At 42.3% G+C, this 144,179-nt stretch overlaps 1 long non-coding RNA gene across 1 annotated transcript; it reads right to left on the bottom strand.

The window, feature by feature from the left end:
• Nucleotides 1-70,731: 70,731 nt before the first annotated feature.
• On the bottom strand, nt 70,732-133,509 carry LOC112544327 (uncharacterized). The gene is made up of 3 exons (XR_016350213.1): nt 133,355-133,509; nt 115,549-115,676; nt 70,732-70,966 (listed from the first exon to the last, which is right to left on the bottom strand). It is a non-coding gene; the product is annotated as an uncharacterized LOC112544327 (long non-coding RNA).
• Nucleotides 133,510-144,179: the final 10,670 nt, after the last annotated feature.

Raw genomic sequence — 144,179 nt, 5'->3', positions numbered from 1 at the left:
GGAAAATGCCAGATTTCTAAGCACTGTGACAATACATACTCAAGTTAAACTATATTTATTTTAAAAATCAGAATGATGCCAGGCTACACTTAACATCAGGAAAAGCTGAATATTTAAGAGTAGGTTTTAGTCTATATTGCAGGAAACCTTGGTTGCAGACCCTAAATTCTACTGTACTTATAAAATCATATTGGAAAGAATTGTAGCCCAGGAAAAATCATGTTAGAATTGGAAGGGGAGTAAACTCCACTAATCAGAGTAGCAGTAACTGGCGATAGCAGATGGTTTTATCAAGTTAGAACAGTCTCATTGCAATGTGGTCAGAAGGTGACAGCAGGACAGACGGGAGCAGTTCTGACCATCTTAAAGCAAAGTCAAAGAAAATATCAAACTAACTTGTAGATACACTTTCTGAAAGAAACCAATGGTTTTGACCCAGCGGTATTTTTAATTATCAGTTTTAAAGCAGCTCATTTTCATATGATTTGTTTAAATAATTGTTTGTCTGGATGCGTTAGCTGATGCAGTGGTGGGTATCCTGCAGCTCACAGGCCCAAGACTGTGTGGCCTGAGAGATATTTTGTTTACTGATGCCCATGAACAGGGTGCCAGATTCTGCCTGTGTCTGTTCATATAGTTTTTTTCCTAACGGTATCACACACATGTAAAGCAAGTGCCCATGAAGTGAGCTGCAGGCTGATTGTATACAATACTGACTGTAAGAGCCATGTGCTCCCTCTACAACCAATCAAAGCTGGTGCAGTTGGCACACCTCATAAATTCTAGGTACGCAAGCGCAGTTAGCAAAACTATTCTGTCCAGGGAGACTGTCTCGACTGGTTGTGGCCCACTGGGATGAAGGAGGGCCACTCACACAGCCCACTCACTGGCCTGGCTTGCCCATTACTAAGCAAATGACTCACTGAGTCTGCCATGGGGTCTGCTCACTGCTAGGGCACCTCCTCCTGGTTGCTCTGTGGATTAGCTCTCCACAGGTCCCATACCCCCACCTGTCAGTTCCTCTCCCAGCAGTGTCTGTTTTCTAAGGGCACTCCTTCATGACTTGGACCTCCAAACATGTCCCTATGGTTCTCCATTCTGGGGGGGATCAAAGTCCCTCTGTACAAAATGACAGAGTTCCCTTCACTGCCCTTACACTGCCTCTTCTCCAGTGGCTGGCAGGTGAACCACTCCCCCCCTCCCTCCCCCCCGCACACGGTTCCAGTCCAGGGACCCTTTCTCAGCCTTCTTCACTCTTTTAGGGATAGTGGTGGGTGAACACCCTATCACAGAGCCCTCATAAAGGGAAAAATAGCTTATACAGCAGACACACATGAATAGCAACGTATCAGTACCCTTTCACTACCTTGCTCCTAAGCGGCTGTTGCTATTCTGGGAGTGTTGACAATTCACAGCAGAGAAAATGCTGTGCTTGCTCTTATAAGGCATTACTACAAAGACATGTCTACTGGAAAGTACTTTTTCACCATGTGAACCTCAGTAGAGCAGAGAAGTTGTATCATGGAGTCCAGATATGATGGATCCCATCTTAAACTCAATTTGTCTTTAAGACTATGATATACCATGGATTTTACTGATGTTACTCTACACTTATGTAACGCCGACAAAGGGAATGGAACCTGAGACCTCTGGCACTTAGTGCATGAGCCTCTATTGCTTGAGCTAAAAACCAGCTGGCTCCCAGCTGTAGTGCAAACTCAGTCTCTTTCTCTATGGGTACATCTAAACTACATTCTATTTTCGAAAGAGGATATGCAAATTCCTTAGGAAAGTGAAAGTAGTCTGGATGCATTTTTTTTTTCAGGAAAACCTCCTTTTTCAAAAAACAAAACGGGTAAACCTCATTTTTTAAGGAAGAGCATTTTTTTCAAAAAAGGGTTTTTTTCCTGAAAAAAACGTGTCCAGACTACTTTCACTTTCAAAAGATCTGCTTTCGAAAGTGAGATCGGAAGAAGATATGCACATTCCCGCAGAATTTGCATATCCTCTTTCAAAAATAGAATGTAGCCTAGACATAGTCTATAAGTGGTCTAAGTTCTATTACATAGAACAATACACCACACCCGAAGATATGTGGGTTAGACTTACACAAGTGCACATCAGAATTTGGGCAATGGAATTTATTTCGTTTAACAGAAGCGGCATCCAGCTGCCCATCCATTGCTCAGAGCTAGTGAACACTGAGGAGTTCTCCTGAGGACAGTGAAATGACATGACGACATCCACATAGCACTGACAAGGAGAAGATGAGAAAACAGGGAGGGAAGATAATCACAGGAGAAATACAAGCTAAGTGCTACTGACCATTTTCCTTGGCACAGATCCAGCAGGACACCACGCGATATGGGATATTTTGCTTCACTAATAGATTTACCCTTCTGCTCCCCAAATAATCAGCATCCTTGAGCCAAAGCTTTTACTAGCTTTAGCAGCAAGAGATACCAAGTGAGAAAATGCTTTGTGGCCCGCACTGTCGCTCTTTGTATTATTAACACAGAGAAAGCACATCATAAAATGCCGTTTAAAAGGTGCAATAAATAGCACCCAAGAGCCATGTTTGACATGTAATCTGTCTTGACAGGCAGCGGGCCCACTGCGCTGGCCTATTCACCCTGCTCACGGGCAAAGCAAGTCTCTTTGCCATAGCTAATCTTTGCAGCACTTCCCTGTCACAGCGGAACTCCATTTCAAACAGTTGAAAAGGTCAGAGAATACCGCCCCCCACTTTCACATGGAATTCAAGGGAGTTCACGTCTGAGCATAAAAAGCATTGCATTTTGCTACAGGAAGCTTCCCCTCTGGTGATTTTAATTATCTTTTGCTATGGACACGCATATGAAATTGCCATTGCACAGCTTCATATAGTGTTGCTCTGCACTTTGTGTAGGCACCTACACTGGTGCAAATGCCAAGTACCTGTAGAATGCTACCTTCTGAAAACAGCAGTCTTACACCCACTTTGCACTGACACGGATGACTAAGCAAGGAAAGAGAGCAACAGGGAATAGGGCCCTCTGAATCTACTCATGAGAGTAGTTTCTCTGAAATACAGACAGGAGTCAGGACCACAGATTCAGGCCCCGCTAGGTGGTGGCAGGATGGGCATGTTATGTAGTGGGCAATAGTGGGAAAATCTCTACTGATTGTTGTCTATGGTTGAAATCTGCTCTCTGATGCTTCCATGTGGATTCCAGAGAAAGACAGAATGTACAATGGCTGTTTAAGGACTGGATTAAAGAGCCAAGGAGTGTATGACTTCTTGTAGGTCAGAAAGGTGTGGGTGGAGGAAATCAGTTAAATAAGGACCCCTATAAGTTAGTATTTTTATAACAACAGAGGTGTTTTATAGTGATAACATGTCGCAAACTAAAGACACATTAATTTTTTACTTTAAAACATCATAGAGCAGCTGGACAATGTGAAGGGTGACTGTGAAAATGAATTTCTCACTCAAACTTTCTACTGGGTCAAATGCATAATTCAAACAGCACCATTTTAGTGAAGAACCTACCTAAAAGATAGCTGTTTCCCAGTAGAGCTGGGTGAAATATTTCTGATGCTTAGCTTGATTGCAAGTGGGTCACATTTCTAGATGCTTGCTTTTGGTGGGTAAACCAGTAAAGTCCAGGTTGGACCCAAGAGAAAACCTTCCTACATCTTAAAAAGTGATCAAGGCCATTTATTTCTATGAACAAAGAATCCAACCTATCAGTCAGTTTCCCCTCAAAGATAAAGAGATCTGGGAAAAGTACATCACTGTTTTCTAGCTGGTATGGCTTTTGCTGTCACCTGACCAACACCCTGATTTGCATTACTGTTTTCCAGTTCATCGTTTCTTGGTAACAGCAGCAACGTTATCGAAGCCTCCTATTTACTCCCTCCAACACTATATTGGCAACAACCATCTTGTCACAAAAGCATATATGTGGCCCAGTCATATGGACAAGTTAGAGGCAAAAAAAATCCTTTGAAAACTGGAAGTTAAATCCTACTGAAGACAATAGAAAAGGGCATAAACTCTGGCAAGTCTAGCCAAAGCAGGAACTCAGTCAAACAATCAATGGGGCCAGTGGACAACTGAGGTGCTAAAGGAGACCTCAAGAAAAAGAAGACTTGTCGAGAAGCTAAATGAACTCTTTGCATCTGTCTTCACTGCAGAGGATGGACGAGAGATTCCCACACCCAAACTATTATTTTTAGATGACAAACCTGACAAACTGTCCCATACTGAGGAGGTATTAGAACAAATTGATAAACTGATCCATAATAAGTCATCCAAGACAAGATGGCATTCACCAAAGAATTACGAAGGAACTCAGATGTGAAATTGCAGAACTAATAATTGTGGTTTGTAACCTACATATAAATCAGCTTCAGTACCAGATGACTGTGGTATAGCTAATGTGATGCCAATATTTTAAAAAGGCTCCAGAAGTGATCCTGGTAATTATAAGCCAGTAACTAACTTCAAAACCAAACTAATTGATTGAAGCTAAAGAACAGAATTGTCAGAGACATAGATGAACATGATATGTTGAGAAAGAATCCACCTAGCTTTTGTATCATGCCTCACTCATCTATTAACATTCTTTGATGGTGCCAAAAGGGGTGAGCTAGTTGCGATAGTGTACTTGGACGTTCAGAAGGCCTTTGACAAGACTCTAACACCAGAGACACTTAAACAAAGTAAGCAGTCATAGCATAAGAGGGAAGGTCCCCTCTTTTGGATCAGTAACCAGGTAAAAAAAAGATAGGGAACAAAAGGAAGGAATAGAGGATGGAAAGAGGTAAAAAATCAGATTCCCCAAGGATCTGTTCTGGGACCAGTGCTGTTTAACATATTTGTTAATGAACGTAAGTAAAAGGAGGTTAACAACAAAATGGCAAAAATTGCAGATGTTACAAAATTACTCAAATCTAAAACCTGACTGTAAAGAGTTACAGAGGGATCTCAAGACAGCTGGTAACTGAGCAACAAAATGGCAGATGAAACGCAATGTTGATAAATGCAAACGCAAACATAATCCCAACTATATATACAAATTAATAGGGTCAGCTAAATTAGCAGATACCACCCAAGAGAGAGATTTTGGAGTCTTCACTAGTCACCTGAAAACATCTACTCAATGGGCAGTGGCATGCAAACCAGCTAACAGAAGGTTAAGAACCATTAGGAAAGAGATAGATAATAAGACAGTAAATATCCTAATGCTACTATATAAATCCATGGTAAACCCCACACTTGAATACAGTGTACAAACTTGGACACCCCATCTCAAAAAATATATATTCAGATTGGAAATGGAACAGAGTTGGCAACACAAAATATTCATGGTGTGAAACAGCATCAAATTAAGAGAGATTTAAAAGACCAGGGCTGTTCATCTTAGAAAAGAGATTATTGTGGCAGAGGGGGCATAAGCTAGGGCATATAAAATCATGGATGGTGTGGAGAAAATGAAAACACCATGTTGTTTTCCTCCTTCATGTGTCACACAAACTAAGTGTCACCCAATGAAATTAATAGGCTTCAGGTTAAAACAAACATAAGAAATTACTTCTTCACACAATGCACAGTCAACCTGTGGACCTTGTTGCCAGGGGAAGTTGTGAAGGCCAAATGTATCAGGAAAAATAAAAGGTAATTTCAATAATGTGTCCCCAAAGAATTATCCTTGAAACTAGATGGACAGACAATACCAAACCTACAAAGTTTCAAGTATCTGGTTTCCAATATACTGGAAAATGGAGGCCCGAAGAGAAGCTAGGATAATAGATGCCTGGCCCAAATGGAGACAGCTAAGTGGGGTAGTATGAGGCAGGAAGATACAAGTAAGTTTAAAAGAGAAATTCTAGATAATGGTGCTCTGTCCACTTTTGATGTGTGGTGCTGAATGCTGGGCAAGACAGAAGAAACAGGAAAAGATTATCTGTACCATGGAAATGTGAAAGATTAGGTGGATCTGTGGCCAAAAGAAGCAGAGAGCCTAATATATAGTCAGCGGTCTGATAATATAAGAAGACCAATTCCATTCTGCATGATGGTAGAATGAGGAATCGTGATGCTCTACAGGGAATAATTCCAGAAAATAGCCATAGTAACTCACAAAGGGAAAATTTTGTCATTTCCATCCCTCTTGGTGGCTAATATCACAAAGGATTGTCTAGACCAGTGTTTCTTAAACTTTTTAAGAGCGAGGAACACCAAACAATAATTTTTTTTAATGAGGAACACCAAGGATTTTTTGTTGAGCCAAAAAAAAAAAAAAATGGGGTGGTGGGGGGGGAAGGTCAGGGAAAGTTACTGAGAAAAAAAATGTCACCTGCCCCTTAAGGGGCCTTTTTGAATTCTGTTGTTCTCCATAGCACACCTCTGATTGCCCTGTGGCACAGCTGTGTGTCACAAACACAGTTTAAGAAACACTGGTCTAGAATACTATTATTACTTTTTTCCACTCTATTTCTCCTAGAGAAAAAAATCCTTTGTCCCATTCCTCTTGAAACACAAATCAACTTGAAAATTTCTGTCTTGTGGTAACTTATTCAGTCACTATCTGCTTTACAGACTGATTCAGAGCTCATAGGTCAACTGAAAGACCCCCATTGGGCTTTGGATCAGGTCCCATTGCATTTCCTTCAGCAGCCTTAATGCACAAAGTAAGCAAAACTAATACAGCTGCACTCAATAAACACAAATCCTGAAGAAGAGAACCCATTTAAGGAATACAGTTCCTACTGAATGAAAACTACCAGAGCAGCTCATCAAGAATGATAGAATCCTAGAACTGGAAGGGATCTCAAGAGATCATCAAGTCCAGTCCCCTGCCCTCACAGCAGGACCTAGTACTGTCAGATCATCCCTGATTGATGTCTCTCCAACCTGTTCTTAAATATCTCCAGTGATGGAGATTCCACAATCTCCCTAGGCATTTTATTCCAGTGTTTAACCATCCTGACAGTTAGGAAGTTTTTCCTATGCCCAGTCCAAACCTCCCTTGCTGCAATTTAAGCCCGTTGCTTCTTGTCCTATCATCAGAGGCCAAGAAAAACCATTTTTCTTCTTCCTCCCTGTAACACCTTTTTAGATACTTGTAAACTGCTATCATATCCCCTCTCAGTATTCTCTTCTCTAAACTAAACAAGCCCAGTTCTTTCAGTCTTCCCTCATAGCTCATGTTTTCTAGGCCTTTAATAATTTTTGTTGCTCTTCTCTGGACCTTCTCCAATTTTTCCACGTCTTTCTTGAAATGTGGTGCCCAGAAATAGTCGGTGGTGCCAGAAATAACGACAAGAAGTAGTCTCTCATGATAGATGTGATCATTATTGGAACATCGCATAGCATCTTTGGGGTCCTTGTTTCCAATTTTATAAATGGTTTATGTATGACTGTGTTCTACTGGGTTACTCTTGCTTTTCCAGGAACTAAAAATCATAGGGGATGATTAAAAGTCACAGAGTCTAAACAGTTGTAGGGAAGTACTCCACACTGGAATGGTTAGATTCAAGAGGATTTTCCAAAGACAAAGAAAGGGCTTTTGGTATAAAAATCATGAGCTTGAACTGACTCGGGGCTCTCTCTTGGATTCAGCAAACATCCAGGGATCTTCAGTGGAAGTGGAAGCCCATCTCTTGAAGAAAGGTGGGAAAGACTTTGGCCATAAGACTGATGGGTGATTCCTGGTATGTTCAGTGTGTGTTTAAATCTACGTGTTGTTTTTATTATGTTTTCTCTTAAATGCTTTTGCCTTAAGAATAAATGTGCTTGCTTAGGAAGAGTGGCATGATAGCTTGTAACTTCTGGCAATGCACTGTTACTAGCGTTTGGAAAGAAGGCAAAGCGCAGATGCTGGCCTGTGTAGACACTGGGGATTTCACAGTGTAAGGTAGGGAACTGTATAGTCTTAAATCACTGGACAGGAAGGAGAGGGATACAGGTGATGACTGAGAGCCAAACACTCTAAGAGGGTCCCTTTGAGGGACCATTGCAGGGCAATACAGGGGGCAGTTACGCTGAAACTATGTCAGTGCATCTTGAATGGCCCCTTGAAATGTATTAACTACTTTTGCTAAACAATCTTTTTCACCTTGTATTTAGCTGTGACACCGAGTAAGTTTCCCAGGCCTGAAGAAGAGCTGCATAAGCTTAAAAGCTTGTGTCTCACATCAACAGATATGCAATATTACCTCACCTACCAATAAACAATATTACCTCACCTACATTGTTTCTCTAATATCCTGACAACAGCTACAATACTGCATACAGTACATTCCTGTCATTGTGAGTCCAGAGCATGCTGGTAATTTATTGGTTATAAACAGTAATTATCCCATTGCCATGACTGTAATTAGACCACAACATAGTAGTTAATTAAAGTTACTGTGTCATTACCATCACTGCCAATGGCATTACTATGCATTATTTATCATGCTATTACTGCATTGTGATTCCACGCTAACCTAACATATCACAGCGTTTTGACTGAGTAAGGACTTTAGGACTGGCTCCAAAGCAATTAACTTTGCCATTGCCTATGTGGGCATACACAATTTTAGGGACGAGTCCTCCTCTCGGGTTCACCCAGTATGTCACAGTTTAGGTGCCTGCACAGCACTCACACTGATGCGGGGAAAGGGAGCTCTGTTCATGTTGGGAGAGGCATATATCAGAGTCAAGGTCTACTGTGTTGTTTTGAGAGGAAAATTTTGCATCTTTTTTTTTTTTTCTTCACCTTTGCATTATTTAACTCTGATCCTCTCTTATAAATCATTTAGCTTTCCACAAAGCCTCCAAAGAAATAAGATCTTTGTATGCTACCGTTACTTTATTGATATGCATAATATCATCCTAGTAACCTTAGTTGTTCTGGTTTCTGTTGCTGATTACAAGGAGTGTCTATGGAAAGGGGGCCCATGCATATATATTTAAGTCTAGAAGTTAGATTTTACCATTCACTGTTGTTGTAAACTGGTGCAGCTCCCCTTAAGTTGATGGATCTTCAGTAAACTACAGCAATAGAGAATTTGGCCCCATGTGTTCACTATATATATATATACACACACGTTTGTTCTACTTGCTCACACACATGCCACTCTTTACCTATACATATGTTTTTACAGCAAATATTGTATAAAAGAACTAGAGGGAGTCCCAAACCAGAACCTTGAGTCCCAATGAAGTTTGGATTTGGCCATAACTTTGCAGCTACCTCACCTCATTAAAGAGCTAAATCCAAATGTGGTAGTAAACCTTTTCTAATGCAGAGTTTCCATTTCCTGTAACTGTGCAGAGAGATCATAGCTGTCTTGCATTTGGATTAAAAGTTTCCTATAAACTTTCCTCTCCTAAGAGCTGTCTATCCCAATGAAAAAAGTCTCACCTCTCCCTGCCAGGCTGCAAGGGAAATGTAAGCAGAATTGTTCACCAACAGGTGCAATGCTGTGGGATAGCTCTATACATTCACTTTTTGTTTTTTAAAATCACATAAATCATTTCCAGGCCCCAGGATCATTTTAGGTTATTGGATGAGGGTCAGCATTTAGGCCTTTCTACAGATGCATTTCCAAAGAATTAACATACTGCAACCCTAGCCCACTCCATCCGTGATTGCTTTTCTGTTTAATTTCTAGAAATGAAATTTATTAAAACCATTATATGCACAGTGATGCCACAATATCCAGAGCAAAGTTACTAAATCTAAAAGAGCTTTTATTTAATCAGGAGATAGCTAACAGATGTAATGACTGGAGAATGAGGAGGAATCTTGTTTTACATTTGCTCCCTGACAACATGAGTATATCACTTTCAATAATGTGGATTCCATATTTCCCTGCGCCTATTACTTTAAATAAAAAGCAACCATTTCTGAAAAGGTCCCATTTATTGCATCGGTTCTTCTGTGACCAACGGAAATCAATTTCTTTCCTGTCTTCAGATATCCCACCCCAGTCTTTTTTTTTTTAAATGAGTCGTTCCACCTCTCCATCCATCTTCTCTGCAAGTAGAAGGGATAACCTGAAGCTGAATTATAGAAAGCTTATTCTCCCAGTGGGATCTGAGATAAGATAGAGTGCATTACCCCAAGATTCATTTCCCAGACAGAAACCCTCCTCTACTCTTTCAAGAAGATCACAGGCAACAAGCTGGATATTGGAAAGAGATCTAATGAGTGTACTTTTCATCGCCGGCTTTCAGAAAGAGAGAAACGGTCAGAAGCTCTCTGATGATTGAAGTGTCATGGGTGGCTGGAAGACGACATTTCAAAGTACGTCAGCGTTTCAAGCTTGATGTATGATGTAACATAGAGGACTACCATGGCTCTTGTCCACATACAATTGGTTCTTGATGGGAATTCTAATCAATAGATCAGAATCAGTGATCCAGTTCATACAACTGCTCCCCTAAAAGCATTCATTACATCAGAAACCCCAATGATTTGTTATTCTTTAGAGGTTTACATTCCATTTTAATGGTGAGGCTCTTTGAAGCCTTTGAATGTTTGTTTATAGGTATGTACTTTCCAATCTGCCAGAGCAGCCCTGTGGGAGAAGGGGACCAACTAAAGAGATAGAAACATAATTGTAAAAACCCAGTTTGCCTCATTTTGCCTGTCATTGAAAGACCTTGAAGTGCTTCACATTTGTTAATTAATGCAACACCACACTATCTGGCAGGCCACTCAGGGCATGTCTACACTAGGAAATTATTTCAAAATATCTTATTTTGAAATAACTCCCAAAATAACTATTTCAAAATAGCGTGTCCACACTACAGGGAAACCTCGAAATTAGTCCAAGGCAGGCTCCCTTAATGTGGACATGATACCTCGATTTAGAGCCCCAGGAAGCACAGGGGAGTAATTACTTTAAATGACTCTAGGGAGTAGTTATTTTGAAATAGCAGCATTAGGGTGTTCACGTTACTGCCATTTAGAAATACGTGTTATTCCTTGTGGGAAGCAGAAGTTATTAGGAAGTAACCAGCCCATTATTTCGAAATAACAGGCTTGGTTGTATGGACAGTATGACTGTTATTTCAAAATAACTCCCTAGTGCAGACCGGAGCTGATTGTTTATCCATCTATCTAATTAGAATAGACATGCAGAGATCTTAAGGCCCTGATCCTGCAAAGGGTTCTGCATGGACAGACCTCTGGGCCCAAAGGGAGCCCAACTGAAATGAAAGCCTACAAAGAGGTCAAGGCTTACGTGACCTGTCCGAAGTCGCACATTCAGATCAGCATTGGAAATGAAATGAATCTCAGTCGCTGACCCCAGTCACATCAAATTGTCTCTCCCCAACACGCCAAGCACATTGTTTTGCCGCTCTCACTAGCCTGATGTACTGAACACAGCCTCAGTTCACTATTAGAATGAGAATAGCAAGAACATCTGAGTGGGCAGGATCAACTCCAGTGGCTCCTACCCTGACCAGTGTCTTCTTTGAGAAATCTCAAGGTAGAGGACAAATGCCAATTTAAGAAAGGCCACCACTTGGGGTATGTCTACACTCCATGTCTACACTCCGTCGACGGAGCCATGTAGATTACCTTTGTAGACATAGGAAAATGAAGCGGCAATTTAAATAATCGCCGCTTCATTTAAATTAAAATGGCTGCCGCGCTGTGCCAATCCGCTGTTTGTCGGCACAGAGCGATAGCCTGGACACACCGCAGTTGACATCAGAACCCTTTGTTGACCTCCCCGTAATGCCTCGTGGGTTGAGGTTTACCGGGGAGGTCGACAAAGGGCTTTGATGTCGACCATGGAGCTTCCAGACTATCGCGCTGTGCCTACAAACAACTGATTTGCACAGCTCGACCGCCATTTTAATTTAAATGAAGCGGCGATTATTTAAATCGCTGCTTCATTTTCCTATGTCTACAAAGGTAATGTACATGGCTCCGTCGATGGAGCCATGTAGTGTAGACATACCCTTGGAGAGCAGTGAAACATTTCCTCCCCATTTATCTGTGGTCTCTGCTACTCATAATTAGCTACCTCCTTAGTACAGTTTGAACCTTTCTAGTCTGGTACCCTCTGGATGTGACTGGTGCCAAACCAGAGAATTTGCCCGACCACGGGAGGTCAATATTGTCTAGCAGCATTACCAACACTTCCACTGCTGACTAGGCCATTAGAAGACATTTAGGGGTAAATTAGAGCTAAATTACAGCACGGAACAGTGAGAGACAGGACTGGAGGCTGTAAACAAACTTTATGGGACTGCAGGAAACTTGGCATCTGGCGAACTAAAATCATGCCAGACCATGGATGTTGCCAGACCAGTGTGTGCCGGACTCAAGAGGTTCAACATGTATCTTCACAAAATAAAGATGACCCTTACTCCTTTGCAAGGTACCATTCACTGGTATTTTTGTTTATATTTAAAATCACTTATTGTGGCATAGCAGTCCCGTACCTGGGGAGGCGGCATGGGTTGCTTCCTTTCCTGTCTTCCCTGCAGGGTTAAGTTTACAGGTCTGAGCCCTAAGACATGCACTTGAGAAGCAGCAGTTGCTGCTGTTAAGGACTATTAAGCATCTCAGGCTGCAGCAGGTTATATATATCAAGGTAAGGGGAAAATACGTATCTCAGGTAAAGAGAAAAGGAGAATTCAGTGAGGGGCTAGAGAGCTAGTCAGTAAGTGCTGGCTGTTCAGGGTGTTAATGTTGTGTGTTCTGGTTGGTTGGCTCTTACTGTTCTGTTAATTTCCACTCAAACTGGAGAGGGCAAAATAAATCATTAGATCTCAATTCTCACCAAATTATCTGAAGCACCAATGGGATATTTACAAGCCAGCCAGCCTGCCTGCTCAGGCCCTCTGGCAATTGCAAAGAACATAAATCTACCAAGGGGATTTTTAAGTGAACTCATCGGCAATGGGGCTTCTAATTTGTATGTATTTTATTTTCTGTGTGCAGAACAAAGATGGCCTGAGCTCAAGTCGAGTTCCCAGGGTTCTTAAATCTGTGTGGCACCTGTCTTTGCAGTGTGAAGCAGACCTGGGACACACTTATGCCAACAGAGATTTCCCCGATTACTGTAGAATTCTCCGCCTGGCATTTGTGATGCAAAGGAACTGTAATTGTGAGGAGAATTGGAGCCAGATTCTCCAGTGTCCCTGTCCAACACATGGGAGCTGAGACCCTCTGCGGACCCCAAGGCAAGGTGGGGGGTGTCTCCATGCTTCCAGAAGAGTCAGGAGCTCAGGCAGAAGGTGGGGGGCCAAGGCAGCCAGCCCTCCACATTGCCTGTAGTGCTGTGCACCTCTCCCCACAGTCCTCAGAGTTGCACAGAGCATGCAGCGCACCTCTCTGGTGGTGATTTTAAGGGCTTGAGGCTCCAGCTGTTGCTGCAGTAGCTAAGGTGGCAACTGCCCCTTTTGCTCCCACCCTTGTTGGTAGGTCTGGTCCAATGCCGTGTCATTTCGGCATTGTTCAAAGTTTAGCCTTATAATGGAGGGATGGAAAGGTAGATGCGCGCGCACGCACACACACACACACACACACACACACACACACACACACACACACACACACACACACACACACACACACACACACACACACACACACACAGAGAGAGAGAGAGAGAGAGAGAGAGAGAGAGAAGGGAAGCAAATGGGTTATTCCTCCAAAGAAGATTAATATAATTTGCTTGAGGGATTTTCACTACCATCACCTGTAAATGTTTAAAGTTAACACAAATACAAGTGACTCCTTTCTTATTTGCCACAGATTCTTTTTTCATTGTTTTGGTTGTCAGGGTTTAGATTTCAGATTTTTCTATTTGCTTTTTGCCGCACAAACCAGAGATCGCTTAGAAGAATATTAATGGCCAGAAGCAGTTAATGCAAAAGAAATAATCCCACATATTTATAAACCATGCACTAAGGATGACAATCTGTTTTATGTAGTTCTAGGGAGACATTCATTTTCCTCCAGGAGTACGAGTCTGTAAAATGCCCACTTTACTCTTGGTAAAGCTTTATCAATGTTTGGATTATGAGGAATAATGTCCCTGTGGTATTATTGGGAACCTCAGATTTTATGCAGTAAATTAAGGAAACAAAATGCAAAGTAAAGGCCATCCACGGAAAGGATGAGGATAATGGACTTTACCCCATTTTTGGTTCAAGAGTTTGAATCGATCCAAAAAGCCTTATGGCACACAGATTTGGCATGGAGTCCCAGGTAATACAAATGTTCTCACCATCCAATGTCTGACATGCAGTACGTTGCAGTCTCTGCATGGCAATGGATAAGGAACAGCTTGGAGTTAGCAGCTTATTGACTAACAATCGGTTTTAATTGAAGCATCTCAAAAATTGCTGTGCTTCTTCAAGTCCCAGAGTGGGGATAGTGTTGCAAATTTGAGGCCATTGTTAGAGAGGAGTTCTGAGAGCAATCAAATCACATGATGTCGATTTTTTTAGGAAAGCACTATTTTCAGTTATTTGGGTGAATCTACAAAATGGCTCAAGCGAAGCTGATGAGCCAGAAAATAAAATCACTTTTACTTTAATTCTTTATTTCCTGGTTAGTGGTGACTTATTTGCAGGACTATAGCTCTGCCAACACTTCCACATATCTTTCAGTGACACAAAAATGATGGAGATAAAATTGCCCTTTTGCATGCTAGTCCCAAACATTTATCATCTCCGGCTCCTATATTAAACAGTACTACTAGATAGCCCAATCTAACTTCCATCAAAGCCAATTCCAATTAACTGCTTTGGCAAAGAATCAGACCTAAAGCGACTGCACATGAAGTTCTTAATTAAGCCTATCTCCCTTTAAGTCAATTAGTAATGTGCATCTTTTGTGCAGCTGGATCAAGCTCGCTTTTTTAACAACATAATATTTTCAAAGCAAGAAGGTGAATAACTTCTGCTTGTGATCATGCGTACTATTTAAAAAAAAGCAGAATCATCCATTTTAACAATGAATAAGTCATACACCCAGGTCTTGAGTTTACATATTAATTTAGGGACTGATTCTGCAGCCACTCTATGAGTCAAATGCTGTTCTCTGTCAGACATAAGGAGCTCCGTATTGAAGTTGTCCCTTCAATCAGACTGCAGTTACTGGCCCCCCTCCGACCTATGCAGAATTCCCTTTGGAATCAATGGGAGTTTAAACCAAATCAAATACAAATATTTTCTTCTAAATTGTTGGACTACATATACATTTATGCCAACGTCTACTGTCTTTTCACAGAGAATCGTCAAGAATTGGCTGATCATTGGCAATTCTGAGTGCTGTGCTCAGCATTAATTGTGTGCTGCTCCTTCCTCACAATATAATTTCTGAAATGGGTTTCCAGGAAAGAAGCAAAAGATTTCATAGCTTCTTATTACAACAAATGATTGTCGTCTTGATGACTTAGACACAGATAAAGGTTTTTCCAGCCCCAATGGGAATCAGAGAGATTGACTCTAATAGGTTTGAATGTACAATGATTAACTCATTTACAATACATTCTACCCAATCCTCAGTTACTTAGATAGGGTCAGGTTCAAGAGTCCATCAAAACAAATCCCACACCTGTAGAGAGAACTTAGATCAAGCCTGGGCAAAACACGGTCCACGGGCTGGATCTGGCCCACCAAGCCACCGGATCCGGCTCATGGAGGCAGTGGGGAGCCCCAGGCAGTCTCAGCTGCTTGCCCCGCAGTCCCGCATGCTGTGCAGAAACACGGCTGCAGACCTCCGTTTCGGTTTTAAAACTGGAGGGGAGGAGAGAAGTTGCAGGAGATGCCCTGCCGCCAGCACAATCCCATTGGCCGGTTTCTGGTTAGAACTGCTTGTTGAAATAACAGGCACCAAGAAGAACCATGCCCCCTCTCCTTGGCTCAGTTATTCAATGAAGTACATGACCAGGCAGGCTGGCTGGCTAGGAAACATTTTAAGCTCTGCAAGCCTTATCTCTGCAGGCAGGCAGGCTAGTTTGGCGGCTGGCAGGTAAGTCTCTTGGCCACAGCCTGCCACTGGCACTTCAGCCCTTTCCTCCTCCAACTCTCTGCCCCCCCCCCCCCCCAAGATACCCAAACCCTCTGTCCTCCTCTTATACCCATACTCCCTCCCAGATCTGGAACCCCAATTTCCTGCAGCAGATCACAATCCCCTCCTACTGCAGGTCACATCCCAAACCCCTGCCCTCTAGTCCCCTGCCCCAGGTCACAGCTGCCTACTTCACCCAAACTCCCTCCCAGACTCCAGTCTCCCTCCTACATCCCAATTCCTTACCCCAAGGTCCCTTCTTCACCCAACCTCCATCCCAGATCCCACATCTCCTCCATTAATATCATGGAAGAGTGTGACCCTCAACCACTTTCCAAAATCTTGGGGTACCCCTCCACCCCATCAAAAATTATTGCCCATCCCTGACTTAGATGTTAATTAAATGAGACACAGAAGCTGCAGAAAGAACATATTAAAATTCAGGACAGTGGGAACTTCACTACTTTGGATAACGCTATCCCAAGTCATATCAGCTGCTTACAAAATCACTGTTGCTTTTTACTTTATGAAGCAGCATTGCATCAAGTAATAAATCATGATTTGTGATTCATTACTTGCCATAGACCAATGCCATTTGACCCACAAGAAAAGATTAATAAGTGTAGTTAAACTATGTGTAGTAAGTGCATCCTATGCAGAAAAGTTAAAACATTAATGAATCATGGCATACATATCACATGAAATGTCAGGAGCCTGAGATTCATTTGCTACGAAGCTTAAATAATATCAGTCCCATCCTCGGGGCGGTTCAACGGATTAGAGAGGTGGAAGTTAGAGTTGATTGACTTTATTATTGCCTCATTCTAGCAATGTCATTTGTTTGTGACTGAGTAAACACTTCCTTTGTAAGTATCTATTTGCAAGCTTATAGAGCCTATGCTGAAGCACAGATATGATTTGGAGCTGGACCCCAGAAGACGTCAAAAATTAGCCTCAAGATGCAGTTTCAATTCTAGCCAGCCTTCAGATATCTTTTGGGGGTTTTTTGGGGTGGGAGGAATAATGAGCTAAAATTCATGTTAGTCATTCATGTCAGCCTGGGAAAATAGAATTCTCACTGATTGATTTCAGATGTTTTGTTGCTTAGAATTCTAACAATGGTACAAGCCAGGTCAATGTAACAGTGCCAGAAAATTCCGAATAGCGGTTTACATTACTAATCATGTTTGACCATATTGCTTACATGAATGTGTTACCCACTGCGATGGCACGTTGGGGTTTCCCCGTCTCCTGCACCCCCGTAGTGGCATGAACAGACTCCACCAGCCAGTAGAATAGAGTGAGTTTATTGCTTCACCAGGATACAGCACAGCACAGATGTAATCTGGTTATAGGAACTGGGGCTAGGAGGCCTCAGTGCCCCCCCTTGAGATGGGGGGTGGCTGGGCCCTACAATCCCAGCCCCCTCCCTAGATCCTTCTCTCCTGCTTCCCAGACAGACACTAAAAACCGTCCCTTCCAGCCCTGCCCCCACCCCCCCCAGCCAAGGGCGGCATTCCACCTTCCTTTGTTCCTCTCCCTGGGAGGTAACTGGTCGAACAGGTTACCTCCCTGGCCCATTAGCTACTCTGCTGGGCCGTGGTACAGACAGTAACCAGTGGGGGTCACCCACAGCCCAAGCCCAGCAACCAGCAAGGTACCAACACTACGTCACAGCCACGCACCTTCTGGGTATGATGTATTGTCCCATCTTGGGGCACCGAGACCACTTACAGAGCTTACAGAAAGAGTAATGAGTCTGATCTACAGCATTCATTAGCTGAGAGTTAGCTGCCTTTTTAGCTTTTGTGGTAGAGGCTAAACTCCAGAGGTCTCAGGTTCAATTCCACCTGTTAGCATTACACAGACATAAAAGTTCCATTAACTCTACTGGAAGCAGGATTGGGTCCTATGTTCAGTGTAATCCACAAATGTACACAATGACCTTATACTGAAGAAATATATCATTATGGAAATCCAACATACTGATGTCAAGAGTTTATTACAAGAGTTTAGTTCGGAAATATTAATACCGTTGAGCAGAGAACAATATGAAGCATCTAGACCAGCATGTGGCAAGGAAGATTTAGATATTATTCTTTAAGGTCATTGGGCAGAGGAGAGAGGAGCTTTAAAAAGTCACACACATCTTGGATCAACGTGTAAGCATATGAGAAATGACAGAAAAGGGTAGTTTGTGGGGAAGTGGAGACAGATTCATGGAAAAGGCATCTGGGACCAGAACTGGGGAAAAGGAAAACAAAGGATCTAGTGCTGGAACCAGGAGAGGAAGATGGAACCATCACTTACATAGACACTAGACGGCTATAGAATATCTTTCCCAGCACTTTCCATACAGCACCAGTGTAGAGAGCAACATCTATATAACAAAAGACACAAATAAGTAATGCTGGACTATGACAGTGGGAATAATAGATTTACACCACATAAGTGAGGAGATATCCAGCTGGTCAACTATTCACCTCTCTTCTCATTATAACTCACAAGGGGGAAAGAATGAAGGTGTCCAACTAGTGCATGGGCATGCCACTTCCCTGGGAAGGCCATACTAGTTAGATTTTACAGGAGTAAAAGGGTTAGCAATGGATGCACTGGAAGGTGTGGTATTATAACATGCCTTGGAATAGATTCTGCACAGCCTAACATGCTTCATTTTCAAGGTGGTGTGGGTTTTGGGGGGAGGTTGGGGTTTTTTTTGTTTTTTTTTTTAAGACAGTTGTGTACTACAGTCCTGATCCAAAGGTCATTGAAGGCAATGGATAGACTCCATTGATTTCATGGGCTCTGGCCATGACCCTAGATTACCAGATACCTGTGTTAAAATAATTTAAATTAAAAAAGCAAATACGTTGGTCCTTTGGTTTTACAACAGTAACTCGAGGTATGCCCTATTGGATGTTTTTGTCATATAACAAACAAAAATCTTTGTTAAAAGGGAGGTAAACATCTGTAACTTAAGGGTCAAAAGCTTAACATTGTAATCAATTTTTTAAAAAGACATTGAAAAGTCAGCAGTTGAAAGTTAATCTAAATTGAAATCCATGTGTTTGCTCCTATGGATTTGCCCCCACCCACTTCCTTTGAAATGTCAGCCTCCCCTCTTTCCTTACTTTCAGTACTCCACATGCAAAGATGTGCATCTGAGCATTAATTTGACATACAGCTGCAATAGTCAGTGTAGTTCTCTCTCGCCGCTACCTTTGGTTAGTTTGTATAAAGAGCCATATCATTTCTGTGTCTAATTACTCTTGGAAATGGGTGGGCACAGGGAAACACTCCTGTTAAGAGTTCAACCTGGGTCAGATTTGGGTTCAACCTCTGTGTAGAAAAGAAATCAAGTGAAATTGAGGTTTGTTCTGAGAGCAGAGAAAGAGGACACTAGGGCTGAACAGGAAAAAGTTTTCCCTTGTTGTGAGATTTCCAAGATTCTGACAATTTTTCCCATCCCAAATCAAGATGAAAAATTGAAGTCTCAATTTCTGCAGACCAAAGAAAACCTCTTAACATTCAGGTCATTTGAAATATCTCACTAATTTTAAAATGGTTTGTTTTCAATGTGACCTTTTTTCTTTCACTTTTTCAAGTTTCAGTTTACTAACCTGTTAAAATGAAAAGTTATTTTGATTCAAAAAATTGAAGCATTGAAGTTCAAAAACATTTAAATGTGTCACATTTTGACAATTTTGCAATATTTTTGCAAAAAAAATTCAGGTCAGAAAATACTGCAAGACTTAACAGTTCCAATGAATCAGCATTTTTTCAGTTAAAAAAAAGTTTTGTTGACAAATTCCCAACCAGGTCTAGAATATACCAAAGACGCAAGAAGCTTCAGCAGAGAGCTAAAAAATGACCTTATGCCCAGAAGTTCCCCCCCTCCCCCACCATATGCCATATCCTGGTTATCCCTACGAAATGGAAAACAAAGGCCTTGTCTATACTCACATGTTTTGTCACCAAAACCTGCCTTTTGGCAACAAAACAGTGAGAGCATTCACACTACAATGGGCCTTTTGTTGGGAAAAACACCCAGTTTTCGGGGGGGACCCCTTCCATCCCAGCAAGAGACTTTTGTCTTTTCCCCTCCCTTTATTGTCAACAGAGAGCCAGTGTGGATTCTGCTGTTTGTTTTATTGAGAGAACTGGCTTCCACCAGTATCCCATAATGCCTGTCTTGAGAGCTGTGCTCAGTGTTTTGTGATCTCTGCTAACTTGCAGGCATGCAGCCCTCTGTTTTCAAAGTTCCAGGAAGTTTCTGACAGCTGAGTAAGCTGCTCCATTTGGAAAACAAGCAAACAAAAATCATTGGAATGCTTCTGTGCTGCTGCTGCAGGGGGAGGACTTGAGAGACTGATGTGCTGCTTTGGCATTCCTTATCATGGAGAGCTCACAGAGGTAAAAGGGAATCCCAAGAAATGCAGAGATCAGCTCTGCCTTTACTGTAGGATGCTTACCCACATTGCTTTGCTTTATCTGTCAACAGGGGAGTTAGTCATGTGGTCATGAAATGTCGACAATGGGAGGCAGAAAAATTGGTCTGACCAGTTTTCACTTTTTGCAACTTGTATGTTGATAGCACTTTTGTTGCCAAACCTTCCCAGTGGAGACATAACCTAAATATTCTACATACCAAGCCCATTTAGACATCTCTGGCAGTGCAAAAGTACCTTAAAGTTACCTTAAAACTTACTTCTCCTTCCACTGCTAAAGTCAAGTGCACTTTGTGTAAATGAAAATAAGGCTCTGAGATTCACTCAGCTCCCCAAGGAATTCAAGAAAACTTTGCTTTATCCTTTTCAGTTTGTTCACACTTCAAACTCATAGTGAACTTCAAAGCCAGGGAGAAATTGGGATGGGTGGGAGGAGAAGGAGAATGCATTGTTAAGAGCATTTACCCAGTCTCTCTCTCCCTTCTGGGATCCCTCATATCGAGTAAGATTTTCTCTTGGATGCCTATAACTGATGAGTGCGTAAATGAGAAGTTAGGCCAATTCTGGCAAGGAACACTCTCTGGCAATGACTGCATGTGAGATCTCTCTCACCAGTGGCACCCACACCAGTGGCACTAATGAGGGCCCAGGCACTCTCCTTTCATCAGGCTCTCTGATCTTCTTCATGGAGACATTGCTTGATCTCAAAAAGTTGGGCATTGTTCTTGATGGTGATCCTCCAGGTTACCCGATCTTCCACCCATCTCTCCCAGGTGTTAGCGTCAATGTTGCACTTTATCAAGGTGTCTCTGTAGTGCTTCATCTGCCTGCCACGAGACCTTGTCCCAGTCCTCAGCTGAGCATAGAAAATCTGTTTAAGCAAGCGTGTCAGACATCCTGACCACATGACTAGACCATCGTACCTGTCTGTAAGCGATTTTTGCCTCCATGCTCCATGAATCAGCCTCTGCAAGGACACTAATGTTAGTCTGTCTGTCCTGTCTCATGCTGCCTTATAGTCTTTGTGGTGGAATTTCTCCAGATCTTTAATATGGCGTCTATAGGGATTCCAGGCTTCAGCTCCATATAGCAATGTTGGAATGACTATGGCAATGTAGACAATCTTGGTCTTAGTCTTGATGTCACAGTCTTCGAAGATTTGCCTCCATAAATGTCCATAAGCCGCACTGGCACTGGAGATTTGGTGGCGGATTTCATCATCAATGTCAGCATACCCAGTAGTGTCCATATTGGTCTGTCATATGTAAGACCACAAAACTTAACTGACTTGCTGGTCAAAAAGTAATTCTGCTAAGTCTTTCTTTAATCATACAATCAAGTTGTGACTTGCTCCTAAGCTCAGATGAAAATATTTCCCAGATCTTCATTTCCTGCTTGAGTAAATGTTTACTCAGATATTATTTTCAAATAGGATGCTATCATATCTCTCAATTATAGTGCTTCAGTGGTGACAAAACCAACCCTACACATCCTGTCCTGGAACAGAATGCAGTATGCAGCCCATAAAATCCAATTAAATCTTACTCAAGCAGTAGACTGTCCTAAATCAGTTTTCCTTCGCTTCCTATTTTACAATAGAAGCTCATTGTTCCTATCCAAAGCAGGCTCATATCTCCATTGACCCAGCAGTCCTGCAGGAGAGGACTAAATTGCCTCATAACCAGCTCATGACCTCTATGCATTTTCATTATGTAGGTTTCCTTTTATTTGCTATTTAACAGGGACATGGAGAGTGGGGGACTGGTCTACAATCTAAGGGAAAGAATCACGATAGACTGTAAATTCTGTATCTAAAAAAAAAAGCAACCTGCACAAAGTGAAAGGCAGCTACTTTTGAATATCACTCTATAGAGCAGACTGGACAGGACATCAGGAGAAGTCTAGTGTTTTTTTTCCAATAGGGAAATCCCAGCCCTCATCTTAAGAAGAGCAGTTAAAGTTTAACCTGCCACGAGGAATTGATTGTTTATTTGCTCAATTGCTCTGCTAAAATTAAAGAGAGATAGGAGAGATATATATTTGTATTGGTTTATTTTTAAAAAGCATTAAACTAAACTAATTAAAAGGTAAATAGTGTATGGACAAAGACAGAGAGAGAGATATTGAGAATCCAGGTTTTTCGGCGTGACTCCAGCAAGGCTCTGAGTGTGTTTAAAATTAAGCACATGCATTAGTGTTGGCAGGATCAAAGACTTTTATGGTAAATTTCCTCTCTATTCCCTCATTATATACAGACATTTCTTTTGTGTGTCCTCCTTTGTTAAATCTCTATTCATTGTTTCTCTGTATGTTACAAGAAGTTTCAAATAAATAGTTTAACTCTCCACAGTGTTCTCCAGTGGAAGTTCTAACAAACCGATTATTTAGTGGAGGGACTTTCATTTAAAATTCTATTATAATTTTACCGTTGTTCCTTTCATTTCCCAGAGAATCTTAAATCAATGACTTAAGAATCTGGGGTTTGCTTTCAAATTGCCCTTATCAGCTTTCCTGTGTAAGAGTCTTCTACAACAATAGGACTGAAAAATCAAATCAGTCTACTAATATAGTTTAAAAGTAATTGCTTTAGGCACAGATTATCATTGTTGAGCAGATAAACTTGCATGTACCTTCCTGTTTATTCTCTTGCGATGACTGGATGTGTACATAGTTGCACTCTGATAGTTTGCCACTGGTACAGTGATGCCCCAGTGCATTTTAATGCAGACATTTCCATGGAATAAATTAACATGGTAAGTTTTCAGGATCTTCAGTAGTTGAGGGGTATTTTGTTTGGTTGGTTTTGGTTTTTTGTCCTTATTTGTTTAGGATGCTACATTCTGCCTCTAAGGCCTGATTCTGAAAAAAAATCAAGCACCCACAACTCCTACAAAGATACAACAGCAGAGCTCAGCACCTCTCTGGATCAGGCTCTTAATACATTTGTGTTTTGTGCCTTTTTTGTCCAGTGCTCTCGATACACTGCTACAAACTGTTCTTGCACCACAATTTTTTTTAGAAGGATGAGGGGCTATTTAATGTACACAGAGCCCCTTCTACTAGCTAGTGGAAGAAGCTCATTTGACTTTTTTAAAGTGACAGTGGCTGTATTTGTACAAAACCTAAACCTAAACCTGCCCACCACCACACCCAGCCCATATGATTTTGAAGCAAATTTTACTAATCTCCCTCTCTCAATACCTGCATCAGGCATTACACATTTTGATTATTTTGGGAGCTTTTTCTCCAAGCTATTTTCAATTACTACACTGCAAATGTATTAATCCAGGATATTCAGTTGTTTGATCAACACTAAAAGGTAAATTCATAAAGCACCATTAAAATTTTTCTACTAGCCTAAGCAAAGTCCATGTTAAAATAAAACTACAGGCACATCAGTAATGAAAATCTGGTGAACCACTTATTCTTTATTTGCTTTGGTGATGCTGAATGCAAATATCTGTTGTTATAGGCAGGGCTGGCAACATATTGGGGTTGTCTGACATTTCCCATTCAAAAAACTTGTTTACACTCATTTATAATTATGCCATAATGTAACCATTTGGGCTAATATTTTCCATGTCTGCCTCAGTCTTGATGAGTTTGGAAAATTTCAGCCAAAATGCTTCAGCTGTTTCCAAAAACAAGGATAGGAAAACACATTTTCCCTCATGTTACAAGAAATCCAGCAATCTTTTCTTTGAGAAAACCTGGAGTTTCCCTCATGCTTTGAAGCAGGCACTTGTCAGGGATGTTCCTATTGGCAGCCTCATGAAAATCCACCTAAAATTTGGTCAAACTATCAGTATTCACACGGCGGGAGGGGGGAATCACAACGTGCACACGTTCAGTAAACACATTTCAGCTGGGTCAACTAAAATCTCTCTGGCATTCATGGAGCTTGAACCTTTCACAGATCCTCATACTAAACACACTCCACTGGCACCAGCCCTGCAGCATGACTGAGCAAGCTCCAGTCCAGGACTATGGGAACAAAACTAGACTTATCATATAATAAGTCGACTGGCTGCCCCAGGCCAGCGTGACAGGGCTGGGCACTGAAAGAGAGAGCATGTTTCTCCTGTGCGCTCAGTGATCCCTGTTGCCCAGCAGGCTGTCATTGAAGTCAATGAGAGATTGGCTTTGAACATAAAAAGGGAGCGATATAACCTTACACTGAATAATCAGGCCCTGGTGGTCTCATTTTGGACACCCAAAATTAGTGGAAACTTCCTACCCTAATATCTGTACCTCGGCACTCCATCTGTACAACAGAAGTACTACTACCCAGGACCCCAAAGGGGTGCTGTGAATTTTAATTCATTAATAACTGTGAAGCACCCAAACATTGTAATAATGGTCACAATAGAAAAAAGCCTATGAGGAAATTCTGTACATACTGAACAATGCATATTAGAAAACAATCCCGACTACACATATAAAATGATGGGGTCTAAATGAGCTGTTACCACTCAAGAGAGAGATCTTGGGGTCATTGTGGATAGTTCTCTGAAAATATCCACTCAATGGACAGCAGAAGTCAAAAAGGCAGATAGATTGCTGGGAATCATTAGGAAAAGGATAGATAAGACAAAATATATTGCCTCTATATAAAATCCATGGTATGCTCATATTTTGAATACTGTATGCAGATGTGGTCTCCTAATCTTGAAAAAGAAACCTTGTTATTGGAAAAGATGTGAAAAAGGCAACAAAAATGATTAAAGATATGGAACAGATGCCATGTGGAGTGACTAGTGAGACTAGGACTTTTGTTTGGAAAAGAGACTATAAAGACAGTGAAGGATATGAGAGGTCTATAAAATCATGACTGGTGCGGAGAAAATAAAAGGAAGAGTTATTTACTACTTCACATAGCACATGAACTAGGGATCACCAAATGAAATTAATAGGCAGCAGGTTTAGAACAAACAAAAGGAAGTATTTCTTCATACAATGCACAGTCAACTTGTGGAACTCCTTGCCAGAGGATGTTGTGAAGGCCAGGACTTTAATAGGGTTCAAAAAAAGAACTAGATAAATCAAAGGATGATATGTCCAGCAATGGCTGTTAGCTAGGATGGGAAGAAATAGTGTCCTAGCCTCTGTTTGTCAGGGCTGAGAATGTGCAATAGGAAACAAATCACTTGATGATTACCTGTTCTGTTCACTCCCTCTGGGGCACCTACTATTGATACTGTTGAACGAAAAAGTACTAAGATAAAGGGATCTTTTGTCTGATCCAGTATGGCAGTTCCTATGTTCTTTAGCACTCATTAAATAAGCACTATCTTCAGGAGCGGCCTGAGGCTGGCTGCAGCAGCTGGTGCCCCAGGTGGAATGCGCGATCGGCGTCCCCGCCTGCAGGGCCGTCAATGGACTGACGTCATCGGCAGGCACCCCAGGCGCCCCCTTGACATCATCATCGGGCGCCCTGAATCCACCTATAGCCATGGGCTGCCCCGTCTGTCTTTCCTGCACGCTGAATGATGCAAGGGTAATATGGAAAAAAATAATAGGTGATTGTGCAGTTCAAGACTATCATAATTAGAACTGAGGAAATTACTGAGTTTTTGATTCAGTGGTCAAACAAAAATCTGGTTCTTTTTCAACCAAAACTGATTTTTGTTTTTCTCACTGAAATGAAAAACTGGAAAAAAAATGTTTGTGTCTAACAAAACATTTGAATGTCGATTCAAATTGACATTTCTGGGGCTGGCGTGCCAGCACAGGCTCCCCAATTCAGGGAGAGGATTTGTGCCTCAGTGGCTGAATCCAGGCAAGCATGGGGCCGCATCTGGCTCCTGGGCCTGAGGTTCCCCCCCCGTCGTAGGGAAACGCAGGCTGCTGTTTCCCATTCGGGAGAGTAATCAGGTATTTTTCGCATTGCAGTTGGCCTTGGCTTGCCTGCTGCCTATGCCCGAGTCATTCTTCTTATAGAGTACCATGCTGCTGCAGCTCCGCACTGCTGCCAGCTCTTGAATTACTGAGGAATTACTAGGCGCCAAAGCTTGCGGGCCCACAAGCCGAGTCTCAGAATTTGCCCCAAATCAGACTCAGACTATGGAGAATATTTCACTGCTCTTTGTACTTTCTAATGATGGATAAAGAAATCAGGTAATTCACAACATAAGCTGGGCATCAAGACTTTTCACTAGCTCAAGAGAAAGTCCAGTCATTGCAGGCAGCCACTGTTGGCAGAGGGATGCAGATTAGGCAGGTCAACATCACAAATGAGGCAGGGATTTAAACATCCTATGCCTAATTTGCATAAAAATGGCCACCACGTTTTGCCAACTCAGCACTTTGCCAGCAAAAAGCGGCAGTCTAGAGGGGGATCTGTTGAGAAAGAAAGCCTTTTTCGACAGATCCTGTAAACGTCCTTGCAGGAGGCATAAGGGATCTGTCAAAAAAGGCTTTCTTTCTCGACAGATCCCCCTCTAGAATGCCGCTTTTTGCCAGCAAAGTATGGAGTCGGCAAAACATGGTGGCCATTTTTATGCAAATTAGGCACAGGATATTTAAATCCCTGCCTCATTTGCAATGTCAACCTGCCTAATCTGCATCCCTCTGCCGACTGAGGGATGCAGTCTAGACATACCCTAGATGAGCAATATCAGCATGAAAGCACTGCAATGGAAGGATGTGTTAAATGCTGCTATTTACTATTTCTGCGATTGCCCCATGTCTGGTCCCTTCAAAGTAGAAATCTCCATTTACATGTTGCCCAAGGATTTTACAAATTGACAATCAGAAGAAGTTAAAATAACTAGAGGAATATGTGCCCCCATTTAATACATCTTGAGCTTAATTTGGATAGAGAAGGGCCTCCGTTGCAAAGTTCAGAGCTCTATTTGAGCCTTCCCAAAGGTGGGTTTTTATCTGCTTACATAAGAACGGCCATACTAGGTCAGACAAATGTCCATCTATCCCAGTATCCTGTCTGCCGACAGTGGCCAATATATGCCTCAGTGTGATTCTGGAAGAGAAGCATACAACAAAATGACGGCTGTACTAAGAACGTGGAACAGCAAATAGAAAAACTGTTCTGTCAATGGACCAAATCATTCCCCATGATCACAAACAAGCAAAATTATTTGAGAGAACATTTAAGGGGGGTTTCTTTCAAGGAATCCATTGCTGCGTCTTTTTATAGCTCTTTATACAACCAGCTTTTTCTACCACACTACAAAATTCAGCTTCTTAGCAAACAAAGAGACAGGCTCTCCCTTCCCCCATGCCATGGTAGAAAGCTTTACCATCTGCATGTTTCCAGGGAAAGGAACTGTCTATGCTTGGGCCTCTCTATTGCTGTCCTTCTGCTTTCTGAAGGCTTGGGATCCTGAAATATAAAGTAATACAAGTTCTTGCTTTCATAGATGCTTTTTTAACTGTCAGGACTTCCATGGGCAATAAATTCTCACTCAGAGTTTGCAAAGGCTGGGAAGCATCCTTAGGAAATATTTATTTATTAATTACTACTACTACTATTGCTAGCTTCTGAAACTCAAATACAAGATTGGGGTCCTGCAGCTGCCCCACTCTGGCCAGAAGGAGTTACAGCAGGCTGGAGGGAGCTGGGGCAGAGTTCTGGCCAATCAGAGAAGGGCTTAGAAGAAGTCAATCAAAAGGTGGCTTTCTGGAGTGGCCTTGATATAAGGAGCTGCTCAGCAGTTGGGTCCTGACCAATGAGGGTGCAGGGCAGGCTCCCAGGAAAGGAAAAGCAGCTGGGACAGAGCAGTGCTGGGCAGTCTCATGGGAGCTAGTGGAAGGGCCTGGCCTGATATCCCCCAGGCTGTGGCCTTGACACAAGGGCCAAAGTGGCACAAAGAGTCATGAGGAATTGGCCCAGGGAGCAAGAGGAGGGCAGGACAAGGCTGCCACCAGAGGGTCCCTGGGTCGAGACCCCAGAGTAGCAGGTGGGCCCATGTCCTATCCTATTCCCCTTTGCACTGCATGTAGCTACCACGGGAGCATGGCCTATACAGGCTGCAGCTTGTTCCTGAGGTAAGGGGCTAGACATTGGCTGCAGCTGGCCATGGTGGCAGGTGCAAGCCTGAGGACTGCCGACACCCCCAGAAGGGGGTGAGAGATTGGAGTGGTGGGCACTGCCCGAAGAGGACAGTGTCCCGAGGAGAACGCGGCAGTCCTAGGAGTGACACAGGTCCAGAGCTAGAGCCTGGAGCGAGCACAGAGCAACAACAGGCAAGAGAGTGGCCAGAAGAGAGACCCAGCTGAGGTCTGAGCTAATTCCCAGAGTGACAGCAGGAGGCGCCGCAGCGGTGAGTTACAGGTCCATTGCACTAAGTGCTACATAGATCAGTGACAAGGACAGTCCCTGCCAGAAAACTTACAAGGTAGGGGTCAAACAGGACACAACAGACAAACAAAGGTGAATGGGAGGACAAGAGACTGTGACAAGTAAAACAACTGAGGTCAGATTAAAATATGTCCTTGTCATGATTATCTCAGGCATCTGGGTAAGGCAGTATCTGTTGAGCGCTGTCGGGGTTTACCAACAGGATGTCTGGTAAAACATGTTGTTTTGTCTCAAAGGCTCTTGAAACTTTCAAATATCTAGCGCGAGCGCATTGACCATACCAGGACTGAAATCTTCTGGCTCACAAATGGTTACAACAACTTCTCCAGATAGATGAGGAACAAGAAGTGCTAGGAAAATGGGGCTGTGCTCTGGTGGAGGCTTTTAATTCTTCCTCGGGACAGACTGGGTGGCACATCTTCAGACTGTCAGAACCGGCATAGTTCTGTTGCCATTGCTCTGACGCAAACAGGCCAGGCATCAAAGAAGAGAGAGAAGCAGGAACGAAACAATCTTTTCACATGCTACATTCAACTGCACCTGCTACAGGATGGATGGGGGAAGTGAGGAAATGTAAGGAGCCCCCCCCAAAAAAATAAATCTGTCAATGAACTTCTGAAGCCCCTTTTGTTGTAGATATCTGAGACCAGCCAGAGACTCTTTGTGAAACCTAATAAATCACATTTCAAGACTTTTCTTATACACAGGGCAGAAATTCAGGAGTAGACAGAAAAGAACAACAGAAAGCCAATTGTGGAACTGTATCACTGTACCTATTAAGCACAGTTTATTGGAAGCAGAGCTTCAAAAGTTCAAAATACGTTGATCATTTTCTCCTTCTGTGTACAATATGCCTTTATATTTTATTTTATGTATGGGAAGTTTATATGTTAACTTTTGCATGATGGCAAACTGGAGCCGGTGCACTTCATTAGATTTGAAGTGCTTTTCCCCAGGGCTGGCCTCTGGTTTGACTCATATTGAATTACAAAGCTAAACAGAACAGGAAGGATCTGTACTCCTAATTCTGTTTGATAGATCTCTTTGTCATTTTCAGATGCCAGATTGAAGATAGCTGCTGCCTCTTCCTTGGCAAAGAACAGTGCTTTTAAGCCTCAAGCAATGAGAGAGAGGAGAGTGCGCGCCTACCGTACGTGTGTAGACTGACAGTTGCATTAAGATATTTGCTGCAGTTTCCTTGAAAAGTTATGGCAACCTGCTTATTATTAGCTTCCTGCAGTTGGGGCTACTTAAGATGGGCAAGCTAGAATAGATGGAGCAGCTGAAGGTGCATTGGGCTCTAACACTAGACACTAAGGTGAGTCTACACTCCACTTGTAAGTCGAAATAAACGATGCCCTTTGAGCTATGCAAATTGCGCAGCTTATTTCAAGTTAATTTCAAAATAGCTTATTTCGAAATTTGGCACTGTCTACACAGTGCCAAATTTTAAAATAGAGCACTGTTCTGAAAAATCCCTTATGCCTTGTGGAATGAGGGTCACAGAGACAGAATAGTGAGCTCATTATATTTCAAAATAACGGGCTTGCTCAAAAGACACAGTCTAGCTATTTCAGGATACCAGAAGTATCCCGAAATAGCTCCACAGTGTAGATGTAGTCTAAGAGTACACATCTGCATATGTGCTAGCTAGGGGAGAGGACAGCATATGGGAATAAGATGCAGATTAGTAGATGTTTTGAAGATTTTTTCCATCAAACTACCTGAGATTAGTTTGTTTTCTCCAACTATTTCCAATTCCCAGAGAATTAAGGAGCACCTCAGCTTGGAAACTGTCTCATGTTTAATTATGATTATTGTAAGATTTTCTCCTAATTTGCTTTTGAATTCTCAAATTGATGTATGAGGGAGGGGGGAAAAGAGAGTGAAACAAAATCACTGATGTACAAAAACCCAAGGACAGATCTGAAAATATATGGAGCCCACTGATTGAACAAATTCATGGCTGATAAGGAAATGTTATTTACTTATTCCCACAATATAAGAACTAGGAGTAACCAAATGAAATTAATAGGCAGCAGGTTTAAAACAAACAAAAGGAAGTTTTTATCCACTGAATGCACGGTCAACTGTGGAACTCCTTGCCAGAGGATGTGGTGAAGGCTAAAACTTTAACAGTTCTGTTCATCAATGATTTAGACAATGGCACAGAGAGTACGCTTATAAAATTTGTTGCTGATATCACGCTGGGAGGGGTTGTATGTACTTTGGAGGATAGGATTATAATTCAGAATGATCTGGACAAACTGACACCGTTGCACAAAAAGCAAACATCATTTTGGGATGTATTAACAATGTTGTGAGCAAGACTCCATAAGAATTCTTCTGCTCTACTCTGTGCTGATGACTCCTCAACTGGTGTACTGTGTCCAGTTCTAGGCATTACATTTAAGGAAAGATGTAGACAAATTGCAGAAGGTCCACAGTAAGGATGTTAAGAGGCATGTAACTGGCTAATCATGCAGTCGATACAATTTGTATCGACTACATGATTTGTCGATAAGAGAAGGCGCTCTGTCCTGGTGCGCACCGGGTCCAAGAGCTATCTCCGCAGACACGCTGCATTTTAAATGTAATAAGAGCCACATCGCTATTACTACATTTAAAGTTCAGGGCTGCAGTGGAGGTAGATCCTGAACCTAGTGCAAGCCAGAACTGAGCAAGCCTGGCTCTTGCTGGGTCCAGGACCTACCCCTGCTGCAGCTCTGCATTTTGTGTGTCATAGCCAGGCATCTCTTACTACATTTAAAATGCGGCGCTGCAGAGGTTTCAGACCCAGCGTGAGCTGGCTGCGAACAGAGGCTTCTCCAGCAGCAGCCCTGTCCGTGGGGTGGAGGTGGGGTTGCAGCTCCTTGCTGGGACCCCCTATGGACAGGGGCTGCACCGCAAAATGCAAAGTAATCTCTGCTCATGGCGAGCTTGGACTTCCATGGGCAGAGGCTGCGTTGCAGCAGCTTCCTCTCCCACCCATCCCCCGTCCCCCATCTCCTGCACTGCTGACTTTAGGCAGCAGTATAAGGGGGGGGCAGGCAGCACCCCGGAGACAGCTCCCCCCAGCACCAGCAGCAAGAGGGGGTGGGGCAACAAGATCCAGAGGCAGCAAGGGGCGTGGGGAAGCAAGTAGTAGCGTGGTTGACTTGACTAGTCGCTTACATCCCTAGTCCAGAGAAGAGGAACCAAAATGATTCAAGGCCTAGAAAACAGGACCTATGAAGAAAGATGGAAAGAATGAGGTTTATTTAGTCTGGAAGAGAGGAGGCTGAAAGAGCACAGAACATCTTTCAGGTGTCTAAAAGATTGTTACAAGGAGGAGGGAGAGAAATTATTCTCCTTAACCTCTAAGGATAGGACAAGCAGCAATAGGCTTAAATTGCAGCAAGGGAGGTTTAGGTTAGACATTAGGGAAAACTGCCTGTTGGGATGGTTAAACACTGGAATAAACTATCTAGGGAGGCTGTGGAATCTCCATCATTGGAGATTTTTAAGAGCGGGTTAGATGAATACTTGTCAGGGAAGGTCTAGATGGTGCGTGGTCCTGCCATGAGGGCAGGGGACTGGATTTGATGACCTCTACGGGCTCCTTCCAGTTCTATCATTATATGATTCTATGACTTGTCCAAGTTCATCCAGCAAACCAGTGGCAGAAGGGTCTGAGTTGGCACCCCACCTACACTGCCTCCCTTCTACATCTTGCCCTAGACCACATAACGAGTCAATTCCAAAGCCACGAAGAATAGAACTGAGGAGTTCCATGTTTTAACCGCTAGCCCAAGCAAACCTTAAAGAAACCCAGTTACTAGATCCCACCAACATTCTAGTTACCCCATAAATCACTTTGTGAGCTGCCTGGGACAGTTAAGCACACAATAGAGGGCTTAGAGCCTGCATTAAAAACATAAGCTTGGGAGAAGAACGCAGCTAATCCCACAGACACTCATCATGCATAAATAGCATTTTGCATGAAAGCTTCTGCAGCTGTTGCAGAAAGGTTGTTTTGTTTATTTCACATCAATCAGATTGCTTACTGACAATCAGGGTGGGACTCAGCAGCTGGGGATAAGGGGAGTTCAAAATAATTTGGATTTAAAATAGATCACCATGCCCTGGAACCGCGAAGGGAGAGGAGACATGTACAGCTGGAGAGCACAATTACTCCAGTTTATTACTTGAGGTGGGATTTTATTCCTGGGAGGAAGGAAGGGAGGTGGGAAAAAAGAGACTGATTATGTTTAAATCCATTGCTACACCATAGGGTACCTTGTCCAAGCCCTTACCATTTTAATATGAACTTACACAGTTGCTTTAAATAAAGGGCAATCAATTAAAAGAGCTCCACCAGGCTTTAAGGCCACTGATTTAATCTTTTTGCATGTCAAAGCTCTTAGCAAAGTTCAACACAGGAGCTTTTTTCACCTCACGGAGGTTTTCAGCTCCATGGAGACCATGTCAGTCCACAAGCCTCAGTGATAGGTCTGAACAGTCACTGAACTGGATTCAGTTTCACAGACTTGTTATTCAGTTTCAAAATATACGCTTCCCTTTTACAAGGGACTGACTCCTGGAAGGTCTACAGAGCATACATGAAATGATACAGGGAATCCTTCTCTCCCTCACACATCAGTGTGTATCTGCAGAGCTCTGTGGAAAACAATGGAGTTACACCAGTGTGAGCTACTCTAGAATCAGACTTAACAGCCCACAGTTACACAGTTGAGGAGCTCGGTTTAGAGCAATTATTCATTTGGACAACACACAAGTAAGCAGCCAAGCCAGTGTATGAGACTAAATGCAAGCTGGCCTGACCTCATTTGACACGAGTAGGAAAATGACCTGCATCAAGAGAAAAAGTAGCCTTGTGCTTTAGTAAATAGTTCTGCTAAGGATTTGCATTTGTTTTCAGCTTTAGACATTGGTTAATTTTTCAACTTCTTGAGTTGTGGAGTGTGGAGAAGGGTGTTTTCAGATAGGTCAGATTTCCATGAATAGTTCTTTCTTGCTTTTCAACTATTTGGTCATTTCAAATAACGTTCTCTTGCAATCTAGAGGAACTGATCTAGGTGAGTCAATGTATTCAATTCCCATCGATTTCTGGGGACTCTGGCTCTTTTGAAATGTGGCTTTTCCACTAATTTCATCTCCCATATTCAATAACAGGAACCCCTGCAACAGGGTGTGATAAAGTAGGAATTGTATTCACTCTGTTTCCTTTGTTATGTTGTATGGGATTTGTAGTAGTAGTCCTGTGTGTGCGCCTCAGTTTCCCTAGGCACTGCTCTACTATCCAGATGGGAATGGGGGTTGCCAGGACTCACAGAGAATATGCATCCCATCATGTACAGAATGGTCCCTGTGACCTGAGTCTGAGAGGAGGTGGGACCAAAACATCTTTTGCCTGGGAAGCTAAACAAAGGGGGGAGGGTGGGTCTGCCGGAAGACAGGAGCAGGTTGCTGAGGGTGTAGAGCTTTTGTTTTCTTCAGAGGGGGCTTGGAGCAGAAGGGGGGAGCAGAGGCCAGGAGCCCTTCTCCCCAAGATGGATTGTACTGACTGTTCCTGTGCTAACAAGTCTGTATCCCTGTGAACCAATACACCTTCTGTTCTACCTGCTGGCTGAGTCTCACATCTGGCTGTGGATGGGGATGCAGGGCCCAGTGACTCCCCATACCTCAGTGACACAGGGTCAATGAGACTTCCCCATCAAGGTCAAGGCCATGAGATCTGAAATGTTCAAGGCAATACATAAAACATGAGTTGCCAAACTCAGAGCATGAATCTCTCTCACTGGCGAGCTGAACTTTACACATTGGGTTAACATCCTAAATTGTTCCACAGAGGTGCAAAAGGGATTGTACAATTTAGTTAATGTTACATAATTTTTTGTATGAGAGACACAGCAGAGCATGAGTTAATGAAATGATGACAATTGCTTGCCTAAAAAAATGGCTAATTAGGAGTTTTCAAGGTTTTTGGTAAGGGTACAGAATTGTCACAGCGACAGAACAGAATCTTCTTTCAATGGATTGTTAAAGACTGTATAGCAGAAGGCTGCCACAGGTTTTTTTTTAGACACTTTCCCCCCCCTGGGAGCAATTAGCAGTTCATTCAAAGAGAGGAAGCTGGGGGTAGAAGCATCCTCAACACGCCGACCAGCATAACAGATCTGGCCAATTGTAAAGCATCATTCAGAGTCCTTTCTGACCAGCCTAGATGATCAATTTATACAATGAAGCACTTTAGTGATCACTTTTATGTTCTTATTGAGCATACATATTGAAATCACACTGCCCAAAAGAAGGGAAAAGATTCCCAGGTCCTCCAAAAGAAGGAAAAGCAACAGCAAATATAGTACATTTATACGTAGTTAAAATATTGGCTACCAAGCATTTAGAGTATTACAGAGAGGCCCTGTATTTTTTTCGGCTGAGGTTGTTTTATTTATTATGCAACATAGCATACTACAGTTGGAAGGTCAAAGAACAGAGTAACCATATATCACACAGAATCTTGCATGGAGGGTGGCATCTATCTTAATTTGTACAGAGATGAGCAAGATCAGGGCTAAAGGAAGTCTTTGCTTTAATTGTGCCATTGCTTTCACTTTAAAACAAAGTCCTAAAATGGATTTTTGTTTTTAAATACAGGGCATATTCTTTCCAGCACAATATTTAAATAAATCACAGTTTTGTATCATTCTTATTAGCACTGAAAGGGTCCTTTAAATAATTATTTTAACTATATCTACGTAACATTCAAGATAGTTATCTTGTTCCCCCCCCCCCCCAATATACAATAGTCTTAGATGTACATTTTTTGCTGGTTTCAGTTATGAGCAGATTGTGAGCTCCTACTCACACTGCCACTATAAACACAAAGTCAGTGTTATTCACACGCCACATCTCAGGCTTGCTCTACACAGGAAACGTTTGGCAACAAAAGTGCTGTCGACATGCAAAAGTCACCAAAACTGAAAACCAGCAAATCTGGTTTTCTGCCACCCGTTGTCAACATTTCATAGTCATACTGTTAGCACCCTAAAAGAGCAAAGCAATGTGGGGAAGCATCCCACAGTGACTGGCATCACCTTCAGTTGCTAAGCACTGGGGGTATGTCTACACTAGCTCGTTAGTTCAAGCTAGGTAGGCAAACGAGGGCAACCGGAGTTGCAAATGAAGCCCGGGATTTAAATATCCCGGGATTCATTTGCATGTTCCCGGGCGCCGCCATTTTTAAATCCCCCTTAGTCCGAACTAACCGCCCATGGCTAGACACGGCAGTTAAACGTTAATTCGAACTAACTCTTTAGTTCGAATTAACTGTTACTCCTCGTGGAATGAGGAGTAACAATTAATTTGAACTAAGGAATTATGCTTTGATACCATCTCCCTTCTTGGCTACAAGGGCACACTGTTGACTCATATCCAGCTTCCCATCCACTGTAATCCCCAGGTCCATTTCTGCTGAACTGCTACTTAGCCAGTTGGTCCCTAGCCTGTAGCAGTGCTTGGGATTCTTCCATCCCAAGTGCAAGACTATGTACTTGTCCTTGTTGAACCTCATCAGATTTCTTTTCGCCCAATTCTCCAATCCTCCAATTTGTCTAGGTCACTATCCCTATCCTCCAACATACCTACCTCTCTCCCTATCTTAGTATCATCCACAAACTTGCTGAGGATGCAATCTATCCCCTCATCCAGATTATTAATACAGACATTGAACAAAACCAGTCCTAGAACCGATCCTTGGAGCACTCTGCTTGAAACCGACCACCAACCAGACATTGAGCCATGGTCACTACCCATTGGGCCCGACAATCTAGACAGTTTTCTATCCACCTTACAGTCCATTTATCCAATCCATGCTTCCTTAACTTTCTGTCAAGAATATTGTGGGAACTGTATCAAAAGCTCTGCTAACGTCAAGGTAGATCACATCCACTGACTTTCCCATGTCCACAGAGCCAGTTGCCTCATCATAGAAGAACTTCTCTGCATGAGGTGCATGTGAGTTTTAGTCAGCAACTTATTCAGCATTCCCAGAAATAATCTGAGCCAAGCAACATTGGAAAACAGTCAGCCAGGTGAGGTAAAAGCTGGCAGATTGTATAATAGCACATAGCAGTGATGGGAAGCAGTGTGTTATTCAGTCAATTATCAGCAACAGATGGCAGTGCTTGGCTTCCAGGAATGCCCAGATACCAGTGGTACCAAAAGAGAAAGTCAGGAGCATAGCATCCAGAGAAACTATTTTAAAAAAATACAAGTTAGAGGCCACATATGCTCGCTTCGTGATGTCCAGTGGCATGGTTGTAAAGAGGAAAATAAGAAAAAAACATTTTAGCTGTCATGAAAAGAATTGTTGAGAAAGTGCACAGAATTTTCTGAATGGAATTTTCAACATTTATTTTAACGGGAGCAATGTTCCGGCATAGGAGGAACGTATCTAATTATCATGTTTCATTACTGTGCTGTAGATTTTCCCAGGTACACCGCACTCCACACAAAACCTTTAGGAACCTAAGTCAGTTGGATGACTCACCACTCCCTTCTTTTTATGTTTGATTCGGTCTCAAGGAGCAATAGAAAAAGTGGGAAATGTTCACTGAAAAGGCCACAGGGCACTTCATTGCTGTTTCTAGCTGCATAGAGCTCAATCTCAAGTCCAGCAAATTGATTTACCATTTACATGTTTCACTCTGTTTAATCCAACCCCTACCACGTAAATCTTGGTATTCATGTCCGCAGCAATGGGCAGAGCACAGAGACATAGGAAGCTATGCTCCAGCCATGGCAGGAGACGTTTATATTGACAGGAGAAGTATACATTGACAGTCATGACTGCAACAGGTCTGCTACCCATGGCAGAAACTGTGCGCCAAGACATCAGTGAATTGCTATATTCCTGTTTGTGAATGTTAACTCTTCCTGTTTCTGGTACCCATTCCTGGACTGAACTGAGAACCTTCTATTAGCCCCATCTAACAAAGATCATGCTACTTAGTTTGTTAAGAGTGAAAGTCTCTCTCATTGGTAAGGGTCTGTACGCTCATTCAATTGCCACTATTCCTCTTGGTTGGTCAGGACTTCAAGTTTTAGATGTCATCCCAAAGACAGTACCTGCAGCAGCAGAGTTCACTGTCTCCTCATGCAATGCGTTGGTTCACTATTCAAGGGAATGACTGTCTCCAGTGAATCACCAACACCTCTTTCTGGAGCTCCTCATGATCTATGGAGGTCGCCCATCCAAGTGTTAACTATCCTCAAGCATGTGAGATCAGATGAGACCCTACTCTGAGGTAATATGGATACCTTTATTGTGAAAGTTTTCATCTGTAGTTGTCTCTGGACATAACCAGCTGTAAATGTATGTCTTCATTTTGCAGGCATCTCTGTTCACTACAGAAACATATAAAAAAGCTAACATTTATACAAAAGTTCATCATTTAGCAACTTAATTTCTGTAGATTGTTTACCAGGGATAACCCTGTTTGGAATTAAGGATACCTATATGGAACTCAGGCTGTATGGAGAAATCTGTTTGCTTGGCTGTAATTGGATTTTTTTCTTTAATAATTGCCTCCTCTGTTTCAGACTTTGATTCCATGTTGCATTGCATGAATAACTAGGATCTTTCTATGGCAGTGAGGAATTGAGAGAGTTCCATTGGATTCCAGGAGCACACCCTGATGTAGACATAGATAACAGTGAATCGTGTGAATAAATGAACAAGATCGTGCTTCTCGTCACCTTTTCCATGATTGCTGCTCCAAAGTATCCTAAGGTATATTGAGTGAAACATTTTATAGTAATTTAAACATAGTTCTAATTTTATTTAAAAATTAATTAAGAACTGGTTTAAACATAATTTGGGCTTTTTAATCAGTTAACATATCATAGTTGAGTAGGAATTCATTGGTTATGATATTTTCTATAGCTTACTAACCTGCTTTGGAAAGAGAGTCACTGAGCATTTCTGTGGAAAAGTACGTCTTTATCAGAAGCATTCACTAATGTACTAGAGCACTGGGACTTGGCATGCCTGCCTATTTCTCATCTAATAAAAAAGAGATGATTCATTGATAATGGAAATGATTCCTAAAGTAAATTGCTGCTTCTGCTATGCTTTGGTATGCGTAAGCAATAACTGGAAGCTGTTGTACATTTGCCCTGCTACAAGATAACAGCTGTATTTCACCTCAAATGAGTCTGCACATCAGTGTTGGCAAGGGGCTTTGAGATTGTGTGAATATTTATATAATTGTTTTTAAAAAATAAAGGCGGCCTTGTGAAAACTGCTGGCCGTGGTACTGCATCAGTGACTACGCTAACAAGTAAGGTTAGCCAGAAAACCAGAATTCAATTTAATGATAAACTGAGGGGTTTTTTTAATCTTTTTCATTGCACATTGGAGTCAGAGCAGGGCCTTGAACCTGAGGCCTGGTCTATGCTAAAAGGTAAAGCTGAATCAAGATGCACAACTCCAGCTATGTTAATTATGTAGCTGAAGTCGAGGTTCCTTGTTTTGAGTTTCTCCACTGTCCCCATAGTAGGAGGCTGCCCTTATTCCTCTCAGAAGCCAGAGTACCAGCTGATGATGGGGGCGCACTCTGAGTTCAATTCAGTGAGTCTTAGCTAGACCCACTAAATCAAACTCCAGAAGATTGATCACAGCAGCACTGATATTCTGTTTGGTGAAGACATGGCCTGAGTCTTCCACTTCCCAGGCAAGTGCCCTATCACCGAGACATTGTCTTTCTGAAGAGAAATTTTTCTCTCTGTCTCTATTTCAATGGTATCTTGGACTTGAGAAAGCTTCCCAAGGAAAGGAGTTTTGGTTTTAATGAACTGGCATTTTCTGACAAAAAAAGCAGCATTTAAAAATTTCTGTCTAGCTCTACTAACAAGTAATAAATTACAGTGATCGCCATTGCCACATGCTAGAAGAAGCAACTTCTCCTTTGTACAAGAGGAGAGGATAGATGGTTAAAATAGGTCTTTTCCACCCATAATTAGGATAATTAGGATCAACCCAGTTTTGGAGCTCTCATTAATTCATGAGGCAGCTTCTGGTTTTGTCTGTTGTGTCTGAGGTACTGATAGTGAAGAGTTTGATGGTGAATTAGAAAACCAGCTTACTCTATTCAAAGGAAGAGATTACTTCATCTATGCTTAACTGAAACTGCAAGTGCCAGTAGGAGAGGGAAAATTCCAATGATGTCTAATGCCACAAGAACGTTTTCTGCCAAAATTCTGACACGATATTATGTTAAAAGCATTGCAACATCAAAACAAACACTCACTGTCAGATCATCCCTCCTCCTGAACTTCTCCCAACCCCATGGGAATATTATTTATCTGCCTCGGGAAGTTGCAGCCTTACTCACATTAATCCTTTCACGAGCATCACATGCATCACAATTTAAAAGGGAAGTGGATATGGACAGGGCCACTGGAAGCACGGCCTTGCAGTGAAAGCATGAGCTAGAAAGTAATCGTCCCATTTTTAGGAAATCTCCTCCATAAAATTGTAACTATTAAGTTGTGCATCTACAGTTTGAAATGAGTTTGAACCAAAACACCAGAGCTCTCGGGTTGAGGAAAGCCCAAACTCAGATCTAAGTTCTGCAGGTGATATTCTAAACACCCTGAAACTTTAGGTGGCTAGACTATGGCTCTGTTTTTTATGGTTTATGCCTCTGCTGTAAAAGTTTTCAAGCCAACCAATGCTGTTGTGAACTAATATAAGCAATCACATCGTGTTAAAAAAAATGTCCTTCAAGATTAAGCATCTGAGCTACAGGGCAGATTGCATCCCTCTAAACTCAATTCCTTCTTTCCTTGATGAATGGTGCCAGGTTCTTTATTTCAGTTTTATATCATTATACTCACCTAGCCAGCTGAGGCCCATTTCAGACCAACTCATAATTGTGATTCATTTGTCTTGTGGAAGAGTGAGAAGTACATTATGAGCTAAACACAAACTGCAACCCATTTTTTAAATGACCTAACCATTCAAGTCCCTGATGTTCTCATTACCGGCTTTCGCCTCTTCCTTCAGACCAATATTTTTATGAAACCCAATTTATGACAAGCTGCTCACATACATGCACCCTTACCTGAAATGTGCACTGCAACAGCCATTACCAAGAGCAAGCATTAGGAAAACAGACCACTGCTGAATAATACATATACCAGTACTATGCATGTCCAAAATGAGAGACTTATCAGTCCAGTAAAACTTAGCAGATGGGATTTTTAATCTCACATTTAGGCCTGACTTGTTAAAAATGAACTGGGATGCTCATGATTTCATTAGGACACACCAGGCCAAAACTAACTGTGGGATAACTAGGCAATACGGACTACAGTTCTTCAGTACAGAAATGATGGATGCTAACTGTGGAGAAGATTAATTTAGCTCCACAAACTCTCCCACTAGCAGAAAAACGACAGAGTTGTCCTCTAGCTGAAGCCAGAAGTACCAGTCTGTTACACAGAAAGAGTGAGGAATATTTGGAGAGCTCTCGGTAAAGAAAATCTTCCTTGGATCAGTGAGCAAATGTCCAGTTAATGACTAAAGCCACTCAGGTTGATGAGCACAGCATCACTAGATTAGATTAGATGAGCAGAGATTAGCTAGGAGATAGCTTTCTCAGGCATGTTTAGTCTTCTACAATATATGGATTGAGTGTTGTTCTGATATGGGGGAATGTAGATAACATTAGAAATTAGTTCAAAAACTTTGTTTCGTTAAAATATTTTTTCCTCATCTGCACGTATTTTGTATTTGTGACATCAGGTTTGAATGTTTAGGCTGAATGTGATGAAAAGCTTCCTCTGGATGGGACCTATTGCTTTGCAGATCTTCTCAAGGGAAGAAGGCAGAAGCTCCATTGCTTGGGTTGTTTAAATTTGGATCATATTTTGACGGAAGAATTCCCACACTGGTACAAGAAAATGAAATAGATAACTAAACAGATAAAAACATAGGAACAGCCATACTGGGTCAGACCAAAGGCCCATCTAGCCTGTCTTCCATCAGTGGCCAATGCCAGGCGCTACAGAGGGAATGAACAGAACAGGTAATCCTCAGATGATCCATCCTCAATCCTCCACATTTAAATGATAGCATTCTGTATTAATCTAAACTAGAAATACTGTCTCATTCATTATGCAGCTATCTGCATCCTATCGCATAATTGTACTTATAACATCTGTTATACCACAGTGGAAAACTAAAGCCTATTGATATTACAAATATTGTACCAATTTCCAAGCGTATTTGAACCAAGTGTATTTGAAGGGTACAAACTCCCAATGCAGACACATTTAAGCCAGTTTAATGTTTGCATAAGTTGGTTTATCTTGTGTTGCAAACTACAACGTTAAGCTGAATTGATTGAACACGGAGTGAAAATTGGTTTAAGTGAATCTACATTCAGGGTTTGCACCAGTTTAACTAGATCAGTCTAATAACAGTTTTAGTTAGCCTAGTTTTATAGCACAGCTACAGTGAAATGGAGTGCGCACCCCGCCAAATATTCAATTTTAAGTCCACACTGTATACCAAAGAGTTGTTCGAACTAAGGCAATGTAGACCCTCACACTATAGAAAAAAAAAGCTTTCAATAGAAACCACAAATCAACATCAAGTACCCCTCCGTGTAAAAGAACTGCCTCTCCCCTAAAAAAGGCACTATCAAGAGAGCCTGGAACACAAATAGGAACCCTACAGCAGTGTAGCTACTGGATTATACTGTGTTATTAGAATGGAAACATCTTTTACAAGACTCCAGCTCCCAAAACAGAACATCAGCAACTCTCGTGTGCACCTACTGAGCTGACGATATAAGATCAGTAAGACCTATTCAGTGGGGAAGAAAGGACTGAGTGAGCTAGATGGCCATTGTTATGACCACTTTGATCCCCACCCAGCCAAGATCCATCATAATAATCAGGTAACATAATGCACATGTATTTGCCAAAGGATGGGTCAATTTCTTTCTAGCTGTTGCCAGACACCCTCTCTCTAGTTGCTATAATGCCCAGGAATGCAATTCTGTTAAGGGTCACTATTTAAAAAGGGAATGAATATGAAATGTCTGATAATGGGGTTTTGCAATTATTATTGTACGTGCATAATTAAAATACATGGGGGAAGCCCTTCTGTTGAAGCTCATGGCAGAGCCCTTCTATACAGTGCAGCCTGGGAAAAGTATATAGTTATGAATGGCAATATTTGCTATCAGGTACATTTTAACTATTGCCAACATTTTCAGGTTTGGATGCCCAAATGTAAAATAAAGTGCCTACCTCTATACGTACATAATATACCTACTTCTATGGTTAGACACCTACATAAAGGTGGCCTGATTTATAGGGGAATGAAGCTGTCATGTCTCTCACTGAATGGATTTATGTAGGATTTTCAAAGGCTTCTAATAGATTTCAGATCCCATCAACTTGCAAGTGGGATTGTGCTCTTAAACCTCTTGGGTATTTTGGAAACACTTACCCTTGGGTGCTTAACTTTAGAAAAGCACCTGGAATTAGACACAAAGCACTTCTGGGGTATGTCTACCATGCACAGTTTATTTCGGAATAAGCCATTCCGGAATAGTTATTTCAAAATAGCTTATTTTGAAATAGCACGTCTACACTGCAGGGAAGCCTCAAAATTAGTCCGAGGCAGGCTTCCCTAATGTAGACGTGCTATTTCGATTTAGAGCCCCGGGAGGAATAACTTAGAATGGCCCTGGTGAGGAGCTATTTCGCAATAAAAGAAGTGGAGCATCTATACATGCCTTATTGTGAAATAGTTATTTCAGAATAGGTGTTATTCTTCATAGAATGAGGTTTACAGAAGCCGGAATAAGCCATCTGTTATTTCAAAATAGCAGAATTGCTGGGTAGACACTTGCATAGTTATTTTGGAATAACGGCTGTTATTCTGAAATAACTTTGCTGTGTAGACACACCCCGGTGAGCAGAGCTGCAAAGCAGTGCAAGAGCCCAAACAACCTTTGGCTCATGGATATCTGATAGACAGTCTGCCCATAACCTTCCTTCCTCCTGGAGGGCAATTCAGAATGCAGCACTGGCTCCTTGCCACTTGTTTGTCCTTTCAACAGTACACTTCACTGCCAAAATTTTCCTCCACTATCCTCAGTGTTTGCCTTAAAACCTAGCCCTGTGCAATTCACATAGTTTGTTGATGTACAAACTATATGTAGGCTTTTCTGGGCTTCCTGAAAGCCAGAAATTAGTGTGTGGAGATTTGACTTGATAAAATTCTTACTGACATAATACATTGTGTCTGTCCTTAAGTTTGATTTGGTATTCTTCTTCGATTCCTATGCTAACCTCTTGCTAGATGTGATAGCTTCTGTATTTCAACTCAGAGGTGGACATTTCAGTGGTGGATAAAGTAATTCCTGTGTGCTTGTACAGTTAGAAACTGACTCAAAGGCCTTAGTACAAGTCACTCTCACCATTCTGACTCAATATTCTCATGCTGCTGTATGTGTGTATAAATAGACAGTAGGTATGTGCAACTTTTGGACAGATATTAGAAAATGGGGCTTTTTTTAAAAAATAGCCTCTCTCCTGTATTATATGCTTGTCATCCTTATACATGTTTATTCCTGCTTAGAACATATACTTTTGTACGAATATGGAAAAATTATATGAATTAATTGTACTAACAGAGGCAAGCACAGAGTCATAGAGCACGTCAGTGTTATAGAAGCTGGCAGCTGATCCAGAGTCACTTCTTGAAAACAGATCTTAAAAGGAGCAAGGACAGGGGAGATCAAGATCAAGGCAAAATCTGAAGATTTTTTAGAACTGGCCATAGAAAAAATAAAAGGGGGGAAAAGAATCTTGACCCTTCTTTAGAGAAGCTAAAGTTTGCCAGAGGAAAGGAATATAGCTATAAGAAAAGACCTGGAAGCACTTGCATAAGGAAGTTGCCAATGTGTTAAACAGAGAGGGGTCCAGTCATATTCCAACACCAACAGACTTTGCAAGCTCAAAGTTATGAGTCTGTGGCTCATTCACATTCCCAACATGTGTGTCTGTTTTAAGGCTTGTCATGTGCAATGCAAGTCTATTTCCAAACATGAAAATTCCAAAGTAACAGTTGCAAAGGTATGGGACTACTCAGTATGCCAAAGAGAGACAAGCCGTCCAAAACAAAGACTGCCTTGGAGTCATAGGATCTGAAAAAAAATACAGCAGAATCAAAGCAGCAACCAACAAAACTAGAAGCAAAAACAAATGTTAGTTTCATGTGGTTATGGATGTTGCATTCCACTACCACCACCACCTTTTAAACACAGAATAGAAAAAAGGAACCAGACTTCGTCTGAAGCACCAGTTGCAATGATTCGGAATCTGTTCCCGGAGAAGTGCTACATATAGCAGGAGATAAGGAATTAATAACATTTAAAAGAAAACCACCACATATCACTGAAGACAAGAAAAACTAGCAATGGACAGCTTGAACAAAGTAATACCTAATTCCAGACTGACCAACCCACCCTTCTCATAGTAAAGTTTCATGGAAAAGCCAAATGCAGCCTTAACCCTGTCCCTTTGTGTATATGTGCATTAAAATATGAGGTCAGATCCTCAGCTGTTGCAACTCCATTTATTTCAACTGAGCTGTGACCATTTACACCAGGTAAGGCTCTGAGTCGTGGTCTCTGATTACAACAATAACCTCTCTCAAATAACACACAAATCACACGGTGATGCCACCCATCACTTTGTGGATATTATTAATTTGCTTTGTGGTGGCATATGAAATCCCCAATCAACACAACAACCCCATTGGGCTAGGCACTGTACAAACACAACACAGTCTCTAAGCGCCCAAAGAAATGGTCACTTGATTTATTATTTGACCTGAGCCTAGCTTTGCTATTCCTCTGCAACAGCTCTGTGGATGCCTTGGATTTCATTCATGTATTATTGGAAGGACCCATTTTCTTCTTTTTCCACGAGTCATATGTAACGATTTCCTGTAACAGCAGGCTGAGGACAAAGCTGATCAACTGCAGAATTGTATTGCTGTCGAGCTCAGCCCACAAGCAACCTGTTTGCACTGAAGGTACCAGTACAAACAAATATGTAGCCAGGCTAACAACTCATAGGCATGCCTTGCTAGCCTGCATACTGAAAACTACTCAATCTGAACCCAGAATTTATTTACAATGATATCAGATGGCTGTAAGTAGAGGGAGTGTCAAACTTTGCAAAAACAAGGATGCACATTTGCAACTTTTCAGGGGCCAAGTGGACCTAATTTACTATGTCAATATATTGTTAGTTACATACATCCACTCCTAAGGGATACATTATAATAATATTGCAATATACTCTGGATGTGTGCTTTAAATATCAAACTGATTCCTTAAAAAATATCCAAACTAGTCACACAATAAAGAAAGAGTTTTACACCCACTTGGCACATACATCAACTAAAACACAAGGCCAAAAGCAATGGAAAAGCACAAATGCAGGAACTTAATACATAATTGTGAAATCTACAAATAAAACACAGAAAAAAGCACTACAAAGAAAAGGGGAGGGAATGTCTCCTTCCAGGCTAGAACACCTCCTGCAAGTGACAATCTTATCTGTCTTGTATATTATACACAGGCCCAGTCTATAAATTCACCCCATTATTAGCATAACCCTCTGTGTGACAAAGGTTGACAGATTAGAAACCTCTATTTCCCGGATCCTGACAGGCAGCCGCTAGAGATAAGAGAAGGAGGAGGCAAAGAAAGCTTCCTTCCAAACTTAGAGGTTGCTTCTCTGAGTGAAGGGAAGATGAAAAGGAAGAATGAATGGGGAGGCAAAGCAGAACAATCGTTCTTCTCTTCTAATTCTTTTGATGGCATCCCCATTGGATCAGCGTCTCTTTAAGATAAGGAGTGCTACTTAAGTACTATTATTCTGTTTCTACAGATGGCAAATTGAAGCACAGAAAGATCACATGACTTGCCCTAGGTCGCACAGGAGATCCATCGCAGAGTAGAATTGGACCTGAGTGTCTTGAATCCCAGCCTTAACCACTCGAACATCCTTATCTAGTGGAAGAATGGAAAGGTCTAGAATAAGAAAGAACAGAAGGGAAAAGGCCTAAGTCCACAACTTCGTCCTGTTAATATTCCTGGCTATTCCCTTGTCACATAGATGCAACAGGCCAGGCATGGCTACATTTCATTCTATCACTTGTGACTCTGCATCTGTGATTCATAAAGTAATACTGCATTGACTAACATCTCTGCCTCTCCTATTCATTCATTTCAAAGCCGAGGGACAAATCAGAATCTGCCACATCATAAAGCTTAACCCAGAACAAAACCAATCTCAACAAAACATCAATTAGTTTGAAAAAGCTTAGCTAGTTTATTTGGTCTACAGAAGAGATGAGTGAAGGGGGTTTTGAGAGCAGCCTTCAACTACCTGAAAGTTTCCAAAGTTTATTAGTGGTTCACACTCATGCAGGAAGAGCATAACAAGCGGGTTTCCACACGGCTCTGTTTTGGGATCGGTACTGTTCAATATCTTCATCAATGATTTAGATATTGGCATAGAGTGTACGCTTATTAAGTTTGCAGATTATACCAACCTAGGAGGGGTTGCAACTGCTTTGGAGGATAGGGTCATAATTCAAAATGATCTGGACAAACTGGAGAAATGGTCCGAGGTAAATAGGATGAAGTTTAATAAGGACAAATGCAAAGTGCTCCACTTAGGAAGGAACAATCAGTTTTACACACAGAGAATGGGAAGTGACTGTCTACGAAGGAGTACTTCAGAAAGGGATCTAGGGGTCATAATGAAACCACAAGCTAAATATGAGTCAACAGTGTGACACTGTTGCAAAAAAAGCAAACATGATTCTGGGATGCATTAACAGGAGTGTTGTGAGCAAGACACGAGAAGTCATTCTTCTGCTCTACTCTGTGCTGATTAGGCCTCAGTTGGAGTATTGTGTCCAGTTCTGGGCACCACATTTCAAGAAAGATGTGGAGAAATTGGAGAAGGTCCAGAGAAGAGCAACAAGAATGATTAAAGGTCCAGAGAACATCATCTATGAGGGAAGACTGGAAGAATTGGGCTTTTTAGTTTGGAAAGGAGAAGACTGAGAGGGGACATTATAGTGGTTTTCAAGTATCTAAAAGGGTGTCACAAGGAGAAGGGGGACAAATTGTTCTCCTTGGCCTCTGAGGACAGGACAAGAAGCAATGGGCTTAAACTGCAGCAAGGAGGTTTAGGTTGGACATTAGGAAAAGCTTCCTAATTGTCAGGATGGTCAAACACTGGAATATGTTGCCTAGGGAGGTTGTGGAATCTCCATCTATGAAGATATATAAGAGCAGGTTAAATACACATCTCTCAGAGCTGGTCTAGATGGTACTGGGTCCTGCCATGAGGGCAGGAGACTGGGCTCAATAACCTCTCAAGCTCCCTTCTAGTTCTAGTGTTCTATGATTCTATGAAAGAGGATGGAGCTAGGCCAGGGGTGGGCAAACATTTTGGCCTGAGGGACACATCTCAATACGGGAAGAGTTCAGGGTGCTGAAGGGTGTGCTATGGGCTGGGACTGGAGCGTGGGAGGGATGTCTCAGCTGGGACAAGAAATTGGAGTGTATGGGTGGGGGGTGAGGGCTCTGAGGTCAAGCTGGGATGAAGGATTTGGGTTATGGGAGGGTGCTTGAGGGTGGGACTAGGTGGTTCATGGTACAGAAAGGGGCTCAGGCAGGGAGTTGGAGTGCTGGAGGAGATAAGACAGAGGGGGTGCAAACTCTGGAGCTGGGGATGAGAGGACTGTGGTGCAGGAGGGTGCATCAGATGGATCAGAGGATTTGAAAGAGAGATGGGGAATAAGAGCTGGGGAAAGGGGTTGGGGTACAATGCTGGGAGGTTCAAGGGTGCAGGCTGCAGGTGGTGCTTACCTGAAGCATTTCCTAGAAGCAACAGTCTGTCCCCCCTCTAATTCCCATGAGCAGGTGGGGCCATGAGGTAGCACCTTCACAGCTCCCATTGGTCACAATTCTCAGCCAATGGGAACTGCAGAGCTGTCACTTGGGGCAGGGCAGTGTGCAGAACTCTCTGACTCTCCCTGCTTCTGGGAGCTGTGCACAGGGCAGCAAGGCAAGTCCCTGACCTTGCTCCCCAGCTGCAGCACCAGAGCAGGACAAACTCCAAACTCTGCTCCCCAGTAGGAGCTTAAGGGCCAATCAAAAGACCCATTGGGACAAATTTGGCCCGTGGGTCAGTTTGTCCACCCTGAGTTAGGCTAGTCTCAGTGGTGGCAGATGACAGAACAAGGAGCAGTGGTTTGGGTTGGTCCTATTTCAAGCACAGGGTTGGACTAGATGACCTCCTAAAGTTTCTTCCTACCCTAATCTAGGATTCTTTTATTTGCTTGGTAGATACAGAACGGAATTTCTAATGCAAACTATATAAAGGTGAGCTAATGAAGGGTAAGATAGCAAAACTTCCTGATTTAACTAAAAGCAGCTGGTTCTTTGCCACTGGCTGTGTGATTAATAATAGGGTGAGTTTTCATTAAACTAGCTATTTTTCCACCTCATCAGAACAGTTGCCAGCACTTTTTGAAAGGCTTTCATTCCAATTCAGTGATGCTGTGCAGATGATTTGAGAATTTCTGGTCAGCCAGTATGGTCAGTCATGACCAGCTAGTTAGACAGCAATGCAGCTCTCAAGTCACTTACACTGCCTTGCTCATCTCAGATTGGCAGAAATCCACTTGTCTTGATGTACAGCAGCAAATGTTAGTGCTCCTGATACAGTTCTCAGATCTCACTTGCATTCCACGGTCATGCAACAGTTCTGTAAAAGCACTTCCACCCACAGGAACGGGCTTGTTAGAGTACAGCAACTTACTCTGGCAGGAAACAAAGCATGCATCGGTGCAATTTTAAGAAAGTCATCCAGAGGCAGCGCATCATTGGGTGTGGTCTAGGTGTAGCAGCACCAAGGAAACAAACCCAGTGGGGTTGGGAGCAGTAGAGCAGGGGTGGGCATTAAGTGGTCCATGGGCCAGAGATGGTTCAACAAGATAAGCCCCTGGCGGGCTACTGCCACTTTATCTACTTGCACATCCACAGATGCCTCTGCTCACACCTTCTGTTGGCTGCAGATTGCCATTCCTGGGCAATGGGAGCTGTGGGAAGTGGCACAGACCAGGACACTACTTCTCACAGCTCCTATTGGCCAGGAACAGCAATCTGCGGCCAAGAGGAGCTGCGAGTAGTCGTATCTGCAGACACACAAGTAAATATAGTGCCGATGATCCACCTGGCAAACAGTACGCACGCCATAAGCTACTTATTGCCCACTCTGGCCATAGAGACATCACTTCTTCATGCACTGCACTTGGGCAAGCATTGCTATAGTTACAGGAGGGATGCCAAGCACCTGCCTCACCATAGGCATGAGCTGCCAGAGCCTTCAATGGCTTGATGCCTGATCTCCTTGGATCCTGATTCACCGCTATGCTACTTCAACATTATATGGATGGCATAAATCCATTGACTGGAGTTAGACCCACGTAAAAGTGAAGTAAGGCAGTGATGAACCGACCTTAAACATAATGCCAAAGCCATGATGAAAAATACAGAAAATTACTGTAGTACAAGGTACCTAGAGACTTATTCTCCATTCACTTGCATTGGTGTAAACAGGAGCAACGCAATGAAGTCAATGGAGTTACATCATGTAAAAGTGAAGTGAGGAAAATTGCACAGGAGAATACAAGTCTGCACACCTCAGTGTTCCCAGCTCTTACCATGTTACCCCGTCTTGTGACATTTCATGTTTTTCTTAAAGCCCCGCCTCCCAGAATCATGGGATTGCATGAGAATTTTCCTTTTAAAAAAAAAAAAGAAAAAGAAAGCTAAGTTTTTAGTCCTTGTAGTTGCAGAGCTTGAAAATATGTGACCAAACGGCAAAGAAAAAGAACATAACATGTATTATATTTACAACTCATGAGTTTTTAAGCCTGATTTTTTTTGGTGTGGTCTGACTCATGACTTTTGAATGTTTGGGGTTTGCAGTACGGACACCTACCCCCTCAGTACTACCTGACCCTACTTGCTACAGACACAGAGGACATGGCTTTCTTTGTGTCAATCCTAAATGCAAGACAACCCCATTGTGAAGAAGATTTTCTGTATGTAGTAAGAGCTGGATGCCGTACACGCGAAGAAGTGGTGCTTCAAGTAGAACATTTCAGCAACTATATGCGCTTCAGGTCTGGCACCAACCCATGCTCTAGTGAGGTCAATAAGCACTCCGTCCATCCCAGGGTGACATGTCCTAAAGACAGCAGAACTTTGTCCAGATTATTTTTATTGGAAAACATGGATCTTTCCAAGAAATTCTGGGTGTGGGAGGGATTCGCATTTAGCAATTCGGAAAACACTTAAATCAACATGCAGTTTCATAACCAGGCTTAGATTTAAAACTTTTCTTGTTTCTTTATTCAAGGTACTTTGTTCTGGCAGCAAAAGATAGGACGTGGCTCTTAATAATTCTCTCAACTGAAAGCGCACCCATTATTCTTCTGAGCATTATCTGAAGTGCTTTTTTATTTGTGCTAAAAGCCCAGGTCTCCAGTGGAGAAGTCCAGGAGATTATTCAACAGTGGATTAGCCTTTGTGATACTTATTAAATATGTCAGGTCAGAAATGCACATTCTGTTGTGACAGTACTACTTTAGATTCCGTATACGGTTATGCATTGACAACGCTTGTAGAAACTTTGCCCACACAGCAGTTTAGAGCTTCCAAACACTAATTTACATGTAATTCATCAGCACAATGCACCTGGTTGTTATAGCTTATAATTTGCATGCAGTTACTCACTGCAAATATACATTTGCAATAAGTGTGTCTATAAATTAAGTATGTGCTGTGTTGATTTGAACACCTAAATTGGTTTAAAATTAGGTCATTTAGCTGGGATATTTCATACACCAGCAGTGTGAGGGCACAGTATAGGTGGTTTACTCTAAATCAAAAGCATATTATTCACTGACATGCCCCACTTGTGCCATAGAACATTCAAGATACAGTCCTTACTACATTATGACCAGGGTATTGTACTGATGGATAGGTGTAGTATTGTACAGTGGGCAATACTCTACAGGGCATCCCTGGTATAAGTTACCCCGGTATACATCCATTCCACACTAAAGTCATTGACACTTGTAGGAACTGAGGCGTTATAAGTCCTCCCATTCCCTGCTCTTAAGTCACGCAACCCCCGCCCAATTTGCAAAGAGAAGTCAGACACAGGGAAAAAATGCACCGCTTTAAGTTGTTTCCCTATAAGTGCAAGTTTTTTGGAATGTATCTTGGACTTATAGCGAGGACGGCCTGTATTTCTGTCTCGTTGTTTTCCATTTATTGGTTTATGAGCCCAAAGACCTCTAGGGAGGGACACGAACCTGCAAAACATTCCTGTGTGTCAAATTAGGCATTTGTATCCAATTTTGCTTACAGATGAGAAACAACTCTGCACAGAGTCTGAATATTCCCCAGTGACTACACAGGTTTAGAGGCTTAAAAGGCACATATGGGGCTTTTTTCTTTTTCAACTAAAATTGGTATTCAGTCAAAAAATTTCACTTCTCTCTACTCGTGCCATATTTTCTTGATTCCATCCCCTTTTGGTCCAATTTTCCTAGGGCTCTGTTAAAATAAAAGGTATATTAAGATCTAATGACCTGGATATGAACATTTGAGTTTCCAGTTACCTGCACCTGGTTAAGCCATTTACACTACAATAAAGCAAATTCAAATTGTAATGGTGGTATTTTGCACCCCTACGGTGCTGGTGTAAATGACCAAAAAAAGTAATGGATGCAGAGTCATGGAGAATCAGGACCCTATTCCTTTTGCAAGATGGAAGCATCCCAACTGATTCTCCTCAGAAGAAATGGCTGGTTCACCCCATCAACAAAGTCCCATTTTGCAGACTGGCAGCAAGGATGTGAAGGAATCCTGTGGAACAACTTAACTGAACCATTTAGCATTAAAAAGGAAAGTTCCTCTGGCACTAGTCACTCTACTATATAGTTTGCCAAAGACCAAAAGACCCAAAAGTGTTAGACCCACGTAGAATACTACACTGAAACCAAAGATAAATAGCAAAGATTAAATTAAATGGGAGATACGGTGGAGTAGGCCTCTTTAAATGGCCTCTATTTCACAGCACTGAGCCAACATCCTGTCATATGAAACAACACCATGTCTCTATCATAAATAGCCCATTTCCTGGAAAACAGGTTGAGATCAATTGAAATATTTGAGAAAGACATATAAAGTTCCTCAGCTAGAAATCATTTCCCAAAACGGGTTGGGATCAATTTAAATATCTGAGAAAGACATTTAAAGTGCCTCAGAAATCATTTCCCAAAACAAATATTAAGAATCTTCAACTACTTTATTCAGAAAAGTAGAAATCAGTAAAGTAATAACAAGACGTAGCTTTTACGTGTGGCATTTTTCACCAGCACATCTCCAAGTAGTTTACAAAATAGGTAAGCATCATAGCCCCATTTTACAGATGGGGAAACAAAGGCACACAGGTGCAGTGTCTCGTGAAAGGTAAGCAATCCAGTGCAGAGTCAGGAACTTAAACCAGGTTTTCTGAATCCCCGTCCAGTGCTTTAGCCACTAAGGCAAACATGAAAATATAGGATCATTTTAAAAAGCAGAAATGGACGCATTATAAAGCCTAAAAATTAAGGGCCCATTTTATAAGAAGGATGATCTTGGAATTTACAGACCAATAAGTTTTACTTCAGCAGAAGATGAAAACAATAATTACAACATGAAAATGATATGAGACACACAAAGCAACACAGCTTCCATAAAGGAAATTGTACTTCTCTCTAATGTATTAGAACGCACTGAGCATGTCAATGAAATAAAGACAAACTGGTTAATATAATTTATTCACATGATGATGAAGCCTTTGACAAACTTTCCCAAAAGAAACTAAGAGAAACAAAGTAGTTATGGAATGATAAGTAAAGGACTACCATGTTCTAAAAACTGATTATGAGATAGAAAACAGGAAAAAAATTAGTTATTTTCACCCTGGCAAAGATTAACAGTGGGTGGAGTGCCCAATACTCCATACTAAACCTTAATGTTTAGTACAGTACATTTATTTATTATCTGGAAATTGCCGTGAAGGGAAAAAGTGGCCAAATTTGCAGAGGATGTTAAAATAAAATAACAGAAGACTAAAGAAGTTGAGGACTAAAGTTGCTGCCAGGTGACTAGCAACACAATGACAAGGAATTGTGAGAATGATTTGAACTAGTAACACATCTTACTGGTTTCTAAACTACTCAGGAAAGATAAGTTATTATTACTAAGGTCAACTCAATACAAAGGTCAGGTGAAACTGCAATTACTGAAAAGCAAAAAAAATGTTAGATTTGGATAAGTAATATACTGATATATCACAAGTCAATAGAGTGGAAAATTCTACTTCAGTTGTATGTGGTTTCAAAGAGCTTAAGTTTTTAATTGTGTTGTTACTCAAGTTAATTGGCAGCTAATTAATTAAAGTTAATTTACATGGCTGTAACATGACATTTGTTCCAGGACACAAACATTTGCTGGATGACTCCACACTTCAACTGAGGGTGCGTCCAAACTCGAAATCCTACAGTTACAGCATTGTAGATGCACCAGTATGGCATCTCAGTGTAGACTCTACCTATACCAACGGGAGAGGTTCTCCTGTTGGCAAAGGTAATCCACATCTCTGAAAGCAGTAGCTAGGTTGATGGAAGAATTAATCTATTGGCATAGCACTTTCTACACCAGGGCTTAGATGGGCATATTTATGTCTCTGATGGGTATGGATTTTTCCACCCCCTTCAGAGATGTAGTTATACTGATGTGAGTTCCCAGTGCAGACCAACCCTGAATCGGGTTCAGAATTAACCATTTATTTCCTGCTATCTGCTCTCTTAGTTAATTTCTACTTCAGGCCTAAGCAAATCAAGGACCTGGAGCATATGTTTGTGAAGTGTCTAGGCTAACGTTTACATTAAGAGGGAAAAGGGAAAGATACTAATCAACAGCACTCACTTGTCCAGTGTCTTGGTCAGATAATCTCAAGTAGTAAAAAACAAACCATAGAAAGGGGGTTCAAAGATGAGCAACAAAAATAATTGCCTTGTCTATGAAGACATATTGGGAGTCTTTACAGTACAGAGGGGACAACTGAGAGGAAATACAGGGAAAAAAATATGTAAAATAATGAATGGCAGGAAGAAGATAAACAAGGAGCTCTCCTATAGTACAAGAACAAGGGGACATTCAATTAACCAAAGGGGCAATAAGTATTGATAAAATCAAATACTTTTTTCATCAAACTCAGAATTAGCCTGAAGAACTCACTGACAAAATATCAGCTGGAATCTTTAAAAAGTACAATAAAGAATTTCACTGGCTTTATTATGCAACACATATAGCATGCGTAATCTTAGCTTTCCTCAGAAACAGTGACTAATTAAAAAGAATATTACAGGAATGCCCACAATTGGACTAGCTCATTTGTTTCTTTCTTATTTCAAGTAGTGGCCACTCTAATACGTTGCGGCATTTGTGGCAACAATGCCCACAGCAGTGCCATGAGCAAAAGAGCTAACTCCTACAGTAGAGAGGCAATCATAGCTTTGCTGATCAGGTTGCTTTGCTATTACCTTTTAAAATAAAGAGTTGATCTGTATAGCTCCATTTATCAAATGGGGACTGCAATTCCTGTCTTACCTGTGGGGTGGCTATAATTCATACTTCACACCAAGGGCACCTATTTCAGTCAAGTTTGTATAGCACTTTTCAAATATAAAGTGCTACATAAAAATTGTTACTATTAGTGCCCTATCATCTAAAATGCTGACTGTATGCTTTGCCTCACACTGTATAGCACTAAGACTGGGCTGTCCTGAAGTATTATCATTTCTTACGGGAAATCGTGTTTTCAACCAATTATCAGAATGAATTCCAACTTACCATATAAACAAACCTAGTTGTAGTACTTATCAATGTTAATGTCTATGTACCTCCTAAGTAAATTAGATCTTCCCAGCAAAGCCTCCAGTGGATCTCATGGAGTCACCTTCTCTTCCTTTCCCTGACTATAAGAGAGTTTGCTTTGCTTATTTATCTATAGATAATAATGTACAAATATATATTTTACTTTTCTATCACTCCGGTTATGGTGAGAGCTTTCATAAGCTTGCAAAATTTACATTCAAGTTTACATTAAGCAGGTGAATAGTTTCATACTATATCTACTCTACAGCCCAGATCAACTCTCTCAGATCAATCCACTAGTGATTGATTTAGTGGATCTAGTTAAGACCCACCAAATCAACCGCAGAGCTCTCTTCCATCAACCCTGTTACTCTACAAAGCGTAAGGGAACTAGATGAGAGAGTGTCTCCTGTCAACCTCCTCTGATATAGAGCCCGCAGTAACTTGACGTAAGGTACGTTGACTTCAGCTACATTATTCACACAATTGGAATTGCATAGTTTAAATCGACTTTGTTGTAGTGTAGATGTAGCCTCAGTGTGGTCAATAGAACTACCAACATGCTTAAGTTAAGCATGTGAACAAGCCTTTGCAGGATGGGGACCATAATGAAGAGAGATCTTCCAGCTTGCCTCTAAATGAGTCTGACCTCTCCAAACTCCTTTGACTGAGAAGGGTTTAAGTTCAGCTCTCACATGTTTTATCCCAGGCAACATAAACCGCATTGTCCCAGAGGAGCACAGCTGTTTTGGTGAGATGTATTAAAATATGATTTTTTGACTCAGTAAGAGAACATAGTGAAAAAGCAAGAATAATACCTCACCAAATTCTCTGAATTTCTCATCGGTAGCTTAGTTTCCATACTGTATATACACTAAAAAGAAGCAGAGCTACTGCATGTTTTAAAGTGGCTGCTTTAATGATAAATAAAAAAAGTTTTCTTTCTTTAACTTTGCCACTTGGTCTCCCTGTCCTATTATCTGCAGATAACAGTGATAAAAATGAAGATGCACATTTGCTGCAGGAACTGCTAGGAATGTGACTCCCGATCAATTAACATTTGCATTATCATTTCAGGAAGTGATTTATAACCTTGCCACATTTTGAGCTATCTTTTGCAGAGCCTAAGTTCAGACCTTTTATCCCTCCGTCAACTCAAATTTGTCTGGTTGGGAAATTACTGGAAAAGACGATTTAACATTAATTCCAATTACAGCAGGATGAAAGCCCATTCATAAATATTGCCTTCGACAGGCTTCACTTCTGCTTCTTCAAGCTGACCTTGAGTAACCACCACACACACACACACACACACACACACACACACACACACTGTTCAGAACAAGAAAGGATTAAGGTCTGGCAATCATGCTTCCTTTCAACATGTGATGGTCCTTAGGAATGAGGAGATGTTTATGGTGGTTTTTTTTTTAAAAAATGCTGAGGCAACAGTGGTTCCAAATAAGGTTTAATTATGGTAAAGGCATTTGCTGCAAGCAATGTAATCTCCTCAACATCCTTGTGTGTAAGCACTTTTTAAGAAAAGGCAGACTCTCTGAAGGACAAGTGTCATTGCTTGTTTTGTGATACCTCCACTTAGTTTTCTAAAGGACACTGCCAAAGTATTTTCCCCAATTACTTTCTATATAAAGAACAGCAGGTTACATTTTATGCTTCCTAAGTTTAACAGTAGCCTATTAAATCTTGAGGAGGAGAAAAGAAGTCATGTTGGCATCAATTAATCATTACTATAATAGTAATTTTTAAATGATAAAGAGCATTCCTTCTTGAAAATCCACAAGAGCTTAGTAAACTACACGTAGTGTGTGTCTAAACATAACAAATAGATGTACACACACAGAACATAAGAACGGCCGTACTGGGTCAGACCAAAGGTCCATCTAGCCCAGTATCCTGTCTACTGACAGTGGCCAGCACCAGGTGCCCCAGAGAGGGTGGACCGAAGACAATGATCAAGCGATTTGTCTCCTGCCATCCCTCTCCAGCCTCTGACAAACAGAGGCCAAGGACACCATTTTATCCCCTGGCTAATAGCCTTTTATGGACCTAACCTCCATGAATTTATCCAGCTTCTCTTTAAACTCTATTATAGTCCTAGCCTTCACAGCCTCCTCTGGCAAGGAGTTCCACAGGTTAACCACACGCTGTGTGAAGAAGAACTTTCTTTTATTAGTTTTAAACCTGCTACCCATTAGGTGTCCTCTAGTTCTTCTATTATGGGAACTAATAAATAACTTTTCTTTATCAGCCCTCTCCACACCACTCATGATTTTATAGACCTCTATCATATCCCCCCTCAGTCTCCTCTTTTCTAAACTGAAAAGTCCCAGTCACTTTAACCTCTCCTCATATGGGACCCGTTCCAAACCCCTAATCATTTTAGTTGCCCTTTTCTGAACCCTTTCCAAGGCCAAAATATCTTTTTTGAGGTGAGGAGACCACATCTGTACACAGGATTCAAGATGTGGGCGTACTATAGTTTTATACAGGGGCAGTAAGATATTCTGGGTCTTATTTTCTATCCCTTTCCTAATAATTCCTAGCATCCTATTTGCCTTTTTGACCACCGCTGCACTCTGTGTGGAAGTTTTCAGAGAACTGTCCACGATAACTCCAAGATCTCTTTCCTGATTTGTCGTAGCCAAATTAGCCCCCTTCATACTGTACGTATAGTTGGGGTTATTTTTCCCGATGTGCATTACTTTACACTTATCCACATTAAATTTCATTTGCCATTTTGTTGCCCAATCACTCAGTTTGGTGAGATCTTCTTCGAGTCCCTCACAGTCTGCTTCTGTCTTGACTATCCTAAACAGTTTGGTATCATCTGCAAACTTTACTACCTCACTGCTTACCCCTTTCTCCAGATCATTTATGAATAAGTTGAAAAGGATTGGTCCCAGGACTGACCCTTGGGGTACACCACTAGTTACCCCTCTCCAATCTGAAAATTTACCATTTATTCCTACCCTTTGTTTCCTGTCTTTTAACCAGTTCTCAATCCAAGAAAGGACCTTCCCTCTTATCCCATGGCCATGTAATTTACACAAGAGCCTTTGGTGAGGGACCTTGTCAAAGGCTTTCTGAAAATCCAAGTATACTATATCTACTGGATCCCCCTTGTCCGCATGTCTGTTAACCCCTTCAAAGAACTCTAACAGATTAGTAAGACAGGATTTCCCTTTACAGAAACCATGTTGACTTTTGTCCAACAAATTATGTTCTTCTACATGCTTCACAATTTTATTCTTTACTATTGTTTCAACTAATTTGCCCGGTACTGAAGTTAGACTTAAATTAGTTAGAACTAATGACTGGAATGGAGGGTGATAACAGATAGCACATAAGGGGCAATGGTGCTTTGTGAGAAATAAATGTGGTCTGTCTAAGGTGTTTATATGGCTCCCATTACCGTACATCTGAATGCCTCACAATCTAATATAATTTATCCTTGCAACTCTCCTGGGAGGTAAGAAAAGGCTATTATTTCCTTTTTTCAAATGGAAACTGAGCTAGTGAGACTTAATTATTTGCCCAGGATCAGACAGGAAGCGTGTGTCAGAGCAGGGAACTGAAGCTAGGATCGCCTGAGCTACAGGGAAGCACCTTAAATTCTTTCCATTGAACGGGTCTCCAGCTAGCTTTCTCTCCCCCTGTAACTTCCCATTCTACTTCTTCCTCAACCCCATTTCTTGCCTGCTGTCCCAGCAGTTCATGGAGACTTTCTGTTCACCTTCACTGGTTTCAAAGCTCCACAGCCTCTAACATAAGATGAAGCCACATGCATCTTTTCAAATAGAGGACAATTAGAGCATTCCACATCATAGTGGACTATGCAAAGCAGTTACTGATAGTCCATTGAATTAAATATTTGGAATACCAAGCAAAAGGAGGGATGGAGGTTACAGAACAGAGGAGAATTCAGAACAAGTTCTCTCTGTGTTATTATAACACCACTATATATGATATAGTGCAGGCATGCTCACACCTGAAATGCAACTGGTCTGGTTGCCTCATCTCAAATAAGTTGTATTGGAATTGGAAAAGATACAGATAAGAGCAACAAAAATTAACAACATCCATGTGAGATTAAAAAGCGGGATCTATTCCTCTTAGAAAAAAGACAACTAAAGGGAAACATGATAGAGGTCTATAAAATCAAGAATGGGGGTAGAGAAAGTGAATGGGGGAGTCTTATTTACTCCTTCATATAACACAAGAATCTGGAGTGACCAAACAAAATGAAGAAGCGGCAGGTTTTAAAGAAACATTATGGACATATTTCTTCACGAGAGGACATTCTACCGTTTCCACAGAAATGTCCTCTCTGGTGTGTTCCTATCTTTGCTCTAGGTCAATTGTCCTATCCGTTATGGCAGGGATAGGGAACCACAGGCCTGGGGGTCGAATGTGGCCCCTGGCTTGCCTGGATCCAGCCCCTGAGCCTCAGGGTTACCCCAGCTTTGGGGAGCCCATGCTCTGGCTGCCCCATTGCAGGGCTGGAGCACACAAAATCTATGAGCCTGAGCCCCCCTACCCTCTGGAGTACGAGGGGAAAGTGGGGAGTGTCTTTTTCCTTCTCAGTCGGGGGCCACATCAGTGAAGGTTTTCTTTTTCGCTTCTCCCTTGTGTGTGGTCCCCCGACTGATTTTTCTGTGGGTTGGTGACTCCTGACCCAAAAAAGGTTTCCCGCCCCTGCTTTACTGAATACACAGCATTGTAATGTCAACACTCTTAGCCAACATCTGTCATGCTCCTGTTGGCTTTCCCCATCAACTTATTACACATCAGCCACATCTTTCCATCACTGGTGATCTGAGCAGGGTTTGAATGGGTCAATTAGGGTGCATCTACACAGCACCCAAAACTCAAAATAAGATTGAGTCTATTTTGAAATAGCGTCAAATGACAAAATAAGCTATCTACACAATGCCAGATTTTGAAATTCAGTGCTATTTTGAGCCATCCTTTACTCCGCATACAATGAGGTTTACAGAGATCGCGAAATAGTGCATCCACTATATTTCGAAATAGCAGACATGTTCAAAAGACGCAGGATAGCTATTTTGGGATATATTTTTAAAACATATGTATTGAGCAGCTTTAATTTGTTTGTTTGCTTTTGGCTGGGTCATTTCCATAGTTACAATGCATAGGTCAAGATCCAACAGGTAATTCAATCAATGTAGCTTTCCTCTTCTCATTTCCCCTAAGCTTGTGTGCCCCTTTTCTCTGGAAACAAATTAGGCCTTCCAGGTAATGCCGGCCCAGAGGCCATTTTCCAAAGCCAACCATTTGATCAACAACAATGTCCATCAGAAAAGAGTAAGAACTTCAACCCTTTTTCAATGCCTCAGTGAAGTTTCACAGGAGCCAGTGTTACCCAGGAATTTATCCAAGAGGAAAAAACTCCCCGCATCTAACAGAGGAAACATTTCGCAGATGTTAGTCAATTGATTAACTACACAGTCATAGTATAATAGCCCTGTACATGTGACTGGGGAATTGTAACTTGCAGCTCTTCAGCTGCCTGACACTGCTTATTGATTAGAAAAACAGATTGCTAATCTTGATATTGTAACATAATATTTTAATTACTGCCTTATACATCATCTGACCTGCAGTCCATTAGCGTAAAATTAACCTGCACATACAGTGTCTGAGACCCAAAAAAATCCCCCGACTTATCAAAGGCATAAGGCCAGCAATGATTTTGGAGTCTAACATCTTAATCCTTCCAAAAGATCAATATGACGATTTATAAAGGGTGAAATAACTGCAAGTTTCCCCATTTATTCCATGATCTGCGTATACCCTTGTATAAAAGCTGCTCTAGAATAGAAGTATTTTAATTCTATACTAGCAGTGACTGAAGTAGTTTTATTATCTAAAATAACTACCTTTATAAAAGGTTTTATACTGCAGCTCATCACCGTAGTTGGAGCCCCTTCCAGTACACAAGTCCCTAGTAGACTTCACAGTCTGCTTGGAATAGGGGTTTGTTTTGCTTCTTTAGGTTTTATTCCTTTTTTGGTTGCTGCTGTATATAAGCTAATTTGCTTAAGAATAATTTTGGAGGGATAGGGAGGTGGTTCTGAGTGGGCCAGCTATAAAGGAATGTTAATAATCCAAATGCATCATACCCTCACTGCTATTTGATTTACTCAGGAATAGATGACCCCAAACAATCCTGAGTATATCCTAGATTTTACTTTTGGCATATATACTGTGGCATTTGACAGTATTAATGTATTTCTGTAAACAGACAGATGCTGTGGGTCCAATACAATGGGCTTATTTTGCATCACAAAGAAACATCCCTGTAAAAGTCCAGAGGCATTTGGTAACTGTGGCGGTAAATTCACTGTGTCCTCCTTCCCCTGTGACCTCTAGTATATACTGTAGTCTGAGCACAGAAATGTGTTTTCCATGACTGCTTCCAGAGTTCAAGACAGCAGTCAGATTTGAGGGGGAATGTATCTGGCCAAGATGACCCTTTTGCTTTCAATCCAAAAGCAAAATGCACAAATCAAGCTGACAAACCAGAAAATGGGTTGTTCCCGACACCACCTAAGCAAATGACACTGGTTTTATCTTCAGTGATGACAAGGGAGAGAAAGTATCCATTTTCAGCTTTGGCTGCCTCAGACAAATGACAGCGTATCTGATGATATCCCTATATCACATGGACAAACCCACCGCTGGAACAGCTACCCTTATCAACATACTGGAGAACATGACCTGGCTTGTACTGTCCTAACGGTGGAGCACTCAGAGCAGCAAGAGGTTGTCATGCATTCTATGTGATTGTTTTTAGTCTGGCACCCAAATGGCAGATTATGTCCAGTCGCTTCCTAGCCACTGGAAAGTAACAGGGGAAGCTGTTACCTGTTCCTCCACATCCCACTGTAAAAGTGCTGCAATTCCATATACGGTTTTATGCTAGGACTTACTTACTGATCAGACACAAGATAAAGAGGACATAGTGAACATCAAATCTCATTTGTCCCAAATTTTAGGCCCCAAAACAGTGCCATATCCCCGTAAGAGGACAGGCAGACAGTGCAGTGTTTAGGCTAGTAGGGTTGAGAGAAGTAGCATAGTTTTGTATGTATCCTCATCCCTTAAACACCAAGGATCGAAGCTCTGAACTCAGTAATCACCTAAGTAGAGTGCGCCAGCTGAGGGAGAAGCAAAATGGAGTCTGGGCAAGGAGCAGTACAGCAATTCAGCTGGCCCCATCTCTTCCTAACTGGGGGAGCCAGTCAGCCATCTTTTCAGACTGCAATCAGTACCAGGAGAATACTGCAAATTGTGCGGGCCAGCTTGCTCAAAGATTAGAACGCACAAGGTTCCCACTCCCCATATCAGGGCTCTACTGCCATACTACGTTTCTATACAGAAACCCAAAGGCTTTTCTCAACAAAGGTGCTTTATTAAAAGCAAAAATCATTTTTCTTAAAAAGTATAATTACTTCGCCATTAAAATGAAATACTTGACAATTCCACAGTGCTGCCTGGGCCTGGAAAAGGAGGTGTAGCATCACATCAGCAATATTGTGGCTAATAATAAAAGTGGCATGGTATGGAAGTGCCCTTCACACGGTCCAAGCAGTACACAAAAGACAGGAGTAAATCTGTGGCAACGGGTGATTACGTGCTATCACCAGGAGATACGATAGCTGGCATTCTCTAATGATGTAACTTTGTTTTGTATTCTTCTGTGGGCAACTATAAGGGACTCTTCATGCAATCATGCATCACCTGTTCTTTCAGAGTGGGAAAAATCTGGAAGGCCATACAATGCATATTCCTATTCCCATATTAAAACCAGACCAGCACCCCTTAATTCCTTGACAGGGCCAGCTCCAGAGAGCTAGAGACAAGGATTTTTCCTTACCCCTCTCTCTACAGAATAGCATCAGCTTCCCCTCCTTTTGCCCACTCACTTGGAAATGCTTTGTTTTCTAGTTCTAATCACAATCATGACTTCAATATTCAAGCATTTCCTGGAGATTAATAAATGGACACAGTTATTGCTCTATAGGTCGCCAACTCCTCCCAGGTGGTCATTACTGCCTAAATATGACATGTCTAAAATGGAATAAATACATTCAATCAAGTAATGTAAACAACATATCACATTTTTATTATTGTCAATATGACATAACTCTCTTGTCAAAATCAGCATTGTGTAAAGGCCAATTTAATAATCTGTGAAATAGAAAGTAAAGCCCAGGCATAGAAGCAAAATTAATATCATGGAGCTACAATACTAAAGATATTGGTTGGAAATGTAAATCTAGATGACCTTGATCAGCCTCATAGAATACAGTGTGACATAGGCATTCTCCCAAAGGTTCTGTTTCTGAACATATAAGCTTATTAATATCACTCTAAAAAGCTATGATTGTATTGAGTTCAGTAACTAAAAATAGAACTATGAAGAGGGACAGGAATTTAGTAGCTCTCCTTTCATTCAGGTAGCCAACTTAGAGTTCTGAAATGAATTTGAGATTGTAAGCTTATCTCATTTTCCAGTCAAAAGATCTCTCTTCAAAAGGTCCCACAATTCACGTCAGCATTTGCATTGACTGAGTACTGTGTCAATCCAGGGGCCAATTTTATAACTACATCATGGTTTAGACACAAATGGGACTTACAACAACCCTACTATAAGTCCTCACATTCCCTTCAGCTACTGGACCATCCTGTAGAAGGTCTAGGGCCTGAAAATCATATACTTAAGTCCTCAAGCATCAACAATGGATCATGGATATACCTTTTGGAGGGAGGGTGTTGTTTTGTTTTGTTTTTTGGCATTGCCCTCTCAGGTCTCCTCAGTATACACATAATTTGTGAAAATGAAGTAAGAGGGGAGAAGAAAGAATGCTGGTGGTGTTTGTCTCCACTCCTAATCTGATTTGCCACATGGGATGGTTTTGTGTTTCCATGGGTGACTAAGATGGAGGCTGAGAGAAATGTTTGCTGCAATAGATCTTTTTCTGGGTATAAATTTTCCATTTGGCACAATCATACATCAACTGATCTGACTCTTTCCTTGAAACCAATTCCAGAGCAAAATGTGACAACTGCCCCTCTTTTTCCGGACACTTGTGAGGTGGGGACTTAAGCCCCTCAGTTGAAAGCCAATAAGACAGTTTTCAGTGCATCACTCCAGGACTTGACTAATGCCTCCTTTTAAAAGGAAACCAGTGAGCAGTGCCCTAGCCCTTACCCAAGAAGCTACCTTTTGATGTTAGTGACTTTGGAATCCTTTTGCCAGGTGCAGCCAGCAGTAGCCAGGGTCGAGTTAATATTTAGGGTTCCTTTCCATCTATTGATCACAGAACTGGCTGGAGACCCCAAGCAGTAACATGAGAGGCTATACTTTCCCACAGAGTTTGAGTGTGAAACAGAAATATATTAAAAGGAGGGAAGTAGTGTAGAATTAATTTGGGGGAAAAAAACACAAACAGGTCTCAAACATAAACCACGAGTCAACGTGTCACACCAAGTAGATTCGGCAATGACCTTTTTCCCTTAGGTTCTTAAGTCCAGCAATGTAAATGTCCCCTTCACATGCCCAAACCTTCTCTGCACCCCACTCACAATTGCAGACACAGAGTTCACCTGCCACCGTGACTGGATGACGGGGAAGTAAAGAGGCATCTTACTCATGCTGCAAGCTGCTCGTCATGCCCTTTTGCCACCACCCAGCTGGCCATCAGTCACCATCCACTGCTATCTACCTCCTGGCTGTGACGGCTGCACATCAGTTCTCTTAGTCATTTTCACTTTTGCAGGCTGGCCAGAAACACTGCCCCCTTCTCAAGTGATTTCAGCTCCCAGTGAGTTCTACTCTTAGCAAGCAGGGCAGAAACATAGCTCTTCCATGACTGGTTTCAGCTCTGATTGAGCTGCAATTCAAATAAAAAGGCTGCTCATGAAAGCCCATTTAACTCTGTTCTTTAAATAGTGGGGAGAACAGGTCAAACCAGTCTAGGGAGTGCTCCTGGGGAGGGTTTGCAGCCTACTGACCAGAATACCTGACGCCAACATTTTTACTTTCACAGGGCTCTTACAATCAAGCCCCTGCTTAATAAGGTCCTTTCTGCTAAGCATGCGTCCTTTACTTTGGAATAGTTTACGCACAGTCCTGTTTTTATGTATTCCCACAATCATTACAATATTGATAATCGTATTTCACTAGTGGCCTAGGTGATAGGGTATTCACCAGGGGAGGGCAGGGTGGTAAGTTCTAGTCTCCCCCTCCCACAACTCTGGCAGCGGAGGGATAGCCAATGCACAGGCTGCCCCGGCAGAAGTACTAGCATCATTTGTGACCCAGCACCAGCAAAGTTGATTATAACAAACAAAACATGCCATCTGTGGACTATCCAGCAAATCTAAACAATGCAGGAGCAAACAGTATTTACATAAATACAGCCATGTTCTTTCACTCACCAGCCCCCCCCCCCCCCCCCCTTCCAGCTAGCTATCAGGGAAGCATTTATTCAGATTCCATTTACTGCATCTTGATGCTCCACTTCTGGAGAAAGTTATCCAGATCAGAAGAGGATAAAGAGCTATCATGATAACAGGTGTGGTTTAAGAACCAAGATGAATTGAAAGAATGAATATTTGCAACTCCAGGTTCATCAGAATGCCTCTGATTTGACAGATCACTCTGGTTTACAGTCTGGGTACAGAAATTGCCATGGACAATGATTTTTTCTTGCTGCTGAAATGCTGATTTCATTAGCACTCTGATACCACCTGCCACGTGACAGTTGTGTTATTCTGACTGCAGATTCTGGCTCTGGACATGGATAGCGATAGTACTAATTCCTTCCTCAAGATAGCTCATAATTTCTCCCCTTCCTGAAGGTTCTCTCTTGTGGATTCTTGCAGAACTCCATACACTCACCTCCCTTGCTCACCACACAAGAGAAGCCATTCCATTCCATTATTTGGTCAACATTGCTATTAGTTTTGATGAGGATATTTAGCTGTGAGTCTATTTCATCACAGCGAGGCAGTGTAGTCTCCCTAACTGCCCTATGAGGAGACAACTGTGGAGAAGAGGAAGACATGGGTAAGATCCAATGAAGACAAGATGGAAGCTGAGGGAATGGACAGACATTTCACCTACTTTATCTGTTGGAGAGAGGTAACTAGTGATGTCCCCCAAGGATCCGTCCTGGGACCAATCCTGTTCAACTTATTTATAAATGATCTGGAGAAAGGGGTAAACAGCGAGGTGGCAAAATTTGAAGATGATACTAAAGTGCTCAAGTAGTAATTCTAGTGCCAGCTGTACTTTAAGCATAGGGCATGAGCTTGGAAGTGGCTGAATAAGAAGAGCTGAGAAGAACATGCTAGTGAATGTGAATCTCATACATCCTGATACAGACTCTGCTGACTTCAATGAGAGATGGGTTCTGGTAAGAATGTCTATACATAGACAGTTATTACACACCCATACAGGATTAATTAGTAAGAAAATAAACAGAGACCATGAAATCCTGCTCTAAATCTTCCTTTCCTTAGAGCACCAAAAGTATTCAAAAGGAGAGGGGAAAATGAGACATTCATACAACAAATTCTATATTGGTTCTTCTGCTGCACTCATCACCATACTCTCTGAGCATCTTCCGGTAGCACATTAAGCACAGCACTAACATCTGTCATGTTAAAGCCTCAGTGCTGCTCATTTCTAACCTTCAAAAATAGTCCTCACTGAGCATCTGAAAGTCCTGACAACCTAGTCCTAAACAGCGAAATCCATAGCACCTAGTATTAGGGAGAGCTGCAGTAAAAGCAGGGGGTAGAACAGGAATTGATATGCTTGGGCATAGAGGGGAATTCAGCTTTAACACTATTAATTCTGCACTTGTTTGATGAATTCTGCCACAAATATAGCATTCGTATCCAAAAAGCCTTTATTTAATTCTACTATATAAATATATATTGTCTCTAATTGTGGCAGCTGTAAAAGTATAAATTAATCAAAGGTAAGAATTCAGCCCCAGTTAATTAAAATCCATGGGTCCATGAAAACGACATCATTTAATGAAGTACAGAGTTCAGAAAGAAAGAATAGTTATTTAATAAATTAATAAATCCCAGAACAGGTCAATGCCAGATGATTTTATCAGACAACATATGCATTATGGGCAACCCATAATTCCAGCTGGGGAGGTTAAGGAAGCTCTGATATATACATTAGACATGCAGAAAGTCAAACTGCCTGTGGAAATGCACCCATGTGGTAGCAAGCAACAAATGTTATATTACTATTCACAGCCTCATTACTTGCCATGTGTATTTTTAAAAAGCACATGTACTACATACCTGGAGTTACCATATGAAAGTAAATTGTATTTTAATAAAGCAAATTAAAATAATGGCACAGAAGATCATTCTGTAACATAGCATTTCTATATCTGGTAAACTTTAGTATATTATTTCATGAAGTTTCAAACAGAAAGTGGTACATTTTTTTTCAAACTGTCAATATTGCATTTTGGGTGTTTTTAATACTCTCTAAATGAACAGCTAAAAAAACACAAATTAATGTCTTTTTCAGAAATTGCCCTAGCAAAATAAAACAATTCTAAAAATTCTAAAAAAAAAAATTACATCTGTGTGCTTGTATATTATTTGCATGGAGATCATTAAAACTGGTGACAATAAGATCTTAGTTCAAATCTAAGATCTTGTTATAATCAAGGGGAAAATACTTTGGTAATTTGCCATACCTTGATTTACTAGCATGGCTATTTTCAGAAGTAACCATTTTGGGTAGGGGACCAAAACTATTGGTTCTAATGGGACTCCTTGATATCCCATATTAATTTGGTTGGGTTGGGGAAATGCATATGTGATTGGATAGTGGTAAACTTTCAGAATGTTTAAGCTTTCAGAACATGGGAGTCTGAGAGTAGGTATGTCCCTATCAAAAATTCTTCATGCCCCCTCCCCAAAATAAAGTGAGATTCCAGATTTTTCAGCACCATGCATCTGTGCTGTCTCACAAATGCTTTATATGTTTGAAAAGCCTAAAACTTTCGCTTTCACCAGTGGAAGCAATTTATTTTTAGTGGCCAGCCCTGTACAATCATCGGGCATTCTAGCTTCACATTTTAAAATGTTAATTAAAATTCAAATAAGGACCCAAACTACTCCCTACTATGCAATTTTTTAAAGAAATTTGATCTGGGCTATGAAACAGTCTTACTCCGAAGTGGCAAAAATATGCATGGGGGGAGGACCATTTAAGAGCTTCAGTGGCTGATTGAATGGGAAGTGGTTTCCAGAGGGTATAGAGATCTTTCATAAGTCCTTCTGTAAGCTAGTGAGGCTCTGGGAGGGGCTCCTCCCCCTCTTGGTCAGTGTGTGGCCAATCCTCCCCGATACATCTTCCAATGAGAAAATTCTAATGTGACGTCCTGGAGCCATTAGCTTCTGTAGGGTCAGGATTTCACCCTTCCTTGCTGTGATATCAGCCTTACTAAATTCTAATTATCCATTCACTTGGGGCAGAAAGAAATATTATGAGTAATTGCATTGTCTTTTACTAGCATGGTTGTGGATGATAAATGAGCAAGTTTTGCATGACAATTTTGCAATGTTAGGTTAACTGGACATACATGTTTGGAATCTGTTAGCATCCCAGTTTCCTGCATCCAATTCCAGAAGTCTGGATCCAAAAGTCTGCATCCAATTCCAGACTTTCCTCAAATCCTTGGTTCAAAATCATTTGATGTCAACACTAATACTAGTGGGAGGGAGAGCAAATGTCTACCTAAGTCTAATTGTGTACAGGAATATTGTGAATATTTGGGATCAGAAATATATTAAAAGCTGAAGAATTTAAAAAAAACTAAAATTAAGCAGAACTTTCAGACACCCAAGTTGTCTTGCTGTTTGAAAAGTGTTAAATCACAGATCAACAGTTTAGCAGATCAACTATACATATCCGCTCCATACCCTTTGGGTCACCAATTTATCTAACAGAAATAACTCTCATAAGGGTTCTGCCTGAGTCAACCTTTGTCCTGTGATGCAGTTTTATCTATTTAATATCTGGACAACAAACGGAAGGAAACCAAACTCAGCTCAACATCAAAATGTTCATTTATCTTCAGATATGTTGATTCTTGTGAATCTGGCCATAGCTCCTGCATTGTGCCGGGGCAGGGCTTCCTTCTGGAATCACCTCTCTGGTGCACTTTCATAATCTGATTTCAAATGAGCTTTGAAACACTCCTCTCAGTCTAGACTACAGAGTTTTGTTGGAAAAATGACTGCAGGCACGTTCTTTTGACAGTAAATTGAAAGGAAAGAGGGCTTTTTGTGCGATTGGCAATCCTCGTTCTACGAGGAAGAAGCCTTTTTGAGAAAGAGCTTTTTCGCAAAAAGGCATGTGTGGATGGGGAAGCGGGAATTTTTTTGGGAAGAGGAGGGAAAAGGAAAAAGCACACGTGCCCTGGTGGCCATTCTGTCCATAGCAATCATTGCTTACATGCAAGATGGTGTCCAGCGCATCGTTTTTTCGATGCACTTTTGCAGTGTGGACGCTCTCTTGCACAAGAAGCCTGAGATGTAGCCTAAGCAAACTGCAATGCAAGAGGCAGCAACCAGCCACATTTAAGGGACTTACATTTGATTGCATGTGACCATCTAAACTTTCTTATCTCAAAGGATATTAATATCTGTCGACATCCTTGTCAAGAGACTGGAAAAGCCAAGCACAAATGTTCAGACACCATGAATTAGGCCTTGCAAAATCCATAACATTTTAAATGTATTTGAGGTCCCTGTTATTTGTGTTCTGGGGTCCAAGCTTTTAGCATTCATATTTTCAAGCTTTTCCATGCAACCAAGAATACTAGAAACATACCTTTTTTTTTCTTCAAAGAAAGCCGAAATTCTCAGATGACGACTGGATTCCAGCAGCTGAGCATGCCAATCTGCCTGTCTTCAGTGACTAGCTGTCAACGAGCCGTGTTTTATACACAGAACCTGTTGCAGAGATATAGATGTACATTTTATAGCACACTGTGAATTAATATAGAAGCACGATATTGACTCCTTTGTATGTTAGCTTTTAATTGGTCAGATCGTGTACTATCTGGGAATATTTGTTAAAAGAAGAATGGCTCCTTCAGTGTATAAAGAAATTGCCAACATCTTTCTCTAGTCCATAAACTAAAGCTTTGCTATTTTTCAGACTTGCTCCCTGCAGTGAAATGGCACAGAGATGACAACATTCAATTACATTCAGAATTAATGTACCATGAAAGCACAGCCTTCCAGAGAAGGCTGAGTGAAATCGAACAGTAGGATTGCTGGGTATTTTCACCATATTTTACTGCAAATGATCTCTCATTTTTCCTTCCAGGGAACGGTCCAGGTTGGGCGGCAGGCGACAAGCAACAGCCTCACAAAACAAGTGACAGCCTTGGAATCTTTAATATAAGAACTAAAGCTGGATTAATAATATTCAATAATGTATTTGATACATTTCCAACTATCATTGTCAAATAAATTACTTCTGAATACATTTTCATTACTCAACCAACTCTTTAGATTGCTCAATAATATTCAGATTCATTATTCGTGAAATTTTTCCACCACATTTCAAATGCATTTTTAAACAACATTTTACACAATCTGACCAGTTCTACTAATAATTCAGCAAAATTTCTCTAAAACTGTGGGTTGGAACCCCAAAGTGGGTCACAAGCCCATTTTAATGGGGTCACCAGGGCTGGCATTACACTTGCTGGGGGCCAGGGCTCAACACAAAGTCTGAGTCCCGCCACCTGGAACCAGAATTATTTTGGTGTCAACACTAGCACGAGTGAGAGTGAAAATGTCTATCTAGGTCTAATTGTGTACAGGAATATTGTGAATATTTCTGTTTAGATGAATAGATTAAAAGCTGGGAATTAAATAAAAATATGTAAAATGAAGCAGAACACTCAGTAAGCCCACACACCACCACCGTGGATGAAGCAAAAGCCCGAAAGCTTCAGCTGTAGGTGGTGGCACTCAGGGTACCGCCCCACCCCAGGATGGTGGCGCTTGGGCTTTTCCCCTACCACCAACATTCCCCACCAAACAGGGTTTGGACATGCTCAGATGTTGGTCCCCCCCATCCTTTGGGGGTCATGTAGTAATGTTTGTTGTCAGAAGGGGGTTGCAGCGCAATGACATTTGAGAACCCCCAATTTAACCCATGTGCATATGAAGATCTTCAAGTGTGGCTAGTGACAATAGATGCCTCAAGTTTTACAAGAGGCTACCCAAACTGGAGGTTTTCAGGATGTGTGGGGGCCCATTTGCATCATTTATAAATTCATGGCCATGCAGGACTTCACAGTTGTCTCTACGCAGCACACTAAGGAAATCACTAAGACACAAGGGGTCAAACAACTCTCCTTGCATCACAAGCACAAGCCTTACCACTGGAGCTAAGAGAGAATCTGTTGATTAGCAGTACAGAGTCTCTGACACGTCGTTGAACAAATGCTGAGTCCATCACATAGAAAAGGCTGCCTGGGTCATTATGTTACTCCTGCTGCACACATCTTTCAGAGGTTTCTCCTCTCCATAAGGCAAAGCGCCTGAGGTTCTGGGGAATGCTAGGAATATACACGGCCCACCAGACTTTCTTCTTAGCACCTTCCTTGTCTGCAGGACTCTTGAGACTTTGGGGAATGGATAATGACTCTATTCACTTCCACAAACATCTAGATATCACAGCTTTAGTTTGGGAGGAAAAAAATGTTCCACATAGTCTTACTGAAGTCTACTTGCCACCATATGTAATTTTGTGCCCTAGGCAAAAAGAAAATTAGGGTTTACTATGGGGAGCAGAAGAGACTCAAAGTGAATGATCTCTGATGAAGATTTTCAAGGAAAAGTTTGTTCCTCTCCTAAAAATTACAATGAGGCAAGGTAATTTGAAATTCAGTGTGGTGAATCAGAGGATAGGTTAAAATAATTGAAAAGGAGCTTAAATTTTGTTGTTAATTGCATGCTGCAAGGAGACATCCCATTTTGCTGCTTTGCAATGAATCGGTGAAGGGAGACCTAATGGTTACTATCAATCAACATTACGAGTATTTAATAAAAAGTCTTCATAATAAAACGGTTGATGAGTTGAGACGGATTGTTTGCATTAACCATTTCCTCTTCACACAGTAAAAACATAGTGCCTTAGGAAACACCTGACAGTCTTCTATCCCTTCAAAATTGCCTTTTCCCTTCAAGCAATTAACTACCTCAGCATAAGAAAAATGCAGATGCCAAAAGTTTAAAAGAAAAATGTTCTTTTCTTGAACGTTTCATTCTGGTACAAGAGGGAAGTTTGGATTGGAAGATTATTATTATGTTTTTTAACTGGATTCCTGCAAGGGAATGTGGAAAAAAAGGAAAACTTCCCTAACTAAAAGCTGAACTAAGGAATTTTCTTCAGCCGAGTAACTTGTGGTTGAGCATTTGCTCTTAGTTCATTTAAGTAAAACTAGTGAACAGGAAAGCTTAATTCCTGTAAAAGCAATTTGGCAAATGGGTTTATCCCCAGGTTAAAAGATCTGGTAGAGGGGGAAATGAAAGAACCAATTGATTATTGTCTGATTATATGTTTTCAGATTTAAAATCTAGGCATAAACTGATGTTTGCATCTAGACAGGAAATGTGTTATACAGGTGGATTGATACCAGCAGTACTCATCCGTTAAACCATGGAAGAATTTCCTGAGGAAATGGAGAGTAATGAGAAGCCTTCAAAGAAGTCAGATCCAGTTGTTAGTTGCAATCAGGCTATAAGAGTAGGTTGGCAAAATTAACCATTACACCGTCCACCATTCCACATGCATTTGACAATGTATCAATGGACTATCACTGCTACTGTATATAATTATTAGGGGTACAGGCCTTTAAACCGGAAATTTAAGTGTTGCCCCCACATTCTCTGTATCCTTGTCACTCACAGTTGATACTGAGAAGAAATAGCAACTAGTTGATTTGGTAACTTTAAAATAAAGAGTTTTCTTCTTTCATTTATACATATATTTTCCAGTAAGAAAATGGGTATATTAGCTACAATTCCTAGATCTCAAATAAGGCTAACACTCAATATTACTCTTATTCTACAAGTAAATTCTGGAAGAGTAGAAGCTAAAATTTTAGCATCCTGTGCTGTTGTCATCCAAATCTTCCACAGATTTCACCAAAGTCCTCCAACAAAAAGAGGGAAACTGAAAACAAGCAAGCAGAATGGAAGCACAAAAAATACTAGAAATAATTCTGGACATTGGCCTGCATGCAGGTATACCCACCAGCAGCACATTACAAACAAGTTACGCATCACTTCTGATGTATCAGTGTACCACCCTCTGACATACCTGGGTATCACAGATTATATTGTATATGGTAGTTCAATCAAAACATCGCTATCCATTTTGCTGTTAACAGGAATACAGTACACTGACCCAAGCTCAGGGTATCTGGGGAGGGAGAGTGTTAATATCAAGAGATTTTGTAAAGATGTTTTGTGGTACAACCTTTTTAGAATGTGTTTATGTGATTTGTGCCTAGTACCTCTTAAGCATATGTGTTTCTGCAATATCTGCTCTGTTCTTGGCAGATTCCATGAGCAAGGCCTGCCTTTTCCTCACAGCTCAGCAAAGTTTATATTATATTATTGATTTATATTAGCAAAGTTTTGACTAAATTCACCTAGGCCTCAGACCAGGCCTTGTGATACATTGGCTTATATTTAAGGCTCTCTTCTTACTACCTAGGCCAGAAAAATCTAATTTTAGTACTTCGGAAACTGGTTGAAACTATAGTAAGGAACAAAATTGTCAGACACATACACAAACATAATTTGTTGTGGAAGGGTCAACCTGGTTTTTGTGAAGGGAAATCATGCCTCACCAATCTACTAGAATTCTTTGAGGGGTGTCAATAAGCATGTGGACAAGGGGATCTAGTGGAGTTAGTATACTTACATTTTCACAAAGCCTTTGACAAGTTCCCTCACCAAAGGCTCTTAAGAGGGAAGACCCTCTCAATGTATTGGTAACTGGTTAAAAGACAGGAAACAAGGAGTTGGTGGCCAATTTTTAGAATGGAGAGACGTTAACTAGCACTGTCCCCCAGGAGTCTGTACTGGGAACAATCCCACTCAACATATTCATAAATGACCTGGAGAAAGGGGTACTCAGTGAGGTGGCAAAATCTGCAGATGATACAAAACTGACCAAGAAAGTTAAGTTCACATCAGATTGTGAAGGATCTCACAAAACTTGGTGAGCAGGCAACAAAATAGCAGATGAAATTCACAGTTGATAAATGCAAAGTAACTTATATTGGAAAACATAATCCCAACTATACAAATAAAATGATGGGGTCTAAATTAGCTGTTGCCACTCAGTCAAGACATCTTAAGAGTCAGTGAATGAGTGGTAATTGAAAACATCTGTGCTCTCTGAAAACATCCTCTCAGTGTGCTGCAACAGTCAAAAAACCAAATACACATTGCACCTCTGAATACTAGTACTCTCTGGTCCGGCAACATTTGTGGTCTGGCAGGACCACGGATGCTCCTGGACCAGAGAGCCCCAGAGCTGTGTTCCCTCTAAGCTGCACAGCAGCACAGCTTCACAGGTGATTAATCAGCCCCGCCTAGTCAGAGGCTCAGGGCTCCCTGCATGGAGCTGACTGACTGGGCCGGGCTGATTAATTACCAGTGAAGCTGAGCTGCTGCAGCTTAGAAGGAACACTGCCCCAGAGCCTAATGACAGGAGGGCCAGCAGCCCAGCTGGAGCCAGGGACAGTGGGGCTGGAGGAGCCCCACAGCAGTGCTGGGGCCAGGGACTGGAGAACCTCAACAGCCTGCAGCAACACAGAGCCAGAGGCTGGGGAACCCTAGGTGTCCTTGGCAGCACGGGGATAACAGCCACAGAAGCCCAGGTGCCCATGGTAGTGTGGAGTCAGGGATTGGAAAAGCCTGGGTGCCCACAGCAGTGCAGGGTTGGGGGGCCAGAGAAGCCCGGCCGTCTGTGGCAGCCCATGACCGTGCGGAGCTGGAGAACCCAACAGTAGCCGAGTGGGAGAGAGAGTAGCGGGGGCCAGAGTCTGGTGACACCTCCCTTGGTCTGGAAAATTCTGTTGTTCAGGACCAGTCAGGTCCCAACCATGTTGGTCCAGGGAGGTCCAACCTGTAGAATGTTGGGAATCATTAAAAAAAGGATAAAGATGACAGAAAATATCATATTACCTCTACATAAATATCATATCTCATATAAATTGCCTCTTTATGGTAGGTCCACATCTTGAATACATCTTGAATACTCTTCTCAAAAAGATATATCGGAAAAAGTTCAGAAAAGACAACAAAAATAATTAGGGGTATGGAATGGCAGCCATCTAAGGAGAGATTATTAATAAGACTGGGGTTTTCAGCTTGGAAAAGAGATGACTAAGGGGGCGGGGTGTATAAAATCATGACTAGTGTACAAAAAGTAAATAAGGAAAAGTTATTTGCTCCTTCCCATAACATAAGAACTAAGGGTCACCAAATGAAATTAATAGGCAGCACACAGTCAACCTGTGGAACTCCCTGTCAGAGGATGTTGTGAAGGCCAAGACTTGAAGAGGGTTCAAAAAAGAACTACATACATTCATGGCGGATAGGTCATGAATGACTATTGGCCAGGGTGGGCAGCCTTTCTTTGCCAAGGAGGGGAAAGGCCAACAGGAAATGGATCACACGATAATTGCCAGATCTGTTCATTCCCTCTGGCCACCTGGCCACTGTCAGAAGACAGGATTCTGGGTTAGGGGGACCTTTTCTCTGACCCAGTATGTCCATTCTTATGTTCTCTTGCTCCCCATATGCCTTGTTCCCAGATCCTACCCTTGATCAAATATTAATCCAGATTCAAAGAAAATCTCCTCAGTTGATCTCTATTTTAAAAGGAATACAAAAAATTGGACAAGTTGTGAATATGGTCTCATTTATTTCCCCCCCCGTTTTAGCAATATTATGGCAACAAAGTTTAGTTATAGATATTAATGCTTTAAAATAGCTATTTTAAAGATGGAAAGAAATGGAGGAAACAATTTGTCAGGTCTCATAAATCATGTAGCTCTCTTAAACTCATGCAAATAAGATTCTTTACATGGCCTAAAACCATCCTATACTCCAGATGTATGTACGCATTATACACAGAGTACATTCAAGCACATGCAAAATCTGATAATTTCATCATTCTACATTTTGTAGTTTCACATTTTGTTGAGTTTGGCTCATTAGCAATGTAACCACTTGGCCATCAACAAGACTAATCAAATCATGATACAACCTAATCACTGACTGTGATATAAAGAATCCAGATCTGCAGAAGTACTCCAGTTCAAGTCACATCTTTGGACTGCAAAACTATTCAAGTCGAGCCTCTATTCCTTTGGCTTAATAATGCTGCTATGGTTTAAAACTTTTTATCTGCCCTGCCCCACCCTCTTTTTGGCCACTGAGCCAATTTACTATAAACCAGATTTTTTCTCCTCAGTTACCATGACTGGAAGGGAGTCAAAAGCAGCAGCTCTGGTCCAGGCAGACATAGCATGGCAGCTCTAGGGTATGCTCCTCCAACTGCCTACCACCCAGCAAAGGTACTTCTGTTACAGCTCTATACAGATGTGTAGAGAGGGACAAGAGCCCAGCTGCCAATGGGTGCTGATCAATCCTAAGAACATTCATACAGACAGGGGGAGTCTACAGCTTTGCTGGGACCCTGGGCAAGGTGGTTCTGCACTCCAGGAAGGGGCGGGACCTCAAGAGGAAGGGCGGGGCTCAGAGCAGCCAGCTCTCGGCGTCACTTGGTGAGCGCCATATCCCACCCCCAGCCAGCCCTCAGGGCTGCCTGTAGTGTGCCACACTGCACTCCAGCAGTCATTTAAGGCCCTGATGATCTGGCCACTGTCACGGTAGCAGCGGTGGGAGCCAGGAGCCCCGGGCTCTTTTGAATTGCCAGGCCCTGAGGCAGTTACCCCACCCCCAATCAGCAGGCCGGCAGGCCGTTTGGTTTTTCTGCTCCACAGCTTTGCCCCCGACGAGACAGAAGATTTGCTGGGAGTGGACACACGGCCATGAGAAAACACCGGGCGGAGACTCTGGTGGATCTTGGGAGACCTTGAAGCTTCGGTCAGTTGCATGAAGGGGAAGTGCCATCCCAACAGAGCAGCAGACACATTACAAGACAAAGCGCCGGTGCTGAAATTCCTCAAGTGTGGAGAAACACACGAAAAGTAAGAGGCCAACCAAAGAGTGGAACCTAGCTCAGTCAGAAACCTTTTTATCCACATTCCCCTTCAGGTCACAACCCAGTCTCTCCCTTTGGTACCATTAAAATAGGCAGGTATCACCCAGGCCTAGCTGTCATTCAGCTGTGAGCATTCATCATCCTGGATGAAACCCCATTGCTTAAAGCTGGTGTCCGAAGCAGGCCAAAGTAGAACATTCATCTTCAAATGGAAGGCAAGAAGAAATTGTCCCTCAAATTCTAAAGGAGCTGAGACAGAGAAGGGTGATCCTATGGGACTGATCACAAACGGCCAACATGCCAGCACTGGTATGCCATTAGAGAGGATTAACTGTGCCAGAGGGTAGCCAGTCTGTACTGTAATTGAAATGTTCGTCTAGGGTATTTAGACTGCAGAGGCTTTCAATGTATTGCCATCATATTTTACCCCCATCCTTTAGTCCAAAGGTTGATACTGTCCTTGGCTACAGCCTAGCAATGAAATTAGGATGGATTTTTGGAATAAATGTCTAGCATTAAAATGAAAATTAAGTGCCTGAATAGCCACTTTTATAATAAATATAATTATGTATCCCAGATTGCCAACTTGCATATAAACTTACTGGGACAAGCTCGTCCCAGCCATTACACCAATGAACTTAATGAGTTATGGCAGGGATGAATTTGGTTCAATCTTTTGCTTACGCTCTCAAGTCAGACATATCATATATTAAAAGGTACACTGTTGAGTAAATTTGGACCAAAATTTTGCTTTGATTGGGGTAGGAGGAAATTTCTCAAATACAGACGTTTATGATACTTTTCAGTTACAATTTTTTTGTGCGATGGAAGGCAAAACAAAAGAGCATGGGACTAAGAAAGAATAGAAAGAGACTGAAATTGAAAGGTCTAGTCACTGCTGATAGAGCTGGAAAAATAAAATAATTTTGTTTTGGCAACTGAATTGAAAAAAAAATTAAATTGTTTGGGATCAACCTGAACAGGGTGGGTGGGTGGGTGTGTTTGTTTTTCTTGCCCAATCAAAAATATTTAGTTTCAGGTTGAACTAAACATTTCATTTCCTTATGGGTCAGAATGATTCATTCATCCCAAAATTAAATGTTTTGATTATGTTTTGGGCGGTAATTACTCATTATAGATTTCCTTTTACAAAGGAGGGTTAGTTAAATCTTGCTAAATTTCAAAATAAAATGTTGTTTCAAATGAAAAGGCTAAATTTTGTTTAGAAAATGCCAAACCTAAAAGCCTTAATTTTAGGGGAGAAAACTACTTTTTTTGACCAAAACTAGGCACCAAATTCGACCCAAATTTAAGAACAGTTTTGGTAAACCTGAAACTGCATTCTTCAGTAAATTATCTGTCCATCACAAAAAAGTGTCTGCTTCTAACTGCTGACCCAATGGTAGACAATAGATATAATAAGCAATTAAAGTTATATTGAAATTTTCAAATCTTCCTCCCTGTTTCTGTACTGTGGGTAGAAACAGAATTAAGGGGACATTTGAAATACATATTTTTTTAATCTTTGGTATCCTTTAATTTTATACAACATAAGCCAAAATAGGATATTAGAAACTATCTTCTAACACCGCATATGACATATCAAATACATGGGACTTTTTAAAATAATATGAAGAAAAATGCAAGAACACCACACTTCACTTAACTGCCCAGGGCAACTGACTGTACAATTATCGTACAACACAGCCATTGCTGTTTTAAACATTTAAGCACAGTGATTTCTGCCAGATTCCACTGCCTTATTTTACCTGGCTATAAAACACTCTGATAAATCTACCTCACAATGGGCTATTTTAATTAATGGTTTAAGTGCAGGTTCTCTGATGAGATATGCTTTAGAAGTACAGTATCTATCACATAGATACTAGGTATTAGACACCAATCAAAGTCCTAGATCTGAGTGCCCAAATGCTTTCGGGATGTTTAGATCTATTACTCTGACCTCTGTCTAGCCTACTCTTTTAAGGCTGAGTCGCACAAAAGATAAAACAAAACTCCCCAGCACAGCTTTTCCAATTTGGCAGCCTTTGAGGGATTTTATTTTGCACAGCACTTGGATGAACACCGTGAAATCACAGACTTAGCCGAGTTCAGACTCTCAGTTAAAGGGTCAGTCAGAGCTGTCTTCTAGCAGGTGGTAGTTGAGCCAGAACAAGCCCATCCACAGCTGCTCCTAGCTCTCCTTTCCATAGATGTGGGTGGGACCCATTTTATTTCCTCTCTGTATTTTTCTACTTATCATTTTTATAATGCACTATGCACAGCTGTGTCCTGAAAGCCATTGCTCATCTCTGGTACTGCTATTGCAAATTGTTCTCTCCCACATCCCAGGGCTAGCCTAAGATTAACTCAAGCCTCACATTGCACTGCTACCCCTCATGTTAAAACATATTTGTCCAGCAACCATCAATTTCTGAAGAATGTGTCTTTACCTTGTATTGAAACAGAAAGCAGGGAGGGTGGGTGGAAAGATAAGTCACAAGAGAAAATATAATAAAGTACGTATGGCAGTATTCTTGAGCTATTTCTGTTTGAAGACTGTGTCTTAGAAGGGATTCATTTTTAGAGGGGAATTGTTTATATCGAGAGGCTGGAAACAAAAGCGGCTTTCGAAGGGTAAGGCCAACAGGTGGGAACCAACCCGGGATCTGTGGAGCATGAGCCTCTACAGATGTGGTGTCCAACCAGTTCTGAAGCAGTAGCTACTATAGTGGCTATAGCAAACTAGACACACTCAACCAGCCAAATAGCCTCATGCAGCTAGCGGCTAGCATGTTGGACACCATGGCGCTACAGCATGAGCGGGTTACACAAGCATTGCTAATTCTTGAGGCAGAGCATCGTGAACATCACGTCAGATATAAGGCCCACTGCCCACAAAGAACTGAGAGCCCTCATCTGCCACTAAGGTAGGTTCTTGATCAAAGAGCCTTATTGGGCATCCAAAACTGACTAGAGATTCAGTGCCAATGGCTGTCACACATGCTTCTTCTCAAATGCACTTGGCAAGGTCACGAACCTTTTCTTTCGGATGCTGTCTTTGCCGTGGCATAACCCAAACTTCATGGCCTCATGGTTAAGTTATTGCTATGCACTTTCTTTGGGATTGCATCCTTAACGCAAGCAATAACCACAGCTAATGAGCATGAACGTCTAAGGTGGCAGCATTTATTAAGAGGGGTGATTGTGCTAATTCTACATCCTGTGTGCTCGTTCGAGGGTTTAGGGTTTGAATAGTAGACCCAGCCATAAGCAGTAAGGGTTCATGCTGGGCTTTCTGATCCCTTCCTTTTCTATGCTTACAATACTTTTGCTCTCAATTACCGAACAGAAGACAAGTGCCTTCTATAATGTTTCCTTACTAGTGCACTTCATATCTGGCACCGGACTCTGGAGGAAGTCCTTTCTTCCTGATGGCTGAGCGGTAGCTGCTCATTGGCCAGACTCTGTATGATCTGGAGCTCAACATCAGACAGAACAGCTGGCAAACCTATTCCTAGCCTTGCTAATATCTACTATGGATTATAACTCCACCTGCTCAGACTCTATTCCAGTTGCTTGAGGTGTCTATGAAAATGCCACTGCTAGAGCTAGCTAATTAATCTTCATTACCCTCATTGGGCCTATGGGTGAGGAGGGATGAAATATATCAGAAAATGTGCAAAGTGGCTTTGGAAAAGGAGCCAAAGTGAGAAAAATGAGCACACAGGAGAATGTATCACCTCTATACACTAGTCCATACTTGACATCTCTATCCAGTACTTGTCTGGTAGACTCTTGGTAGCTTTCTCTACTAAGTTCAGTCCTGGGCAACTACGTTCTATAACAGCAGCATAAGGAGGCTATTCAGTAAACACAAATCAAACCCCAAATCAAATTCACCTTACATCCCTTCTCAGCTATACAGAGAGGTAGTGTGGACTGATGCATATAACACCCGCCTGTAATTCAGTTGACCAAAATTCTACTCCTGGACCGCTGTGTCCCCTTAAACAAATCACATCCTTATTTTGTGCCTCTGTTTCCCTCTCTGTAAAATGGGAATAATGACACAGATCTCCTCTGTCCCCCTCCTGAACCCCAGGCCCCCTCCCAGACCCTGCACCCCAATTCCCTGGTCACGGTCACAACCCAAACCCCTGCACCCGAGTCTCCTGCCCCAAGTCACAACCCCTTCCTGTCCTAGGTCATAACCTAAACCCCTGCACTTCAGTCCAGTGCCTCAGGTCACAACCGCCTCCTTCACCCAAACTCCCTCCCAGACCCGACATGCTCTCCTGCAGCCCAATCCCTTACCCCAAGCTCCCTTGCATACCCAACCTCCATCCCAGACCCCGCGCCTCCTCCATTAATATGGAAGTGTGAGATCCTTGACCACTTTTCAAAATCTTGGGGGAGCCCTCATCAAAAATTATTGCTCATATAAGAACTTGATAATAGAATTATTTGCTTTGCTGGTACAACATTTCACTAAGATGGTTCTAATTTAAATGAGTGGTAATATTAATAGAACTTACTACAAAGAGAAAAAATATGATACTGGGGGCAGGATCTGGGGAAATGGGAGGTTGTCGATTTAAGTCAGGGTTCGCTGGGACACAGCATGTCAGTGTTGATAGTGACAGGCTCCAGGCAAGATGGAGGTGGTTGACAAAAGAAAGTTGGCAGCAGGGGTGTTGGGAAGCGGGAGGTGGTGGCAAGACAGACTTGTGAGGTAATTGGCTGAGTGGGATATAGAGGATATGAGATGATGGGTTTGACAGGTTTAATAATACAGAGGCACAGAGTACCAGGGCTGGTTGGATGGGGTCAGAAGGTTCTGGGGTTGGAGGGAGACGGATGCAGTGACAAGACATGATCAGCGGCTGAGTGGGTTGACAGACAGATAGCATTTGATTTGCATAGTCATTATTTACATAATGAATATGCAAATAACATTTTAACAGTCTGCCAAAAGTTTGTGAATGGGTTTGCCAGTCAGTGGTATAAAAAAGGTTGAGAACCACTGCTTTACTCCACACCACCCTGCAGTCCTCAATTACAGTGTGTATGTTCCCCTTCCTTGCTTCTCCTCAGCTCGCTATTATTCTGTCCCTTATGTTAGTTTTTTAAAATACTTTTTTTTGTGAGGCTGGTCCCAGTTAAGTGTATCCAGCTGGACTATCCAGCCAAGCTCTGTTTCTTTTACCCATTCTGCAATCAAGTTCCCCTTATCCCGACGTTACAAACTACTTTGGCTCCTGGTTCAGATGCTCTTATGCAGTTGCCGGTATCAAGCAGTTGATTTCACTTCTAAGCATTTTAAAGATTTAGTAGCTGATTCCAAGTGCCCTAGAGCTCAGGGCAGACCAGCAGGGAACTCTGGGTTCATGAAGATGGTAAATCCCGCTGTTCCAATGCTGTCTCTCTCAGGAATACTTGGGATACTTATTCACTAATTGCTTCCAAAAGGAAGAGGGTCACTCCCAGCGCGCTGTCTACAATAATCTGTTCTGCCTTTTGTGTTCCCTTATTGCTCATGACATTTATAACAAGTAAACAGGGCATTTTCCAATGGGCGTCATTCAGATCCTGTTGTTACAGAATGACCAGGTGTCAGGATGCGACCATGTTTACTGGAGTGGTCACCTAGAAACAACTTGTTTTCTGAGCTTGGCAGCATTGCACCATGGACAGAAGTGTAAGCATATCCTGTAGAAGAGCAGTGGCCTGGATTTAATTTCACGCATTTATTCTCTTAGCTCCCACACCCTTGCACTGATTTATACTATCTACATGTTTTTAGCCCTTGACATCCTGTAGCAGAATGGACGTCATTTCTGCTTTTTGTACCTGGACTCCAGGGGAACCTGTCGATCTCTTTCAACAGATTTATTCCCAGTGCCTTCGTGTTCACTTGTGCAAGTTTACACCCAAAGACACTCATGCAAAGCTTAAAATCGGGGTGTGCATTGTAATCTCTATAATTTTTTAAAAAATGGAAGGGCCAAAAATATGTTATGAGAAGTTGTCTTTAATGCAGTTACTCCTAATTTACAGTGGTGTAAATGAGAGTACCCTCAGACTTTGTTGTCTGTTGCTCCGTTATTGCAGGAGCCATGCAGAAGGCCTCAAAGTCCAAATTCCTGCCTTTTTTGGGAGAATTAATGAACCACATGTCAAGTCATAAGTTAACACACAGAGCATCTCTAACTGATATTCCATTAAGTAAGGGGTAACATAACTGCTGAATTTTGCCTTCTCATTCGTCTAGACCAGCGCTCATGGTGGTCAGATGCCACTGGGAAAAGTTAATTTTAACGACTAACCCTTGTGAAAGAGCATTCTCCCTCACTCTTTGGTGATTTAGAGGCGAGCAGGGGGACTTAAATTCAGCAAAACATTGATTTTAAGTACCATTATACCTTAATCCTGATGCCAATTTAATGTACCTTCAACACAGAGACTCTCTTAGGTACTGAATAAAGTACAAACATTTGCCCTTTTCATGTTCCTCTCAGTAGCACATCAGACTCTGAAAGAAAAAGAAAATCGATCACCACCTCTAAGTGACTTTTGAGACCCTCCTGATCACTCTTGCTGACTAAAAGTGACCTCTGAGTACGTCTGGCCAGATTAACTGAAGCTTTTCTTTTGATCAAAGTATCAAGTCTGGTCTTTCATGTACACAGACTGACATGCATTTTAACCACATGGGGCAGGGAGATCTTCCTAATAGACACTGTTGATTGTGCATCATTGGAGCTGAGCCAAAACCTCAGTTCCTATATATAAAGCCTCCAATTTTGCACCTACACTTGAGCAGGGTGAAACAAAGCAATTTATTTTGTGCTTAAGATTATGACTTAATACATTTTATTGAGGCTTTTTGAGCTTTTGTAGATTCCAACTCCTAATCTGTTCTAAGCATTTCTCACGGTGGCACCAAAATGATTTCTACGCTCTTACATTCATCAGCATCACTGAGGGCGGACTTCGCCTGCATCTGAATTGGGTCTCACTATCCATCCTACAATTCTTCCATTTGTAAAATGGACCAAAGCTCTTTCAAAATCACGCCTGGATTTACTAAACAGTCATACACTGAATGGCTGTGTCTACACTGGCATGAATTTCCAGAAATGCTTAAAACAGAATAGTTTTCGTTATAAGTATTTCCGGAAAAGAGCGTCTACATTGGCCACAGATGCTTTTCTGGAAAAGCCCTTTTTCCGGAAAAGCATCTGTGGCCAATGTAGATGCGCTTTTCCGGAAAAGAGCCCCGATCGTCATTTTCGCGATCGGGGCTTTTTTCCGGAAAAGACTACTGGGCTGTCTACACTGGCCCTTTTCCAGAACAGTGTTCCGGAATAAGGACTTATGCCCGAGCGGGAGCAGCGTAGCTTTTCCGGAATAGCGGCTGATTTTGTACAGTAGAGCGTCGTTGCTTTTCTGGAAATTCAGGGCCAGTGTAGACAGCTCGCAGCTTATTTCCGGAAAAGCGGCTGATTTTCCGGAATAAGTGGCCCAGTGTAGACACAGCCAATGTGTTTGAAGGAATGGGCTGAGACACTGGCAGGCCAGGGACCAACTCATCCCCAGATTCCTATGAACACTTACAAAGGCACAGCTGGAAACCGGTTCTTGTTTACCTGTGTGTTAACATCGTAATAAATAATACATGTTAAGCTGATAAAAGTGTGTTTATAGACTATATAAAATGCTTGTAGAAGGCTGTATGTATTGATCACACTTATCTATAGCACATGGTATAAAGTTATAGTGAGTGTTTGCATTGTAAACTTCTGTAATTGTGTAACTCAGCAAACCGGAAAAGTAGTCTTAATTACGGTAACATGCTCAAGATGGCCTAATTGAAGGCAAATAAGGACCTATGTAGCATTAAAGGAGGACAGGACCAAACTCCCTCCAGGAAGGGCAGACCGATGTATGAATTCATCTCCTCAGGTTTGGGCTCTGGAGTGGAGGGGATAAAAGTTTCTGACAATGAGAAACTGAGTTTCTTCATGCTGTCTGGACTCTGAGGCCGTGTCCAGACTCAGGGGTTTTTTCGGGAAAAGTAGCCTTTTCCCGAAAAAACTTCCCCTGCGTCCAGACTCAAGCCGCGTTCTTTCGAAATTATTTCGAAAGAACGCGGCTTTTCTTTCGATGGCGGTAAACCTCGTTTCACGAGGAAGAACGCCTTCTTTCGAAAGTTCCTCTTTCGAAAGAAGGCGTTCTTCAATGTAAATAGGGCTTCTTCAAAAGAGAGCATCCAGACTCGCTGGGTGCTCTCTTTCGAAAAAGCAGATTGCTCTTTCGAAAGATCCGCCTGCAGTCTAGACGCGATCTTTCGAAAGAGCCTCTTTCGAAAGAAACCTGCAGTCTAGACATAGCCTGAGTGGCCAAGATTCCTAAACCTAAGCAAAGAGCTCCCCATGCTACGTGACATGGGTTAAGTCCAGCCCGACACTTTAAACGTGACAGATTGAGACAACTCTCATCTTTTAAATCACAGACTCATTTGTGTGTGCATGTTGCTTGCTTTAACCTGTTAATAACTCTCATTCGCTTTTCCTAGTTAATACATCTTTACTTAGTGTATTACGGGCCTGGATTCCAGCATTGTCGCTAGCATGAGATCGAAGGTATCTATGATTTGAGTAAGTGCCTTTTCTCTTGGGGCTGAAAACAACTCAGTGTGTGATGTTTAGTGTAAGTGACCATTTATCACGTTGTCCAGCTTGCTTGGGTGGCAAGATAACCTGGCATCTCCAAGGGGATGGCCTAAGACCCGACTGTAAGACTACTGTAGCACTCTGGGAGTTCACATTTGTTACTGAGTTGGTAAAATCTAATTATTTCTGACAGTTTGGGGTGTCTCCCTGAGGTTGACACTCTCAGTCATAAGCCAATCCAGAGAATGTGACAAGGGTAATAACCAAAGTAAAAAAAAAAATCCTTCACAGGCCAAGTCCTACCTATGGAATGAGGATAACAGCTTCTAACAAGAGGGCTCAGGTATGCAACACATGCCCTGGCGAAGCAGCATTTTATGGCACAGACAAAGCAATAAATCTCCTGTTTGAGAGATGCATTTGGCAATATATGTAAATACACTTCATCATTGTTGCTTCATTAGGGTATGCAAACACGTAACCACACCTTGCAAAGGAGTTTGTTTTGTTCTCAGAACAAGTTTATATTATTAAACTCAGCACATTCAGTCACTAACTAATTTACAGGAGCAGACAACACACACTGGAATACATTGATTACCACACAGGAACATAGTACAAGAGCAGCAGTATTAAAAAAAAAAAGTAACTCATAGATCAGCTACTTAAAAACAGATTACTGTTATTTGCTTGTTTGACTGGACTAACAAAATCCACTTATGTGAAACTCAAAGATACTGTTGACCTTTATGAAAATATCATCTGAGTTACTTTATTTAAGGCACCCAGAGAACACTGGGGTTAGGGGGCATATATATTGTTTGTTTGTAAAGATAAGGGCCCATTGACTATGTAGATTAAGAGATGGAGTCCAGATGAGGAAATTCAGATGTGAGTTTTTAATAGAATTCAGTGTAGTTTCTGGACTAGCATTCAATATGGGTCTGTTGGTGTAAAGCAATACTAACCCTAACTAAGTGATATTTTTAGGCATACATTCTCCACAGGTCAAAATGGATTCCAAGCTGGTCTTCAACATTTGCCAGAAATGACCCTTGAAAACATGGTTGAAACCAAGGAAATTTCCGCTTTTCCTATTCTCCTCCATGCATGTGGTCAATCTCTTACCACTAATCCTTCTCTCTTCCCCCATCCACTTTTCATAACATCCATCTTGTATCCTCTCTCCCCGCTCATCTTCTCTGCCCCTCCACAGCCCGTCCTGAGAGGCATAGGAATCAGTCTGTTACAAAATCTAATGCTGATCTGTCACTCCTGATCAATAGATTTCAGCCACTACACTTTTTTTTTTTTAAGACCCAGCCAACTACAAAAAAGGAAGCATACAGACTCACTATGAAGCTAGTCCTCTGTAAATTGGCCAACAAAAGGTCCACAAATTATGGGCCAACATAAACATTAAAGCACTCCAGATTCAGGCATCTGATTTCCCATTGTCCATTGCCACACATTTTTCCACACACAATGTAGGACCTTTTTTTGGTTCTTGCAAGACAACTTCAGTTGCCCGTGAAATGTCTCCCCCATTCATCAATGCCTTCACTGTGAACCTCATGGCATCAGTAAGATATTTCCATCCCCTGCACTCGCAGTCTTGGAGTCTCTTGAGCCAACAAACTGTCAAATTAGTGCCAGTTTGTGACAGCTTTATGATATGTAATCTTGTTCACAAGCAAATGGTGTGAGACCCCCCGTTTGCTACTGCTGTCAAACTGGAAATGCTTTTTTGTGACTCTCTGATAAGTTTACATGCTGAAAGCAGATCCCAGCAGAAAAAGGAGCATATCTGCCATTAGACAAAAAAACAGTATAGTCACACTTAACTCTTTCTTCCTTCTACCGACTTAATAGCTTCTTTTCTATATTTCTGTTTTAAATGTTAGGGGTGATTAAATTGTTTTTGATAAGTCTAAACCAATCATCTATCATTACCCCTTTGCATCAAACAGAACCACACCAGAACCATACATTCTGCTAACCATTATTAAATCCTCAGGCCTTCCATGTTTAATCAACTACCTAACACAGAGCTGAAAATGATGTGTCTTGGTGCATGCAAATCACAGGGGTGTAGTTTGCATCTGTCAGCTAACTAGATTCTTTGCAACTGAGTGAAGTGGTGTAATGATAATAAACTCAATTTAACCAAACATGTTGGAACAGAATAAAAGGTTAGTAGATAAAGAAACTTTATTAATCTTCACAGCAGATAAACAACAGAAAACCAAAAGGGTAATCACATGAGAAAAAAATACATTTTTTTTTAAACTCCAGCCTTTTAGTAACTGGGACTATAAGTCTGTAAAGTGCCAAGTACAACTACTTGGTTATTGTCATATAAATTATAAAACAATAATAATCACCTGAAATAATTATCTTTTACACCTACCTCCCTACAAGTAAAATCATTTGATCTGCTATTTACTGCTTTGAGTTTACTTCTCAATGGATGGCAGGGTTAACAGTAGGAAACAACAAAAACGATTGGAAAACCTGAAGGGAAAAATCCTTAAAAACACGAGTGCTATTTTCAGTGCACTTTGTTGAGTAGTCAACAAAATACAGATGAATTAAGGGCTCGATTCTGAAAGCTCCCCTCAACATTCTTCACCTGAAGTCAATGGAAGTACTGCAAATAGGACAGCAGTAAAAGTTAGTCAACTTCCTCCTAAATAGATCACTGGTGATGCATATTATCGGTTCTCTTCCTAAAAGCCAATCCCCAGATAACACCATTGTGATAACTGTGTTTATGGTCTCTAATTTTCTCCTATTGTGCATTTGTCTTCTGTGTAACATACAAAAGCAATTTTTAATAAGGGAAATTAAATGTTTACCTTTGAAAAGTTATTTATATAAGATACAGGGATTTTGTTGAACTGAATTTATTCTTCACATATGGTGCCATTAACCTATAGGTTTAAAGGCTAATTTGAGATTAAATCTAAAGGCTTAAAATCCTAGTCAGAATAGAAAGCACAGATAGAAGTCACAGACAGTAGCAGTGCAAGAATCCTTTGTTGTCCCATCAGTGTGTTTCCACTAGGCACTGCAGGGACCACGTTTCCATGTGAAAATGGAAGAAAGGAGGGAGTTAGTCTCCAAAACCACTTATCCTTGGCTTCAGTGCTAAGATTACCAATAGTAGTAGCAATTTTGATAATTGGGCCCTGGTCTAGAGAAAAATCACCCCACACCCACAAGCCAGACCACCAAAGTATCATTGGCTGGTGTTAACATCCAATCACAAAAAAGCTGAACATTTTAGCTAGTCTTCTAATATACAATGTGTTCAAGGGTGCCAGCCTGACAGCCTTGGAGACTTAAACCTGTTGTCTGTTTATAGGTATACTTCCACAGGATCCCCCTTGCATTTGGCTGACCCACCCTAAAGCAATTAAGATGTTGTTTGGACCAGATTATGCTGAGAGTGCTGCAGAAGTTTGGGATGGGATGAGTGGGTTCATATGTATGGTTTCCTTGAGGGTGGAGAGGCATCCCTACATGGGAAACAGCATCTGATCATATCCCTGAGAGAAGAGCTTCTAGAAATAACAGTAATATTTTGAATGGAGATAAGCAAAACCAGGAACGGTCTATCTGAACCCTGCACCTTCTGCGAGTCCATGAATTTAACCAAGGATGTACTTGATTGTTATATAAATGGTGGATTCCAACTCTTAACTATGGCTGTCGTTAAAATACCAAGAACATCCCCGGGTTTTGTCCATTTTTTAATTTTTGGCAAAAGTTAAGATACAAGTTCATTCCTGTGAGTAGTCCAACCCTTTGTTGAAACGCTTTCATTCCTGGTACTTCGCGCTCTCATTCACTGCAATGTTACTAGGAAATTCCATTTTTTTTTTAAACTGACACACAAAATGCGAATTTAGAATTATAGGTATATGGACTCTCCCTATCTACTGAACTTTGCCTCTGGTCAAACTCCCCTTGTAGGGAATCCAGCATCTCTATCAAATCCCTACTCACCTTGGGTGTCCGTGAATTATTCATCACTAAAACCACCTTTCAGAGAACATCAGTGGACAGGTTCTTTTCTCAGCATTGAATTATTTTCTCATTTGACCAGAGGTATTGTTTACAGAGGTGTATGGTGGCCCCTGCTGGTGCACGTAGGCACTGGAAAAGCACATCAATAATTAAGCAGGAAAGATGCTGGCTTCTCTGACATACAGGTGACTTGTTTGGGTGTCAGACACCTCCAGGGTAAGAGGATTCAGTATACTGACTAAAATCGGAGCCATCGTTCCCAATTCTGAAGAGTCTACAATTTTTTAAAAGAATCGTGACTTTGGATCTGCTCTGATTATTTTAAATCAAAATGAAGACAGAGAAATACAGTATTGTTTCAAAAGTATAATGTCAGCTACGTTACACAAAAGGCCCAATAATCAGGGTGGTGAAGCATCCACGACTCATCTTATTTCAGCCTTAGCTTTCATTAAAAACCTGCCTAATATTTTCATCTTCCTCCACTAAGTGCATTTAATGCTGTTAAAATGTGGAGGGGCAGGGGTTGTAGAGCCCTAGAGAGCAAAATCCTGTAAGTGTCCAAAGAAATCTCACAGCATGAGCAACTAGAAAGCCTGTGCCTTCCCTACAGTGCCTGTAGTAAAGGTACCAGCATGGAGGAGTAGATCAATCCACATTGCTGTTCAGTCTTTGCTCTGTCTGTTGATATTGCAAATGAAAGTGCCAATTAATGCAAATTGTGGTAGTTTCCGTAATATGGTTATTTGTCTACTAGCATTAAACTGGCAACTGTGTTCACATTGCACCTTATCTCGAAATAAGCCACACAATTTGAGCTATGCAAATTATGTAGCTTATTTTGAGTTAATTTTGAAAGAGAGTGCTATTCGGAAATGTCCCTTAATCCTCATGGAATGAGGTTTACAGGGACATTGGAATAGCAAGCCCGTTCTATTTCAAAATAACGGGCTTGCTCAAAAGACGCAGAATAGCTATTTTGGGATATTTCTGGTATCTGTAGTGTAGATGTAGCCATAGGTCACCAAAAGAACTGCCAGGCATTGGATGTGATTTACGAGAGGCTGGATACACAGGGCTTCATGTGGCATTATTAATCCGGGGCTACTTAGCCCCTCTATTTAGCATTTTCTGTATGCAATTGTGAATCTAAACAGTGTGCAGAACAGAGAGTTTTTCTAGTGGTGCTCACTGAATTCTCAGCCTTTGAATTTTAAGCATGAACTCAAGGCCAAGGGTGAAATCCCTGTTCTATTGAAGTCAATGGACTTTTTGGCATTGACTTCAGTAGAATTAGGATTTTATCCAAAATCATTTAAAGTTAAACCCTGACAATCTAGCCAACAGTTCTGAGAGTGCTTAATAGTCACAATATACCAATAGTTTCCCTTTTTTCCTGTCAGGGTCAGACAGGCCTATTTTGCTCTTTATCCATTATCAGATCAGAAATACAGAAGCAAGGGGCCTCTTTACTCGAAAGCTAGCAAGTCAGGATTGGCTACTGATTGGAGTACTGGGGGTTGAGTGGAGCCATCATAAGAGCTGAATAAAACCACTTAACTTCTCTGTGCCGAACTGTAGGGTGGTCCACTAGTGTTCTCTGGATTGCAATAGTGCCTAGAAGGCCAAGTCCTCGTTGTGCTGGGCATTACACAAACACATAGCTAGATATAGTCCCTTCCCCCAAAAAAAATTTACAATCTCAATAAACAAAAAGCTAAGAGGAGGAACAAACTGAGTGACTTGCCAGTCCTATTGGCAGAGCCAGGAACAGAATCCAGCTCTTTTGAGCTAAAGTCCAACATCTATTTACCCGACCGCACTATTCCTCTCCTCCAGATGTAAAATGAGGATCATCTTAATCTCATAGGGATCTGTGGTTTTAGTATTTGAAACATGTTTTGAGGTCCTTGGATGAAAATTGTTGCTATGTTCATGCAAAGTATTATCTTAGCACAAGCCTGTAGGAACAACTGAACCCAGTGTCTGGCTCAGCTCACATCCCTCTGAAGTGGATCCAGGTCCTACTGAAGTCAGCAGAAAGATGTCTATTGACTTCAGTGGGAAGCTAGCCCTTGACACTCATCCCCTTTGCAAACAGTGCAACAAGCAGCCACATTTTAGGCATCAGCCACAGCACATCGCTGTCAACCTTGAGGTAGTGATGAAAAAGGAGAAGGTGGTGACTGTAAACTTGGAAAGAGAGCAATGAGCTCTCTATAAATGCCTCAAGCTCCAGTGCCCAGAGAGTCAGGGAGAAGTATCCACAACAATAGGAAAAGAATTAAGACTGAATTACTGGAACCTTCGTAGGTTGGTACCAACCCAGGAAAACTTTTGGAAACCACCTTCAGATTTTTTTCAGCCCAATCCTCCAACTTGTCTCGATTACTCTGAAGCCTATCCCTATCTTCCATCCTATTTACCTCTCCCCCGAGCTTAATGTTATCCACAAACTTGCTGAGGGTGCAATCCATCCCCTCATCCAGATCATTAATAAATATGTTGAATGAAACCAGCCCTAGAACCAATCCTTGGGGAACTCTGCTTGAAACCGACCGCCAGCCAGACTGCAAGCCATTTCTCACTACCCATTGGGCCCAACAATCTAGCCAGCTTTTTATCCACCTTACAGTTCTTTTATCCAATCTAGTCTTCTTTAACTTGCTGGCAAGAATACTTCGGAAAACCATGTCAAAAGCTTTGCTAAAGTCAAGGTAAATCACGTCCATTGGCATCTCCATGTCCACAGAGCTAGTTACCTCATCATAGAAGGCAATCAGGTTGGTCAGGCATGATTTGCTCTTGCTGAATCCAGGTTGACTGTTCCTGATCTTTTTCCTCTCTTCCAAATGCTTCAAAATGGATTCCTTGAGGATCCTCTCCATGATTTTTCTGGGGACTGAAGTAAGGTTGACCAGTCTGTAGTTCCCTGGCTTGTCCTTCTTCCCTTTTTTAAAGATGGGCACTACATTTGCCTTTTTTCATTCTCCCAGGGCTTCTCCCGATCTCCATGAGTTTTCAAAGATAATGGTCAATGGCTCTGCAATGACATCTGCCAACTCCCTCAGCACCCTCGGATGCATTAAATCCAGCCCCATAGATTTGTGTATGTCTAGCTTTTCTAAATAGTTCTTAACCTGTTCTTTCTCCACCAAGAGCTGCCTACTTCCTTCCCATGCTGTGATGCCTAGTACAGTAGTCTGGGAGCTGACCTCATCTGAAGACAAAGGCAAAAAAAAGCACTGAGTACTTCAGCTTTTCCCACATCATCCTCCCTTATCCAGTAAGGGCCCCACACCCCTCCTGATCATCCTTTTCTTGCTAACATGCCTATAGAAACCTCTCTTATTCCTCTTCACATCCCTTGCTAGCTGCAATTCCAATTGCGCTTTGGCCTCCCTGATTACACCCTGCATTCTCGAGCAATATATTTATACTCCTCCCTAGTCATCTGTCCAAGTTTCCACTTCTTGTAAGTTTCCTTTTTGTGTTTAAGCTCGCCAAGGATTTCGCTGCTAAGCCAAGCTGGTCGTCTACCATATTTGCTTTTCTTAATGCGCATCAGGATGGTTTGTCCCTGTGCCTTGAATGAGGCTTCTTTAAAATACTGCCAGCTCTCCTGGACTCCTTTCCCCTTCATGTTAGCATCCCAGGGGATCCTGCCTGTCAGTTCTCTGAGAGAATCAAAGTCTGCTTTTCTGAAGTCCAGAGTGTGTATTTTGCTGCTCTCCTTTCTTCCTTTTGTCAGGATCCTATCATCAACCATCTCATGATCACCGTTTCCCAGGCTGCCACCCACCTGCCTTTCTCCTCCGCTGTTTCTTGACAGAACAGAACATGAAATGTACGGTTACTACCTGACACATTATGCTTTCCATGTCGCTACCAGATTAGCCTCCCTTTGGGACAAATAAAAAATAAAAAAGTGTGATGGGGGTACAAACCCACACCCATCAGGGTTAATGAACTATTGGGGGCCCCATCCGCCTCATACAAACTAACATAGAAGTCTTCAAGGAAAGTGCTACAAAGGGAGAGAGCCCAGCCTGGCTGAGAGAGAACGGACCTTGAGAGAAGACGGGTGGGGCCAGGAAATAGGAAAGGCTGCTACCAATCAGGTCTTCCCTGAGTGAATTGATATTTCCGTGTGTTTAATTTTGTTTTTAGAATATTCTAGAAAGGGTGGAACTGTTCTGTGACCTAGCTGGGAAACTAAATCACCTCAGCCTGGAAGGTAAGTGTTGGAGGCTGGACTGAGCAGTAGAAGACCAAGAGACGGAGCCTGCAGTGCCAAAAAGTATGGGGGTGCATAGAGAAAGGGAACAGCCACAAGATGACTCTAGGTATTTGCTTGCCACTAGGATTGGGGTTAAGTTTGGTAAAACTCGGGCACTAACAAGAAATGAAAACAGTACCTCTACCTCAGCTAAAAGAACAGCACGAATCTCATTCATCCTATCTTTATGGAAAGGCATTAAAATTCATTCTTGCATCCATATTAATACTTCATATTCATTTTCAGAAAGCACTCTTCAGTATTAATAACAGATGCTCCTTACAACTAATCCCTCACACATCCTGTCATTTGTTTTGGCTTTCAAACTTGCTGCTTTCAATGGATTTTTTCCCAAATAACATGCATCATTTTAGATGCCGAATCACTGTAACAGATGGAGGGGCCCCTAACCCTCCTCCCCCTCACTCCCCATCCTTTCTGATACACCTTTTACTGCCTTTTGTTTAACTAGGAAATAAAAACTACATTAGAGAACATGTACGATGCGGCAAAGAGCTCCTACGAGAACACGGATGTTTCAGAGATTAAGGAAGGAACATGTTCTTGGCACTAGACGATTACAAAGCTAGAAGGAGACTCAGGAAATCTGGGTTCAATTCCAGTCAGTCTCCCTGTGTGATCTTGGGCCAGGCACCTAATCTCTGTACCTCAGGCATAGGCACTGACCTCCTCTCTAGCCAAGGGGTGGGTGCTCAAAGTCCCCTCTATTTGAGAGGGGGGGCTGTGCTTGACTTCGCCTCTAGCTGGGGAGCAGAAGATTGGGGAGACGTGTGCGCCAGTGTTCCTGCTCAGGAAAGATTCAGATGCTGCCCAGATGATTAACAAAGCACCCACAGCTGGGTTTTTGTTTCACACATTTCCTCACTGCACATAGAAAAATTTATTCCGCACATGACAGTACGATTAGAGGGAACATTGGTGCATGCTTGACCTCACCTGTAGCCAAGGGCAGGTTGCACCCAACTTTCCCTTTAAACAGGGGTGGGGGAGCACTTCCTTCCCCCAAACCTCCACCCTGCCCGGCCTCTTCCCCGAGCACACTGCAAATCTGCACCTCCCCCTCCTGGAGCTTCCTGAACACCACTAACAGCTGCTTACCCAATTTGCTTTTAAACTCTAATAGGAATACATCTTGACTTGAGTAGGGAGTATGTGTCCCAGCCACGGCAGACACGCAGGCCTTAAGTCTGCTTGAACTAGAGCATTAAAATTAGCAAGGTTGTTAGGAACAGCATGGGTGGAAGATCGGGTAGAAACACTTACCAAAGAGGCCTGGGCACGTTTTTACTAGTGCAGCTCATCAGAACACTGTCCATGCTACCCCACTGGCTACCTCACGTGGAGCTCATGCATGTCTGACTGATTGGGAAGCACTCCATCTTAGTGTAGGCAGGCCCTATGCACATGCATAGCACAGATGGGAACCCATCCCAGCTGGAGCCTCTAGGCACTCCAGTAATAAAACTAAAGAAGGGTCAGTACTTTGAAAAGCAGAAAATCTGACCTGCAAGTTAGTCTGCCTCTGTTTCATAATTTCATGCTAGGGGCCAAATCCAGGCAAGCCCCACACCTGACTTAGATGATCTCTACAGGCAGTCCCCGGGTTACATACAAGATAGGGACTGTAGGTTTGTTCTTAAGTTGATTTTGTATGTAAGCTGGAACTGGTACATATTGTAGGGGAAACTCTAGCCAAACATTTCTCCAGAGCTCAGTTTTATTCTCCCACACCTCACTTCCCTCAGTCCTTTATTCTCAAGCTGAGGTGTCTGCTGAGAAAGGCTGCTCCGTGTCTCCCTGGTCTGCTGGGCGGGGCTCTAGCTTCGCGTCTCCCTGGTCTGCTGGGGGGAAGCAGCTAGTGCGGGGTTGCCTCACCCCGTTTGTAAGTAGGGATCCAATGTAAGTCGGATCCATGTAACCCGGGGACTGCCTGTAGTAGGATTGCTTAACCTGTCTATTCTCTTTGTATCCTCAATAAAAGAATAAGTCACTTCAAAGAAAGACTCACTGGACAAGACATGAATATTAGCATCAGGCATGTGTCATGATCTGTGTGTTCAGCGTGCCTGACTTTAATGATACCTGACAGAGGTAGGCCTCATTGCTTTGATAGCTAGCCAGCAGCTACTCCTTCCCACCCCTAGAAAAAGCAGTGCTGTGTGTTCTGGTGGGGAATTGTTTGAAAAAAAGGAAGAGACAAATGAAACCATTTCCGCTCCTGTAGGACAATCACTGCTGAATCCAAGGCAATGGATTCATAGCACCCTAGAATTTTGTTCCGAGAATCTCTTCCCTTCCTTCCAGAACCCCTAAGCTAGGTGACAATAAAAGGTAAGAGGTGCCATACACTAATACAGAAAGGCGTCTGGGGCTGCCAAGTTTCCTGTTCTCTAAAGTGCTGGCGTTGCTCCTGGAAAGAGGGAGAAGAACAGTCTGTGAAAGTGCTATGGTCTCACATGGTTGAAACATCTGCTGGAATCATGAGGGGTTTTATTTCTCTCCTTCTTGGTCATGTTCATCAAAAAGCGATAGGCTGTGCACATCCTACAGTATTCTACCGGAGCCCTGCAGCATGAGGATGGTCAGAAAGAGGGCTCTTTAATTTTTATTACAAATAGGGCCGTTTTCCTCAGCTTTTGAAAGGGTCAGAGCACAATCAAAAAGGACCTTCAAAAGTCAAGCCAAATACGCACGGGATCAGGAAGTGAAAATGAAAGAAGGGGCCACAAAGGCTAATGAAAAACAGAGAGTCATTTTTAAAATAAAAGCTCTGGAGTGGGCCACCAAACGTAAAATCCTGACTCACCGGTCCAAAAGAGGCAAGGATTAAGCTAAATATTTAAGTGACTCTCACACCGATACTCATGTCTTGCTGTTCATAACTGAGGATACCAGTAGTGGGACCAGATAGCAAGTATAAAAAAATCCTGACAGGGTGATAGGTACCTATATCTGATTAAGCCCCAAATATTGGGACTGATCCTATAAAATCAGGATATCTGGTTACCCTAGGTACCACCCAGGAAACTTGTTCTATAGCTGATTAACAAATATTTTACTAAAGGATTTTAAACAATTATCATCTATAGCTTCTTCCAAGAGCACTGCGGGGATTAATTTTTATTTATTAACTGTGTTATAGGCCCTAGACAAGATAACCGTGTCCCTTTAAAATCAGTAATTTAAACATGCACAGGAACAGGAAGGAGAGTCTGAACCTCCAACTCGAACAATGCCCTCATTTCTGTACTTTCAGGTTTCTGAACTGATGCACTGCCGTGAAATTTGTGTCACAAGCCTACCAGAAATTGCCTCAGACGTATCCTGGATATTACACTCTGATGAATGTCATATGTATATAATGGAATACGTTTTGTCTCTTCTGAATTTGCACACATTTTGCATTTCTGGGCCACCATAAATATGCTTTTCTGAGGTATTACAAGGGTAATTAACAATTGGAACAGCTTATCAAGCGATGCAGTAAAATATCCATAAAGAAAGAGTGGCTGTCTTTCTAAAAGATAGGATTAGTTCAACCACACATTATGGGGCTCACTGAAGACATTACTGAGTAAATTTCTATAACATCTGTGTTCTGCAGGTCACATTAAGTGATCGTAATGTTCCCATCTAAAATCTATTATTTTAATACGTTTCAGCCAAATTCATTCCTTTGGTCTGGTTCCTTTGGTCTGGTTACATTAAAAGGCTTGGGTGGATTCAGGACAGAGGTGGGTAGGCCCATTAATGTTTTATTGTGCAGGTTTTTTAATAGATTAATGTTGTATTTTAATTTTAAGTAAATAACAACTACTCCCAATTATATTTAGTAATAATAAATAATTGGAAGTAATTATTCTGTCATGCAGACACTATCAAAATTCAAACAACAAATAGTAGATTCCATCAGGACACGTGCTTAGCCTTGACAAGCCACCAAAAAGGAGCAATTGACCGACAATTATTTGACCACGGTCAAGCATTATCAAATATTCCAGCAGGACTGTCCAGATGTACATGACTGCCTTCTTTATTGAAGGGGTTCAGATTTCCTTTATTAGCTCGCTTGCTCAAATGTCTTGTTCACTCATTTGACTACATGCTAATGCCACCTGTTAAGAAAGGTTGAATTAATTGAAAGTTCAGATTTTTATTGGCTAGAATGTTCTAGAACAAATCTTTTATGTATGCAACAGACCAGACCAACATACAGAAGTTAACTGAGAAGGGAAGAGAGGGAGGGAGAGGAGTGTTCAACTGTCTTTAAGCCTCCTCCCCAAACACAAAGAGAAAAGATGCATGGCCATTAAACCACAGCAAACCTTTTTGAACAGAAGTATCACATTTTAGTAACATCGCCAACCTCAGCAAAGCAAGCAACCCATATAAAGTACCCAGGTAAATAATGACCCCACTCCTCTCAATAAATAAATCATCACTCTTCCCTTCTCAGTAAATAAACCCCTTGATACCCACCACCATGTATCATCAGCCAAACCTTACTGATAATATGAAAACTTCTATGCTAAATGGTTCCAAATGCAACAATTACCGAATTGTCCCAGGACTAAACGAGTGTGTGAGAGAACACATCTCTGTAATGGTCCCCTCCTTATTGCTCTGTGTTCCTCCTTCTGCTAATATTATGAATCCATTGTGATTACTGCAAGGAAAAAGGACCACTGGTCCCCCTCCACCCTCCATGGTGTCTGGGAATAGGTAAGGTTCCTGAAAGGCAACATGTCCAGAAACATTTTGATTTGCTGCCTTCTTCTAAAAGAGCAGCAGTTTGGAACTGGTTGATTGAAATTCAACAGATACTACATAATTTAGAAAGCACTCCAAAAGTAGTGAGACTTTAACTACAGCGACATAACAAATTAGGCAGAGCCAGGGAAAGCCTAAATCATTTGTATGGAATTATTTTACTAGACATGAACATGGAAACATTGTTAAAGCTAAGTGCAAGTTGTGTTCTTCTGAGTAAGTGATACAGATAGACTGGAGAAACTTAGTGAATTCTTGTGGTTTGTTTCCAGCTATCAAAGACAGACTGCTGCAGTCAAACAGCAAGAGAGGGAAAATACATCTGCATCAAATTTTTCATCTGTGCATTCTCCTACTACTTCTATTTGGCAGCAACTTATGAAATACAGGGTCTTTTGATGAAGATAGCAACAATCAACGTGAAACTAATTCCAATTCTTCATCTTGTAATAAGAATTTTGCTATACCTTCTGCTTCAGCATCAAAAATTCCTACTCCTGGAAAATCTTCACATTTTCATCGAAGTGGTACTTAGAGGTTTTGGAATAGAATATTCCACGACCAGAAAGACTTACGCCTGTACTTGATAGAAGTATTGATGCTAACAATACATCATTGTAAGTACAGGCAGTCCCCGGGTTACATGGATCCGACTTACATCAGATCCCTACTTACAAACGGGGTGAGGCAACCCCGCACTAGCTGCTTCCCCCCAGCAGACCAGGGACACGCCAAGCTAGTGCTCCCACAGCAGACCAGGGAGACGCGGAGCGGCTTTTCTCAGCAGACACTTCAGCTTGAGAATAAAGGACTGAGGGAAGTGAGGTGTGGGAGAATAAAACTGAGCTCTGGAGAAATGTTTGGCTAGAGTTTCCCCTACAATATGTACCAGTTCCGACTTACATACAAATTCAACTTAAGAACAAACCTACAGTCCCTATCTTGTACGTAACCCGGGGACTGCCTGTAATCAATAAATCCTAATGCTAGAATTTTTTCGTCGTGTGTGTCCCATTTACAAACTACCAAGAAGGAAATGATCTTTCAAGAAGTCTGCTGAACTCTGAAGCACAAAATGTGAAAGAGAATAGATATCCTTATTCTGAATGTTCCTCACATCTCTCTCCTGCCCAAAGGATGAAGCATCATCCCCAGACTTTGTGGTAACTCCACAACTCGTTCTAATGCACAATTGAGCATCAATACACAGCCCAGTATAGTTATCAGCAATATACACACAAAACATTATATCTGTCATGACCTACAAAACAGCTAATGTGAAACCTGGTGATAAATAAATATCCCATGCCTTTTGTTATGGATGTACTGTCCCTCTGATGCATCTTTTTATAGGTGATGTTAAAGATCTGACAGCTTTCTCATCATGTGTCAGAAGAAAAAAGCATTATCAAGTTTTTTTCACAAGCAAACAAGTACCAGCTGTCATTTTTCAGTGTCATTTAGTGCCACACTAAATTCCATGGTGGAAAATGTTGTGTCCTGCCTGCATTCTAACCACAGGGGAAGAAATTCTTTCAACTGCTACCTGTGCAGAACAAATCTCTTTGGTTTGGGGAATCATCCATTCAAAAACCAGAAATAGACTGAAGACCCACAGAGAAGCTCCTGATCCTGCAGCACAGTTTAAGTTTAGAGAAAGCAGTGGCAAATGTACAGTTAACTCACAATTCATCAGGTGAAGAGAAAAAGGGAGATACTGACGAATTTGATGGTGGACAGCAAAGATATAAGTGAAGTGATTAAAGTTGAAAAATATAATGAAAAAGCAAAATAGCTAGCTTCCCGACTACCTAGCATAAGCGCATTTAAAAATTACTTGTTTTCTGATAGTTGCTATGTGTTTTATTTCTGTTTAATTACATTTTTCTTTCTTGAATAATTTCACCTTTAAATAGTAAGTTCACATAGTTAAAAAGGTAATACTTATTCTTTTCATTTTTAGAACTTCATTTCATTGTGTTTCATGTTTTTCTAAGTTAAAATAGCTTGGTTTTGTAATTAGACATAAGTATATATGGCTAAGAGATCAAAACATCTTACTCTTTTTCTGTTATTCTTCTAATAAATTTGTGCTTTGAAACATCTGACCATGTGTAACACTATGGGACAATGTTGGGCTAATGTTCAATCAGTCAATTGATCACCTATTTTTGGATAGGTCAAATGATTATCTCCATCTGCTTCAACTCTGACCACTAGAAAGGTACTTCCTATCTCCCTTGCCAAATACAAACCGATAAATTAAAAGTAGCACAATGTATCTAGCAGTTAGTACTATACAAATATCTGGAAAAGTGCCATTATTAAACTCAGGCATGTACCCAAAAAAGTTACCATAAGAAATCACATTTTTTGGTCTTCATTCTGCAAGTCTGATTCATGGAGACCTTCTAAAATATTACGAAGGATTTATTAGTCATAATGTTGGAGGTATTTGAATTAAAAGTGAAAACTCAATAGACTCAATACAAACTGGTCCCAAATCACCTTCAGAAAGTGACATAGGGTGTTTGAAGATTTTTGGGGATAGTGGAAGGCCATCAATCACTTAACTGTAGTTACACAATAGAATATAGCTCCCTAAAGCCTCATAAACCATGGGAAGACATTCAGCATCCTCTTCCTTTCCCATTTCACTGTCTTTCCCCAGCTGATATTAACCATGACAACCTGTCTCTTTGTGTTAGCCTCAACCTGCCTCTCTATCCTCAGTACTCTCTGGACAGAACAGACTTCTGTTTGCTTGTCTTATATATTGCCAAGTAACATTTCCCGATAAATGTCAAGACTTTCTATAGGTCAGCTCGATACAGAGTACAGCTTGACCTCCTTCACAGAGGAAGCCAATAGTACAAGAAAGAAAACCTTTGCTCCATCCATTTTAAAATACTTGTTATGGGGAAATGTTTCTGTTGAGTATTCTTTATCAGACAGAGGGAGGCAGCATAATTGTAAGGTGCAGCGAGGAGGAGTCTGGCTTTTAATTCTTTACTTTCTTGCTCTTACGACACTCTCCCATAGTGGCATTTCTCTGTTTAAAGTACGTACTGTGAAATGTCATCCCAGAACTTCTTTAAGTGCCACAGAAGGGGAACACAACTTCCCGTTTAATCTTAAAGTTGTTGGGATTAGGGTGGGAAGCAGAGGGGCACAATTAATTTAACCTGTGCCCCAGGGAGCTCCGGTGAGTAAAAAGTTTGTTCCTTTTCTTTCCTTTTCCCCTCTAAATATGTTTATGTGACCAAAGAATTTCAAATTGGAGTCCAATTATAGGCTAAAGCAAGGGCAGGGCCCCTGACTAGCCTGGATCTGGCCCTTGAGGCTCGGGGCTCCCCCAGCATTGGGGAGCCTGCATCGGTGCAACCCCCACCATTCTTCTAAGGGGCCGAAGCACACAAAATCTACTAGCCCGAGCCCCCCAAGGCTCTGGTGTGTGAACGGAATGTGGGAAGTGTCTCTCTCCTCAGTTGAGGGACACATCAGTGAGGGGGGGGGGGGTTCTTCTCTTTTTTGCTTTTCACTTGTGTGTAGCCCCTGACTGATTTGTCCGTGGGTCAGCAGCCCCTAAGGTTCCCCATACTTAGGCTAAAGTCTTCCCACAGGTGGGGTTATGCTAAATAAGTAGAGCCAGGATACAAACAGTGTCTGATATATAATGGTATTAACAGGCGGTACAGACACCTGCTGACTACCTGTGGTGTCTACATATGGGCATGGTTCATTATGTTTAGATCTAGATTGACTGTTCAGGTCTAGCTTTAGTTTAAGGCTCCTAGCCCAGATTTTCACAGTACAATACATAAATACTAATACAATATCAGGAAAAGTATATGCCTCTTATTGCAGCATCTTAGCCTTTTAAATTCAAAATGTATACAATTGTGTATGGAATGTGGTAAATTCCCTACTTAACAGCCAACATTTTGCTAGCACTTATTGTAATGACACATGTTCTAAGTGCAGCTGAAAAACAGGGTGGAACCAAAAAAAAAAAAAACCCCACCCAGGACTTAAAACAGGCTTAGTTATCCAACACAAATAAATCTACAGAGCCAGCTTCAAATATTTATATCAGAAGCTTAGCCAGTCAAAGAGGTATTTCTCAGTAAGATGATAAGACACTGATCTGGTGAACTGAAAATCTAAAAGACAGACAAATATATTATACATAGGAAAGCACCAGTCCACCATGAATTTCTAAGTTTACTCATTGCAGCCAAATTCTTGTTTTGTCCTTAATAGCTGTATGTCTTTATCATAAATTCTCATCAACATCCACCAACCCACTATAGTCAGTTGTGTTGGACACAGGACAGGGAGTCAAGAAACTTTTGATCTGTTGGGAGGCTTACCACAACTTACTTTATAACCCCCACTAAGTACCTTTACAAATCCATCCCTCAATGTCTCCTCTTCCACAAGGAAGGCAATCATTTTATAAGCTTTGACATCAGCATTTAACAAGTGTTCTGTAAACACTGCATATTAATGGATCAGCTATTATCACCTAGGCAAACCAAATCCTCCATCGCAAACAAATATACATATTCACTCACCAACAATGTTGTTCGTGAATGTATTTAAATCCAATTAAACTATGTAACAACTGAGTTAAAAGTCTCATGTCTAGACTCCGGGGTGAAGTGTTTCATATATAAACAAATGTATCAAATACAAACATACATCATGGCTGCTAAAAAACAACTAGAGCTAAGGGAGTGGTTCTCACCTCATTAAAATATGGGACAGAAATATTGTCCCTTTTCTGGGAAGAAATAAAATGGTATTGGGGCTCTCAGAGCCTGACCAATTTCAATGATTTCTTGTGGGAACACTTTCAGAATGATTTGTGCCTCTACTGGCATTCTGCCCATAAATTTTTAATCTCTGTTCCAACAAATGAACTTTGGCTTTTCTAACAAACTTGTAAATTTTCCCTGTTCTTCCCTTCAGAAATGATCCTGAGTAAAATACTAGCAGTGGGTGAATTCAAGGTGATGCAATTCCACCCCTCCATAATGACAGGCAATTGTGAAGATGAAATATATCAGTCAAGGCCATGTAGCCCAGGGGGATTTTAAAGGCTACTTCCCCGCAATAATAATAGTTACGGGAATATTCAAATATTGTTTCGCCAATAAAATTTTAACACCTCAAATGGAGAAGATCAAATCTGAAGTTCCCTTCTGAAGTTCGAACCTGCCATCAACCTGTGTACGGTGCTACGCTCAAACAAATGGCAATGAGGAGTGCTACGAAATGGTAGTATTGGGATTGTTTAATATTCTGAGTTTGAATCCTTCCTACCCTACATTGGGCAAGCTCAGGACATCCCCACGCACTTAACCATTCTTTGCCTGCCCTCTGCTGTTCAGCCCCCTAACTTAGGCCCATAGGGGTCCCACAGGCCAGTGTATTATAATGCTAACCAGATGATGCTTCCTGTTTATGAAAGATTAACCTCAAGCAGAGTTAAATAAACTTGTTTATAACAAACTCAGAGTTCAACAGCCAAGCAGTTTATGAGCCCAAGGTTTTGTTAATTGTAAAGCTGGCTGGAAAATAGGAGGGGAAACGAAGTCTGTCATTTTTCTTTCTAGTTTTATTCTTCCTTCCATTCTTGTTTCCCACCCCCCTCACCACCACCACCACCACCACCCACCCGCACTTCAACTCTTCTCTTCTACCCAGAAGTGCTGCCGTATATCTGTTTGTATTTTGTTTCAAAGCCACGTTGGGGCAGCAGGAGAATCCCAGTGTAAACAAACAATGTAGGTGCAAATCCAGAACAGCTACTGCAAAGGCTAGAATCCTGCTGGCAAGCAAGGGCAGAAGATGAATTTGAGAATTAGCCCAACCTGCTGCTGTTGAAGTCATGTTTTAATTGTATTGTGTCAGTGACTACAGACCCTTATCAGAGATGCACTATAGGCACTGGACAAAACAAAAGCCCCGAAGAGTTTATAAACCACATCAAGGGCATAATATCCTTTGACTTCAAAGGGAAATGGGATTGATCCTGAATGAAGGAAATGAATCCTATCCCCTCTCCATGGTTTCCATCTTTGGTCTGTTTCAGATTAAGAAACAGAGGCAAGGGCGTTGCTGTTCACAAGCAACCTTAATGTTCCAAACAGAGAAACCAGCCAAAACAGAGGGATTACCGCATCCAATCAGAGCTCAGAGGTTTGCATAGTCACAGCTGATTGATTGAAAAATAACTGAACAGAGATTGCACAGATCAAATGCCTACAACCGCAATGCAAAAAATACTGAATGTACAACTCTGTTGCAGGAGGTAGTCTCAAAACTAGTAGAAAAATATTTATTTATTTATTTATTTATATATATATATATATATATATATACACACACACACACACACACACACACACACACACCTACAACATTAGCATATGACAAATTCCTTCATTTTTCCCCAAGTTTTAGGAGATACTTACAATTGCTTCCATGTGCAACACATTTGGAGAAATGTCATTTTTGTTACTTTTGTAACTGCATAAACTGGTTGAGCTAAAAAAAATTCCTCGGAGATCTCTATTTTCTGTCAGCATGACAGGTTCGCTGCCGCAGCAGCCCCTGTGCTGGGATGTTATGTTTCAGGACTTCTCCTCTTGGACCCCCTGTAATCTATTGTTTTGGTTCTGCAGCGGTCTGCTGCTTCGAGGCCAGGTCACCTTCCAGTTCAGGCCTCTTCTGAGGTAACAGAAAAAGTATACACATAATGATCCCAAATTCTAGATGCCTTTATGCCAGCCCTTCAGCCCTCACGTGACACCCATCTGTCATTGCTTCTAAGTCCGGAAGCCTGAAACTTCTCTTCTTGTTGAGGGAACAGCAGGGGAGCCCTGGCCCATCCTTTCCTCTGGGATCGAGCCCGGAGACCTGTGATAGGGAGCAAAGGACCATGCCTTGCAATCTCTTGCAGTCATTCTTGGAGGCTACTGCCTTCTCCCTGTTGGTCAGCATCCCTCACAGACGAGACTCCTTCTGTGGTTGCTTCCCAAACTGTCACTCAAAGCCACCTTCAGAAGCAGGCTCTCACTCTCCAAAAGACACGAGTCCTCTAATTCAGACAGGCACTCCATCCCTAACACAGGAGTCCTCCCAGCTCTCATTGGAGCGGGGGGGTATAATCTAGACAAGCTCTGAAGTCTGGGCCAGCTTCTCCTTCAACTGGCCCCTCTCCCCCCATTAGTCCCCAGGTTCAAAGTTCAGCAGTCCAGTCTTCTCCTGGTATTGTCTTGCCCTGATATGAGGAAGACAGTGTATATGCTTGCTGGTCCCCTTGTCCCTGCTCATCCACAGTTGGTTGGGAGAGTGGGGAGCCTGGCCCCTTATAAGGCTCCTGTCCCAGGCCTTTAAAGAGACAGTAAGGGGTTTTCTTTCCAAACACTATTTATCCCTGGCTGGGGACCTCTTCCTCTCTTCCAATACCTCCCATTTCCTATGTCCTTGTAAAATGTCAAGGAAGATAACACCACTTTTATTACCCCCAGGGTATTTACACAGACTCTGGAATGAAGCTGTATAATATCTATTTTGCTTCAATATTTTATACCCTTTTCTTCTGCACTCTGTTTTGAAAGATGTATATAAATGTTATAGTGATTTGTGTTTTGTTTTGAATATTTGATAGACATCCTTAATTGTAACTTGTAAGATATCATGTAAAAACATAAGGATGATTCATTCAAAGAGAAGCCCTAAGTGATGGTTTCGGAGCCATAAAATAAATCATAAAAAAGAGCTTTTGTTTTACCCCTTTTTGCAAGAAAATCAAATACTTCTATTTCAAACTTCACAAATTCTAGACATGCCCCTATGAAAAATAATGTATTTGATCATGCCTGAATGTCATCATTCTTTATACTCTAAAGCCACACATCTATTTTGGGCAAATGCATTGGAGAAGACCTATTACTTCTAATTCATGTTTCCCAAAACGTAGACTATACCTGAAATGCTTAAGAGGACATATGCCTCTTTTGAGATGTTTAACTGAAGTATTATTGTAGCCTTGTCGGTTCCAGGATATTAGAGATATTAGGATCCACCAACCCAAAGTGGCACCAGACTCTGACAGAAAAATAGAGGCAAAACTTGCAGATATATCTCCACTGCTACAATGATCAATACTTACCACCGCATGCCTTTCAAGATCTATGAGTCCCTACACATGCCTAGCACAAAAGATTATGTACCTCATCCAGTGCCCTAAATAACGCAACAAGTATCTGGATGAAACCAAACAATCACTACTGTCTCAAATGAACCTACACAGAAAATAAAAGACAAAAACACTTGTGGCTAAACACTTCTCCCAAAACAATCACTCCACCATTCACCTCTCAGTCCTTTTTCAGAAAGGAAGCCTACATAACATCTTCAAAAGACAAACCTGGGAACTTAAATTCCAACTTTGCTAGACTCAAAAAATCAGGGTCTTAAGAAGCAGACAGGGGACTGCAGACAGGGGAGTTGAAGAGGGAGAGCAAAGCGACCCCACCGCCAAAGAGGCTACCCGGTGAGAGTACAAGCTGTGGTGTGAGTGTGTGTGTGTGCCTGACTGTTTGCATTTTACAGTTTGAAGTGTGAATTGAGTCTGATTCCAGGTGAGTGCTAGCAGTTTCAGCTTCTGTGGCAGTTGGGACTGAGAGCCTGCCATTGTTCCCTTGATTGCCTCTGATTAGCCTCAGGCTCAGCCTTCCCCTGTGTGACTCAGAAGGGGGCAGGCCTGACCTAGGCAAGCAGGCTTTAAAAAGCCAGAGCAGTGCGACCAGGGGAGCGAAGCAGACAGGGGAGTTGAAGAGGGAGTTGAGCAGAGGGAGTGACTGATGGTGATGAAGACCCGAAGCGCTTGTGCCAGTACTTCTCCTGTCTCCTCCACCTGTGCCTGTATCCAGACAGAGAACCTGAGCATGGATGCCTCTACCCAGGTCCTGGTGTGGTCTTGCTGTATTTGTGGCTTGCAATCCCCACTGAGTGATCTCCAGGCTGGGGGAGACAACCGTTGTGAAAGGTGCCTGCTGGTGGAATCTCTCAGGCAGCAGGTGGGAGAGCTACAGGAGGAGGTGGCCAGGCTGAGGAGCATTCGAAGCCATGAGGAATTCCTGGAAAGTATTCCTGTGGAGTCCACGGAGGTCACTGTCCTAGGATGTGGGACTGTTGACCAGCCACGTATGGAGGAGGCAGTGGTGCAGGGTGAGCACTGGCAGCTGGTTACTTCCGGCAGCAGGCAGTGTTCCACCCCTGCTCCTAACCCTCCCACTGTGTTGTTACATAACCGTTACACTTTACTTTCAGCAGGAGACAAGGAGTCACCCCCCACAGTGGAGGAGACCAGGCCTTGCACCACCAAGGTTGAGCAGTCTCCTGCCACCACTGCGAGGAGGAAACGTAAGGTAGTGGTGGTTGGAGACTCTCTTCTGAGGGGAACGGAGGCACCCATCTGTCGCCCTGACAGCTCATCTCGAGAGGTATGCTGTCTGCCAGGGGCCCGTATCCGAGATATTACGGAGGCATTGTCGAGGATTATCCAGCCCTCTGACTACTACCCCATGCTACTCATCCATGTGGGCACAAATGATACTGCCAGGTGTGACACTGAGCGGATCAAGTGTGACTACAGGGCTTTGGGAGTACAAGTGAAGGAGTTTGGAGCGCAGGTGGTATTTTCTTCTATCCTTCCTGTCAAAGGTAGGGGCCCGGGCAGAGAGAGGTGCATCCTGGAGGTGAATGCCTGGCTGCGACGATGGTGTCGCCAGGAGGGATTCGGCTTCCTTGATCACGGGGTGCTCTTCCAGGAGGGACTGCTTGGCGGAAATGGAGTTCACCTTTCCAGGAGTGGGAAGGCCTTGTTTGGACACAGACTGGCTAACCTTGTGAGGAGGGCTTTAAACTAGGTTTGTCGGGGGCAGGTGAGCAAAGCCCACAGGTAAGTGCTGAATGTGCGGGACTGGGAGATGGGTTGGAAATGGGGGGGACTACGGCCTATAATGGCAAGGAGAAAGGAGGGTCAGGGCACAACAGGGAGGCAAGATCAAATCAGTATCTTAGATGCCTATATACAAATGCGAGAAGTATGGGTAATAAGCAGGAAGAACTGGAATTGCTAACCAATAAATACAACTATGATATCATTGGTATTACAGAAACCTGGTGGGATGGGACGCATGATTGGAATATTGGTATGGAAGGGTACGGCTTGCTCAGGAAGGACAGACAGGGAAAAAAGGGAGGAGGGGTTGCCTTGTATATTAAAAATGTACACACTTGGACTGAAGTGGAGATGAACGTAGGAGATAGCTGTGTAGAGAGTCTCTGGGTTAAGCTAAAAGGGGTAAAAAACGAGGGTGATATCATGCTAGGAGTCTACTACAGGCCACCTAGCCAGGTGGAAGAGGTGGATGAGGCCTTTTTTAAACAATTAACAAAACTATCCAAAGCCCAAGATTTGGTGGTGATGGGGGACTTCAACTATCCAGACATATGTTGGGAAACTAACACAGCGAGGCACAGGCTATCCAATAAGTTTCTGGACTGCATTGGACACAACTTTCTGTTTCAGAAGGTTGAAAAAGCTACCAGAGGAGAAGCTGTTCTGGATTTGGTTTTAACAAATAGGGAGGAACTAGTTGAGAACTTGAAAGTGGAAGACAGTATAGGGGACAGTGATCACGAAATAATAGAGTTCATGATCTTAAGGAAAGGTAGAAGGGAGACCAGCACAATTGAGGTTATGGATTTCAGGAAGGCAGATTTTGATAAGCTCAGAGAACTTGTAGGTAAGGTCCCATGGGAAGCAAGACTGAAGGGAAAAACAACTGAGGAGAGTTGGAAGTATTTCAAAGGGACGTTGTTAAGGGCCCAAAAGCAAACAATTCCGCTGTGTAGGAAAGATAGAAAATATGGCAAAAGACCAGCTTGGCTTAACAAGGAGATCTTGCATGATCTCAAAATAAAAAAGGAGTCATATAAAAAATGGAAACTAGGACAACTAACAAAGGATGAATATAGGCAAGCAACACAGGAATGCAGGGCCAAGATTAGAAAGGCAAAGGCACAAAATGAGATCAAACTAGCTACAGGCATAAAGGGAAACAAGAAGACCTTTTATAAATACATTAAAAGCAAGAGGAAGACCAAGGACAGGGTAGGCCCACTGCTTAGTGAGGAGGGAGAAGCAGTAACAGGAAACTTGGAAATGGCAGAGATGCTCAATGACTTCTTTGTTTCGGTCTTCACCGAGAAGTCTGGAGGTGTGCCTAACGTAGTGAATACAAGCAGAGAGAGGGTAAGTTTAGAAGATAGGATACACAAAGAACAAGTTAAAAATCACTTAGGAAAGTTAGATGTCAGCAAGTCACCAGGTCCTGATGAAATGCATCCCAGGATACTCAAGGAGCTGATAGAGGAGGTATCTGAGCCTTTAGCTATGATCTTTGAAAAATCATGGCAGACAGGGGAGATTCCAGAAGACTGGAAAAGGGCAAATATTGTGCCCATCTATAAAAAGGGGAATAAGAACAACCCAGGAAACTACAGACCGGTCAGTTTAACGTCTGTCCCAGGGAAGATAATGGAGCAGGTAATTAAGGAAATCATATGCAAACACTTGGAAGGTAATAAAGTGATAGGGAATAGCCAGCATGGGTTTGTGAAGAACAAGTCATGCCAAACTAATCTGATAGCTTTCTTTGATAGGATAACGAGCCTTGTGGATAAGGGAGAAGCGGTGGATGTCATATACCTAGACTTTAGTAAGGCATTTGATACGGTCTCGCATGATATTCTTATTGATAAACTAGGCAAATATAACTTAGATAGGGCCACGATAAGGTGGGTGCATAATTGGCTGGATAAACGTAGTCAGAGAGTTGTTGTTAATGGTTCTAAATCCTGCTGGAAAGGGATAACAAGTGGAGTTCCTCAAGGGTCTGTTTTGGGACCCGTACTGTTCAATGTCTTCATCAATGATGTAGATATTGGGATAGAGAGTACGCTTATTAAGTTTGCAGATGATACCAAACTGGGTGGGGTTGCAACTTCTTTGGAGGATAGGGACATAATTCAAAATGACCTTAGCAAGTTAGAGAAATGGTCAGAGGTAAACAGGATGAAGTTTAATAAAGAGAAATGCAAAGTGCTCCACTTAGGAAGGAACAATCAGTTCCATACATACAAGATGGGAAGCGACTGTCTAGGAAGGAGCATGGCGGAAAGGGATCTAGGGGTCATAGTGGACCACAAGTTGAATATGAGCCAACAGTGTGATGCTGTTGCAAAAAAAGCAAATATGATTCTAGGTTGTATCAACAGGTGTGTTGTAAGCAAAACTCGTGAAGTCATTCTGCCGCTCTACTCTGCACTAGTTAGGCCTCAGCTGGAGTACTGTATCCAGTTCTGGGCACCACATTTCAAGAAAGATGTGGAGAAATTGGAAAGGGTACAGAGAAGAGCGACAAGAATGATTAAAGGTTTAGAGAACATGACCTATGAAGCCAGGCTTCATGAACTGGGCTTGTTTAGTTTGGAAAAAAGAAGATTAAGGGGGGACATGATAGCGGTTTTCAAATATCTAAAAGGGTGTCACAAGGAGGAAGGCGAAAATTTGTTCCTCTTGGTTTCTGAGGACAGGACAAGGAGTAATGGGCTGAAAGTGCAGCAGGGGAGGTTTAGATTGGACATTAGGAAAAAATTCCTAACTGTCAGGGTGGTCAAATATTGGAATAAATTGCCAAGGGAGGTGGTGGAATCTCCCTCTCTGGAGATATTTAAGAACAGGTTAGATAGACATCTGTCAGGGATGGTGTAGACGGAGCTTGATCCTGCCTTGAGGGCGGGGGGCTGGACTCGATGACCTCTCGAGGTCCCTTCCAGTCCTATTATTCTATGATTCTATTCTATGATTCTATGGCTTGTCACAACAATCTGTAACCCACTAACCCTTTTTGTCCTGTGCTTGCAGGGTATGAATGGGACACTTCACCTGGAATATTCCCTTAAAATATGTTATATTATGCTAAACAATCTGTTCCACATTGTATTGAGTTGTGACACTAGGAGTACCTCTTTCAGACCTGAAGAAAAACTCTATGTAGCCTTGTCACTTTTCCCTTTCACCAACAGAAGTTGGTGCAATAAAACTTAAAAATATCACCTCACCCACTTTGGCTTTTTAGATGTGTATTTGCCAGTATTTTGAACCCAAATGAAAACCTTCATCTATAATGCCATTGCTATAGAAATAGTGAGGGGCTTTATATATCAATAGATCAAGACAATTTGATGCAACAACTGGCTGTGGATGTAAGAAGCCATCTGAGTATATAATTATTGATCTTAAAAAGACATAAGTTGCATTGCTATTTTGGGATACCGGAAGTATTCTGAAATAGCAATGCTGCATCTTCAAAAGCGCCCACTATTTCCCGAAATAGCAGATGCGCTATTCCAGCATCCCTGTAACCCTCATTACAGCACCAAATTTAAAAATAAGCTCTTTTGATTTAGACTCTGAATAAGCTATGCAATTTGTGTAGCATAAATTGCATAGCTTATTCCAACAGAAGGGTGCTGTCTAGACATCCTCTTAATGATGTACTGAGAAATTTCCCACAACGGCAAAGGCAATTAATACCCTGCTGCACACACATTATCAGATTACGTAATCAGGAGCTGAGAATACCAAGACGACCATCCCATGAAGGTAATAAGCAAATGAATGCATGACAGCAGCTGATATTTAAATCTAGCCAGTCCCTTGAAAAAGATGTGCCTTTCACCTGCAGTGAACATATAGAAAAACAATGCATACATCTCAGAGATTTAATATGAATGTAAGAGTCCTAATATTCATTAATGTGTGTGTCTCAGGACCACTCCTGGGATGCCTTCTTTTAAGTGACTCCTGAACCATGTAATTAAGCCGACCTATCCTTCAACATAAGCTGTGCTAGGCTGACAGAAGAACCCCTCCCTCATTGGCATAGACCCCGTGTCCACACTGAAGTGCTACTGCGGTGAAACAGAAGCACTGCAACATTTCAAGGGTAGACAAACCCTCAGGTACCCTAACACAGGACTCACTGCTGATGTGGGTTGTTGCTTCCAAAGGTAGGTCTACTCTTAAAACACAGCATGGGCCGCGCTGCTGTAATACTCAAGTGAAGATGCTTAATCTACCTCCTCAAGAGTTGGTAGCTATGGTAATGGGAGAGCTTCTCCCATCCACAGTGCTGTCCATACGGGGGTTAGGTCAGTATTACTATATTGCTCAGAGGTGTGGATTTTTCATGCTCCGATGAACTTATACCGATGGCAGTCTAATGTAGACCTGGCCTAAGACAACAGCATCTCTTCCAAGGATAGACCCATTCTCAAAAGGCACAATCTCTGCTTAAAAGCTCTCCTAAAACCAACAGAAAAGGACATTGCTGAAGTAACCACTGCTTAGGTTTTCTTTTGTTATTTCTTCTCTTTATTAACAAAATAGTAATAATAATCGTGATTATTTTAGAATCGTGATTATTTTTCTTGTTTTTCATTGCTGGGCCCTCTAGACCAGTGTTTCTTAAACTATGTTCCGCATAAAAAAATATTATTGTTTGGTGTTCCATGGTCTCAAAAAGTTTAAGAAACACTGCTCTGGACCATAGACACAATCCCAACAACCCCCGCTTCTCTCCTCTCCTTCCCCCACTCTTATAGGGAAATAATTAAGGGATTCCCACTGCGGCACTGAAAAGCCACCAAGGCTGAAGTAGCAACTGTGAGGGCTACGAAGTGTCTACCTCTCAATAGTTGTCTCTCTCCTCTTCTTGTATTGTAAAAATTCATGAAGGGCGGCCAAGGACGAGGTGCACAAGCATCTTGTTCCACAGTATCCAAGAACTGCTCAGCGCTCCTCTTCCAGACATCTCTTTTGCAGAATTAGCACCCCAGCAGTACAGAATGAGAGTAACAGAAGTGACCAAGTGTCCTGCTACCACCACATCTGGCAGATGACCCAAAAGGGCCAGCAAAGCCTGAGAGGGGGACCCCTCATTAGAAGTAACCAATGTTTTTTCCCCTCAGAATTATTTCTCTTTTACATTCTGTTTGATGATCAGGAGGCTGGGCTTTGTTACAGCCTATCGGCCTGCGAGGCAAAGGGCTGGGGAAATGAAGCTGTAGTGATAAATACGTGCACACAACTAAAACAGCAGAAACAAATGAATAATGTGTATCAAGTCGCAAGGACAAGAGGGTTGAGAGAGAAGGGACACCCGCACTCGGACACTCAGCCAATCACACACCACCCTATATATGCCCAGAGGAATTTCACACACAAGCCATATTAAAAGAAATTGAAATCCATTTGTTCACATAGTAACATTGACCTGAATCAGCACAAGCCATTCATTTACATTAAAGGGCCAACGTCACGTCAACTACTTACAGAGGTGATTGTTCACAGAGGCTTTGTCCACGGTGACAATACAGGAGACCCCAATAATAGTCTATTGAGCAGGGGCAGACTGACTGGCTATTGAATTCCATCTATGCTCTCCATATCATTTCCTTCATCTAAATGAATATATAAAACAATATGATCAGATAACATGCTCCTGGGTGCAGTAAAAAGGACTCGCTATTAGAAAAGCTATATATTTTAGCAAAGAATTAAATCTTTGACAACACTTTCCCCATCTCTGCCTCCCACCAGTAGTTCATACAAGTATTGTTCAAGCAAACATGACAAAGCACTCCACAAGAAGCGGGCACACTCAATATTCTAATGAAGGACAAAGGTTGGAGTTCAATATCCTCCACCCCCTGTCCTGCTGCTGAGTGACACCCGTTTATGATGAGAAGTGCCAAATTGGGAGAGGGGAAGTGAATGTAAGAAACTGCCAACAACAGTAAAAACAATAAATTATTCAGTGCACATTATCTGCTCTATAATAATGCTTAGTTCTAATAGCTCTCATTAATTAGTCCTCAAAACCCCCTTTGGAAGCATTTTCTTTGGTTTCCTGAGGCTGCGTCTACACTACAGGGCTTAACTCAAAATAAGCTATGCAAATTGAGCTACATCAATTGCGTATCTTATTTCAAAATAGCTTATTTCGAAATAGGGAGCATCAACACAGCACTTATTTCAAAATAGAGCACTCTTCCTCCAACTTCCCTTATTCCTCCTCCAATGAGTGTTACAGGAGGCGGGGTAAGAAGTCCTCCAGCTTGACAGTATTTTGACACTATTTCGAAATACCTGCCTGCCAGGTAGACGTGGACTAAGTTATTTCGGAATAGTGTTGCAGCGCAGATGTACCTTGAAGGAATAAAGGTAGAGAGTTCGGGTGACATTGCCTCAGAGCAGAAGTGGCCCTAGGCTGGCTGCGGCAGCTGGTGCCCCAGGGAGAAGGCGCGATCGGCACCCCCACCTGCACGGCCCTCAATGGCCATGATGTAATCATGGGGCACCCCGGTGCCCCGTGACGTCATCATCGGGCACCCAGTCCGGCGGCACCCTAGGCAACTGCCTAGTTTGCCTAGCCTCACGGGCCACCCCTGCCTCAGTGGAATTTTGCGCCACAACTAGGAACAGAAGCACCTGAATAGCAGCCATCTTGTGGCCAGGTGGTAACGCTCACACTTGTTCAGCCGAGGAATTCAGAAAAATATGCATCCTGCATAGCTGATGAATATTCATTACCTTCATTAATGAAATAAGAATGGCCATACTGGGTCAGACCAGAGGTCCATCTAGCCCAGTCTCCTGTCTGCCGACAGTGGCCAGTGCCAGATGCCACAGAGGGAGGGAACACAACAGCCAATGCACACGTGATCCCTCCCCTGCCACCGACTTCCACAATAGTGACAATTGTGCTTATTACCCAAACTTAGTACTGCCCCAGGCTGCAGCATGGAATGAGCTTTGGGAACATAGGAACTGTTCGGCTCCCAGCTAGCTCTGCAATTGCCTGGGTCTGGTCGGCCTCTGTCCAGAAACGGTATTCTCAGGCTCTGGGTTTTTGTTGCTCCTTCTCTTGCAGGGCTGGGGTTAGGTTGCTTGACCCTGGTATTGACTGCCGCTTACCCTATGAGCTGGGACAGGAATCTAGCTGGTAAAAGACCATCAGCTGAGGCTGCTCTGGCTGGACTGATGGACTTTAGGAGGCAGGTCTGGCTCTCACTGCTCTTGATACCTTGTCACCTAGCTAGGCGGCATGTCTTTTGCCCTGGGCTTGCTAATCCCTGGCTAGGGGGCACTTTCCCGGTGTTCTGCCTGCCGGTACTGCTCTAGGCTACATATCTAAAAGACTCCAGCCTACTATGCCCTCATGACCAATAGACAGCCTAGAGCATCCTCTCAGATCTCCAAATCAGCAGCTTTAAGCTCCAGGGCAGAGGCCGCACAGAATGCAGCTGAAAGTGGGATGCTCCCAGCTGCGAAAAGAAAACTTGCATTCAGCAGAGTCCTGGGTGAAGAACATTCACTGATAAACTACTCTTGTGGGGCATGGGCTCTCTACATGCATGAGAGCAGCACAGGCCATGCTAAATGCCTTACAGCAGTGAGTCCCACTGGTAAATCTCAATACTAGGATCTTTTTTCATCCTGCCCAGATTCTAGCTCTGCCATGAAAGCTGGTGAAAGACTGTGCAAGATGGGGGAAGGTTTAACAAAACAACTAGCCCTTTAAAATAATAGAACAGAAATTAAACCGTCCCATATGCTTTCTTTACAGAATACGTAGAACCGGCAATTAGGAGACTTGCCTGTTGACTCCCCCAGCCTTTTGCCATTCAGAGCCAAACTAATCAAGCGCCTAGGACATCACTATTTATTGTTCCCAGAGCTTTGCTCAAAGGGTCAATAACGGAATACAAGACCTCTGAAGACAGGGGCAGGCACACGCACATGCACACCCACCCACACACAAACAGTTCCCGGAATCTGAATCGGCAAGTTGAAGGGAGTTCATTAAGGTCTGCAGGGATTAACGCAGACGTACTAAAAATGAAGGCTGGCTAGTAAAGAACTAAACTAAAAATACATTAGCATCACCATATTGTCAAGGTGAATACAAGAAAAGTCACTTTGCAGGGACGATGCAAACTCTGACACAATGGGACGCAGAAAAGCAACAGCAATATGGGCCTAATACCTCACTCAGGATAAGTCTATGCTGCAGCTGTGTTACTGAGGCATAAATGCTTCCTAAATTGATGGAAGAGGATTTTCCATCTACGTATTAATCCAGCTCTCAGGAAAGTGGTAGCTAAGTTGATAGAAGGGTCCTTTGTCGACCGAGGGTTAGGTCAACCTAACTAGAGTGCAGAGTGAAATTTTTCACATCCCCTCAGCAATGTAACTAAGTCAACCTATGTTCAAACGCTACACCAGGCTTTTATACCTCTCCCGCCAAGACTCAAGACTACAGAGCCACCGGATCTGAAACAACAGCCAGGCAGATTTGTCAGCCAAGTACTGAACATCAAGCCATTACATGTAAAATATATATATATATATATATATATATATATATATATATATATATATATATATATATATATATATATATATATATATATATAGCCTTTTTTACGCTAGATATGCAGACTGCTGGCATGAATCTCTAGGGCCAGACATCTCTTTGGAGAGTCTATTTCCCCAGTGACAGCACATAATGACATATATTGACCTGTCTTCCACCTCAGATTTATTACACTCTGGAGGGCATAAATCTTAATATATGGGCAAAATCGATACAAGCTCATTTCAACGCACACATATTGACTTTGTTTTCAGTAGTTGGCCAAAGTTTTTTCAGAACTTTCCCATGATCTGGTCACTAGAAAAGTTACAAGGCAGATGATTATACCTAGCTTAACCCGATGGTTTCCCTCATCCCTGCCCTAAGGATGTTAGACGACAAACCACAGTGCAGAAAAAGCACACATCTACCTAGCAAGACACACAAATCTGTGTCCCAATGACAGTATTTCTGTGCAGATTCACATACAAGTGCCCTTAGCAGTAAGTATAGTTTTGGTTATTGACGACCAGATCCTCAGATGGTACAAATCAGAATAGGCTCAGTAAGACTAATGGAACTACGTCAATTTACACCAGTTGAAGATCTGCCCATGAGATTTCCCCCAACTCCGCGATCAAGCATTGCATTATTTATAGCTGTATAATAGAACCTAGTGGTGATCTAGGACTATTGTCTTTGCAACTCCAAATACCCTGGGGAGATTTATGCCAAGCATTAACCTGTTCCATGAAGCATTCTGCTTGCAAAGACAACCTCCCACTTTGTGCGGGCCTATATCCTTACACGGTTTAGGACCATATGCTCTTCAAAGCTGGGATTCATCAGGCTCACGTTACACAGAGGACAGCATTATTTAAACCCACAATGCCATTTTTGTATTTTCATGCACACACAATCATTCAGAAAGTCACACTAGAGCTCTGCCCTACCAAGGGGCCAATTCAAAGCTAAAATGGAGAACTCTTGTTCTTTATTCCACTATTTTGTTAAAGCAAAATACTCTTTCAATTGACCCTAATTGCCATGACACTGTGTGTACACATTCAGGATGAAGAAGGAAATAGGCTTCTTATAAGCTGACTGCATGTGCACTCATTCACATTTTCATTGTACATTTTAGTACATTTCAGTGCAATTGTTCTGTTCACTCAAGGAACAATCTCAGACCCTCCGCTGTTGCTAATTTTACATCCATTAATTCCCATAAAATACAAAACAGGTTGTGTAGCATGATGGACAAACTACCTGCCTAGTGCAATGAAGGTAACAAGTTCCAGTCCTCAAGAAAATGTGCTTCTTTATTAAAAATGCTTCCCGTCTGTCTTTTCCTTTCAAAATAAAGTGGCTCAACTAGACTTTAACATTAACGTTATCTACACAATCGAAAAGTGCTCTATATGTCGGGTCATATTTTACCCACAACATTACCTTGTTAAGTACATTTTAGAAACAGAAATGTGAGTATTAACATACAAATATATACACAATAGAAGATTTATTCAGCATAGCTCAGGCAGGGGACTGTGGGGGAGGGGATACAAGAGTAAGTGTTGGGGTAAGGAGGGTCTCAGGCCAGGGGATGGGGAGTGTAGATGTCAGAGGAGGAGGATAGGAGGCACAGGGCAGAAAAGTTGGGGTGTAGGCACCAGGGCTGGAGGTTGGGTGTGGGAGACTGGCAGGGGATGGGGGTAGCTACTTGGGACTGGCCAGAGAGGTAGTAGCCATGCTGCCTAGCTCCCCAGGATTGACAGAGATGGCAGGGTCCACACTGCCTGGCCGGCAGCTCCCTGGGGCTGGCTAGAGTAGCGGGGTCTGTGCTGCTCCAGTGGCTGGGAGGGGAAATGGTTTCCACTCTGGTTGTAGGTCATGGGGACCAAAATGGGCAGCTGAGTACAGCAGCCAGCAACATACAGAGCCCTGCCCCCAGCCAGCCACTTTCTTACCTCTGTGCCTGCCTCCCTGGGGTCATTCTACAGCCGTGTTTCTTAAACTGTGTTCCACAGCACACCGGTGTGCCGCGACGCAGTCGGAGGAGTGCCGCAGAGAACAGAATTCAAAATGGTCACCCTTAAAGGGGCAGGCGACTTTTTTTTCTTCTCTCAATAACTTCCCCCCAACACTTTTTTTCCCCTCAACTTCCCCTCAACCCTTCCCCCCCCCCCCAAACAAAAAATCCTTGGTGTTCCTCATAAAAAATAACATTCTTTGGTGTTCCTTGGTCTTAAAAAGTTTAAGAAACACTGTTCTACAGTATAACTGTCCTAGCTGGCAAACCCTTCATTTTCCATTTTATGAGAAACAATCATATTCCAGGCACATCCCATTGTCTTGGCACACCCAAACCCTGGTCTTGCTGTAAGTTAGGCTAAGAGGAAGCTGCCTAACAAATTTGGTAGTCCTAGCTCTTGCCGTTTAGGAGGAGTTCTTGAATAAACAGGCACGTGGATGGATGGACAGAGACACACACAAACTCTTTCAAATATATAATAGATAATGGCATATGCGAAATTCCAGTTACAGTTTGATTGAACACTTCTGACAACCTTAGCCAATACAAATATGACGTTACATTACAGAGAGACTTTTCTCCCCTAAATCAGTGGATTTTCCACAGCAGATCTGTGGATGCAAAACTCTGACGCAAATATATTAACAGACTAAAATTACAGGACAGTAGTAGCCAAATTCCTTCAAAGCAAAACTGCCCTCAATTGAAAAATGAAAACAAATTAACAAGGAGGAGGTAACCACAGATTATAAATCGAACAGATAAATCAATGAAAAATCCTTCCCAGCACAAAAGATAAACAAAAAATCAGCTGCATGTGAACTTGGTCACAGAAGGCAAACGAGGATCAGAATCATACACACGCACTTGTCTGGCACCGAGATGGTTAAGTGGTAAGGGGATAATTTTGGTGGACATGAAAAATGGAAAGACAGACAAATTCGGAACTGATGTCAGGCAACATATTTTAATTGCGGAACTGTCTGCCAGATGTTAACACAGCAGAGACCAAGCAAAGGGCATCATTCAGAGACCAAGCAAAGGGCATCCTGGGGGCACCGGGTGTTAGGCTGGCAACAAGTTATTATAGACATAAGTAGGATAAACTAGGGGCATTCAAAATAAACTGCTTCGATAGAACCCAAGGTCACCTTGTCAATATCAATCTTCTCATTCTGATGCACATTAGGGACTACTGCACTGCCCCCTCTTTATATCCTATGACTGAGAATTGACCTCTGGCATTAGTGAAGACAATATGGTCATTTAAGGATGTGGTAATTATTGGTAACTGTCCTAACCAAGTTAGTAGCAATCATATAGGGTTCTGATGCTCTGGCTTGCATTGCCACCTAGTCTTTATTTTAAGAGACTAATATTGATTTCATAACTGTGGCCTTTGTTCCAGTTTATTTTTATATCTGTTACTAATTTTTCACTATAATCTTACTGGACTCCAGAATATACACCTTTCTACACTCTTCTTCAGACTAGAGAATCTCCAAGCACTTTACAAACTTTAAGTCAGTCCTGTAAAAACTCACACATTACAGGTGGACACAAATTCCTGCAGCTCAGTTTCCTCACCCCCCCCCCAAAAAAAAAAAAAAAAAAAAAAAACACACACAAAAGTAAGTCTGCTTCCTCATCCCTAAGACTAAATGATAATCATCTTCCTATCAATCAACATCATTCAAACGCTCAAGGGAAAGCATGCCTTCGCAGCCTTCTCCTCCTCCCAGTGGAAGGCAGGTCTGGTAGGGAGAGAAGGTGTAAACATGTTGTACGTTCTATTCTGTACCAACCACAATTTAGGGGATTCTGGGTCAGATTTTCAAAGGCATTAGTCACCTAAACAGGTGTCTAGTGCATTTTTAAAAGCAAATTTAACACCCCTGGGTGTTATACACCTATGTGCTTTGAAAATCCCACTTGATTCCTATTGGCATCTTTAAGCACCTAAATACCATTGAAAATCTAACTCATAGCCCTGGATCTTAAACTGAAGAAGCTCATGTAAGTGAACAAGGAAGTGAAGAAAAAAAAAAAGTCTCATCCCTGGTATTTCTTCAAAAATGGCTCTTTCCCACCACCATACCTCCCTCCACACAGACCTTAACAGTAACACTCCAAAATGTGAAAACACAAATACCACCAGAAAGTTATGTTTTTCAACTTTCTCCTAGAAATAATCATTTTCCAACCGTTTCCATAGCAGGTAAACTTGACTCAGGTTAAAACCAAGGGAAATTACTAGCTTTAAAGCAATATAAATGGGTCCTCCATAGCAAAGAACATTCTTCTCTAGTCAAAAAAGCAACAGAGCTAATGAAAGGAAAAAACAATCCATAAGAACATAACTGGATCAGAACAATGGCCCATTTGGTTCAGCATTCTAACTTCCCACAGTGGCCTTCAGAGTGAATGAACAGACCACAGCAATTTATCAACTGATCCGTCCTCTATCATCCTGTCCTGGCTTCTGGCAGTCAGACCTTTAGAAACACTCGAGCATGGGAGTTGTGTCTTGGCTAATAGCCATCGACAGACCTATTCTTCATGAACTTATCTAATGCGAGGTCTACACTGGCAGAGAAATTCGATTTAAGATGTGCAACTCCAGCTACAAGATGTACCTTAAACTGAATTTCTGGGGCAGCTCCGCAGCAGGAAGTTGATGGAAGAAACTCTTCCACTGACTTCCTTTACTCCTCACAACTCCAAGGAGTATGAGGGTTGACCAAGGTCCTTACTAGACCTGCTAAATCAAACTTCAAAAGATCAACCTCTGGAGCATCATTCTTCCCAGAAGCATAGACAGGGTTTTGGCCATCGTTATATCACCTAACAAAAAATGTCACAGGTTGACTATGCACTATGTGTAAAAGCACTTCTTGTGTTCGTTTTAAACCTGCTGGCCATTCATTTCATTGGGTGATCCCCTGGTTCTTGTATTATGAGAAGGGATAAATGTTACTTCCCTATATAGGTGCTGACTCCATGGGTGCTCTGGGGCTGGAGCACCCACAGGGAAAAATTAGTGGGTGCTGAGCACCCACTAGCAGCCAAGTTCCCCCAGCACTACGTTTTTCCTCTAGTGGTCACCTAATCAACTCCTACCCTCTCCATGTTTCTGGAGCTGATTCACAGCATTTAGGAAGCTCCAGGAGGGCAGAGGAGCATGATTGTGGATGGAGGCAGAGAAGAGGTGGGGCATGGTCATGGGGAAAGGGTGGAATGGGGGGTGGAGTCTAAAATAAAGCAGGAGGTCAAGCACTCCCAAGCTAGAGGGAAAGTTAGCACTTACGATTCTTTATTCACTTTTCCCACCCCATTCATAATTTTATAGACCTTAATCATAACACCCCTTAGTCAATTCACTATTACTGTACACTGAATTACATGATCCTATTGATGCGCATGGCTTTCCCAGCAAAAGAGTGCTCAGAATGTATCTCTTCCTTTAGGACACCACAATATTCTGTAACGTGCCACATCTGCTCCTGATATCAGTACACATACAAAGGAATTAATATGAGCATCTGAATGATCTGTCCCTATCTGACAGAACAAGAAAGAACAACTGATGTGCTGATTTCTTATCCTCATCGCTATGCAGGATGTCATGTCCGCCCAACCAAGCATGCTATCAGCTTTCCCAGCGAAGGGTGTCTCAGGAAATGCACACTATAGCTTTGTGTATTCTGTAAATAACGCACAGCACTTCATATGCACAGACTGATCTTGCGTGTTCTCTGTTCAAAACATGCACTCACATCCTTCAAGCATGTCCAGCTGTTCACAAGAAAAAGCACTGAATTCATGGCATGTTTTCTCTGCAACTCCTCAAAATGTTTCACTGATGAGGTGTACAGTAATGGCCTGATACAAAGGTCAGTGGATCAGGCCTTCTAAGAGCAAAGAATAACAGATGATTTGAATATGAATATACATCCAGATTGTACACACATAGCAAGGAAAGGAATACAAAAAGCTTTGTAAGATCAGTATCAGCATTAGCTGATTTTGAGTCCTAGCCCTAAAATGCCACCTGCTGATCCTTTTTGGAACTGCCATATGTCCTCACCAGTCCCACAAAAGCTAGGATTCTCAAACTTCCTGGTCCAGTAGTTTCTCCTGATCTAAATTCAGCTCCATTGATTTATTAGGCAAGATATATAACATGATCAGGTTAGAGATGAGTTTTTGTAAAAAGAAAAAAAAAATCAATAGTAGCTGGAGCTATAAAGGGACCTTGGAATTGATTTGAAGGTATATTGGGCCTAAGCCCAAAGCAAAGAGCCCAGCCAAGTGAAATCTAATGCTTTTAGAGTTCATTTAAAGATGACCCCAAATGAAATTTTCAATCACGAAGGCCTAATCCTCTCCAGATTATTTATAAATAGTGCTGGAGAAAGAACCTGGACACAAAACCCATTTGAGGTTTTGCAGATCAAACTCATGAAGTTTTAATCCGTCCTCGTTCAGTTTTTTTTTTTTAAACCTTAAATTGTCATTTTTCTATTAACTCAGAGAGAATCAATAAGTGATGAAAGGCTTCTTGGCAGCTAACAAACGCTTTGCTTTTCTTGACACTGTTTAATTCACTGAGATTTCTGTCCCCAACACCCCAATATCTCCAGTACAATTCCTGATTTAAAAAAAAAAAAAAAACACTTTTGATCTTCACCCAGTGCAGACATTGCAAGTTCTAGGGCACAAATTCCAGCTTTTTGATTAGACTTTGAAAGCATAGAGCAGTGTTGCTGGGGTGTACAGCACAAACGCTCCGTGTAGCTGAGGTAATGTAATATCTGAATTCACAATTCAAAAAGACTGAGCTGCAATTTTCTAAAACCAGATTCTCTTCTCTCTGCCAGGTGAACAACAAGAAATGGGGGCGAACAGTAGCCCACAGTGCAGGACTGACCATAGGTGTACAAATTCTCAGAGTGAGGACAGAAAGTGATGTATCCAGCACCCTTCTTCCCATTTCGTTCTGCAACTCACACCAGTACGCTGTCTGCATCATTTCCTCCTTCTAAAGGATGCCTCGGTTTCTACTCAGTTGCGTGTAGGAGATCCAGAGTGGAGAAGAGTAATTCAGGTTTGGCTTATTGAGGACAGATTCTGATGGATCCAAGTGTTTCTGAAATGCCACCCTAGCATTTAACCAGTGCTATGCCTAAAAGCAGGAGAGCTGGATGAAAGCCTGCCTGGCTAAACTCAAAAGCTCTTCCAGGAACAGCAATTTGTTAAAATAAATCTCTGAGGCCATCTGAAAACCTGGGCTAGAGCTGGGACAGGCAGTGCAGCCTTGGTGTACAACAGCCACTTTGCTAGGACACTGACAAGGGGGGAGCAGACTGCGTTGACAAGAGGAGCAGTTGTCCTGGCCTTCAGAAATTCACATAGTGGAAAATGCCATCCCAGTCAACAGCTTTTTTTTTTTTTTACGAAAAAAACAGTGTTCCAAGCCTTTGTTTGTTAGAAGCTGGGAATGGGAGACAGAGGAGGTGTAATGCTTAAAAGAAGAACACGTGATCTTTTTCAGGGGGATAAGGCAACACCTCTCATTTTTACACACACACACACACCCCTACCTTGCTGGTAGAATAATTACCTGTTGCTCGGCCCAACCTATTGGCCAGATAGGTCAGGTGCAAGGAAGGAGCTGGGTTCTTGTCAGTCTGGACTGATGCTCCACTTGGCAGGAAGGGAACCTGAAGAACCATACAAGACACCCCATCCTTTATAGGATTTTTCTTCCAAGTCTATGCATTTTGCCTTGCCAGGCCTTAATCAGCACTCAGCATCACAATCAATCTTCCTATGACATATGCTTATTGGGAAGAAGTTATTCTCACAATCATCTGATATCCATATGCTGACGACCCCTCGGGGGTGTTGTCTTCTGGAGAAAGTTGTTATTGGTTCCCTGCCTGGCCTGTCTGAGACCTACATCTTGTAATTAAGTTTAAGCCAAACCTTTTGCTATAACATACATTCATTATAACTCACTGACTTACTAGTTGCAAAATTCCAGGGCTACAGAGGGATCACTTGACTGCCTGCTCTGCTCATTCCCTCTGGGGCACCTGGCATTGGCCACTGTTGGAAGACAGGATACAGGGCTAGCTGGACCCTTGTTGTGTTCTTATGAAAGAAAAATAAAATATTTGTGTGACTGTTCAATACAAAAGTGTAGGTCTTAACACAAAAGTGAAACTGGAGTTGTAGCCTCTTGGATAATGGCATCTGAATTCCTAAGACATCCAGGTTCAGTTCTGAAGTCAGATCACTTTCAAGTGCTAGGAGAAATACCGTAAAATCTCGACTATAATGCACACCTATGTATAATGCGCATCCGCCTTTTAAAGGTCAGAATTCTTGAATAAACTAAACTCTTATCTATAATGCGCACCTCCATTGTACTCGAGATTTAATGGTTTGCATAGGAAGGAAGGGGTTTGCGCTTGCCGCGGGGCCCCCCACCCAGCTGAGCTCATGCCTGCTGCGGGGTCCCCCTGCCCAGCTGAGCTCATGCCTGCTGCAGGGTCCCCCTGCCCAGCTGAGCTTGCGCTTGCTGGGGGAGCGTCCCCGCTCAGCTGCCAGCACGCCGAGCTCACGCCTGCCGGGGGAGCTTCCCCACTCAGCTGCTGGCATGCCAAGTTCGTGCCTGCCAGCTCCCTTCTCCCCCCCCGCCCCCCAGCCCATCCGAGCCCAGCCTGTGACTGCTGTGGGTGAGTTTAAAACTTTTTTAAAAAAACCTCCTATAGATAATGAGCACCCCGACTTTGAAGCTAAAAAAAAAATGGGGAAAAAGTGCGCATTATACTCAAGATTTTACGGTAGGTTTCTCTTTCCTTCCCAGATCATGCTCATTTGTTGGTGTGATAAAATTCTTTTCAAACAAGCAAAAGGAATTCTTACAATGTGCAGTGGATGCCCCAAACAACAAGACCGCTACAGACATTTCAACAACAACAAAAAGTCTCCTTTAATTGCTTGGCAGCACCTAAAACATTTTCAAATTCTTTGCAATTTATCCATTAAGTGTTTCAAATACAGCCCATTCAGCTTTCACCATCTCAATATCTAACCCTAGTAATTCAATTCAAGCACACAGTGACTGTCAAGCAATCAGGAGAGCTGGTGTAACAGATTATTCACAAGCTTTTGCATAACTTGAAGTCCTTTTCAAAAGGTCTCTTTCATAATTCACCACTAATTTCATCTATCCATTCATGACAAGCCTGTGACCACTGATACTCATGTACATTTTGGAAACCCGCTTAAATCCTTAGTTACTAGGGTATTTTCAAGTTCTGGGAGAAGATCTTAATTCTTTTGGAGGCACATATTAATGTTGACACTTTATCACATACATCTTTGAAAACAAGGACGCTTGTATGAAGTCTCTCGGAAATTATCTTTAAACTTCTCCTTTGCTGAAGTTCTTCACAGGCAACAGTCATCAATTCAATTCCGTTAGCAAGGTGTGTTAGTTCTTTTCCAAGGTAACTATTCACAAGAGTAAAAACTTTCCAAATCATTCTGTTCACCTCAGCTAAGAACAAGAATTTCTGGATGATTCTGTAACTCCCAGCAGCCTTCTTGAGTCTACATTCGCAGCATCCCTAATTTAGCAGAAGTATCACCTTCCTTACCTAAACAGTTATAGATAGTGGTACAGAGTCAGTGTGTAGACTGGGCCTGGGGTTTCATGGGGGAAAGCTTCTCGCTTTTTCCATTGCAAAGCAGCTTTCACAGTGGAACCTCGTGTACTGCTGCCCAGTCGCTCTGGTGCGTGGCAGTGTAAGTATATACCTGCAAAGACAGGGTGAACCGGGATGTTTCAGCACTTTCTCCAGCTCTGCCACAGACAGGCTCGGATGACCGAGGGAAGGTAGGGTGACCAGATGTCTGGTGTTGGACCAGAACACCCAGGGAGAAAGGGACTTTGTTCCAGCCAGGTTGTGAAAAGGCTGGTTGGACGTGCTGAGGCGCTAAGACGGCTAGTCCCTGGCCTGGCCCTGCACTGCACCCCGGGTTTGGCTGCTAGGCGGAGGGGACACAGGGCTTCACACGCTGCCCCCACCTCGAGTTTGGCTCTGCACTCCCATTGGCTGAGCAGGCAGGCACTGCTTGGGGGCAAGAGCAGCACACAGAGCCTCCAACCCCCCAACCCAAAGGCACCCAACCTTCTGGCAGCTTCCAGGGTGCAGTGCAGAGCCAGGACACGTGGGGAGATACCTGAGGTAAAATAATGCCCCACCCCCTGTCCCAGCCCTGAGGCCCCCCCAAACTCCAGAGCCCCCCTAGACCACAAACTCCTCATTCCCAGCCTTGTACCAGAGTCCACACCCGCAGCCCAGAGCTCTCTATCTCCCTACACTCCAACTTCCTGGCCCAGTCAGAGCATCCTCCCACATCCTGAACACCGCATCCCCAGCCCTACCCCAGAACCAGCACCCCCAGAGCAGAGCTCTTCCCTCCCTCCCCCGGCCGCCTTCCTGTACCCAGCTCCCTACCCTGAGCACTTTTCTGCATCCTGAACCTCTGTCTGGCTTCACCCTAAAGCCTGGACACCCCAGTTAGAGCCTCCCTCCCTACCTCCCACACCCCAAACCTTTGCCCCAGCCCAGGAAAGAGTGAGGGAGAGCAAGTCACCAAGGGAGGGAGCATGAAGTGAACAGGGGCAGGGCCTCCGGGAAGGGATGGAGCAGAAGTGGGGCAAGATTTGGCAGCCTTATACGCAAGTCATTTAACTTCTCTGTGCTTATTTCTCCTTCTGGAAACATGGCTTATAACCACCTCTCAGGCTTGCGTTGATGCTTCCTCTGTGGGTGTTGGCAGAGCACTCCGAGATACATAGATGGAAGGTGCTAGTCAAATACAAATGATCAGTCTGCTGTCACATCGCAACTAGCCATGCTGGAGGCAGAGTTACTGACTCTAGGGATCAGCTGTCTTACGCAATCTGGCAAATCATCTGTTTCTGGAGGCCACTCGTGGCATGAAATTAATAAATGTGCTTCAAGTACATTAGTATAGGAAGTGCTGTAGATGATGAATATCACCAGCCATCCTTCTGTACATGTCACAGGGAGTTATGTGGAATTAGCCCTTTTCTTAGAATAGCGTCAGTGCTTCATTCACTGAAAATTATTTGCATAGAGCCTGTTTTAAAAAAAAAAAAAAATCACCGACCCACAATTATGGTGTCTTTGCCCTAGAGGTGCTGCTTTGCACAGTCCTTAACACTTTTTTGTTCCAAAGAGCCAATGCCACTAACTCTGTTACCTTTGTGACCAGCCATGCAGAAAAGTCTCCTATCCAGATAGAGCAACCTCAAAGATAACTATTGGCCTCCGAACGCCCAATACAGACAGCCGCACTCAATGGCAGAAATGGGCAATAATTTTCCCAAGGGGACCGCTTAATGAATTTTGTAACTGACCGCCAGCAGGCTCCACCCCCTGAAAGGGGCGGGGCCTGTGTCAGAAGAGGCGGGACTGAGGACTACTAACCTTCCACCAGAGTTGACAGAGGCTGGAGGCTTTGAAGTAAATACACAGCAAAGGTCTTGCAGCTCCAGCCCCTGCCTGGGTAGTGCTGTGACCGGGAGCCATTTAAACAGGATCCTGCTGCCTGAGCCATCTCCTGGAAATTCAGTGGCACACGCAGCAGGGTATAAATAGAAAACTGCCAGATGCACCTTGCCCAACGAGGTGCTAGTTTTAAAAGGAGCCAGGGCCATGCAGAATCACACAGTATTGACTTTAATGTGGGGTCCAGTTTTAACAACATGGCAAGCTACCCCACGGTGGGCCAGCAATGTCTCTGCTTCAGAGTTGGAGAATGGAACAATGAGTGTCATGTAACTTTCACTGCCTGCTACTAAGTACGTTGAAGTTCACGTTTCTCCATGTGGATGAAAGTTTCCCGCCTGCGCAGATTAGTTCATCGCATTAGGCTTTATGGCAGCATATAAAGGAGAGAGAGCAAGGTCTCAAATTCCCAGCCCATTGGAACGATTGCACAACTCAGCTCAGGACTTCCAGCAGGCTGGGAGGGGCTGTCCATTACCAGCCCCCAAACCCTGCCCTGTCTCACCATCACCTCACCCTCTCCCCCGCTTTTGGGGATCACTGGGGGAACCTGGTGCCACACAGTTGCAGCAATCGTATCCTCCTCCACACACACACACACACACACACACACACACACACACACTCCCCCTAGCAGCAGGAACCACAGGCGAAGCAGAGTGCACTGGCGGGCCTGAGGCACAGGACCGCAGCTGTCACGTGGCGCTAGCCCCTCTCAGCTCCTAGAGATCCCCAAAGCCGCATGCTCAGGGTGCCATAGGGGGAGAGGGCAGGGCAATGGTAGGAAGGGGCGGGACTTGGTGGCCGGCAACAGACAGGCCCCCAGCATCCGCCTCCCAGGACAGATTGTGCAAACGCTCTAGCCCGGACTGGCTCATGAACCAGGAGACAGAGGGAAACCAAATAATGCAGACCCATAGAAATAACCTCTTTGTCATCTTGTATGCAGCTAATTTGTGTCCCCTCTTAATTAAACAGCTATTTACAGCTGTGCAAGAGACGAGTACACGAGTGACCGTGACAGTTAATGTTTACATACATGGTATTTAATATTTCAAGATTCTCTTACTCTAAATATTTCACAGCCTAAAATGGTCATAACCGAGCTAATAGCCTAGGCTAAAATGGGAGCCGTGGTAGGCAGCCGGCAGAACGCTTGCTGAACACTACCAGCTCCAAACTGGAAGCCTCGGCTGTTCTGGGTGGATGGAAGGATCCAGCAGCACAGACCAGCTTATGGGACGAGAACTTACAGTCGCATCGTATGGGGAAAGAAGAGAGGTAGACGATATAGACACAAACATACAAAGAAATAATCAGCTGTCTTTTCACAAATTAGTCAAACTGCGGCCACATTTCCTTAATTAGTCCTTACACTTCCTCAGCATGATGAATGGGATTTAAAATCCACCCTCGCTCACCACTTGAGAAGATTAAATGGTATATTTTAGACTCTCCACAGTGAAAGGTTGGATCACTATCTTACTCCTTCGCAAAGACTTCTGGGACTAACAGGCATCAGTCAATCCAGAGACAAATCCCCCCTTCTAGCTGAGACCATAACCCTAGAGTATTGATCAAATGTCCACATCCCTTCCACATAATAGAATTTCTCAGTGAACTAATTGTTTTCTCTCCTTTCATCTCTGTAAATGAGGTCAACGGCAAGGGCAAAGAAGAGAGAATTAGTTCTAAGTGTTCTTGGCATCAAAGCTGGCTTGCAAGGAGAGAGAGAGTTTTCAGATTTCAGAGAGTATCAGATATGGTTTATAAAGTGCTGTGAAGCTTTCAAAAAACTCTAAATCTGGAGTTGCCTCAGATTAATGGGGTTTCCTTTAATTACTTGAGGATTTATGCTTTCTAAATCTCCTTTTATGAACCTACACACATGCAGAAAGACAGCACTAATTCAAGCCATACCTACAATGATACCTGCCTTTCATCTAAGAATCTCAAAGCAATTTAGAAATGTTAATGAAACCTCCCAATTCACATGTGACTGGCAAGTATTGGGCTTATAACTGTCCCTGGGACCTTAATTGTATTTAGCCAGTCATCTCTTGCCTCTGTAGTTAGAACCAAACTGTGTTTTACCTGTGGCTTTGTCCATAGAGCATGTTCAAACAAGACCAAACAGTTGTAACAGTCTTCTGTGTCTGCCCCGCCCCCAACCCCACCTCCAGATTAGATTGTGGAGCTAGGTTCCTCTATCAACAAAGGGAGGTAACCAAGAAAGGGGCAAGTCCCAAGAATAAAGTACAGTTCCTCAAAAAATTCCCTCCCCAAATCAGTGATTGTTCATCTAGATCTGAACTTTCAGCTCTTTCATTTTCACCTCGCACAGCTTCTTGGACAAAGACTACTCCTTGTCTGGCAATGCTTTTAGTCAGACTGTAAATTAGAATTCAGCAGCAACATATTGCCTTATTGCCCCATATATTCACAGGTCCTCGTAGGGCTGCCCCGGCCAGCTGGCAGCACAGTATGGTGGCATGTCCTTGGTGAGTAAAATAATCCTTGGGTATTTGGACCCCATCTTGCAAGGATTGGCACATGAAGACGAAGTCTTCAGTTAAACACAAACCTGCACCTTTCCAGGATTTGGCATTACTTTGTTATAGGCCATCATGGTCAAATTTTCTTCTTTGTAAGAAGGTACAAAGATAAAGAGATTACATCTTTGGGATCCTTAAATAAAGGTATTAGATTATTAATAATCATTACTACTATCTCATCTACAAACTGACAACCAGAGATCCTCAGGGAAAATGAACCAGAAAATCTGGTCATCTCTAAATCAGTTCTAATTGTTTAACATCAGATTTGATCCTTAAATGTATCCCTTTTGCCATACCATTGCCTCTACTGCACACTTATAATTCTCATATCCTACAGAGGTAGCTCAACAGATTCTGCTACAGTTTCATTTATTCGTTTCCTCCCCTTCCTTTCTTTTCTTACTTGAAGAAAAAAAACACGAGTAGTAGCCTGTAGTAATGACTGCCTTCCGCCCAACCTTGATCCTTCCTCCTGCCTAGTCTTTCATCAGCTGCCCTCTTTCTCTTTCAACTGTACCTTCTTCTCTACTCCAGGAGCAGCATTTGCTAGAAGAACAGTACCCAAAAGCCAAACTGCATTGGGTAGCTCCTTTGTAGAATAAGCCTCTCCCACAAGCAGGAGATAAGTAGGACAACAGCCAGTAGAGCAGAGAGCTGAACTCTTCTGAAGGGAGCGTAACATCACAGGGGGCTGAGTGATTTTTTTGAGAAGCAGCAGCTGTTTATGGTTCATTAGAAGAAGCTTCCTCCTCCTCCCCCTTCCTTTAATTAGTCTTCCTGCTGCTCAGTGCCCACTCTCTTAATGTGCCATCCAGCTCAGCTGCAGAAAGCACTCTGCACCCTTTCTTCCTTTTGGAGCACTAGGGTCACAAATATAGCTATTGCCAAATGGGCATTATGCAGCACAGTGACAAATACCAGCCTGATGAGCTCTTTATTCCCACATTTCCCACCCGGCACAAAGTAAACTGGAATGGAGTCAACGTCACAATTAACTACAGTTCACGAAGCCACAATCCATTTCTGCAGAATTCAGACTTTAGTTAAAAAGCCTGCCTGCTTCAGCACTGGCAAATTAGTACCTGTATTTCAGGAACTCCTGGCCCCAACCCACCTGCAAAGGATGCCCAGTGACTAGCCCAAACTAGCCACTGACCCCTGCTCTGGAATTGTATGGCACAGTGGTAAACACACTTGCTTGTATGGCACAGTGGTAAACATGCTTACACTCTGTCTGCATTAGCACCTCTCTGTTCCTGGCAAATACAGATCCGAACCCTAATTTTGAGGTCTCTGTTGACAGGAACCTCTTCTGAATGTGGCCCAACACAGTATCTGGCTGAGTCAGAAACCTGACAGCCTGAAACATCTCCAAGAGGAGTGTGATCTCTCCGTTCCATGCCTTCGGACAGTATGTGTCAGCTTTGTCCCTGAAGCTTGCACTGCCGACCTTGTTGTCTGTGTGTTAACAACACTGGCATTTAAACTGGCATTATTGCATTCTAAAAAATCGATGCCCTCTTGAGACTAATGGGACATTTCACGCATTTCAGAGCTATTATTTCCTGCCATGTGTCTGCTGAGTCAGGCAGTCACATGGGGTTCACATTTCTAATAAAAAGTTTAGATCCTGCACTGGGTGGACCAAAGGGAAAGTGTCTCCATTAGCAGCAGTAGCAAAGCCATAAACATCCCTTCCTTGTACTTATACAGGGAGATACGATCAAAGCCCAAATTATAACTAATTAAACCTATTAGGATTATTTTTGAATCCCAATACCCAAAGGCAGTCCCACAAGTGGGCTGCAAGTTCCTGTCATCTCCAGCAGAACCGCTGTTTTCTGTTTCGTGTGGCAGGCGGCAAGGGAAGTTTGGGGATTTCTAGCAAAGAGACCACCAGCTAGTACTCTACGGCCCACACAGCCATAAAGTACTGGCTCCCGGCCCTAATCACCTGCATCACAGGTTAGTCAACCTCAAGCCATGATGTTTCAACATCATGAGTCAAAGGTACCTATGCAGCTCATGAGATTCTAGATTGATTCTTGGGTCTGTCTTCTAAGCATGCCCCTGACCACCCAAGGCATGTGGGAGAATTACAGTATTGCCAACTCACACACATCTATAGGGAGTGAAGACCTAAGAGAATCCCTGGGCCAGAAAACTTACCGTCTAGAGCAGGATATAGTCATTTCATGTAGGGGCTACCAGGCAGCCTTTCAACAGGGACAATTTTTAATCCTCTATTTAGCTGCACAGGATTCTAACTGTGGGTGAAAGGGACCCTTTCCTATCGTTGCTTTCTGGAACGATATTTATTACATCACGTTCTGACTTTCGGGACCTTACACCGGTAAAGTCAGCCACCTGTTGCTCTCAGTCTCTAACATACACTGTCTGCCACACCCTGTTCTTCAAGGGCCAGCTGCCGTTAACCAAATACAAATAATAAAAATGCAACAGGAAGTTTCTTTTTCGCACAATAGCTAAATTCCCATCTGTAGTATAAATGTGCTGTGAGGTGCTCGTGCTAATATATGTACACAGATGAACGTTTTCACGCACGCCCCCACATCATCATTGGCAGGGAATGACCTGCCCATCTTCAGATCCACAGCACAGACCTCTTCCAATTCATCTCCATTACCCCCACAGCACTCAAGGACAGGTGAGACGTTCCCTCTTGGAACCTCATTTTCCCCAAGAAAAGCATTCATTTGGAATGCACGTTAACTAATTCCAGGTAAAATCTTCATACAATCCACCGGCTAAATTGTGGGCAGACTACAAATGACCATCTTGCTAGTGAACGAGCTACAGAACAGGAATAATTCACAGAGCATATTCCGGGAATAGTTTTAATTAAATGATGAAATGGCAAATTATGATTAAATATCCATTGTTGTGCACAACAGCAGCAAAGACAGAGATTTATCAAATAAATTAGATAATGCAAATTATTCTACCAGCTCTTGTCTTTTCCATCTCTAATATCTCCTGGGTGCATGCCTGCCAAAAATCTTAGCAACTTCTTGTGCAATCTGCCTACAAACAAGGAATTTAGAGTACTCTCTGTTTAGAAAGCACGGCTCTGTTTCCCACCAGTGCATAACCTGCTACTGCCCTTACACCAATGGACCTGCTTGTAAATCCAGAGGTACTGGACTAGGGTCATTGATACATACTATGCTGCCATCTCATTTTACTACACAGTTGTCTTCCAACAAGGAGATAGAGAAAAGACTAAACAAGGTGCCACCCAATGTAGTAAGAGCCAAAGCAAAGCCAAAGCATGAGAAACACTACCTTGCAGAAGGACTTTGGCTTGCTCAAAAGTTGTGTGTTTTTATTATCTAACTTTTCTAGCTATTTACGCACTGAACCACTGTTAAGTGACAACATTTTTGCACCATGCTGTAGCAAGCTGCTTCTGTGTACAAAACAGAGTTAATTTCTAGCTGTTTCCTCATTTTAGGCACCTATTTAACACATTCATCTCCTATGCATTTCCATTTCTCACACCAATGCATTTCTTATCATTGGAATGAGGTGCTCCATTAAACTTCCTAATAAGATTCTGTTTTCAAAACCCAATAATTTGGGGCACAATATATTAAACCAGACAACATATTAAGCTTGGTGCTTTTCAATTTAAGGCTCCATCAATAGTGACCTTTAAAGCTAGAGCAAGTGTGGTATTTAAGCTGGTTGCAGAGAAAACAATATCTACTATACCTAATTGCAATAGGTGCTCTCAGTCCCATCACCTTCAGACCATGTTTGAGCACAATACAGTATAGATGAGAACAAACAAGAGCCTTGATCTTTAGAAAAGTTAAATACGTGCAGCTCCCACAGACTTCATCTAAGTTGTGGGTTCAGCCTTTATGAAAACCAGACCCATAATTTAACTGTATCCCCAAATTATGCCTGAGCCTTGCTGCAGAGTTAAGAGAGACAGCCAAGATGAGTCTAAGGCCATATCTACGCTAGCAGGCATGTTCCCAAGGGACAAACGTTTTGTTGACACAAATAGTAGTTTAGGCTTGGCCTTAGTCTTGTCTACATGAACAAGGTCAGCTTGCGCTTTAATTACATTAGGATTTTAACAATCTTCTAACAAGGTCATTTCCACAGTGTTGGGGAAACCCTCAAACGGTGCTTACAGGCTGCATTTGTTAACTAGATTTGATCTACCATGTGGACGAGGCTTCTATTTCATAATTTGTCATTACACACTAGTGCTCCCATTTTAAAAACATACTGAATATAAAATAGAAATCTCTCAGATGGTGGTTGGGACTGGTCTGACTCCCCCTTTGTACCAAACTTACCTAGCTGCATGCCTACATACAACTAGATTGCACAGCACATATTTTGTTCCATCACCCAGAGAGAAGTTTTTCAGCGTGATAAGTCACAGGGGTGTGCTGCAGGGACCTGATATTTTTATACTAAGGATGACAAGATGGGGGAGTGTCTCAAAAGACACAGTGGGCAGGTGCCTGACCTATAGGCTGTGTCTACACTGGGCCACTTATTCCTGAAAAGCAGCTGCTTTTCCGGAATAAGCTGCGAGCTGTCTACACTGGCTGCTTGCTTTTCCGGAAAAGCAACGACGATCTACTGTACAAAATCAGCTGCTATTCCGGAAAAACTATTCTGCTCCCGCTCTGGCATAAGTCCTTATTCCGGAACACTGTTCCGGAAAAGGACCAGTGTAGACAGCCCAGTAGTCTTTTCCAGAAAAAAAGCCCCGATCGCGAAAATGATGCTCGGGGCTCTTTTCCAGAAAAGCACATCTACATTGGCCACAGACGCTTTTCCGGAAAAAGGGCTTTTCCAGAAAAGGAGCCTGCCAATGTAGATGCTCCTTTTCCAGAAAAACTGAAAACAGAATAGTATTCCGTTTTAAGCAGTTCCGGAAAAAGGTGCCAGCGTAGACTCTGAACGTAATTTGGAGTTGGGCACTTAACTGCGATTTGTCCGCTAAACAGTCTCCTCTATAGAAGGGATTGTTCTTCAGCTGACCTTCTGCTTCCCAGGTCATTTAAAAAAATCTTGTCTTTTTATTGTCCATTCATCTAGCACAGGCCTCTACTCTATACCCATCACCGCTGAGGGAAGAACATCTCCCATTGCACTGTAGCTGCCTCCTTGCACATCTTTCCAGCCTCTCCTTCCTTCCTTGTTTACTCTCCATCCATTCCCAGCTCTCATTCAACCCAACTCTTTTTATTTTCAGGCTCTCCCCACTATTATGGTTATTGTAACTTTGGATGAAGGTGGCAAATGCCTTATAATGACCATTAGCTCTGTGAAATACTTTGTGATACAGTTTATTCTGGATAGTTTCCTTCATCAAGCAGGGCTGGATGGGGTGTGGATTGGAAGAATAGTATGTGGAAAGTGGAGACAGCTTTTAATCGGCATGTAAAGGAGTTACTTCTTTTTTTAAAATTTTGCCTGAGCAAAATGGCTTGTTATTTGTACCTCCTGCAGCATTCACAACGTTTACTCAAGATAAGAACAGCTGCGGATCTTTGATTTGCCACCTGTCAGCTGTAGGAACCTTGCCAGTGATTGTTTCTGATAACTCAGGCTTTGTTGTAGCATTCTCCCTGCTGTGTGTTACCCAGAAGTTGTTCTTGTTACAGGGTTAGTTCTACTCTGCATACAAAGAGGGGATGTTCACCCGCAATGATCCTACCATGTGGGCCCTGAAAATGTCCACAAAATAACCTGTCCTATGAGATATAGTCCATGTTTGAAATCATACTGGCTAGAGATAGAGGAAGGGTGAGCAAGATGCAGCCCAGCAGCCAGATCCAACCCCACCCTTTTGATCCAGGCTGCAGCCCACCCCACCGGGACCCCAAGACAGGCTCTTTGCCGGTCACAGCCCCAGGTTCTCAAAGCAGCTGGCCGCTCCCTCCATGTGTCTCTAGGTACTGCATGACACTGGAGGGGGAGGGGAAGAGACTGTGAAGTGTCCCACCCTCCCAGGCAATGGGAGCTGTGATGACTGGGCTGGAAGTGGAGGCAGTATGTGAAGTCCACCCCCTCTCCTGCACCCCAGTCCCCTACCCCAAGCTCCTCTCTGCACACAACCTCCATCCCAGGCCCCGCACACCTTCCATAGAAAATTGCAGCCCTTGAACACTTAGGGGTTTCCCCCTAAGCTGGGTGGAAGCCCAGCCCTGCAGCTGCTAATGAGCCGCCCCCAGCCAGGGGCTCAGGGAACGGAGCTGCCTGGCAGGAGGAGGGGCACTTCTCCCTCAGTGCAGAGCGAGTCTCTTCCAGCCGGTAGGGAGAGACTCGCTGCTCTGTCCTCTGCAGGGAGCTGCTGCTGCCGCTGAGGGAGAAGTGCCCCTCTCCCAGCCCGGCAGCTCCGTGCTCAGATCCCTGAGCCCTTGGCTGGGCATGGCTTATTAAGCAGCTGCGGGGCCGTGCTGCCATCCCGCTTAGAGGGAACCAGGACCCCATACCAAAATCTTCAAGTGGCCCCCCCAATCAACAATTATTGCCCACCCCTGAGGTAGAGTCAAAGCATGAAACAGCCCCATGCAAAGTTTTTGCTAATTTAAGTCCGAATGGTCACACCTTGGCTCATGGGAACAGAGAGAAAGCCTGCCCTGTGGATTCTGGCCCTTTGGGCACAGAAGGGACTGGGGAGAAACTTCAATATGTCTCTACCAGCTCACAGGGCAGGTGTTTCCCAGGGTTCAGGCTGTTAGTAGGAAAAGCAGTAGGCTGGGCCTTGCCATCTTCTCCCCTTCTCAAGCCCAAGGGCAAACCAATGTGTGTGAATGCTAAGTCAGGAGTAATGTCTGTGCATGTCCCTCTGGCCTGTGACCATATAGCAGAGGTGGGGGAACTAGACCAGTATGCTAATGGGAACCACAGAAGTTAAGTGCCAAGGATCTCCACAAAGGTCACTCGTCTTAAAATGTCAAAATGTGCCAATCCTGAATAGAAGCTAACCTAACCGCCTCCTCCCGCCTTCATGACAAACCCCCCATATACAAACCTTCCACTTTGGGAGTTGTTCCGGTGTACGCAGTCCTTCATTTCTCCAGGCCCAAAGAATAACCCCAAGTTTTACTCATCTCAGAAAGCTTTCCAGCTGTACTCAAAGTACTGGGCCAAATCGCTCCCAGCTGAAATTCCACCAGCATCAATGGTGTTGCATGAGGGACCCATTTAGAACTGAGCCCTGTTCTAGCATTACAGGACATTTGAAAATGAGCCACTTCCCTTTCATATCCCATGGAGAAAAGACAAACATTTGAATGTGAAAAACAGACCAGAGTCGTATATTAGAGGCCATTACAGTTATTAAAAGTCAATATTCTCCAGTCTTTTTGAATGAAGACCATTGTAGTTGCATGTGACCAGGACTCAGTTTGCTTTCGGCACTTACAGTATGAATGTGATCTCCCTGCTGTGCAAAGGCCATTATTTTCAGTAATCATTTCAATCTATATAAGGTGTGTCATATTTCTCTATTATAGGCAGGGATTTACACGGATGTACTTTAGAGCATCCTAAATCACCGCACAGGAACAATTAGCAAATGTAATAGAACCTACCCAGACTTTCTATCATAAAAATGCAAGATGCCGTCTCTCCTCTCCATCCCCAAAGTCCAAAACAATGAAAAAAAATCTGCCTTATTTACTTAGTATGTCCCCCCCACCCCGCCTCATAAATTTCCAAAATAAAACAGCTCTACTGATGATTTCAAAAGAGTTTCTCTATTATGGAGCTTCCAGTTACATTTTCAAAGTTAAGGTGGATTTGAGTTTTCCACTTTTTGTTTTCCACCTTTTTAGTTTTACCATTTTGTTTCTCCTGGATACAATTTACCCTCCCCAAAAACACAACATTTAACACACAGATATTACATTGTTTAAATTAAAGCTATTTTTAAAGTGGTGCAAACTTTAGGAAGACACATAGGTGAGTATAAGAATGATACGCCGCAGGGGAGTTTAAACTATTTTAAGGTAAATTAGCATAAACAAGGGTTTTGTATTGAACTAAAGGGACCTTTTGCACCAGTTTAATTTAAAAATATATAGCTAGTTTTCATGTATTGCTTTTTATCTATAGATTTCAATATGCTTTATAAAGGTGTAATGGGGGATAGGTCCCTATCATTATGAACATTTTAGCTAGGGAAACTGAGGCACAGAAAAGTTACTTGTGCCAGGACACCCAGCATTCCAGTCAGAGAACTAGGAATAAAGTCCAAGTTTCCCATGTCACAATCCAGGTAAATAATTTCTTTAGTTAAAGCAGTGCAACTCTTGAGGAAGACAAGCTCTTACTTGAACTGAATTTTCTGAGAATGCACAAATAATTTAAGCATTAAAAAATTAATAATGGGTCCTTTCAAAAATGTAGCATGCTATTTCAGACTTTTTCATAGAACTCTGTGGGGTATTTAGTTTGCTCATATGGAAGCATCTGATGAAATAATTAGATTTGCTTATCTTTTAAATTAGACAGTATTTATAGAGGCTCTATAGCTTTATATGATTTTTTTTTCTAATCAGAACACACATTTTCTTACCAGGACCAGTGGATCTGAACGGATCTGAACAAAGGCAAAAGCAAAACTGCAGTCCCTGTCTTCTCCATTGTCTTCGGCAAATGTGCTATCAGCAAACCTTTGCACACTTCAGTGTAGGCTCACAGTTCAGAAACACTTCACAACTTTGTTTTCTGTAATAAAAAGGGGAGCCTAAACTTTATGCAGTCAACGGCTGCACTGGTAACTTGTCCAGATCCAAGGGCTACACCTTATTGGCATAATTTAGAGCAGAATGCAAAGGAGCGTCTTTGTGGAAGGTACAGGTGCCAGCGTGTAAACTTGCAGATCAGGCTGCATACACCATCAACCTGGAAACCTCAAAGGAGACAGTTCTATGTTTATACAGTGCCTAATGAGGCTTGAGCTACTACTGGAAACAAAATAATGCTACAGATGAACAGTCATGGGCTGTATGGTCAAAGTTTAAGGGTGGGCATTCAGCTAGTCCGTAGAGAGGATCTGCTTTTATCTGGAAGTGAGTCTAATCTTCTCATAGCCAGGCACAGTTCATTTCATAGGAAGGAAATTAGCTACATTTTCACAGATGCCTAGTTTCCACCTTTGGTGAACAGATACATTAGAACTGCATTAAAAATTAACTTTTTCCCAACACGGTGAGATTAACAAAGAAAATGGAATGTTAAATATGCACATGAAAATCTACAACCGCCCTATACAATATAACACCTTTATGCACAGGGTGAGCACAATGGAACCCAGATACTGACTAGGACCTCAGCACTAATAGAATAGCAATGAGGAAATTCAACTGAAGGAAACAAGATCTCGTCTCCAAACGAGCTCCCAAAAGATAATAATCCCAAAATGATTTTATCTGTCCACTTCCAGGTGGGAGAGGAAGTATTATCATTAAATAAATGCCAACAATGTATTTAGGGCTATATATTTGCCTCTGCTTTCCCAAAAGCTTACAATGTAAAGCTACAGAGACCAAAAGGTGTCTTTTTTCAACTAAGCCATTTTAACATGACTGAAACCCTCCTTCCACTTTCCCTCAGCAGCACATAGGCAGGAATGGAATAACCCAAATCTCCCAAGTTCCAGTATAATGCCTGAAGTACACTTAACTTTGTATAATGTGTTTACGTATTTGCTTATTGAACCGTTGATTAGGTTGCCCTATCTTGACTTTCTAGAATTCAGTAAAATAGAAAAAAAAGAGGGGGCAAGTTGGTAGCCTGGTGTAGTGTGGAATAAAAAGCATATAAAAGTTCATGCCTCAAAAATAGGGGTTGGAATTATCTTAGGAACAGGAAAATAATGAACTCTAAAGACAGCCTGATACTGGATTAGGTTAAAAGGGATACAAAATAAGGGTGATGTCATGCTAGGGGTCTACTACAGATCACCTACCCAGGCAGAAAGGATAGAGGAGGCTTTTTTTAAAAAACACCACCCAAAATCACCCAAAGCACAGGATTTGGTGGTGATGAAGGACTTCAACTATGGAGATATATGTTGGAAAACTAACACAATGGGGCACAGATTATCCAGTAAGTTCTTGGACTGCACTGGAGACAATTTTTTTTATTTCAGATAGTTGTGAAAGCTACTGGGGGGAAGCTATTCTAGATTTAATTTTAACAAATAGGAAGGAACTGGTTGAAAATTTGAAAGTGGAAGGCAGCTTGGGTGAAAGTGATCATGAAATCAGAGTTCATGATTCTAAGGAATGGTAGCAGGCAGAACAGGAAAAAAAAAAGACAATGGAGTTCAGGAAGAGAGACTTTAGTGAACTCAGAGAGCTGGTAGGTAAAGTCCCATAGGAAGCAAGACTAAGAGGAAAAACAACTGAAGAGAGTTGGCAGCTTTTCAAAGGGCCATTATTAAAGGCCCAAAAGCAAACTATTCTGCTGTGTAGGAAAGTTAGAAAGTATGGCAAAAGACTGTCTTTGCTTAACCAGGAGATCTTACATGATCTAAAAATCAAAAAGGAGTCATATAAAAAGTGGAAACTAGGTCAAATTACAAAGGATGAATATAAGCAAACATCGCACATATGCAGGGGCAAAGGCACAAAACAAAAGGGTTAGAGACATAAAGGATAACAAGAAGACATTAGATAAACATATTAGAAGCAAGAGGAAGACCAAGGACAGAGGGTAGGCCCATTGCTCAGTGAAGAGGGAGAAACAACAACAGGAAACTTGAAAATGGGAGAGGTGTTTAATGACTTCGTTTCAGTCTTCACCAAGAAGTTTGATGATGAAGGGATGCCTAACATAGTGAATGCTAGTGGGAAGGGGGTAGGTTTAGAAGATAAAATTAAAAAAACAACAAGTTAAAAATTACTTAGAAAAGGTAGATGTCTTCAAGTCACCAGGGCCTGATGAAATGCATCCTAGAATATTCAAGGAGCTGATAGAGGAGGTATCTGAGCCTTTAGCTATCATCTTTGAAAAATCATGGAAGTTGGGAGAGATTTCAGAAGACTGGAAAAAGGCAAATATAATGCCCATCTATAAAAAGGGAAGTAACAACCTAGGAAACTACAGACCAGTCAGTTTAACTTCTGCGCCAGGAAAGAAAATAGAGCAAGTAATTAAGGAATTCATCTGCAAATATCTGGAAGAAAATAAGGTGATAGGAAAGTGGGGGGAAAATCACACCTCTTGCACCCAGGCAGATGGAGTTCCAAAGTATTTGCACAAGTTGCAGAGTATGCATTCATGGCTCTAGCCACAGCCTCTAAGTGGACAATGAAGAACTGTCCAAATACTGA

The sequence above is a fragment of the Pelodiscus sinensis genome, chromosome 8 (genome assembly GCF_052426305.1).
Source record: "Pelodiscus sinensis isolate ZL-2025 chromosome 8, ASM5242630v1, whole genome shotgun sequence".
Taxonomy (NCBI): Eukaryota; Metazoa; Chordata; order Testudines; family Trionychidae; genus Pelodiscus; species Pelodiscus sinensis.
Note: the sequence above shows the minus strand (reverse complement) of the source record. Positions and strands in the feature narration are given on the sequence as shown.